Consider the following 144179-nt stretch of genomic DNA (forward strand, 5'->3'; position numbering starts at 1 on the left):
TGGATTAGAACTGGTCGCTCATAGGAAGATAATTCCCCCAATTTTTTTATTTTAATTTCCAGATTACAAGGAGTCTCCAGCTGTTTTCACTACCTTGGATGCCGAAAAGGCATTTGATCAAGTCAACTGGCATTTTTTATATCATACCCTAGAAGCTTTTGGTGTAACTGGATTTTTTTACAGAATTTTCAATGGCATTATACACTTCCCCTAAAGCTAAAGTAACAGGGCCATTATTGAAATGAAAGGGGTTTGACATTAAAAACGACACCAGACAGGGGTGCCAATTAGCTCCACTTTTATATGCACTATCTATTGAACCCTTAGCTGCCTTGATAATGTCTAACGAATTCATTCAAGAGATTAAGTGTGGAACTCACGAATTCAAAATTATACCATTACACGTAATATTAACTTTATTGTCAGAAAAATACCAGCTGTATTATTATCTATTCAGAAATACGCTGAGTATTCTAATTGCAAATTAAATTGGACCAAATCCCGGGCTATTCCATTTGAGCTATCAGATACCCAACTATACAACCTAAAAGTTATTACACATTCCAAGTGGAATAATTACCTAGAAATCAAAACATAGCGGTATTGCAGTAGGTCAGCTTAAGTGCCTATCTCCGGGGGCCGAGTAATTATATTCCCTTATGGCCTATGCATGTTTTTAAACAAAAGTAAAATGTAATTTTTACTTAATAATTACAAAATAAGAATATTGATGTTCCAGTTCACATAAATGTTCATCAGGACATATATATATAGAATTAAAGTTTTCTATGTGAACTGAAACATCGATATTCTTATTTTGCAATCATTAAATGAAAGTTAAGTTTTACTTGTACACTACAAAAGAAGTCCTTGGATTATATACTATATATATATATAGACCAAATAGAGATAAGGTGCACTCAAAAGGTCTTTGTCCCTTCAAACTTTTTCATTTATAAATCACATTATCAATTTCAGAGAAACTGCTATGTTTATAATAGGGTTAATCCAGCCTCTAGTGGCTCTCTCATTGACAGCCGCTAGAGGCGCTTCTGCGCTTCTGCGCTTCTCACTGTGATTTTCACAGTGAAAAGACGCCAGCGTAGGACTATGGACTGTCTGAACGCGCGCGCGGCTCATGCCACGCATGCGCATTCAGCCGAGTAGGAGGAGAATCCCCCGTCCGGCGCTGGAGAAAGAGGTAAATTTAACCCCTTCCTCACCCTATAGCCCGCTGGCTCAGAGGAGGAGTCTGGTGTTGTATAAATTGAATGTCCTTGCTTCCATTAAACCAGTCTTGTTCCAGCATTACGCTTTGGCTCATGTTACAGCCGTTACAGCTCCATACACCACCACAATGGATTTAAAATGAAATGAACAAGATATGCTTTAACTGCAGACTTTCAGCTTTAATTTGAGGGTATTTACATCCAAATCAGGTGAACGGTGTAGGAATTACAACAGTTTGTATATGTGCCTCCCACTTTTCAAGGGACCAAAAGTAATGGGACAGATTAACAGTCATAAATCAAACTTTCACTTTTAATACATGGTTGCAAATTATTTGCAGTCAATTACAGCCTGAAGTCTGGAACGCATAGACATCACCAGACGCTGGGTTTTATCCCTGGTGATGCTCTGCCAGGCCTCTACTGCAACTGTCTTCAGTTCCTGCTTGTTCTTGGGGCATTTTCCCTTCAGTTTTGTCTTCATCAAGTGAAATGCATGCTCAATCGTATTCAGGCCTTTGATTGACTTGGCCACTGCATAACATTCCACTTCTTTCCCTTAAAAAAACTCTTTGGTTGCTTTTGCAGTATGCTTTGGGTCATTGTCCATCTGCACTGTGAAGCACTGTCCAATGAGTTCTGAAGCATTTGGCTGAATATGAGCAGATGATATTGCCCGAAACACTTCAGAATTCATCCTGCTGCTTTTGTCAGCAGTCACATCATCAATAAATACAAGAGAACCAGTTCCATTGGCAGCCATATATGCCCACACCATGACACTACCACCACCATGCTTCACTGATGAGGTGGTATGCTTTGGATCATGAGCAGTTCCTTTCCTTCTCCATACTCTTCTCTTCCCATCACTCTGGTACAAGTTGTTCCAGAACTGTGAAGGCTTTTTTAGATGTTGTTTGGCAAACTCTAATCTGGCCTTCCTGTTTTTGAGGCTCACCAATGGTTAACATCTTGTGGTGAACCCTCTGTATTCATTCTGTTGAAGTCTTCTCTTGATTGTTGACTTTGGCACACATACACCTACCTCCTGCAGAGTGTTCTTGATCTGGCCAACTGTTGTGAAGGGTGTTTTCTTCACCAGGGAAAGAATTCTTCTGTCATCCACCACAGTTGTTTTCCGTGGTCTTCCGGGTCTTTTGGTGTTGCTGAGCTCACCTGTGCGTTCTTTCTTTTTAAGGATGTTCCAAACAGTTGATTTGGCCACACCTAATGTTTTTGCTATCTCTCTGATGGGTTTGTTTTGGTTTTTCAGCCTAATGATTGCTTGCTTCACTGATAGTGACAGCTCTTTGGATCTCATATTGAGAGTTGACAGCAACAGATTCCAAATGCAAATAGCACACTTGAAATGAACTCTGGACCTTTTATCTGCTCCTTGTAAATGGGATAATGAGGGAATAACACACCCCTGGCCATGGAACAACTGAGCAGCCAATTGTCCCATTACTTTTGGTCCCTTGAAAAGTGGGAGGCACATATACAAACTGTTGTAATTCCTACACCGTTCACCTGATTTGGATGTAAATACCCTCAAATTAAAGCTGAAAGTCTGCAGTTAAAGCACATCTTGTTCGTTTCATTTCAAATCCATTGTGGTGGTGTATGGAGCTGTAACGGCTACCCTGGTAGTGAGAGGGTATCAGCCGTTGGAGACGTCCTTTTTCCTGGCAAGTCGCTGTGTAGTAATAGAGCTGGTATAATCCCATCCACAAGATCCAGGGGGAGAGTCAGGATCAGCTGTAACAAGGCAAAGTAATAATGCAATAAAATCCCCTTCCAAGAACGAGACGAGGCTACGTTTTGAAGGGTCAATAAGAACCTGTTTAATGAGGGCTACCTGCCCAGTATTTATGCCGGTCTCCCACCTGGTGGACACTCCCCTAAGGGACCAAATAGGAGACTGTAACAACAGACAGACATGTATCATTTTAGGACATACAGCCACAATACTTTCCCACAATGCATCCTGGCTTCCTCCCCTCTGCCCTGGAGATAATTGAGAAGTAATTCAATTATCTCCCAGGACAGAGGCAAGACTCCATTATGCACGTGGTGAACACAGATACAATATTACTTTAAAATACACAAAGTTACTTTTTGCACATAAAACACAGACATGTAACATATCCCCAGATAGCTCAGGTCTGAGTGCACATTATTAGGTGAATGGCACTGAGACCACACGAATACAGTTTAATTACCATGGAGCCAAAGTCTTTAATTACACGAATAGGCTCCATGGCATAGCTATCTGGGTTAAAACATTCACATAAAATAAACTACCGAAGTTCCAGGTGTTTGGCTAAATTGTCCCGAATAGGAACCAGGGGGCTGGAGGCTCAGCGGTGCCTGCACGTAAAAGTGTCCGCTTTTAGTGCATGAAAGCCGGGCAGAAAAGCGTTGGCTGCCCGGGGAGCTCCAAAACACCGCCATTGTGTGGCGGCTAGGTGTAACCGCAACAACCCAGTAACAGTCAATTAAGCTGCAGTTAACCGCCACTACTGGGTGGTCAATTGCCGGCACACGCTCGTTTAGCCGCGGCTTCAGGGAGGTAGATGGAGGGCACACGCCAGCTTCTGGGTGGCCAATTAACTGCGCCGGCCGGCTTCCCACGGCTCTGGGGAGGCGGATAAAAGGCTGTTTGTTCGGTAGATAGAATCTACCGAACGGCTGTGCAGAAAGGAAGGAATAAATCTTTCTGCACAGTAAAATTAAGTGTTTAACTGCCGGTCCATAATCCAAAGGCAGCAGGCGGGCAACCAGGCTTCTCCAGTTCACAGTGGCGAGGTTGGTTTAGCCACAGGAGCCAAAAAGATTAGAATTGTATCGATGTCCCAATATTTATGGACCTGACTGTATATATATCCATTGTGGCAAACCTAGCCACTTCTGGACTATGATATGTAGAGGTTGTCCATAGGATGTAAGGGGGGACTGTATCTTCTATATTATGTGTGTATTGTATAGCACCGTTCGCATGCTGGCAGCCCTAAGCTACCAGCATGCAAACCCTTCGTTTGACGAATTGCGGCCATCCGGGCCGTTCGCCAACCGAACACGGGCTCCCCAGGTGGACCACACACTTAGCAGTCGTGTGGCGCTCGTTAACCGATTGCAACATTGTTGCAATCGGTAATTAAAGGCTCTCCTAGGTGGCCGTCGTTCGACTACCGACCATGCGGCGGTCGGCCATCTTGGATCCTTTGTCTCTCCAGCGGTGTTCGGTCGTCGAGCGCCTGGTACTGAAAACGGCTACTCAATGATACGAACACCGCTGGACTTCCCGAGCGTTCGGGAGTTCCGCTCTCATCGCATTATGTTTCCCATCGGCGTTCGGTAGTTTTAAACCGAACTCGATGGTTAAGTGTATTTTATGCGGCGTTCGGTCAGTTCAGCTGGGAGCTGAGCGGTATTCTCCCAAAAGATGCGCTCAGGTCCCAGCTACCTGCCGAACGTTCGGTCATTTAAATCTACCAAATAGAATGTGAAAACCGTATTTTAATACAGATTGTCGGTTCTGCTGCACGAGGGGATAGTCCACTTAATCGTCCATTTTAGTGGGAGTATCCTTCTCGTGCAGCACAGCCTGTTGGGAAAATTACATTGCATGATGGGAGAAATCCCTTGGATTTACTGTATGGAAACCCCTTGCATGGGGAACTGTATAAATATGCCAGCTGTGAATAAAGCCAGTTAGTTGACTCCCAGACTGTGTTTCGTCCGGTTATTGGGAGGATTGGGGAACTTGCCTTGCTTTTCAGCGCTGACTGTGGATGTGCCTGTAGAGCCAGCGGATATTGGGGATTTTAATATTGCCCGGGAATGTACCCAAAATCGTGGCAAGCCCACCTGGAATCAGGGGCGTCCAAACCCAGTGCCCAGGGCGGCTGCTCACCATTATCAGAGGGAACCAACCACTCAGGATTTGTGGAGTGTTCATGCGGAGGAACCCCTGGGTATATTGCATGAGGTCATGTTGGTCCGAGCCACCGATAACCGGCAGCATCACCGGCAGCTGGTAACCCTTGAGGGGAAAGAGGTTCAGGGACTACGAGATTCGGGAGCTACCTTAACCCTGATAGCAACCCATTTGGTATCCGAGGGAACGCATACTGGCGGATCTGTGGCCGTCCGGGTAGCCGGGGGAGCTGTATACCGACTACCCACTGCGAAAGTACATTTGAACTGGGGTGCGGGAGAGGGGACAGTAGAAGTGGGACTAATGCAGAACTTACCGGCAGATGTTGTTCTAGGGAATGATTTGGGCCAGATGACCTCTGCTTTTGTTCCACAGGCTCCCTACCAGGAAGCCCATCCAGTAACCACACGGCAACAGGCTCGCACCATGGCTCCACCAACGCACTCTGAGGCTCAGGTAAGAGACCAAGACCCCCACCCGACACGTTTATCCTGGGATATCCCGACTAAGTTTGAGGCCGAGGTAAAATCAGATCCCACGCTACAGATATACAGGGACCGGGTACACACTGACCAGGCAGGGTCAGAGGGGGAGCGATACATGTGGGAGAAAGGACTACTGTATCGCATTGCTGAACGCGAAATTGGAGGGTCAGTCACAGTAACGACGAAACAGTTAGTGGTACCCCAGAAGTATAGACAGGAACTGCTTAGGATTGCACACGACATTCCCCTGTCTGGCCATCTAGGGATGACCCGTACTCGATATAGGTTAACCCACGCTTTCTTCTGGCCAGGGATTTCTAAGGATGTGAGACAGTACTGCACGTCATGTGACATCTGCCAGCGGGTCGGCAAGCGGGGCGACCGACATAAAGCCAAACTCTGCCCCCTTCCCATCATAGAAGAACCCTTTAGTCGGGTGGCCGTAGATATAGTGGGGCCCTTGCCAACCCCTAGCCCCTCCGGGAAAAAGTACATCTTAACGGTAGTAGACTATGCCACCCACTATCCCGAGGCTGTAGCCCTCTCCAACATTCATGCCGAAACAGTGGCCGAGGCCCTAATGAAGGTATTCTCCCGAGTAGGGTTTCCCCAAGAGATTATCTCCGATAGGGGCACCCAGTTTACCGCCGAGGTCACCCAAAAATTATGGAAACTCTGTGGCATTAAGCCAATAGTAAATTAAGCGTACCACCCCCAGTCCAATGGCCTATGCGAAAGGTTTAATGGTACGCTGAAACAGATGCTCCGCACATTTGGAGAGGCCCATAGAGACTGGGAAAGGTTCCTACCCCATCTACTGTTCGCGTACAGGGAAGTACCCCAAGAGTCCACAGGGTTTTCCCCGTTTGAACTGCTGTTCGGGAGGAGGGTACGGGGCCCGCTAGACTTAATTCGGGAGCACTGGGAGGGGGAGAGTAGTCCCGATGGGACCCCTATTGTATCTTACGTGCTGGAGTTTAGGGATCGACTGGAGGCACTCACTCAGGCCGTACGCACCAATCTCCAGGCAGCCCAACAACGCCAGCGCCGCTGGTACAATAAGGGGGCCAGAGACCGCAGCTTTCAAGTAGGACAGAAGGTTTTAATTTTAAAACCCGTCCACACACACAAGCTGCAGGCCATCTGGCAGGGCCCATACCAGGTGGTGGAACAGAAGTGTGACACCACCTATGTGATTGGCCCCTGCTCAGGGGTAGGGAAAAGACGCATGCTCCACGTGAACATGCTCAAACCCTACCATGAGAGGATAGAGGATGTGACGGCGATATGCGCCTCTGCCTCGGAGGATCAAGAGAATCTACCCCTACCCGACCTCTTAGAACCAGAGACCCAGACAGAGCCCTCCAAGGGGGTTCAACTGGGGGAGCGGCTAAGCCCTCAAGAGCGTGCCCAGGTACAGGCGCTAATTGTAGCTAAGGGGGCTACCTTCTCCAATTTGCCTGGGTACACTCCGCTGGCCACCCACCGAGTTGAAACCCAGGGACAGCTGCCAATGCGGCAGGCTCCATATCGTGTCCCTGAATCAGTGAGGGCACATATGAAGACTGAGCTGGACGAAATGTTGCAGCCAGGGGTTATCGAGCCTTCCGATAGCCCCTGGGCATCACCGGTAGTGCTAGTACCTAAGAAGGACGGCACGACGCGGTTCTGCGTTGACTACCGGAGGCTAAATGACAAAACCGTGTCTGATGCCTACCCGATGCCCCGGATAGACGAGCTGCTAGATAAGATGGCCCGTGGCCAGTATCTCACTATCATCGATTTGTGTAAGGGATACTGGCAAATTCCCCTAGCCGATGATGCCATCCCCAAGTCGGCCTTTGTCACCCCGTTTGGCCTGTACCAGTTTCGGGTCATGCCATTCGGGATGAAAAACGCCCCGGCAACCTTTCAGCGGATGGTGGATCGGCTACTGGACGGTTTCCAAGGTTATGCATGTGCGTACTTAGACGACATTGCCATATTTAGCCAGACCTGGGAGGAACACTTTGTCAGGATCGGGACAGGGATCCAACACGCAGAGTACAAACAGTAGCCAGATACGTATACCGGACCTTAGAATGGCCGGACTAACGTAAGTAGTACAGTATAGAATGGTCAAAGACAAGCCGAGGTCGAGGGTAACAGAAGACAGGTAAGCGAGAGACAAGCCAAATCAAGGGTAACAGAGATAAGCAGAGTAAGGTAAACAAGCCAGGTCAAAACCAAAAGGGATAATAGAATACACAAGCACTGAGTGACTAGAACAAGCTAGAACCACGACAGGGCAATGAGCTAATGAAAGAAGCTCTGTTAAATACCCTGTTCAGAGCAGTAACCACGCCTCCAAGGCGTCCTGATTGGTCCTGCAGCCATTGACTGACAGGTTGTTCCGGGGGAGTGTCCTGATGACTACTTCCTGCCTAGATGCTGTAAAAGGCAGTCACTCCTTCGCGGCCGGCCTAGCATGACCGGATAGACCGCGGGGAAGGGAGCCATCAGACCGTCTGGATGGAGGAACAGCTAAGTCTCTACCTCTTTCGGAGGTAGAGACCACAGGTACCCTGACAGTACCCCCCCTCTCAGATACGCCCACCGGGCGGAATGAACCGGGACGAGATGGGAAGCGAGAGTGATACGCCCTGCGGAGACGGGGAGCATGAACATCCTCCTGAGGTACCCAACTCCTCTCCTCAGGACCATATCCCTTCCAATCAACCAGATATTGTACTCTCCCCCGGGAGATTCGAGAATCAATAATAGAGTTAACCTCATACTCCTCCTGACCCTCCACCTGAACGGGGCGAGGAGGGGCTATTGTGGAGGAAAATCTGTTACATATGAGTGGTTTCAGCAATGAAACGTGAAACGAGTTCGGGATGCGTAAGGTATTAGGAAGAGCTAAACGATACGCAACTGGATTGATACGGGTCAGCACCCTGTAGGGTCCAATATAACGAGGAGCGAACTTCATGGAGGGCACTTTTAAACGGATGTTCCTCGTGCTCAGCCATACCCTATCACCTGGAACAAAGACCGGAGCCGCCCTTCTACGTTTATCAGCGTGTTTCTTGACCAACATAGAGTTGTGCACAAGGATTTGTCGAGTTTGATCCCACAACTTCCTCAAATTGGCAACATGAACATCAACCGACGGCACCCCCTGGGAAGGGGAATCCGAAGGAAGAATAGATGGATGAAAACCATAATTCATGAAGAAGGGGCTTGAATGAGTAGAATCGCAAACGAGATTGTTGTGTGCAAACTCCGCCCAAGGAATCAAACCGACCCAATCATCCTGGTGTTCAGAAACAAAGCATCGTAAATATTGTTCAATTTTCTGGTTGGTACGTTCAGCAGCTCCGTTAGACTGAGGATGATAGGCAGAAGAAAAGTTTAATTTAATACCAAGTTGAGAGCAGAAGGACCTCCAAAAGCGGGAAACAAATTGGGAGCCTCTGTCCGATACAATTTGAGAGGGTATCCCATGTAGGCGAAAAATCTCCTTAGCGAATATCTCTGCCAATTCGGGAGAAGACGGGAGTTTAGGCAGGGGAATGAAGTGTGCCATCTTAGTAAACCTGTCAACCACGGTGAGGATAACAGTCTGTCTTTTAGAGATGGGTAGATCGACAATAAAGTCCATGGCCAAACAGGACCATGGTTTTTCTGGAACCTCCAAGGGTTGCAGGAATCCACATGGAAGCGTATGGGGTTGTTTGGTTTTAGTACAAACTTCACATGCAGCGATGAACTCCTCAGTATCCCTCCGTAAAGCAGGCCACCAGAAGTCCTTAGAGATCAACGCGTAAGTTTTGCGAATACCAGGATGTCCCGCCATCTTGCTATTATGTAAACACTGTAAAAGTTCCAGTTGAAGAGCAGGAGGAACGAAATGACGGCCCGCAGGAGTCCGTTTAGGTGCTAGATGTTGCAACTTAATGATCTCGGCCAGTAATGGAGAATGAATCCTGAGATTCGTATTAGCAATGATATTGCATTTCGGAACTATAGAAGAAAGAACTGGTTCAGGTACAGTAGAAGGTTCATATTGGCGAGATAATGCATCGGCTTTAGAGTTTTTAGAACCAGGTCTGTAAGTCAGTACATAATTGAAGTGAGTCAGGAATAAGGACCAACGAGCTTGTCTAGAGGATAAGCGCTTAGCCTCCCCAATATAGGACAAGTTTTTGTGGTCCGTCAAAATCGTAATAGGGTGTAGGGTCCCCTCCAACAAATGTCTCCACTCCTTTAAGGCTTTAATGACTGCTAACAGTTCCCTTTCCCCGATGTCATATCTGCTCTCAGGCCCAGAAAATTTCTTAGAGAAGAAACCACAAGGGTGTAACGGTTTATCCACCCCTAACCTTTGAGACAGAACAGCCCCAACTGCTGTCTCAGAGGCATCGACCTCGAGCAAGAAAGGCAGAGTCGTATCAGGATGAACTAGAATGGGAGCCGAGGCAAAAAGTTCCTTGAGAGTCTTGAAAGCACCCAGAGCTTCCTTAGACCAGAACTTAGTATCAGCCCCTTGTTTGGTCATATTGGTAATAGGCGCAATGATAGAGGAGTATCCTTTAATGAAGCGCCTATAGTAGTTGGAAAAACCAATAAACCTTTGGATAGCCTTGAGTCCTTTGGGCAAGGGCCAGTCTAAAATAGATTGAAGTTTTACAGGATCCATTTTAAAACCCTCCCCAGAAATCACGTATCCAAGAAAGTCTACCTGAGACTGATCAAAACTGCACTTCTCCAATTTGCAATATAGACCATGTTGCAGCAGCTTGTGTAATACCTTTCTGACCTGTCTATGGTGAGTCTCAATCTCCTTAGAGTGTATTAGTATGTCGTCCAGGTAAACAATAACACAATCATGCTGAAACTCCCTAAGTACCTCATTAATCAAATCTTGAAATACTGCAGGAGCATTGCATAGTCCAAATGGCATAACAGTGTATTCGTAATGGCCATACCGGGTATTGAATGCCGTCATCCACTCGTGACCTTGCTGGATTCTCACCAAATTGTAAGCCCCTCTGAGATCTAACTTGGTGAAGATTTTGGAGCCCTTAAGACGATCAAATAACTCGGTAATCAGTGGGATAGGATAGGCATTTCTGACAGTTATTTTATTCAAGCCTCGGTAATCGATACAAGGTCTCAGCGTGCCATCCTTCTTCTTAATGAAAAAGAACCCAGCCCCGGCCGGAGAAGAAGACCTCCTGATGAATCCCTTTTCTAAATTCTCCCGAATATACTCCTCTAGAACCGAGTTTTCCTGAACAGACAAAGGATATACATGGCCCCTCGGAGGCATAGTGCCGGGTAGAAGCTTAATCTTACAGTCAAATGACCTGTGTGGAGGCAAAGAATCGGCATTCTTCTTGTCAAACACTGCCCTTAAGTCTAGGTAAAGGTCTGGTATTTGTCTTTCTGTGGACTGAGTAGGATTCTCCGGTATGTTAATATTAGCTAATGGAGAAACCTTGCACAAACACCGATCCTGGCAGCCCTGGCCCCACGAGAGTATCTCTCCTAACTCCCAATCGATAATAGGGTTATGTTTTTTCAACCATGGGTACCCCAGAACTATGGGAACGGAAGGAGACGAAATGAGCAGAAGAGATAAATTCTCCACGTGTAGGATACCCACATTTAGATTAATGGGTATGGTCTCACGAAAGATAACAGGGTCTAGTAGTGGTCTACCATCTATGGCCTCAACGGCCAAAGGTGTCTCCCTTAGCTGGGATGGGAAATTGTTCTTACTAGCAAAGGCTTGGTCGATAAAATTCTCAGCAGCACCGGAATCTATCAATGCCATAGCCCTTACTACTTCCTTCCCCCAAGTTAAGGAAACTGGTAGCAGAAGCCTGTGATCTTTATAATCAGGAGTAGAGGACAAAATAGAAACACCCAAGGCCTGTCCTCTAGAGAGACTTAGGTGCGAGCGTTTCCCGGGCGGTTAGAACAGTTCGAGAGTAAATGACCCTTGGCTCCACAATACATACACAAACCCTCTCTTCTCCTGTGCTGTCTTTCCTCCTCAGAGAGGCGGGTATACCCTATCTGCATAGGTTCAGTAAGCAAAGATATCGTGGAGTCAGGACTTGGAACAGCGGGAGCAAACCTAAAAGAAGGTCTCTGGTTCCTCTCTCGAGTGTTCTGTCTCTCTCTTAGACGTTCATCTATACGAGAGATGAACGAAATTAAATCCTCTAAATTCTCAGGGAGTTCTCTGGTAGCAACCTCATCAAGGATTACATCAGGGGCCATTCAAAAATACATCCATATACGCCTGCTCATTCCACTTGATTTCTGCCGCCAGAGACCTGAACTCTAGTGCATAATCCACCAGTGTTTGGTTCTCCTGTCTCAGGCGCAACAGTAATCTGGCTGCATTAACCTTTCTACCTGGAGGGTCAAATGTTCTTCTAAAAGCAGCTACAAATGCGTTATAGTTATAAACTAATGGATTATCGTTCTCCCATAGTGGGTTGGCCCATCTCAGTGCTTTCTCAATGAGTAGGGTGATAATAAATCCTACTTTTGCCCTATCTGTAGGATAAGAGCGAGGTTGCAATTCAAAGTGGATACTAATTTGGTTTAAAAAACCACGACACTTCTCAGGAGCCCCACCATAGCGTACTGGGGGGGTAATGTGAGAAGAAGCACCCACTGTGGCTACCTCTAGACCTGAACCGACAGGAGAAACAGGGGTATTCCGTATCTCCTCTGGTGGGTTATTGGCACAAGCTAATAGAGCCTGTAGCGCAAGCGCCATCTGATCCATTCTGTGATCCATGGCTTCAAACCTAGGATCAGGAGCAGCCAGCTGACTGTTTGTACTTGCAGGATCCATTGGCCCTGTCGTAATGTCAGGATCGGGACAGGGATCCAACACGCAGAGTACAAACAGTAGCCAGATACGTATACCGGACCTTAGAATGGCCGGACTAACGTAAGTAGTACAGTATAGAATGGTCAAAGACAAGCCGAGGTCGAGGGTAACAGAAGACAGGTAAGCGAGAGACAAGCCAAATCAAGGGTAACAGAGATAAGCAGAGTAAGGTAAACAAGCCAGGTCAAAACCAAAAGGGATAATAGAATACACAAGCACTGAGTGACTAGAACAAGCTAGAACCACGACAGGGCAATGAGCTAATGAAAGAAGCTCTGTTAAATACCCTGTTCAGAGCAGTAACCACGCCTCCAAGGCGTCCTGATTGGTCCTGCAGCCATTGACTGACAGGTTGTTCCGGGGGAGTGTCCTGATGACTACTTCCTGCCTAGATGCTGTAAAAGGCAGTCACTCCTTCGCGGCCGGCCTAGCATGACCGGATAGACCGCGGGGAAGGGAGCCATCAGACCGTCTGGATGGAGGAACAGCTAAGTCTCTACCTCTTTCGGAGGTAGAGACCACAGGTACCCTGACACACTTACAGCATATAGGGGCCATCCTAGATCGTATCGGGGTGGCAGGGCTAACCCTGAAACCCAGCAAGTGCCATATTGGGATGGCAGAGGTGCAGTATTTGGGTCACCGGGTGGGGTGTGGGCAGCAGAAACCCGAGCCGGCTAAAATTGAAGCTGTGGCCAAGTGGCCTACCCCCAGGACCAAAACTCAAGTGTTAGCATTTTTAGGTACCGCAGGGTACTATAGAAAATTCATGCCCAATTACAGTGCCCTGGCCAAACCCCTGACTGACTTGACCCGCAAGAACCTTCCCCGACTGGTTGTCTGGGCCCCAGAGTGTGAGCAGGCATTCCAACAACTCAAAAATGCTTTGACTAATGCTCCTGTACTTGCCGCTCCTGATCCAACTAAAAGATTTCTTGTCCACACAGACGCTTCAATGTTTGGATTGGGAGCAGTGCTAAGCCAAGTAGGAGCAGATGGCGGAGAACATCCCGTAGCTTACCTAAGCCGAAAGTTGTTACCCCGGGAAGTAAGCTACGCCGCCATTGAAAAAGAATGCCTGGCCGTGGTGTGGGCCCTCAAAAAGTTGCAACCTTATTTGTATGGACAACCCTTTTCCCTATTCACAGATCATAAACTGTTGGTATGGCTGAACCGTGTGGCTGGGGACAATGCCAGACTGTTGCGCTGGAGCTTGGCGCTACAGCCCTTTGACTTTACGATCCATTATCGCCCAGGGAAGCAAAACGGTAACGCCGACGGGTTATCCAGACAAACTGAACTTGAAAAATGATCTGTGAGTACTCCCCCGGACATCCCCAAGCCGATCCGTTGGGATCAGACTGTGTATGCCGGCTTGGTTCTGGGGGAGCATTGTGGCAAACCTAGCCACTTCTGGACTATGATATGTAGAGGATGTCCATAGGATGTAAGGGGGGACTGTATCTTCTATATTATGTGTGTATTGTATAGCACCGTTCGCATGCTGGCAGCCCTAAGCTACCAGCATGCAAACCCTTCGTTTGACGAATTGCGGCCATCCGGGCCGTTCGCCAACCGAACACGGGCTCCCCAGGTGGACCACACACTTAGCAGTCGTGTGGCGCTCGTTAACCGATTGCAACATTGTTGCAATCGGTAATTAAAGGCTCTCCTAGGTGGCCGTCGTTCGACTACCGACCATGCGGCGGTCGGCCATCTTGGATCCTTTGTCTCTCCAGCGGTGTTCGGTCGTCGAGCGCCTGGTACTGAAAATGGCTACTCAATGATACGAACACCGCTGGACTTCCCGAGCGTTCGGGAGTTCCGCTCTCATCGCATTATGTTTGCAATCGGCGTTCGGTAGTTTTAAACCGAACTCGATGGTTAAGTGTATTTTATGCGGCGTTCGGTCAGTTCAGCTGGGAGCTGAGCGGTATTCTCCCAAAAGATGCGCTCAGATCCCAGCTACCTGCCGAACGTTCGGTCATTTAAATCTACCGAATAGAATGTGAAAACCGTATTTTAATACAGATTGTCGGTTCTGCTGCACGAGGGGATAGTCCACTTAATCGTCCATTTTAGTGGGAGTATCCTTCTCGTGCAGCACAGCCTGTTGGGAAAATTACATTGCATGATGGGAGAAATCCCTTGGATTTACTGTATGGAAACCCCTTGCATGGGGAACTGTATAAATATGCCAGCTGTGAATAAAGCCAGTTAGTTGACTCCCAGACTGTGTTTCGTCCGGTTATTGGGAGGATTGGGGAACTTGCCTTGCTTTTCAGCGCTGACTGTGGATGTGCCTGTGGAGCCAGCGGATATCGGGGATTTTAATATTGCCCTCCGCTACATCCATATACACAATTACATAAATAATTTCATAAATATACACATAAACTTCAAATATATAAATATGTATATATATTTAAATTCTATGTGCATATTTATGTGATATTTTTACATAATTTATGTTATTGATTGTAATTTAAGGGACCTTGCTGACAATCCAGGCCGAAGGTTATACAGTTCCGAAAACAGACACACTGACAGATCTCAAGAGGTGAAATTGCAATACCGGTCCTTAGAGTGGCCCTTAGAGGTCAGAGTACGAGCCAAGGTCAAAGGAGAATAGAGATACAGAACAACGATAGGACAAGCCGAGGTCAAGGATCAGAGAAGACAATAAACGAGAGACAAGGTAAAAATTCGGTAACCAACAATCAGACAGAGCAAACGCACTATTGGGCTAATAGAAGACCACAACAGGGCAACAAGGAATGGGAGAGGTGAGTATATATAGGCAAGAGCTACTTGTGATTGGTTAACTTCCACTTGGAATTTATCACTATTCGCGAAGGGTGTTTGATCCACCTAATATGAACATTGACGTCATTGCCAAGCGCCGGGTTCGAGCCTGACAGCGGCAACCGGAGCTCCAGCGGAGTGTGAGCAGACGGGAAGCCTGATAGCGGCAACCGGAGCTCCGATGGAGTGCGAGCAGGCAGGGCGCCTGACAGAAAGTAAAGATAATTTAATTTGCTAGCACTGCATTTAGTCATGTAACTTTCCTTGACACCCTACAACATGTACATCACGGGTACTGTTTTATTCCGTAGACTTCGCTGAACACAAATATTAGTATTTCTATAAGGTCATGGCGTTTGCTGATGACCTCCTGTTCACCATATCCAATCCACTCTCCACAATACCAGTTATTATAGCAGAAATGGAGACATATAGCAAGGTCTCTAACTTCCAGGACAATCTAACGAAATGTGACCTGATGCCCATTAACACCCTAGACACACAGCTAAGAGGGAAATTCCACTTCGCGTGGACATCTACATCTCTAAAATATCTGGGAGTTCACATCCCAACTAAACTTCAACTCCTCTATGATCTAAAATTTCCTCACACTGAGTACAGATATTGTCAAAGATATACATAAATGGAATAAACCCTGTTTTGGATGGTTTTGTAGGATCAATATCATCAAAATTAACATCCTACCACATCTGCTATATATCCTGCAAACCCTTCCAATACAAATACCTACCACATTTTTCACCAAAGTCAAAACCATATTCACAAGTTTTATATGGTCCAACACACAGCCGAGAATAGCCCACGCGACTTTAGTCAAGAGAAGAGAGAAGGGGGGGCTAAACCTTCCAGATATAGAAACATATCACAAGGCAATTCACTTAAGTAGAATATATGAATGGATCCAACCTGAATCATCACAACATTGGATACAATTAGAGAATACATTCTCAGACATCCCCCTGAAGGATCGCCCCTGGCTAACCAAGACGCACACACTGTCAGGGTATTTATATCGGCAGACATTTTGTGCTATGATAGAAATACAAAGCATATATTCTGAAGTCAATGTGAACAGACCAGACTCCATTTTGTTATTCTCAAGTTAACAAAGAGACACAGAATTTCTATCCTCTCTCTAAAACTGACCGCTTTGCCCGAGCTGAATGGAATGTCTTGTATAAACAAACCAAGTGATAAGAGACTGTCTAATTACTAATGGAATATTAATAAATTCTATTCCCAGACATAGGTGACAGAAGATTAACTAATTAATTTTTACTTTCTATACCTAACAGATTCTCATTGTATTTTTGAGTTCATCTATAGTGTTATAAGCTGTCATATTAGGAATTATTACAGAAAATGGAGACGCATAGTCTGGATAAAATTGAGAAAGACCCTTTGAACTGACAGAAGACTTGAGTTAGGGCAAACATAAAGATAAGCCAAAGTGACGTCAAAATAGCCACCAGGAAAAGTTAACTCTTTCCTGGATAGGTATGTTTAGTGGGACAAGACTGCCATCTAGAGTCCAAATACTAAAATAGTTACCTGGAAAGAAACCACACCCCTGGGCTGCTATTGGTTCTCACTTAGAGGAATTTTCCCTTTAAAAAGTTAAGAGAAGGGAAGAGAGGAACATTACAACACTCTCGAGATTCAAGATTGAGGAGAGAGATCCAGGCAGAATCGGGCGATCAGAGTAACCGAGAAACTCTTACACTCCATGCAGAGAAAGAGACCCATGACAAACAAGCTACCTGAGAATATCTGATGAGAAAATATCTACTTAACTGGTAAATATACTGGCTTCCATTAATTAATTAAAATTAATTAAAATTAATAGCATGATATATGACTGGATAAATCATGATTAGATTTCATATTTAGAAATCTTATTAATAAGAAATACATTATTACACTTTTACTCTGCAGGTAAAAACGATAACATTGTATTTATGTGACATATCACAAATTAGTATATTGTGACATTTATCCAGCTGTATTGATTGGCTCTAAAATAAGATAAAATATATATTTAGACAAATTAATAAAATATCAGCTTATTGTACATGTAGGTTTCTCATTGGATGGATCAAGGAAGTGAAATGACTAATGACTATGATTGGTTTAAACGTTATTTTATTTAAAAATTACATAGGAGTAGATCTTAAATCCCTAGAAGAGGTCTAGTCAGCATTGAAAGGGTTACTTCTGCCAGCTAAGTTTGATTGCTCTACGCTACAGCTCAATGTGAAACTCTCACATTCCTTCTCTGTGAGACCCATCGTAAATCAATCTTGACATCTAATGTATAGATTCTATACCATTAGGAGATGTTTGTTTATATTACCATATTGTATTGCATATTCATGTTATACTGAAATTCCATTGATTATTATCATGCATGTTACTCATCATTATTATTTAAATTGTTAAGAAATAAAAATTATCTATTTTTATAACAAATCTGTGATTTAATTATATGGTTTACATTTCACTTAAAACGATAACGATCTTTGGATCTGAGAATTAAAATAGTGGGTAATTCTCATCTGTTTACAATTATTATCCCATAAATATCCCCACAAATTGGAGGCACGCTGCTGAGATCGTTTAAATCTGCGATAAATCTGTAACAGATAATTGTGAAATAAGACCTAAGAAAAAATGCTCTAATCCATATTCATAAACATATGAAAAATGATTTAAGCTATGATGTTTGGTTGAAAAGTATTGAATGGGATGCTACACGCACGATGATATCTGATGAACACATACTAACACACCTTAAAGTAATTGCTGAACAAAAGAACATAGAGAAAAAAATGGGGTACATAATACACTCTTGGCCTTTCTTTATGACAGCACTTCTTAAGGCGTTAGATGAAAACAAGGTATTGAATACCAAACTGGACACATACAGTGAACAATTTGGCATTCAAGATGTGAAATACCAAGATTTACTTGCTGAGCATAACACTCGTCAGGCTGATCATGAAAAAGAAATGAAAGCCTTGATGGATAAATGTGCACAGGAAATAAATCAGCTTAAAACGCAATTGGATGAGTATGAAAAGGAGAGTCTGAAATCAGGCAGTGAGGTTGGTAGCCATCATTCTGTGCCAAAAAGTTGCACAAAAATGCAAGAAAAGACTATCTATAAATCCCCTCCTTGTTATGATTTTCCCACACCAAACCAGGTTTTCATAAAACAGTCTGTAAGTAAAGATGTGAGTAATTCTAAGAAAACACCTGTAGATTCTTGGCAATCTTGGGCAGAACAGTTTGAAAAGACTGTCCTGGCCAAACTTGACAGAGGGAATCAGACTCAGGTTGATAGGAATGAAAACAGACATGGTTCTGTGCACTGGCAGGATTCTGATGCTGATCAGAATTGTGACAGTGAACAAGAAGCTCAGAGTGATGGGAGTGAAAGTGATTGCACTGTCCACTCTGAAGGCCATGTGACTGATATGCCATCTGCACTGTTGTACGGGTCTAATTCCTCTCCAGCAGCCAGATCGCATAGACGCTTACACAGAAACAGAGGTCGTAAATCAACGACGTCTGTTTATGAATCGCCAAAGGTTGTTAAGTTCCTTAGAGAGACTGTCCCACAATTTTCTAGAGGTTCAGGAAACATATCTGAACATCTGGAAAATTATGATAGAGCAATGAATTCATTGGGCATGTATGATGACATTCATAAGAAATGGTTCATTACATGGACCTTTGATTCAATGTGCCGTGTTTATCTTGAAAGTCTTCAAGCTATGCAGTTAATGTCCTGGTCCAAGATGAAATATGAAATAATCATGGAATATGGTAAGTATAAAACCATTGCTTCTGCAAAGAAGGCGCTTTATAACTTAAAGTGCCGTCCAGATCAAAGCCCCAGAGAATTTTTTAGTAATTCTTAAAAATGCATACTCGGTGGCCCAAAGAAAACCCAGGTATGAAAGCACAGATTTCAAAGATCTGTATTTTCATGCCATGCCAGTAAGCATACAAATGAATCTCGCAAGGGATTATGACTGTAAGTTACCGTTAGAATGGCTAGTCAGTCAGTGCATGAAATTGTATACTATACACCATGCACATGACGAAAATCAGCCAAAAGTTAAGAAACCTGGTGATAAAATGGTGTCAGAGACAAAAATTCAGTTAGGTTTAGAAACCCAACAGAAAAAGAGGACCTATTCCGAGGTTTTGAAAACACCAAAGCCTCAGAAACAGGAAAACGCCAGAAGCAATTCTGCAAACTCCTCTGACAATAACTCTGAAAAATCCAATTCCAATGGGAATAAACGCCCCTGGGTTAATAAAAACCAAGGCAATTCCCAATGGAGAAGGAATCCTCAGGGAAATAGGAGATATGGAAACAGAAATAACCAATCTGCTTCCAATAACTCCCAACAGTCTCAGCCATCCCAGCCAAATTCTAATGGGCAAAGACAAAACGGCAATGGGGGAAATAATTTGCGTCATCAGGTTGGTCAATTGACAGACCAGATGGGCAAATTAATGGAGCAAATAACAAAGATTAACAAAGCCTTTGCTATCAATCCTTTTTTAGGGACAGCTCCAATTGCAGAGCCACCTGTGCAACTGCAGCAGCAACAACAAGTGCCGCAGCAAATATAGCTACAGTGACTAAACAGGATAGGTTATCAGTAGATGTAATGCCTAACCCTGTTTCCTTTCCAGATACTAACAGTCAAATAAACGACAGTTGTGTTAGGAAACCTATTGCCAATCCCGTCACTTCACTTCCGGGTGAAGGAGGCGCAACGTGTTCCTCTGTTTTTTCATTTCAGCCAAAGGCTAAAATAGCCCCAGCAACCACTAGTTTCCAGGATCCAGACCTGAAAGGGTTAACTGATGAGATGCCGACCACTAGTTCCCGCTTGAAAGTTCAAGATATTCCTAAAAAGGATGGGCCTGTGGGTAAGACTGAGCATTCCTCAGTACAGGTAGAAACTACTGCTGTGACCGGTAATGTATGGAAAACAAGTAATATGTTGACACATTCTAAATTCTTATGTGAATTAGAAGAACATGAAGGAAGGTACTACATGTCTGTAGAAATACAGGATTCGCTACCCCAGCCTTTCAAAGGGTTAATAGATACTGGTTCACAAGCCACGATCTTATCCAATACCTACTTCCAGCAGGTAATGGACTTAGCAACGGATAAGCCGAAGCTAAGAGATTTCCCCAATGCTCTATTGAGTGTAGGAGGAAATGCCCTTCATGTTATTGGCAATACCTGGTTAAAGTTTAAAATAGGTAACAAAACCTTTAGACACCCGGTGATAGTGGTAGATCTCCCCTATAACCGACTGATTCTGAGTATAGACATACTCAGAAGACTGAACACAATTATTGACTGTGTGAATGGAATTGTATGGTCACAAGCTAAGGTTCCTATAACCTATGAGAAATCACATGTACAATCTGATCGTAACTGCCATGTAATAGAAGAAAGACCTGACTCGATAGAGGTACATTTTAGGAATAGTCAGTCACCTGACGTGGCTATCCTACAGGTGAATGACGCAATCGCACCTGTAGATGAGCATTCCGTAAGAATTGCTCCAGAGAGGATCCAGAATGTCTCTCTGGAAGGTGATGTTTTAACCATTTCTCTCCACAGGGACTATGTTGAATCTGTAGATCTGGCAGGTCATGCTCAATTCCTTGCCAGAATTGAAAGGGTTAATAACGACTTATTCTTTCCTATGCAAATAAATGACTTAGGAAGAAGTAGGAATGCAAAGCTGGACTTAAAGAGTGAGAACAGCTATATTAGCAGAAGTCTGTTAAAGCAGATGGCTAATCCTAAAATGATCAGGTACGCTTCCCCACATGACAGGTGGATCCAGAACCTGGATGGCGAATCAGAGAGTCACAATGTGATAGCAAAATGTTTACTATCTATTTCCATCGGAAGTAAGACAGTTAAACATTTATTCCTAGTGATAGACGAACCTCGCTATCAGGTTTACGTTGGCAATGATGTCATACATCGCTTTGCCATACACCTTGACCTGATTAACTCCAACTTGTGGACAAGGTTAAAAGGTAGTCCTTGTGGATACCTACACGAGGAAAACAGGACAAATACTCCCATATGCGGTAAGTATCCAAGTACCTGATGACACAACCATTCCACAAGGGACAAGTAACTTTCTTTTACCCCTACAGGTCAAGGAGGGTCAGAGATTAGAAAACTCTGATGCCCTAATCTGTTTATCCAACAGGATACAACAATTAGGGATGGTGTTAACACATACACCAATGGTAAGTATTGGTAAGAATCCCACCTATATAATGGTCAACAATGTTACACCCAATAGTGTTACTTTACCAAAAGGAACATTATTAGGTCTAGCATTGGATGCTGAGTACTATACATTTGGTTTCCAAAACCAAATTATAGGCCTCATCCCTGAAGAATACTTAACTGAGGACGAAATTGTCGATCAAATATTCCATTCCTCCCCAGAAGGATTATTCACTATCCTATCTGTATATCCCTTCAACGTCGAAGACGGCTCGTGTAAAATCGAAGAAGCATCAATCACCTTCGATCATCCGCTCAATGAGCAGGAATCACAAGAGTATCACGACCAAAGAGAAAAGGTAAGTCAACACCGAACTGACCTAACTTCTAGGCTTGAAGAAGCTTATGAGATAGGCCAGCCTGAAATCTTTCCAGGATTTCAGGAAAGGCTAGAAGAGCAAATATCTTTAGCTGACGGTTGCTCCAACGAAGCTGAGCGACAGAAGCTAAAGGAAATCCTTTTGGAATTCCAAGATATTTTTGCCAAAGAATCCTACGACTGTGGGTTAACTAACCTCCACGTAGCCAGAATACAAACTGATCCAAATTTACCACCTGTATTTATCAAACAATATAGACTCCCATTAGCGTCATATGATGGTCTACAAGACATCATTCAGAATTTAAAGGAAAGGGGCATTATACGTCCAGTGCACAGTTCGTATAATAATCCGATCTTGGGGATTCTGAAACCTAATGGACAATGGCGTTTATGCGCTGACTTACGACAGCTAAATAAACGCGTTTATATGTCTGGTTGGCCAGTGCCATACATAGACCAATGTTTGGTACAAATGCAGGGATCCAAAATATTCACTGCCATTGACTGTGCACAGGGATATTGGACTGTACCAGTCCATAATGAAGACCAATACAAATTGGCCTTCACATTTGGAAAGCAGCAGTATACCTGGACCCGTATGCCCTTCGGTTACATAAACTCTGGTCATGAATTCGCAGTGTTCATGCATAAAGCTATGCCTGATGCACTCGAGAGAGGAACGTTATCATATGTCGACGATGTCTTGCTGAAAAGCACTTCCTTTGATAAGCATATCATAGAGATTAGACATGTTCTCACTCAGTTAAGAAAGGCAGGGGTTAAATTGTCTTTACAAAAGGCGCAATGGTGTCGCACCCATGTCAATTTCCTCGGACATGAGGTAACCTCTGAAGGATTAAATCCCCAGAGGAAGAAGGTTGAAGCCGTACTAAAGGCTAAAACACCTTCAAACATCAGGGAATTAAGATCGTTCCTTGGTATGACTAACTCCCGTAAGTTTATAGATAACTATGCAGAAATAACGAAACCACTCTTACACCTGCTTAAAAAGGAAACTACCTGGAACTGGGGGAGCCTCAGGACCTAGCGGTAACTGAACTGAGGAGGAAGCTCACTCAGGCACCCTGTTTAGCATACCCAGAGGGGGGTAAACCCTTCTATCTGGAGACAGGATATACCGATTTAAGCATAAGTGCTGTTCTGTATCAGAAGCAGGACAGTTTAAACAAAGTTATTGCATATGCTAGCAAGACTTTGTCACCTGTTGAAGTTAAATTCAACACGTGTGAGAAGGCGTTATTGTTGACTGTCTGGGCACTACAAAATTTTCGTAGCTATATCCAAGGTGAGAAAATAATTGTAGAAACAGCTCACCAACCTCTACAGTATCTGCAGAGTGAAAGAATTAGAGACGGTAATCTCTCTAACAGTCGGATTACTGCATGGACTCTATCCTTACAGGGATGGCCGTTAGAAGTCCGTTATAAACATAATAAGAGAAGCCCAGTTGCCCAAGGTTTAGCGGAATTACATGATTGTACTGCTCCATCTCTGGATGATAATGACACCGGACTTCCTAGAAGAGCAATTGCTATCCCCTTATAAAGTTTATGACGAGGAATACTGTCGACCATTACCGTGGGTATACATTGATGGTTGTTCATATCACCACGTCGCTGGTGCTGAACGGAAGTTAGTTGCAGGTATCGGAATCGCCTGGATAGGTGATTATCCCAATGTATCTATAGGATACAGTATTGGTCCCAAAAGCAGTCAGATAGCCGAACTCTGTGCAGTATATAAGACCATCCAAATGGCAATAGAATATAGTATCACAGAATTTGTTATCATAACTGATTCCAACTATGTTCGCAACAGTTTCGTCGAATATCTGCCTAGCTGGAAACGTAACCAAATGCTGAAAAGCAATAACAAACCTGTTAAAAATGGGAAATTGTTTTGTAAAATCGATGAGTTGGTTAAGGAACATGGTTTAACCATATACTGGAAGAAAACCAAAGGCCATTCTAAAATAGAAGGTATTGATAAGGATGGTAATGACTTAGCAGATTCACTGGCAAAACAAGCAGCCATCGGGGCGGGGCCGGGCCTCCGGGCCGACTGGATGCTGCCCGCATGGGCTCCAGCAGAAAACCGCCATAAACAGCACTGAATGTGACCCAAACCCGCTCAAAACAGCGAAACCTGCCGCATATGAAAGGGGGAAAGCTCCGACACTCACCCGATACCCGCATACAGCGGACCGCGTGACAGGCAAGGCAGAGAGGACTGAGTCCGGCCTACACGCGCACTGGCCGCCATTACATGCAGCATGGCGCCGTAAAATGGCGCAACACAGAGCCAGCCCGCCGCGAGGCAAGCATCCCTGGAGTGGGGAGACCCTTGGCCCGGGGCACGGCCCCATCTCCCCCCCTTGGCCGGCGGGGGATATCCCGGCCACATGATGGGAACATCTTGGCAGGGACCGGTGACCGGCTAAAACACACCCTTGAACGGCCGGAGATGGAGTACGGCACGTGCAGACTTCGGCCCTGCTGAGCGCCAGGTGGACACTGGTAAAGCAGATAAGTGCAGACGGAATATAAGCAGGCACGGAGGGGTCTACCTGCCTTCATGCGGAGGCTTCTGCATACGGCTCGAGGGGCCCAGACGGCTGCCGGCCCCCGGTGGACTGCCCCCTGGTAACAGTTCTGGACCATGCATCTGGGTTTGAGGGGGGCCCGGAGAAGGATGTCCCTGGCGCAGTGAGTCCTGTGGGGCTAGAGGGCACCGACCCCCTCCGGTATACCGGTGGCCATGAGGGGGGAGGTGCACCGGCTCTAAGTGTGAGGCCTGTACTGGGTGAGACTCGTGGGCCCAGATGTTATCAGGCAGCGCGAGAGATGTCGGGGAGGTGCAGGGGACCGTGGGTGGTGGAGCCTTTGGTGGGGGGTCTCCGGGACTAGCCTGGACCCCGAGTGCCCACGGCATCGCGGAGCGCTCCGCGGGGGAACAGGTCCTAGGGGAGGACGGACTGGGAACCGGCATCCTAAAAGACCTCATCGACCCTGTGTGCTGACAGCTTACCGTATTATAACTCGGCTCAACATCAAATACGCTGCCTATGTTCTGGGATCTTGCTACACGGGAAAATCTATGGGACTAACCATGCCAGCTAGCTTGTTTACAAACCTGAAAGCTTACACCGTATTGTGATTTAGCTCAACAACGAACACGCAGTCTCTGCCATGAGACCCTAACAAGCCAACACCCATGGACATGGTCCTACTCATAACTTGGACTAAAGTTTTTTTTTTTTTTTCTAAGCCGACACTGCTAGCCAACATATAACATAGCTACCCAGAGATGCTGCAAAATATGCCATAGACTACCTCTCATTATTATTTGTTTAGCTCAGAGCCAGGTAGTTTTATATTCACCATTATGTCCACCTATCGTTAAGGTGCAGCTGACTAGCATGTTACCCAGCAGCCAAATAGTCTACCCGTAATAGCCTGCGCCAATTAATAGCTTTCTGGTACAACATTTATAGCACTGTTCCAAGTAACGTCTCAAAATTGTTCTTACGATGTTAGCAATCCACCCTCACGCACACGCATGTAGTCCCTTAATTCAATTGTTGTGTTCTGCACCCATAAACCATTTAAGCCATACATGTATACCACTACCACCAATCAATATAAGTATAAAACATGTAAAGCCGGTACCTAACGGAACCAAAACGCGCAGTAGTTTGCATAGTTTGCATAGTTATCCTATAGTTATCCATAGGGATGACGCATCAGCGCGCTACACGAGTTTACTCTGTAAAATTAACGTTGAATAACCGAATGTTTAAGCTACTTAAAATCCTAGAGTGTCACTTCCTGCAATTCTTTACCACATAAAAAAAATATGCAATGTGTTATCAAGCCATGCTTTCTTACAACGCTGTTTATTGTTCTATCGAGTGCTCATGCTGTTGGAACATGGCACACGCCTCTGTAACTGCTTTTTCCTTTTGCACACAAAATAAAGAATTAAAAAAAAAAAAAAACAAGCAGCCATCAATGGTGAAACCCTAAACATTGATGATCTCATGGGTTCAATTCACGTTGAAGCCATAACTAGACGACAGGCTAGAGATACTGCCGACTTAAATGTCATGCAATGGAGTCATGAAGCTCCTAGTGAGGACCGGATTACCAGTCAGAAGAATGATCCTGTCATAGGTATATTCTATAAACATATAGAAGACCCTACTGCCCATCCCATTACAGATGAGGATTGCAAAGATAATGAAGATTTAAGAATCTTGATGAGATATAAAGTCCAATTTAGTATCATGGATGGGTTGCTGGTCAGAACTTCTAAACATGGTATTCAACAATGGGTAGTCCCAACTGTATACCGAGGGTTAATGCTCCAACACGCACATGATGCACCTACATCTGGGCATCGTGGTGATAGGATCACATATGAGATATTGCGTGATTATGCATATTGGCCACACATGTTAAGAGATGTTAAGACATACTGTCAGGGATGCTTGATTTGTCCGCAATATCAACCCCATGGTCCAACCCATCGTGCACCACTTCAGAAGAGGGGGGTGTCATTACCCTGGTCTGATATTCAAATTGACTTTATAGGTCCTGTAACAAGATCTTCAAGAGGTAACAAATACATGTTAACCGTTACATGTATGTACACAAAGTGGATAGAATGTTTGCCTTGTAAAGAGAACACGAGTACCGTGTGCGCCACTTTGTTGATTAACCATGTCTTTTCCAGGTTCGGTCTGCCTCAAAGAATTGAGTCAGACAGAGGTAGTCATTTTACCAGCGAAGTAATGGCTAAGATGTGGAATATTCTAGGTGTTAAACGAAAGCTACATATTGCATACCGCGCTGCGTCTAGTGGGGGGGTAGAGCGATATAACCAGTCTATCGTTAATATTCTGAAAAAGTATGTTAAGGAGTCTGGTAAAGACTGGGACATTAAATTGCCCCTAGTTTTAATGGCGATTAGAGCTACACCTAGCACTGCTACCAAATTGTCACCTTTTGAATTGATGACAGGAAGAAAGATGGTTTCTATTTCTGCATGACCCAATATTGTTCCACACACTTGCTTTTCTCGACGAAGTGCAAACTGGAATGATCGAATTGGCAGGGGGACGCATACCTCTGTATTTTGTATCCAAGGATATTGTTCATGCGATGCTTGCCAATGTGGATGGAGAAACAATTAAGCCCATGCAATTAAATCTGGCCTTTGAGATGTTGTATAAACAAAACAAGTGATAAGAGACTGTCTAATTACTAATGGAATATTAATAAATTCTATTCCCAGACATAGGTGACAGAAGATTAACTAATTAAATTTTACTTTCTATACCTAACAGATTCTCATTGTATTTTTGAGTTCATCTATAGTATTATAAGCTGTCATATTAGGAATTATTACAGAAAATGGAGACGCATAGTCTGGATAAAATTGAGAAAGACCCTTTGAACTGACAGAAGACTTGAGTTAGGGCAAACATAAAGATAAGCCAAAGTGACGTCAAAATAGCCACCAGGAAAAGTTAACTCTTTCCTGGATAGGTATGTTTAGTGGGACAAGACTGCCATCTAGAGTCCAAATACTAAAATAGTTACCTGGAAAGAAACCACACCCCTGGGCTGCTATTGGTTCTCACTTAGAGGAATTTTCCCTTTAAAAAGTTAAGAGAAGGGAAGAGAGGAACATTACAACACTCTCGAGATTCAAGATTGAGGAGAGAGATCCAGGCAGAATCGGGCGATCAGAGTAACCGAGAAACTCTTACACTCCATGCAGAGAAAGAGACCCATGACAAACAAGCTACCTGAGAATATCTGATGAGAAAATATCTACTTAACTGGTAAATATACTGGCTTCCATTAATTAATTAAAATTAATTAAAATTAATAGCATGATATATGACTGGATAAATCATGATTAGATTTCATATTTAGAAATCTTATTAATAAGAAATACATTATTACACTTTTACTCTGCAGGTAAAAACGATAACATTGTATTTATGTGACATATCACAAATTAGTATATTGTGACATTTATCCAGCTGTATTGATTGGCTCTAAAATAAGATAAAATATATATTTAGACAAATTAATAAAATATCAGCTTATTGTACATGTAGGTTTCTCATTGGATGGATCAAGGAAGTGAAATGACTAATGACTATGATTGGTTTAAACGTTATTTTATTTAAAAATTACATAGGAGTAGATCTTAAATCCCTAGAAGAGGTCTAGTCAGCATTGAAAGGGTTACTTCTGCCAGCTAAGTTTGATTGCTCTACGCTACAGCTCAATGTGAAACTCTCACATTCCTTCTCTGTGAGACCCATCGTAAATCAATCTTGACATCTAATGTATAGATTCTATACCATTAGGAGATGTTTGTTTATATTACCATATTGTATTGCATATTCATGTTATACTGAAATTCCATTGATTATTATCATGCATGTTACTCATCATTATTATTTAAATTGTTAAGAAATAAAAATTATCTATTTTTATAACAAATCTGTGATTTAATTATATGGTTTACATTTCACTTAAAACGATAACGATCTTTGGATCTGAGAATTAAAATAGTGGGTAATTCTCATCTGTTTACAATTATTATCCCATAAATATCCCCACAACACGCACCCAACAACATACAGAACCACACCCGACAATTAGGGCCACACTCCAGATATGGCACAAGCTAGTAAGAACAACAAGAATTGTTTCCCACCCATCCCCACTCTACCCGCTTACCAACAACCCAGACTACCAAAGAGGACAATCAGGGATGACCTACAACAAATATCACGTTGGCACCACACTGCTACTGCAAGACATGATCACAAACGATAAACTAAAAACTATACAACAAATACTACTTAACGAGCCCCCAACAGGGAACCAACTACTTCATAACACTCAGTTAATACACTTTATTAAAAACCAAGACCTGTTACCACAAGGAAACCGAACCTTGACAGGGTTTGCATGTCTCTGTGTAGATCACCCGGTCACAAAAAAGATTTTATCCACTATGTACCAGGTAATCAGGGAATCACAAGACTCAGAACTTCCCAAATGCATTCAAAAATGGGCAGACGAATTACAACTAGAGTTCACACAAAAGCAATGGCAAACTGTATTCCTGTCTATACACAAATCATCCACCTCTATTGTAGCTCAAGAAAGTAACTACAAGCGTATAGCTCGCTGGCATTACATACTGTAGCAGAACACACACACTCATTCAACTAATTATAGGCATTACATTTCCATTGACACCACAACACCTTATCTTCCTATTACCACCTCCGGGACTACAAAAATCGCAAACTGCACTCTTTAAACACTTGGCCATGGCAGCCACACAACTGATTCCCAAACACTGGAAACAGTCACAAGCCCCAGCCACTAGAGAGTGGATAACGAAAGTAAAAGGTATCAAAGAAATGGAAGAAATTACATACGATAAATCCAAGAACTACCAGTGCTTTTCTAAAATCTGGGAACCTTGGACAAAATTCATAAAAAACACCAGGGAAAACTAATCAATCAGAACTTGGAAAAACTCTCTTCAAAACTTAATATGATCCCCTAACCCCGCCCCCATCTCCCGCAGCCTAACTGAACATTCAATAAGACCAAACTACAGGCCCACACAAACCTTACTCCTACACCGGTACAGTTGAAATTATCACTGCTCTCAAAACAGGTTATACAGATGCATATTTAAAGCGAAATTTGTACGAGCTATGTTTAATCTTATGTCGTAATGTAACACAGTGTACTAACGTATTTCTGTACCTGTTGACCCAACTTAACTGTAGACATTATGTATAATTTTCTTGAAACCTCTAAAATAAAATATATTAGTATTTCAAAACAGTAAAACATATCACAAAGATGATATTGTCAGTGAAACTGAAGTTTTTCAGTCACACTGCCTCCAGCCCTCCCCAGTCACACTGCCTCCAGCCCTCCCCAGTCACACTGCCTCCAGCCCTCCCCAGTCACACTGCCTCCAGCCCTCCCCAGTCACACTGCCTCCAGCCCTCCCCAGTCACACTGCCTCCAGCCCTCCCCAGTCACACTGCCTCCAGCCCTCCCCAGTCACACTGCCTCCAGCCCTCCCCAGTCACACTGCCTCCAGCCCTCCCCAGTCACACTGCCTCCAGCCCTCCCCAGTCACACTGCCTCCAGCCCTCCCCAGTCACACTGCCTCCAGCCCTCCCCAGTCACACTGCCTCCAGCCCTCCCCAGTCACTCTGCCTCCAGCCCTCCCCAGTCACTCTGCCTCCAGCCCTCCCCAGTCACTCTGCCTCCAGCCCTCCCCAGTCACTCTGCCTCCAGCCCTCCCCAGTCACTCTGCCTCCAGCCCTCCCCAGTCACTCTGCCTCCAGCCCTCCCCAGTCACTCTGCCTCCAGCCCTCCCCAGTCACTCTGCCTCCAGCCCTCCCCAGTCACTCTGCCTCCAGCCCTCCCCAGTCACTCTGCCTCCAGCCCTCCCGCGCAGCATCTCGCGAGCGTTCTAGAACTACGATTCCCATCAACACCCTCACTTCCGGCCTGAGAGCTCCCTTTGCGCCTGCTCGCTGCCGGCCGGCCAACATGGCGACCTTACCAGAGATCCTCAGGAGCGAGTTCCCGCAGCTTGACGCCGAGCTCTTCCAATACGTTACCGGTGAGACAGGGCTGTGAAGGCGCTGGGCCCCCGGGCTGTAATATCGGGGGGCAGGAGCCGCCTCCATGTGTCCTGGCTGGGTAACTGGGGGTAATAACCAGACGGCATGATGGACTACCTCTGTGACATGTGTGGGGGTTCACTGATATTATATACAGGGTTACTGTGACAGTCCGCGCAGCCCGTGCCTGCAGGAGATGCCGGGCAGCTGTCCTTGACTTGTCAGGAGGAGGAGGACCCAGGACCTGTACTCATAAATGGTCCACCCTGTGTGTCATGACACATCATCACTTCTTCATTGTGATATACAGTGCATGGAAAGTGCGCCCATGTACTATGTAGCATTCAGTATCCTTTACTGAATAGATACATTGCCAGCCCTCTCTCTGGGATTAATTGATTTCCTCCATAGTCACATCAATGCCATGGACTGCAGGGCAGCAATTTCCTGAATTGCCCAACATCTCAGCCATGTTGCTTTTTTTCTAGAAAACATGATCGACCTAGCTATAAAAAACTGTACATGCTGTATACCTTATGCATTTTTATCATATTTTAATCTGCCAATCTACTTCCCTAATACTTCCCTTACCTTTTGTGTCAATTTACTCCACTCCCTTTAGCATGTAAGCTCATTGAGCAGGGCCCTCAACCCCTCGGTTTCTGTGCGTCAAACTTGGCTGGTTACAATTACATATTTGTTAGTCCACCCATTGTAAAGCGCTACGGGATTTGTTGGCGCTATATAAATATAATAATAATCATACACCAATCCACTATAACTAGACTAGTGAAATATATAACCATTGTGAGTCTTGATGAGTGAAGGAGACTCAAAAGTATTTGTTTGTCTCTACTGATGTTCAATTTATGAAGAGCCAAACATGATCGTTGAACCACTCTTCCAAGTTCATAGTAATTTGTTTTATATGTTGTTCTGTCATATGTAGTAGCAATAATTTGCATTTATCAACTAATCTTATTTTCTTACTAGTATAAAGTTCTGGTGGATTGGTAGGATTTATAGACTTTGAGTCCGATTTACACTAAGGAAAAAAAAATGTAACAAAGGCTTGATGTATATTTTTGTCTTTTTCTATAAAACATATTCAATGTTGCAACATGTCCACAGAGCCCTATTATAACCCCCACACTCTTTTACCAATCAGATGTTCTTGACAGTGGGCAAGCTGACTTTGAATCTGCGCATGACTTGTTTGAAGCAGTCGGAGCTCTTCTGCAGGATGTTTCTGGAGATACCAAGGACGATGAGGACATCAGAAACATCTGTCAGAGGATGTATAGAACAATGCGCTTGTAAGTGTTAATGTTCAGACTGTGAGGAGCAGAATGTAATGTACTGGGAGGGGATGGAAATGGGATAGACATACAGGTAGTATAGAATGTGAGAGGTATGACAGCTGAGAAGTTATTTAACGGTTGCAAGAGATGAGAAGTAAGCACTTAATAAAAAAAGGACTAGCGCAATGATTTCCAGAAATTGTTTTACAGAAGGTTCGATATGAGCGTTTACAATTTAGAGTACGCTTTAGATTGCTGAGATTAATATGACATGCCTGTTATTAGAAGAAACATATGTAAATGTAACATGATAACTAATTGACTTATTTTAATCAAAGTTTGTCAGTAATAATTGATTTATATCCAGTTTCTGAAAAAATCTGTGTACTTTATGTAATCCAAAATAAACCTCTTAACTGTAATTCTTCTTGTGCTTTTGTCAGGGAAAATAATCATGCCCCCAAACAGAATCAAGTACTGCTCCAGGCCCCTATCCAGCTGAACCAGATCACTGACCAATATGGTAAGATTATACAAACCCATCCTTCCAAATACTGTTCTCTACAGTATCTTTTTAATAGACCCCTAAACATGTATTTAACCCTGCCTCTTCCTGTTGCACCTTTCATCTTATTGGTTAGCTACTGTCTTGTGTTTTTATGATGGCTGCACATGGATATTTGCTTTGTGATTTATTCTTATCCTGTTTCCCCCAGACTCTGTTTGGGTCAACACTCTTGATTTTTGTTTACTTATTTTACTATCTATTCATTTTAGATGTTGATCCTCAAATCCTTAATGTGTTGTTGATGAAGAAAGGGCAATCCTCGGTGAGATAATGTTTCTTCTTCATAAATACAGGATAATTTAACCACTCTGTAGGCAGAAGATGTTGTCACTCCAAGTAACTGAGCTAGATGCTTTTTTTTTTGGATTAAGAAGGACTAGAGTGGTATATGTATATTTTACTACAGGGACTCTCTTTCTATACAGGACCAAGACTTGTCATTGTTGTAGGGTTATAAGAAAATGTAATTGTTAAATAATTAAGTGTAATCAATGTTTAAAGGACACTATAAGCACCATCATCACTACAGCACAAAGTGTGAATCCTCTGACATCGTCCCATGATAGTCCATCAAACCGCTTATAACTGACTTAACACTTACCTTGTTCTATCAGTCAACCATGCTTCTTCTAGTCTACACAGCTATGCTAAAGCAGAAGTTATAATGTACAGAAAATGAGCAGTAAAACATGATTGTCAGGAGTCTGTGTCTGGGATGAGCCAGAACCTGTTTGCAGGTGGACAGCACACCCTTGCGAGCAGTACTTCTTACATGACATAAGGATGGGAATGGGTCATAGAGGTCAGTTATGGCACATGGATCTTTAATAGTGAATCAGGAATAAAGAAGGACAGAATTTGAGGTTTCCAGAAAGAGGCTAGGCAATAATTGTAGATGGTAGGTCAGGGCTGGCTGCAAGGTAGCATAAACGGTAAAACAGTACCAAGCTCAAAAAGCAATAAAAGATTGAAGAGAACAGGGCAGGAAGCTGGGGCACTAATTCAGGAGTGTGACTTAAACAAAACAGCTCTGAGTATCTGTAGCTAGCAAGTCAGAATAATAGAACATTGCTATGGATGTGCTTTGGGGTTTTATAGGTGCAGCCTGATTACAGGGACAATCCCTTCCTGTGGGTGAAGCATCACCTGAGTACTTAATTGCTGGTACGTGTGTCTGTAACCTATCGGCACACACTTTCTTCAGAACATCAGGGAATCCTGCTGGTGTCGAAGACCAGGCAAGCCTTTCCCTCCTAGCCTTCATGACAATGGTGTATAGTACATAATACATACATAATAGTAGAAAGCATTAGAAGTCCATGTCAGATATGTGACATAGTGCTGGCAAAGTTCATTATTCAAGTTCATTAGTAAGAAAAACTTTGTGTGTGTGTGTGTGTGTATATATATATATATATATAAAAAGTATGTATCTTGGCACTCACCCTTTCCAAAACAAAAAATTTGATTAATATAGATGCCTAGGTGCTATCCCACGTTGTAATATATAAATGAATGAAAAAGAGATGCACTCACAGGTCTTGATAAATAAAAAATCGGTATTTTATTCTCCAAACAGGGTACACATTGTCCGATCGACGTTTCGACCCCTTAGGGTCTTCCTCAGGATCCTGAGGAAGACCCTAAGGGGTCGAAACGTCGATCGGACAATGTGTACCCTGTTTGGAGAATAAAATACCGATTTTTTTTATTTATCAAGACCTGTGAGTGCATCTCTTTTTCATTCATTTATATATATATATATATATATATATATATATATTCCTTCAAATTCCTTGCACTCCAGGCTCAAATATATCCTTGCCAGGTGCTTAAAGCTCAGGGTTCAATATCCAATAGGTACAAATTGATATAGGCTAACACTCACGGTCTGGTAGTTAAGTTTCCTTCCTTGATTGAAAAAACATTAAAATATGAAGATCGACGTTTCAGGAAGGAAACTTACCGTATATACTCGAGTATAAGCCGACCCGAATATAAGCCGAGGCCCCTAATTTTACCCCAAAAAACTGGGAAAACTTATTGACTCGAGTATAAGACTAGGGTGGGAAATGCAGCAGCTGCTGGTAAATTTCTAAATAAAATTAGATCCTTAAAACATTATATTAATTGAATATTTATTTACAGTGTGTGTATATAATGAATGCAGTGTGTGTGTATGAGAATGCAGTGTGTGTGTATGAGAATGCAGTGTGTGTGTATGAGTGCAGTGTGTATATGAATGCAGTGTGTGTATATGAATGCAGTGTGTGTATATGAATGCAGTGTGTGTATATGAATGCAGTGTGTGTGTATGAGAATGCTGTGTGTATGAGTGCAGTTTGTGTGTATGAGTGCAGTTTGTGTGTATGAGAATGCTGTGTATGAGTGCAGTGTGTGTGTATGAATGCAGTGTGTGTGTATGAATGCTGTGTGTGAGTGCAGTGTGTGTGTATGAGAATGCTGTGTGTATGAGTGCTGTGTGTGTGTGTATGAATGCAGTGTGTGTGTGCATGAATGCAGTGTGTGTGTGCATGAATGCAGTGTGTGTGTGTATGAGTGCAGTGTGTGTGTGTGTAATGCAGAGTGTGATGCAGAGCCTTGGTGGGGGGTGGGCATTTTTATTTTTTTAATTATTATTTTAATATTTTTTTTTGTTTCATTACATTTTTTATTATTATCATTTTTTATTTTATTATTTTTTATTTAATTATTATTTTTATTTTATTATTTTTATTATTAATATATATACATTTTTTCGTCCCCCCTCCCTGCTTGCTAGCTGGCCAGGGAGGGGGGCTCTCCTTCCCTGGTGGTCCAGTGGATGGGCACTGTGTAGGAGGGGGCTGTGGGGGCTGCAGAGAGATGTTACTTACCTCTCCTGCAGCTCCTGTCAGCTCTCTCCTCCTCCGCCGGTCCGTTCAGCACCTCGGTCAGCTCCCAGTGTAAATCTCGCGAGAGCCGCGGCTCTCGCGAGATTTACACTGTGAGCTGACAGAAGAGCTGAACGGACCGGCGGAGGAGGAGAGAGCTGACAGGAGCTGCAGGAAAGGTAAGTAACATCTCTCTGCAGCCCCCACAGCCCCCAGTCTGTATTATGGCAATGCAAATTGCCATAATACAGACAATTGACTCGAGTATAAGCCGAGTTGGGGTTTTTCAGCACAAAAAATGTGCTGAAAAACTCTGCTTATATTCGAGTATATACGGTAACTACCAGACCGTGAGTGTTAGCCTATATCAATTTGTGTGTGTGTGTATGTATATATATATATATATATATATATATATATATATATATATATATATATATATATATATAATCTATCTATCTCATGGAAATTATTTGAATTTTATGGTATTACATACAGTGCGCAAAAATATCATCTTCAGTGAGCTAGAGTGGTGTGGGTGCCTACAATGTTCCTTAACCCGACAATGGTAATTATTGCAGTTTCTGAGAAACTGCAATAATTAACTTGCATTGTTAACTCCTCCTCTAGTGGCTGTCTACCAGACAGCCACTAGAGGGACTTCCGGAATTTAAACGGATCTTTTGTCTGTTATCTGACAATGGACGTCGCATGAGAACCTCCAACGCCATATTTTTCCCCATAGGAAAGCATTGAATAATGCTTTCCTTTGGGGAAATCCTAATGCGAGCTAGGCCATAGCTGCGCATTAGGTCTCTCCCCGCTGGCTCACGTCGGCACGGTAGGAGCGTGGGCAGATCCATCGGCGCTAGATTCAGGTGAGTGACTGAATGGAGGGGGCACTGCAGGATTCTACAGTGCCAGGAAAACAGGTTTGTTTTCCTGGCACTATAGAATCCCTTTAAAATACTTCAATACAACCTCAGATGAACAACAACACATGACATATTACACCGTGTCATAATTTATGTAATAAAAACAAAGCCAAACTAGAGAAGCCATGTGTAAAAAACGAAGTACAACTTACTGCTTCCATAGGAACTAAGAGGTTAAGTAGCAGACTGGTGCTGCTAATCAAATGCCCTTGATTAATTGATCATCATCATCAAGTGTGACATCCTCTATAAAAGCTGACGTTTTAGCAGTTTTCTGGTCTGGAGCATTCAGGTGTGTGCTAACACAATGCCAAGTAATCAACACATCAGCAATGATCTTATAGAAGCAATTGTTGCTGCCCATTGAACTGAGAAGGGTTATAAGGCCATTCCAAATAATTTCAAGTCCATCATTCTACAGTGAGATTATTCAAAAGCAGAAAACCTTCAATACAGTTGCAATCTTCCTATGAGTGCACGTCCCAGCAAACTCACAGTCAAACTGTGCAATGCTCAGAGAAACTGCAAAAAAAGTTAAATCTCGGACTCTGCAGGCTTCAGTTAGCATGTTAAATGTACATGATGGTACAATTAGAAAAATACTTTAAAAAGTATGGTTTGTTTGAAAGGGTTGCCAGGAGAAAGCCTCTTCTCTCTAAAATTATCATGGAAGCGCGACTTAGGACTTCTGGAACAATTTCCTTTGGACAGACGAGACCAAAGTGGAATGCCACATTTGGCTAAAACCAGATACCGCATATTAGTGCAAACACCTCATACCAACTGTCAAGCACGTTGGCAGAGGGGTGATGTTTTTGGCTTGTTTTGCAGCCACAAGACTTGGGAATCTTGCAGTCATTGAGTTGACCTTGAACTCTTCTGTATACCAATGTTTTCAAGAGTCAAATCTGAGGCCATCTGTCTGACAGCTAAAACTTGGCTGAAATTGGGTCATGCAACAAGACCATGATGCCGAACACATCAGCAAATCTACAACAAAATACCTTAAAAAGAAAAGAATTAAGGTGTTACAATGGCCCAATCAATATCTAGACCTCAACCCAATTGAAATGCTGTGGTGGGACCTTTTAGAGAGCTGTGCATAAACAAATGTCAGCGAACCTTAATGAACTGAAGCAACATTGTGGAGGAATTTTGTCCCACTCTTCATTAAAACAATGTGAAAGACTGATAAATTCATACAGAAAATGATTACTTTAAGTTATTTCTGCTAATGGTGGTTCTACAAGCTATTAAATGATAGAGTGTACTTAGTTTTTCACGTGTGGCTTATCCATTGTGGCTTTATTTTTCTTTAAAAAAAAATCATGACACTGTAATATGTTGTGGTGGTGTTCATCTGAGGTTGTATTTAAGTATTTTAAGACCTGCTAAGGAGCAGATGATTTTAATTTATTTTATTTATTTATTACTGGTATTTATAAAGCTCCAACAGATTCTGCAGCGCTGTACAATTAGTGGAGAACGTACAATATACACCGACAAATACAAGAGGTAGAGAGAGCCCTGCCCGTAAGCTGATATCTAGCCATTGGAGCTCTTTTATACAAAGTGCTTAGCTAGATGGCCCGTGAGCTTACAATCTAAAGGAAACCGTGGGGATTTGAGACAAGAGGTAGCAGGGGAAATTTGGAGGTGATGGCTAAAATAGTTAACAGAGAGAAGCAGCTATTGGTAAATTGTAAAGGGAATGACAAGGTAATTGAGTGAGAATTTCAAACAGCTGGAGAGGCATGCTATATATTTGGGGGGAACCTGGGTGGGAAGTGGTGAGAAAAAATGCAGATCTTCACTGAGTTTGAGTGTGAAGTGAGGCCTGAAGAACAGAGAAGGAGATTAAACAGTTATATGAAGGTATTTACAGCTGGGAGGAGGATAGCAAAGAAGGATGGGGTAGGGGGGGGGCGGGAGGTAGACCAGCCATGTGTTGAATACAATTGGAAAGTTAAGCCACCAAATTCTATCACCCGAAATATTAATAACTGTGTACATAAATGACAAAAACTTGGGGTAGGGTCTCTTTGGTCCTCTGTTTACATAGGTCTAAGTTACAAACGAGATATTATTAGCCAGTCAAATTAATAGCTGGATTTTGTCAGAGTACAGGTCTCTTATGCTAACAGATTTATTTATTTTATTTGCAGGGGAGAGGGTGCATGTTTTGCTCGGATGTGCTAATACAGGATCCCAAGTGTAAAAATAAATAACACATCCAATGAATATATTGTTTTTTTAGACAGTTAATGTTAAAAAGCTGGAGAAAGCAGAAGCCAAACTGAAGGCTAAACAAGGAAAGCGAAATGAACGAGACTCAAGTAAACCAGCCGGGCAGGTGTAAGTATTTAAGGCGAATAAAATGGTGCTTATGTTAAGCTTTTCTGATGTCTAAAATAAGCTATTCACATATTATGATTGCAGTGTAATGGAGGAGGCCTCAGCCAGCCAGGCTGCTAGTAAGAAAGAAAATCGTATAGAGAATAGCGGCAAGAACAAGTCCTATGACATTCGAATAGAGAACTTTGATGTGTCATTTGGAGAGAGGTAAATACCATTTTACACACATTAGTTAATCTCTTTTGTAACCTATTTTGAAAATGGCTATATATAACAGCACCTACCTATTTTAGGCATGAATATTGTATAAATATTATTACCGGTTTCTTTAAATAATATGTATAATAAACTTGAAGATTTCTGAGCCGCCACATGTCAGAATCTTGGGGGAACTGAGTTGCACAAGAACATACCTGTTTGGTTAGTTTTTTTTTTGTTTTTTTTTTATTCAGAGTGCCATTCCTGGCACCAGAAAAATAAAGGAAAATGCAATGTAGAAGATAGTTTAGTTTTTTTGGGTGATAAATAAGCAGCTTCGTTTCTTGTGATGTACAAGTGTTCTACTCTGTGTGAGCTGGATCTCCTATCCAATCCAGAGATCTCAAAAACAAAATATGATTGATGTCTATGGAATAGCCACTAAACATTTATTTTATTATCAGATTAAGTTTTCAACTAATAGAGTTAAAAAAAGAGGAGCAGCAAACAGTCTATACGTCAATCTTGGATTTTTCCAGACATATTGACTGCAGCTGCTGAGGGAGACAGACCTACAGGGTCGCGCTTTTTTGAATAAAGTGTCCCCTGATGACACTCTTGTGTGCCTCCCAGCGTATGGTGGGGGAAGTCTGTTCACTGGTGTTATTCGTGAAATATTCCTGCAATGTCTTCTCTATGTCGGATGTGATATCTGGGATAGTGAGCATTGATTCATTCAGTCTCAACTTGGAAATTTTGGGTCTGTAGAGGGGGAGGTTAATTTAATGGTCACTGGGGCATGGTCAGACCATGCCACAGTGCCCTGGTCGGCTTGGAGCACCAGCGATACGTCGTGATTGGGAACAAATAGTCTATTCGAGTGTAAGAGTTACGAGGGTGAGAGTAAAAGGTGTAATCCCTTTCGTCTGGGTGGAATGCTCTCCAGTAGTCCACTAGTTTTGCTCTGGCCAGGAGGGCCCTGATTGCCGTAATATGTTGCGTGGGAATGTGTGATTGTCCTAGTGAGGAGTCCCATTTAGGTTGTTTTTTGTTTTTTAAGAAAAGGCAGGTTAGGGTTCAAAACTAGGAAGAATTGTACAACAAATGTGAAATCTACAATGTGTATGTATAAGGACGTGACAAACTTCCTTAATTTATTTAAATTGTTTATGTGGAAATAATGAATTTTTGAATAAGACTGGGTTTGCAGAAGAGAAAACCGGAAAAGTCAATGAAATTAGATCTAAATTTCCAGGCTACGGGTTATCAGTAGAACATGAAGAAAAGGCTGGTCTGTTGGGAGTCAGATTAAAGAGGCAGCAATTTTTTGCCACTGATTACTAAACTTCCTTTAACGAACTGCCATTCCCAAACTTTTATAAAGTTCTTTTTGTAAATGACAGACAATGTATTTGCTAATTGAAGTGGTCTGGGTGATGTGTCCCTACTGCACTTAGTGCTGCAATGTAAAAGATTGCCGTTACAGAGAACTGCAATGTTTATATTGCAGCTGTAAGTCTGCCCTTAGTGGCTGTCTACCAGACAGGCTGGGGGTGCTTCTGGAATCCAAGCGGGCCTTTGGTCCTTATCTGACGCTGGGCGTCCTCACGCTCTGCAGCGTCATATTTTCCCCAGAGGAAAGCATTAGGTCACCCTGCCGACGTCAACCAGCGTGGGCGGGGCCTGACCCAGCGCCTAGGGACATCGTTGCTGGATTCAGCTAAGTGACTGAAGAGGTGGGGGAGGGGGGCTCCTTAAAAACCTATAGTCCAAGGAAAACAGATTTGTTTTCCTGGCACAATAGGATCCCTTTAGGAGGATGGGAAAATTTAGTGGGAAATAATTTATTTACTACCTTAACTTTTAAAAAATTACAACTGTGGCAATCTAAGGTGACCGTTTTATTGGTCAGATATTTATTTAAGTGATAAAAACTTTGGGTGGCAACCCCTCTCTATCAATCATACCAACCCTTATTTCCATTATTGATCAGATACGTGAAATTCTCATATTACATTGTTTGTGTACCTTTTTTCCCCGTTTTCATTTAATGTTTTTTTTTTTTTCTTCTTTTTTTTCCTGAAATTTCCCTTTCCTCTGCCAGTGCTGTCATTTTGACTGATCTCATGTTGAAATTGGTTATTATTGGATCCAAAATCACTCTTGTGACAGTTTTTTCCTTAAATTCACAAATGTATTCTAAATTACCGTAGTAGATTTTACATTCACGAACTAAAGATGAGCTGATGCATCTCTCTCTTTAGCTGCATCAGTTTAACAAGTGCTGAGTGTTTTTCCTTTTTTTTTTCTTTTTTTCTTTCAGGTAAGGTATATGCTTGCTAGATCTGTAATTAGTCATTCCGAGTAATCTATGACAATTTCTATAAAGGCCTGTTAAGTTTTCTTCATTGTCTAAAGTAAAATTACCATTTCTTGTACCAGGGTCTTGCTGACAGGTGCAGAGTTGCATTTGGCGGCTGGACGTCGCTATGGTTTGGTGGGTCGGAATGGGCTGGGTAAAACCACCCTATTAAAGATGCTTGCTAGCCGCAACCTCCGTGTTCCTTCACACATCAGCATTCTGCACGTGGAGCAGGAAGTGGCTGGTGATGACACTCCTGCACTCCAGAGCGTTCTGGAATGTGACACTCTGCGTGAGAGCCTTCTGCATGAAGAAAAGATGCTAAATTCTAGGATCAGTGCTGGAAAGTAAGTGACCTTAAAATAGGGACAGTTCCTTACAATAAATGACAATCATTTTAGAGATAAGATCACTTATGTGTTCTATATGGATTTTCTTACTGATTTTTTTGTATTAATCCTTAGAATCAGTCGCACGAGACAGATTGGATACATAGTGTGTATTCTTTTCATTTTTTTTAAAGTAAAACTTCCATTGTTTATTACTGAAAATAAAAATTATATGTAATATAGCCTTGTGTATTATTTTTGTAATCAAATGCATGTAAATTAACTATTTAAAAACCGTAATCTTAGCACAATTTATCTGCTCAGAATATGCATAATTTGAAGCCATGAAACTGCTCCTGACTGCATTTTAAAAATGTATTATTTTACAAAATAATGAGCACAAAGGGTGTAACACATGTCATTTTTTTATTTTAAATAACAAATCGTGATGACACTTATTCTTTAATGAATTTTATTTTCACCTACATTGCATTCCTGACCCATGAATTACTTAAAATGTGTCCCCAGGGGTGATGGTTCAGAGAGCACACGGTTAACTGAGATATACAGCAAATTGGAAGAGATAGAAGCTGACAAGGCCCCAGCAAGGTACTTTGTAACTCCTGCATTGCTTCAACTGGTCCCAAATCCTTTTGAACAGTTTGTAACTTGTATAGTTCTTACTATTCCTTTTATTGTTTTTATCTCACAGAGCTTCTGTGATTCTGGCTGGGTTGGGGTTCAGGCACACAATGCAACAGCAAATGACCAAGTAAGTGGCTGAAGAAGCTAAAAGTATACAACTGATCTGATGAGTTTGGGTGTTGACGATTGTTGTTAATGTGTATGTTTATGCATTTGTGGGGAGGGTTTTTATTTTTATTTTGAGAGCTTTTCTAAGATATTCCATTCTCTCAGGGAATTCTCTGGAGGTTGGCGAATGAGATTGGCACTTGCTCGGGCTCTCTTTGGCAGGTAAGATATATTTTCTCTCTATATTTTTTTTTTCTTTTAATAAGAATTTTTTTTTGTGCTTGAATGGTAAATTTAAGGACCATCTCTATTCTTCTCTTCCTATATGTCAGGCCAGATCTTCTGTTGCTTGATGGTGAGTGTTCAAAAAAAAACACAAACTTGCATATTCATACAACTCTTTTTCTCCCCTCTTTCTGTTTTCTTGCTTAACATTTATCTCTTGTGTCACAGAACCCACAAACATGTTGGATGTCCGAGCCATTGTATGGTTGGAGGATTATTTGCAGGTCAGTCTCAGTTCTTTGGCATTTCATGTTGTCCCTTACATTCTTTGCAAACCTTGAACTCATAATCTGCTTTTCACAACAATGTACAATCTCTATACTTCCATCTCACTGTCTGAAAACTCATTTAAAATACTTCCACACAACCCATTCAGTGATAACCCATACCCCGTCTGTCTGTCTGTCTGAGGGTTTGTAGCTTTCACAGTGCAATTGCTTTTTTTGCATTTTTTTTTTATATCACTGGTATCTTGTTTTCATAGACCTGGCCTTCCACCATCCTTGTTGTCTCTCACGACCGAAACTTCCTGAATGCAGTGGCCACAGATATTGTACATCTGCACAGCCAACGACTTGAAGGATACCGGGGCAACTTTGAGAGCTTTTTGAAAACAAAAGAAGAACGTCTGAAGAACCAGCAACGTGAATTTGAGGCACAGCATCAATACCGTGAACACATTCAGGTGATTCTGAAATAAAATAATTTGTCATTATCGGGAATCTACTGTAACTGCAACAGTGCAAGGAGGCCTTATTTTTTTTTTTTTTTTTTTTAAATTCTTTATTTTAGTTGTGCGAGTTGTACATTTTGCTTGGTTAGCCACAACAGCTAGGTCAAGCGCATGCGTAACATATATAACAACATTATGGCAATTGTGTTTACTGCACATTTTTTTTTTTTGGTAATAGTGAAGCATAGAAGATAATCACCGTTTGCAATTATACGAAACCTCGGCAGCTATAACAAGTATAACGTGTGTTAGTAAAGCGTCGGTACGGCAGTTATAGATGTTGCATTTTGCTAAGTGAAGTTGGCTAAATCTAGGGTAATGCAGTAGCTTGTAAATATGTAGAAAAGAGATTAGTTTCCACTTGGTCGGTGGCGTTAATGAGGGTAGTGGCACTGGGGGTGCTGCAGGTACCTAGGCGGATGCCTAGCGCATGCCACTACTACGCTGTTCTTTACTGTGTTAACAAGGTCCCCTCCATAGGAGTAGCGTAGATGTGCGTATGTCGTTGGGGAGTTGGGGACACAACTTGGGTTGACCATCAAAGGGGTCAGTAAGTAAATTATGTAGAGAGTTGCATAGCATTTAAATGGCGTGTGATACAACTCCTGGTCGTTAAACTAAGATAGGCTGGGAGCCAATTGGAGTTGGGGGGGGGGGGTTGGGTGGTATACTGGAGCCAGCGTCCCGGGTCTAACCCGGTGTCTATAGTATAAGCCCGCGGGCCCTACGAACATAAAATTGAAACGTGTGAGAAAATAAAGACATGTAACTTATTGTCCATGTTAAACTGGAGGTGGCGGTTCTTGGGGGTGTCTTCTCCGAAGCGCCCCCTGGTCCGGGATAAACGGAACGACATTTGCTGGGTCCCAAGTAGTTGTAGTTGGAGGGGGGTTTGTGAGGCCCAGTTTAGCCAGTACAGTGTCCATCTCTGTGATATCAGACACTTGGTGTTTAGTGTCCTGGTGTTGTATCGTGAGCACGTGAGCCGGTCCCCAGCGGTACGTCACCCCTCTGGCCGCCAGTAAAGTCGTCAGTGGACGAAGGGATTTCCGCCATTGTAGGGTAGTGCGGGACAGGTCCGAATAAAATGATATGTCCATGTCCTCAAATCTGTAGGGGTTCTTCCCTTTGATAGCACTCATGAGTGCCGCTTTGTCCTGCCCATTTTGAAGCTTGACCAGGAGGTCCCCGGTAGTGGTGCCAGTGAGCTGCGGTGGTTTGGGTAGGCGAAACATGCCATCTAGCTGAACCCCTTTTGCTGGTCTAAGTGGTAGCAAGGATGCAAAAAGTCTGCGGAGGAGATGGGGTAGCTCTGCTGGGGTCACCGTGTCAGGGATACCCCGGATTTTTATGTGCTTCCATCTGCGCTTATCTTCCATGGCAGCCAGTTGGTGGGACAGTGCAGTGTGGGCTGTAGTGAGTTCCCTCACCTGTGTCTGGAGGGCTGTCACCTGGGTTGCCTGTGTTTGAGTGAGCTGCTCCACGGTGGTTAAGCGGACGGTAAACTCCCTAACATCTTCCCTCACTTGGGAGATCTCCGTTGAGAGTGACTGGCGCAGGCCTGTTAGGAGGGAGGTGAGTATCTCTGTGGTCACCGGTTGGCCCCCTGTCGGCTGTACTTGCCTTGTCAGCGTTTGAGAGCTAAGAGTCTCCAGGCAGTGTTGGTGGAAGCCGTCCGAGCTATCCGAGAATTCCTCTGAGTCGGCCGCCATCTTGGGCCCAGTTGCGCCATGCGTTCTCCTCAGTAGGTCGCCGATATCGGCGGATTGCCGCGGCTGATCCGGGCGCAGTTTTTTGGTTTTTTTCCCCATTGTTGTTGGGGTGCTCTGGTGATGGTCTGAGGCTGTTGGTCTCCGGTTTCGAGCGGTAGTCGCTGTTTTAACGCCGCCGATTGCCGGAGCGTTGCGGGCATGCGACCTCTCGGGCTGAGTGCTGGCTCCGCCCCCGCAAGGAGGCCTTATTTGCTGTAGACTGGTAATTCAACAGTGTGTTTTATTGATTTTATGAATATCACTTCTTGGTACAGACTAGTCATGTCATTCATCTCTTTACTGCAGGTTTTCATTGATCGGTTCCGGTATAATGCAAACAGAGCCTCTCAAGTGCAGAGTAAACTTAAGCTGCTAGAAAAACTGTAAGTATTTCTAAAATCTTGAATAATATCGAAGAGGATCTGAACAATTAATCTCAATGGAATCTTGTTTTCTTCTGTAGACCGGAACTGAAGCCAGTGGACAAAGAGTCTGAGGTGGTTTTAAGGTGGGAATCTTAACGCAGGCATTGCTCACAATGCAACTGTATATTATACTTTTTTTTTTTTTTTTATATTTTATGTACATGTTATTTTATAATTATGTTGATTTCAATTTCTACTTCCTGATTCCCTGCTCTTTTCACACTCCCATTCTACCCCTTAGGTTCCCTGATGGTTTTGAGAAGTTCTCCCCTCCCATCCTGCAGTTGGATGAAGTTGATTTCTGGTATTCTTCAGATCAGCCAATCTTCAAGAAACTTTCTGTGTCTGCAGACCTGGATTCAAGAATCTGTGTGGTGAGTGTTCATGTGTATGCTCTAAGTGAATTTTGACTACACTAGTGGCCCATTGAAGTGGTGTACAAATTTTCCTTTTCTTGCATAGGTGGGAGAAAATGGAGCTGGAAAGTCCACGATGTTGAAGCTGTTGATGGGAGAGCTGTCTCCAGTACAGGGGATTCGACAAGGACATAGGTGGGCATTTTTGCATATTAAATTTTTTGGGGAGACTTCTAAAAAGTATCACAGATCGAAAAGTGTAACTATCAACATGGAAAATAACAGAATCATCAGAAACCATTATTGTTCGTGTTGTGGTTTAATTTTTTCCCTTGCATTTATTTTTAAATTTTATTAACCACACAATTTCTGCAGGAATCTGAAGATTGGTTACTTCAGTCAGCATCATGTGGACCAACTTGATATGAATATTAGTGCAGTGGAGCTACTCGCAAAACGCTTTCCTGGTACTTATTGCAGATATACTCTACCCGTTTATCTTATTTCAAATGAATGAATCGCTGTCTGTCGAGTGTGCGTTGTGTATGTGCACACATTAAGTCCCTCACTCTAAAATACCACCAAAAAAAAGTGTTTTATAGTAAGGGCAACTCCTAAATGTCAGGATGTACAATATTATTTTTACTTATTCTCTGAATTTAACAAATGTTTGTTTTGTAAAGTATGAAAAACTGAATTTAAATGTAAAAGTCCATATCACTCTTAAAATTGTAATGTCAAACATTAAATCTTTTATATACATTTAAAAGCAAATGAAGCATCACATTAATAAAAGGTTAACACACGTTATTGGTGTTTTATTTGATAGTGTAATTTCCAGTGAAGTGATCCCCTTTAAATGGTATTAGAAAAGGTTATATTTAAGGGTGTAACAAAAAACATTACAGTTTGACAAATACATAAAAAAGAGTGTGTGTGTGTGTATAGATCGATATATTGGAATATTGAGGAGCTTGTGTGATGGAGAGAGCAACAGGTGATAATCACACAGGGAAAAGGGTGACATGGGACATTTGTGAGACAGTATAAGAGCTAAAGAAGCTTTCCTTTCACTTTTGTGTGAGAGAGAATGAAAAGTGGAGCTTGGTTTAACATTAAGAGTAATTCTGCAGGGATTTCCCTGATGTTTGTCTTTCTTGCCAGTAGGTATGTTGTTCAATGATTTGGGATGGTATGATTGTGGGTGACAAAAGGCATGATCTATAAAATTCTCTAATGCGATTTGTTGCTCATTAACCATTCACTCTATTAACTTTCTATTGGTTGCATAAGCCCTGCATTTAATAGCTTTTTTTCATGCTTAGGGAAAACTGAAGAAGAATATCGCCACCAGCTGGGCAGTTATGGCATCTCTGGAGAATTAGCAGTACGGTCAGTGGCAAGTCTATCAGGAGGGCAGAAGAGTCGTGTTGCTTTTGCCCAGATGACAATGCCATGGTAGGATTTATTTTGTTTTTACATGTGATTGCTTCCACTTTCCCATTGTCATTTAAATTTTTTAAAAATAAGTAGTCTATGAAAAAAGTAGCTAGATGCACAAGTATAGTGTGACATTGCAGCACTTACTAAAAAAATCCAAGTAGTTCTTAAAACATAGTGATTGACAGAGCTTACATTAGGTTAAATCTCGTGTGTAGAACACCTTCATATGATGGGATTATGTCACCATTTTATTTTAATCAAGACAGATTGAATCTATAGCATAGCATTTTAAAAACGTAATATTAAAATTGAATTTGAGACCACGATTTAGTCTTTGACTTTGCTCTCAATTTTGCTAACACAAATCATATTTTAAGAGGAACTGTCACTTCCTCAATATTCACACAACCTAATAAGTAAAACTTAAATAGGAGTCCACATCAGTGCTGTAATAAGTGATCTGCGAGATTGTGGGATCTTCCAAAGAAATAGCTTTTATTCCCTACAGCCATCAATAGTGACGGCTGGGACAAATGACATGGTTGACAAAAGGTAGCTCAGCCAAGCAGAGTTAAAATACTGAGACAAAGTAGACCCTACTTGGTCTCCGTATATATTCTGACAGGGGTTTGTATTTTAGTGAATTTCTTACACAGTCAATGTGAGTATTTCTTAAAAATGTTATCTTTATGAAGTACTATTTTGATATGGAGGTGACAGAGCTGCTTTAACCCTTGTTGTGCCATACACATGGCGCGTGCCCATAAAGCACGTATGTGTTAGATCCCTGAGGGCACACACAAGTTATCATGGGTCAGCAAAGTTGTCACAACAAGGTGTGCAGCAGAAGTGTTTTTTGTTTTTGTTTTTTGCCTCATTGGAAAAAGTAAATGGCAAGTGACAGTTCCCGTTAATTTGTATAATATTATAATTTAGGTAATTTTGGGATGGTGCAATTTACATTGCTTTTTGTTTCGCAGTCCAAACTTCTATATTCTGGATGAACCTACCAATCACTTGGACATGGAAACCATAGAAGCCCTGGGAAAAGCACTGAACAAATTTCGGGTATTCATTATTTCTCATAATTTTATTCCTACTCTCTCCTTCTTGCCATGCAACCATAGTGTCATCTAATTTTCTTATGTACCATGCCCCCCACCTTCAATTGTTCAGTACAACCAGAATTGTTACCATTTTGTCAAATTCCTGATGCTTATCTCCATTGCTTCTTTTCCAGGGAGGCGTTATTTTGGTTTCTCACGATGAGCGTTTTATCCGTCTTGTTTGCCAAGAACTCTGGGTCTGTGAAAATGGAGGAGTGACGCGTATTGATGGTGGTTTTGATGAGTATCGGAATATCCTGCAGGAGCAGTTTCGCAAAGAAGGTTTCCTATAGAAAGGACACCTTGCGCATCTGGCTGTGCTCTGTACACCCTCCAGCAATAAGTGTCCTGTGCATACTTACTGTCCTACATGAGGGAGCAAGAGAGACTGTGCTCTATAGTGTCATGGAGCCTAATGGATAACAGACTGATTTAGAGATGTGAAAGCTAAGGGACTGTATTTATTATACAAACTGTGTAGATGGAGCAGAGATAGCCATTGTCAATATGAAGTGATTTTGCTGCACAACACCAGCCAGGCCTTTTATGTACTCAAAACATGTCTTGTCCTTCTAAGGTTTCATTCCCATAATTCAAACCTTGATTAACCCCTTAAGGACACATGACATGTGTGACATGTCATGATTCCTTTTTATTCCAGAAGTTTGGTCCTTAAGGGGTTAAACAAACAGTTTGCCCCTTTATTTTTTACAAATTTTCTTTTTTTATTCTGCCTCGCATTACGAAGTGGTTTATTCACAAACACTACCAACTTTATTTGTTGATTTATAGTAAATGTGTTTATTATGTCAAGGGATATGGAGAATTCCCATCAAATTAACATATTACTCCCCATCCCCCAACTGCTTCCCTATACTGTTCTTTACTTTAACTTTTCCTTGCCGTAAAAAGTATCTAATTTTAGGGGCACATCTCAGTCCCAAGGAATTAGAAAAATATGGAATCTTGAGATTTCTGTGAGATACAAAACTCTCCAGGTAAACATGTTACACACATTCCTTTCCTTCTGCCTTGTATGCACGAGGCTGCCATTCAAGTATTAATCCTTTAGTATCTATAATTTCCACTTTTAGAAAATAACATTTATATCACTATCACTTTCCCGTGATGTCCTTAATTGTCATTTAGCCAGCTGTAGTGTGCAGCCATTGTCTAGAACTATCTCGGGTTCCCTTGAGCTGTTAAGTTATTGATGTTGCCAGGAGATGTGAAACAAGCAAGTTGTAAATAAAGAGCAGAATCTCTTCATTTGTCTTGTCTTAATGTTTTGGTGATAAACTCACTGCAAAATCACTGTACATTGGGAATTCTGGCAAACACAGCCATAAGCTCACTATGAAGTTGCTATATTTGGGAATTTAGCACACACTACTATATTGGGAAGTCTGGTACACAGAGGTATAAACATGTAAAGTCAGGATATATTTGGGATTCTGGCAAGCACAGCTATACATTTACTTTATAACTTATTTATATATTGGGAATTCTGGAAATATGTAGTGAATTCTGAAAAAAAAAAAGGTAATGAAAACACTTTAAATTCAGAACTGTGGCATAAACAGTTAAATATGGAATTCTGGAAAGCATATCTATAAACTGTACAAAAAAAACAACTTTGTATAGCTTGTTTTGATTTGCAGTCTCACTGCTCAATTCTCTGCCATTAAGTGAGTCATTTTTTATTTTGCCACCCTTCCCGTGGCTGAGTTTCCCTTCCTGAAAAAAAATAAAGACTTTAGCTTTCTGTATTGCATAGTGTGTTCATTTAGATGTTCTGTTAATTCTCTGGCTCTGTTAATTGCCTACTAGAGCATACAATAGCTTCCTGTGTTTTATGAAAGTTAAATTAACAAAACAGGAGATAACCTATGAAGTAAAAACAATACTGTGCTGTACGATCCAATTGAAATTTCAATTTTTGTACTTTTTTTTTTTTTCATGGAGGCTATATGAGTCAGTGAAACACTAGGGCTGCATAAACAATGTGATTTAACTCCTAAATGGCAGAAATTTGAAAAGTTAAACTGCAGAAGTATAATCTATACTATACACTAAAGCTGCTTCATACTGTAGGCACCCAAACCACTTCAGCTAATTGAAGTAGTCTGGGTGCTGTGTCCCTTTTGCACTAAGTGCTGCAATATAAAACATTGCAGTTCCAGAGAACTGCAATGTTTACATTGCAGCTCTAAGTCTGCCCTATGTGGCTGTCTAACAGAGGATTTCCGGAATTCAAGTGTACTTTTGGTCCGTTATCGGACGATGGACATCCTCACGGACCTCCAGTGTCAGATTTTCCCCATAGGAAAGCATTAAATAATGCTTTCCTATGGGGAGGTCTAATGCGCACACAGCCATTGCCCCACATGCGCATTAGTTCTCCCCCGTGGCAGAAGCATGACCCAGCGCTGAGGGACATCGGTGCTGGATTTAGGTAAATGGTTAAAGGGGTTTTAACACCTTCAGCCCTGCGGGAGGATGGGGGACCTATTAACCCTATAGTGCAAGGAAAATGACTTTGTTTTCCTGGCACTATAGGATCCCTTTAAGCTAAAGTTATGTTGATGCTTAGTGTCACTTTAAATAACAGGATGCTATCTGGTTAGCTATATAAAAAAGACAATATGTGAATAAACCACATTTACCTACGTAAACTCCATGCTGACAAGATAGATGCTTACTATTAGTTTTTTGGATTATTTTTGTTTGTTTGTTTTTTCATTTACTTTGCATTAGTTTATAATATTACAAAAAATATTATACATTGTATCAGATCCCATTTCATACTTGTATTTGCTTCATGTAATAATGTTGCCTGGCTAGACCTATTGCTCATATGCTTGAGGTAGATTTTTATTTTTCTGTAGAATTTTAGACCTACAAAAACAAATTAACAAACAAGTCCAAGCTCGGGTTCTCAAATAATAGTAGTTACTGCTGCTGCCAAATTTATAGCACACTAAAGGCCTTTTTAATCAATAAAAACAATGCACGGTAGTGGATTTTGTGCCAGGAGTGCAAGGTTGCTGCCAGAACTCTTAATTCCACACTGCTATGCTGTGCTACAAAGATCAGGGTAGTGTTGAGGGGAGACAGACACATGGGTGAGGCTTAGGCAGAAGGGTGGAACATTGAATCGAGGGGGGGCGTGGGAACATATGAAGGGGGCCTTGGTAAAGGAACAAAGGGGCCTATTAGGGGATAGGCGCAAGAGGTGAAATATTGAGGAAATATAGGCACAAGAGGTATATATGGGAAGGTGTGGGGAAAAAAAGAGGGGATGGAGAAATATGTCAGGTGGGAAATAAACTGGGGTAGCAAAGGGAAGGTAGCTTTGAACTGTAGGGAATTTGATATATGACTTGGGGATGTTTCCATCATGTTCAAATGAATGTATAACGTGTGTATCTCTAGAGGTTGGGTTTTACGGTGTGCGTGTACACTGGGTGGCAACATGGTTCTTGGATCCATGCAGTTCAATGTCTTAGGCTAGCCCTGCTACCAAGTAACTTGTGGCTAGCACTGCCCAGCCTATAATCTGTCCACCTCTCCTCCTGACATTGATTAGGGAGAGTCTACCTCTCCTGCCTATACCTCACTACAACCTAACCTATTCCACCACAAATCCTTCCTTCTCTTTTTATGACCTTGTATATCACTATTAGCATTCTGATGCTTAAATCTATCGCTCTGTCTCTCTGTATTCCTGCAACAAACACCTCTTCCCCATCCATCAATCAATTGTATCACTAAACTTTACTTATTGCAACGTTGTTATATTGATAAGGCACCAACCTCTTCCACAGCACTATCCATTTTTTTAAAACTGATCCGTGGACTAGTGGTGCTTGCCCTCACACAGGCCTGGGGAAAGTCCTGATCTGCCGCGTGCCAACAGAGTTGCATTTGGATCTTCCTACTTTCTTGCTTCTACTACCCTCCAGCTGGTTCGAATTGCCTCCCAGCATTGGACATCGGATGATGGTGACACTTGCCTGCCATGGGCCTATCACTTCAGTTATGCATATGTCCCACAGATAGTTATTATTTCTGCTGATCCTTTATCATTAATTTTTCTTACAGTGGTGCGGCAGCATAAAGATGTGTTTAGTTCCAGTGATTGAATTACTTCTTTAATATATTATCCAGCATGTTCATACAGTTGATATTGTTTCTCACTACACTAAACCTTTTACATGCTTTTTCCAAACCGTACCTCATCTTGTCATGAACCCTTGCTTTCAGCTAGTGTGTTTTCATTATATTATTATTTTACACTTTAAAAAAAGTGCAGTCTTACTTGACATTATGTGCTCTAACTCTAAGCTTGCACACAATTGTTTTGTTCTGCACCATATGTCTCAATCTGTGTCTGTTTCTCTGTACACCCAAAATAAATATTGACACAAAAAAAAACCTGATTAACGTTAAAAGATATTTCATGTATTTTAATAGAATTTGGGGAATAGAAGGCACGTATTATCCATGAAATACAGATATGGAACATATACCATGTTATTTGCCAGATGAATGTCTAAAACTTTATTTCATGAGACTGTGCCTGTGATTTATATTTCCACATATCCCTATTTTTTTTACTTTTTATTCATCAATAGAATACAGTCATATAATGCAGGTCAGACTTGTACAATGAAGAACAGAAAAGAATGGGTGAAATACATGAAACTTATAACATCATCAAGAACAGCCTGGTGTCAATCTTGTAAAAATGTGAGACATCAAATCTGGCCATACACGTTCTCTTTTATGTAGCTTGCATGAATTGAAAACAAACACAAATACAAATAAAAGAAAAAACATCCTAGTCGCACCCATAGGTATCAAATTACTCCTAGGAGAAAGTATAGCCCACTAAGACAAAGTACTAGTACTAAAGCTGTACTACGCATGTTTGGGGGAAAGGGTGGAAGAGGTGAGTACGGCAAAGACAAATAGGTTATAGACTGGACAAGCCATCAATCAGGATCTTTGAAGTAGGCCATCCATGGACGCCATATTTCTTTGATTTTCGGTGGATTTGGTAGAAGAAGAGGCTACTAGCAGCTCTAGTATGCTCCAGTCTGAATATCCACTCATCATGTCATATATCTTGTCACTACCTTTAATACAAATTCTGCCTTCATCTCTTCCTTTCCCTGAGTTCAACCCAGGTGTGTTCAACATAGGAAACCATTGAATCAAACCCAAACAAAGAATCTTCTTATAATTGCATTTCTGCAGTTTTCTTTCTCTCATTCTTCTACTGCCCACGCATCTGTTTCTTCTACTGCTCTTCCACCTGTACCCTTGCCATTTAGGTTTGGAATCACGGCCTCAAAGTAAAATCTTTCTAGCTTTGATTCAGTCTCTTCCCAAAACTTAGAGTCAAAGCTCACTGGAACAACAGCTGTGTCTTTCTTTGTGTACACTACAAAATCTGAGCGATCCATCTTTGTGGCTGCCAGTTGGCACTGAACTTGGGTGTAGTAGGGGTGATCAGTCTTTAACGCATAGGAATCCCCATCTGGCTTCAGACAGAAATCGCGGTCAGCGCATGCCTGGCGTATGCTGTGCTCTCTATGTTTATACGGACACTTTACTTCCAAGATGCCCAACTTCTCTCCGGTAAGTGCATCTACCACAATGCCATCTGGGCTCGCTGCCATCCAGTTTTTCTTGGTGTGAACAAATAAGCCGCACTCATCCACCTGTACTTTTCTCCCAGTGTTTTCTAAAGTCCATTTTTCATAGGCGCGTACTGCATTTTTCTCATTCCTCACGCCCCAATTCATAGCAGGCGTTTGCACGCTGGGTCCAGAACCCAATACAGCCTTCAAGTACGACTGTGGAATGTCTGTTGTTTTCCCATTAGCGAATCGACTGTGTGATATTTGATGCGCCATGGAAGCTGTAATGCGGTGTTTACGCCAGTTAAACCATTCTGGATTATCTCTCTGCCCACGGGTGTCCTTTTCTATTTTTTCTACATCTTTTACAGAAAACTGTCTCGCACTAGAAGGTGTGAGCATCTTCACTGTCATCTCAGAGGTGGATGGGACATCTGGACTTTGTCTGGTTCTTGATGAACTGCTTGGCCGCTGACTGGAGACTGATGACTTTCTTGCATCACCACTGTCGCGGGGTGTTGTAGCATTTCGAGCCCTTGTTAATTTCGAGTTATCACCGGCACTCACTGATTGTGCTACGTTTGCAGATGCAGTAGTATCCCTTACTGCTTTACCATGAGATGGTGTTCTAGGTGTTGTTACCGATTTCTGGCTGGTTTTCCTAGGCACTGAAGGCACGGGCATTCTAGGTGATGCAGATTTTGGACAGGGCACATCTTTTGCTGGCAGACCCATCTTCAGTAATTAGGTATTAATAAGACACCTGATGGGACAGTGAATGGTATATTAACAAAACTAAATTTAACAGAGAGAATCATTAACACAATAGTTCTAAAAGGCTTTGACATTATATTTCTTGTGATAACAATACATTCTATCAGCAGCAGTTGGCAAAGCCTAATGCAGAAGTAAATTCATTGTCCTCCTGTTAAGGTCACTACTGGCAGTTTTGAATGAGTTTGGTTAGTTGTTTTGTTAAAAATATTAATTAATCATGACCATCACTAAGGCAAAGTTGTGTATTTTTAAGTTAAAGGGAAACTATAGTCACCAGAACAATTACAGCTTATTGTATGTGTTCTGGTGAGTATAGTCAGTCCCTTCAGGCTTTTTGCAGTGAACACTGTCTCAGAGACAGTGTTTCAGAGAAAATGTAGTGTTTACATTACAGCCTTGGTCACTCCTGGCATAATATACACTATAGCGTGCTTAGTGGTTATGGTGCTTGGGGCTTTCCTTTAGATAAATGTGCATTTTAGGACATAAGAAAATCTATATTACCATGGTTACAAAACTTATTAGAAACAAAACATTTCTTGTTTACTGGGAGAAATGTACAGCTAGTACCAAACCCTTATGATATGTGCATTTTGTTATTTGTAACGTGTTCTTCTATAACCTAGTGGCTGCCTTAGCATTATAGGAAATACAGCTCACAGGCATCTGTGTTACCATAGTTACTATTATTATTACTGGTATTTATATAGCGCCAGCATATTATGTAGCTCTTTACAATATTATCAGAGGGGGAGATTTAACAATAAATGAGACAATTATAAAAACTTACAGGGACAATAGGTTGAAGAGAGCCCTGCTCAAACCAGCTTACACAGGGTTCTCTGGCAAATAAAGGATATACACCGTGCTAAATTGTCATCTGATTTGGTAGTCAGCCTCTCTAAATGAGGAAGTGCTAAGATATTTAATCCCTTAAGGACACATGACGCGTGAGACATGTCATGATTCCCTTTTATTCCACAAGTTTGGTCCTTAATGGGTTAAGGGTGAATCAGTATATAAATAGCAGTACACTGCTACTCACAGAGTTCTGCCAGGGCATGTCAGAATAAGTGCAAACTGGGGAAACGTCCCCAAAGTTTAGCAAACTGTAAGATCTCTGATACAGAAATTGTTACACAACTTTTACACACAACGCCACTTCCTTCCTATTCACAGTACAAAGTAACGTACATCCTATATACACCTGTCTGATAACTTCACATTGCACAGTAATGCATGTGACATGAGATTACCTAGTCTAATTTAGATCAATACATTAAACTAAAGTAATAAATAACCCATTGTTTAAAGGACACGGCTGCATTTCAAAATATCTCCATTACTGCTTTCATTCTGACGTTCTACAAGAAGCTCAATGGTTCGACATGCAGTATGATGAACCCCCATATATCGTATCGTTGTCACGCAGACACATTACCTGGGATTAGCGTGCTGTCTGGCTCTCTGTCTGTCTGTCTGTCTTTCCAGAGGCTCTATAGCCGTCTCTTTCTCTCCTGCAGTGATGTTTAGAAGTGACTCCTGATCTCCCCTCGGTTGCTTTTTGTTCGTACTACAGTTTCACTTTCCTTTACATCACCGTGTCCCTCCCTCTTCACGCATTTACACTCCCTGCCCCCAGGATAAACCAGGGTGATTACTGCAGTGTTAGGACATGATACATCACACTGTGTATAAAACACTAACGTTATAAAGGAGAATACATTGTCACTCGTCTCCCAGTTTATAAACTGCAGCTTTGATCTCATGTGTACTATTATGTGGAGTTTGAAAAAAAAAAAAAGGTTGTCATAACTATATTAGAAATTAAAGAGAACAGAAAGAGACTGGAAGCTCAAGGAAAACACTCAAAAAATGGGGTTGACCCATATAAACTACCAAAGTAGTAACAGGCAAGAGAGGAGACTTGAGTGCCCTTCAGAAAATAATTAAGATTAAAATTTAACTTTTATTAATATGATAATAAAAATTTACTATAAGGTGTTGAAACATCAAATAAAGTGATTGAATATTAAATATATGATAATACTTCAGCAATTCGTAACCCCATATATCTAGGGTAACCTGGTATCTCAATCCTAGCACCTAAGGATCTAAGGTGATGGAGTGACAGAAGATTCATCAACAATATGTAACCCAGGGTGTCTAGGATAGCATGGTGCCTCTACCCTAGCACCTCAGGATCTAAGGTGATGAAGTGACACTTGTTAAATGTAAGAGAATTAATCAGCAGGTTATAACCCAATGTGACTAGGACGGATCAATATCTCAATCCTAGTGCATCAAAATATCTTTCTTCAGCAATTCATAACCCCTTATATCTAGGGTAACCTGGTATCTCAATCCTAGCACCCAAGGATCTAAGGTGATGGAGTAACAGAAGATTCATCAACAAAATGGACCCCAGGGTATCTAGGATAGCATGGTGCTTCTACCCTAGCACCTCAGAATCTTAGGTGATAAAGTCACACTTGTTAAGTGTAAGAGAATTAGTCAGCAGGTTATAACCCAATATGACCAGGACGGATCAATATCTCAATCCTAGTACATAATATATATATGATGGTAATCATTAATATGTCTAGGACGGCAAGGTGTCTCAAGCCTAGCACATAAAAATACCTATATGATAGTAGTGAAATGCTGCATATGGAAATTCAGCTTAAAACATACAGATAAATCAAACAAATAATATGTAACACACAGAGGACCTGTTCAAAAGTTTTCAGAGTACCTCTGATGCATTTTCATTGCAACAAAACAATGTTGCAGTTAATGCTTAGTGAAAGTAACCAATTATGATGATTGCCATGTAGAGCTTGAATGGCTCGAGCTGAATCACTTAATCTGTTAGGGAGAGCGAGAGCTAGGCTGTTAGAACTATACCATAGTCGTGAAGTATAGAGCTAGTATAGCTGCTTGTTCCAAGTACAAGGCGTCTGCTCACTAACTAACAGAAAAAACTGCTAGGGATTCGTAAAAGAATATGGAGAATATATAAAAGAATATATTAGAAATTGGTTTAATTGCATATTAAATACGACTTTCAGGTCAAATTAGCTGAACTGGAAAATCCTCCAAGCAACTATGCTTCCAGTTTGAAGAATTTACAGCAATTTGAAATTAATCTCAAATTTAAAGAGTTACTCCAACAACAACAAAATAGTGAATTCACTAGAGAAATGCAAATTGTGGGTCAAAAACCTGAAATGGAAACATTCTTCAAACCAGCTCACCCATTTTAGCTGACAAATCGAAATTACCTGGTGAATGCATAACCATTGAGAGGACTGCACTGTTGTTTTTATTAACAAAGCACTTAGCCAGGCTGAGGCTCTCATCCTACTGACACACACACACACAAACACACACTGATCAGAAACAAAACAATATTTTAGCTCTTGTAACTCATTGGTGTTTTATTCAAAATTACTAAAACACAAGAGATGTCACAACCGGTACCATTTTTTTTCCAGATTAAAAGCAAGTGGATTGTATGTTGACTCGGCTCTTGCTCTGTTTATATGCTCACATAAATCAATGGCTCAGTGGGTTCTATCTACTGAGATAGCAAAGTTGGCAGTAGTTCCCCTAAAAAACCTTTGGGCTCGGCTAAAAATATTTCTATATTGTGGCTCCCAGCAGTCCTGATTTTGGCGGGACAGTCCCAATTTCAGTTTCCTGTCCTGACTTTGCTCACTGGTGCCCCACTTTTGGCAACACCAGGGAATTGTCTCAAAAATCAAAGGCATGCGGACCCATTGGGAGCAGCCTTGTGAGGTTTGATGAGGCTAGGGTCGAATGGGTAAGTATCGGGTTGGCGAGAGTGCCGAGAGCAACGTGCGCAAGAGGTTAAGATCAGAGTCAGGGCAGCGCATGCTGTTGGCTCAACGGGTAGCTTGCGCTGAGGGCTGATGTCCTGATTGGCGGTTTGCAGCGCGAGGCGCTCAGTGGCGGGAAATGTACATTAAAGGGCGCCAAACCAATTGTACCTCAGCCTGTGCCAGACAATTTACCAAGGTTGGCTGCTTATAAAGAGTATTAAGCTGCAACTACCACCAACCCTCCCCTTTTATGAAAGTTATTATGTTGTGACCTTGTTATGGGATATAAATCACCCACGTGGACATTACAGGAGGGTGAGTTTGGTTTAATTGGTTAAAAACATATTCATGGCTCTTGGCTTCAGGGGCGGAGTCTTGTTAGGTTAATGGTTAATTTTTGGTTTGGTTATTATTATTATTATTTTATTATTTATATAGCGCTATCAGATTCCGTAGTGCTGTACAATGGGTAAAAGTTATGGTTTATTATTATTTAAAATATATTTATGTTTAAAATTGGAATTTGAGGGGGGGCGTCCCGACCGCCATGCTGAGAGGCCGCATTCAAGTCGAGCTCCTGCAGACTCACGACAATTATGCTCATAAAAAGCTACTCATCCGCAGTTAAGCAGCAGCAGTCCTGCAGGCAAAGAGGTGCTGGAGCTGAGGCTACTCGGATTCCAAGCGTTTTGACCCCTGAGAAGGCACATAAGCACAGCTCCATCTGAGGCCTACCCGATCGGTGAGTGAGGTGGACGGCCCCTACCTCGCTATCCTGCCCTGCGGTTTCCCTTCGGAACTCCGATGCCACGCGGTAAGGGCCCCGTATCCCCCCCCCCCTTTGGACAGGGGGGGGGGTCATCCCGGTCCCAGGAGACTGTCTCCACGATCTGTAGTGCCTGGGCCTGAGGGGGCTCCCCACAACCAAAATGGCGGAAACAGGAGGCAACCCTAAAATTTCGGCGCAACCACCAGATCACAGCTAAACTGATACCTAGAGGCTGTCCAGACGGCGGAAAAGCAATGGGGCCCCTGGCTACAGCGAAGCTACCAACTTACCTATCCACAGACGGGGATTCCCAGCTCCCGCGGCAACGAGCAGTCGGGACCTGCCACCCGGTCCATCAATAAGCAATGCTGCTAATCCTGCCGACCTACACGACAACCCAGCAATCCAACTACATCCAGCTGAGGATCTCACGATGGAATCTCACAAGGGGAGAGCACTCACCCCTCTTACCACTGAACACGATGGACTCACTCCTACCATGCCACAAACTCTGCAGATCGGGGGTTGGATAAGCATGAACTGCCACAGCATGAACTGCCAAAGGGACTCTCTCAAGGTCTGGGCTGCACTCAGTGGGAGAAGCTCCTGCCACTTTTCTGTGTATGTACCTAACGTTATGCATAACCTCTTAATGCACTAGCCTGCTCACATAGCCAAAGTTGTGTAAATGCATTGATTGGACTGTTCATAGCACAGTTTATGCACTGACCTAACCTAATCCTATTTACAATCTACTCTTAAACTCGAGTGCTTAAGCCTGAACCCCCCCCCAAAAAAACCATAAAAATGTGCCTAATAATCTTGTACCCCGCATGTTTAGCGTGGGAAAAAGCTGGAGGACTGCTTTTGGGGCACCTCTCGTCTGCTTGTGTTATATATCTGCACTGCAAAAATAAAGAATTAAAAAAAAATAAAAAATTGGAATTTGATGAAATTGTGTTGTGTTTTGATAATGTATCATTTAAATAATGCAACCTTCAAACCCCAAGCATGACATGAGCACTAGGACCTTGCAGAGAGCCCTGAAACATTTCACCCTGAATGGTCTGCCTTTTGTAAGCTGGCCTGCTTGATTGGCGTGCATTCATGCCAGGCTGACCTGCCAATTCTTTGGGTGACTTACCCCCCTTTCCGAGGACACTGATCCACACCCTTTAACCCCCTGCTTCAGAGGCGCTGATGGTAGGGGATGTCACGTGGATTCTATGAAGGGGCAATTTATTTTCTATTATCTATTTATATACTCACTGAAATCAGTGTCCCCCTAGATTGTGGCACTAACAAATATCATTGGTTATTTAAAAACATAATTGTTGCCAGCAAGTGTTTAATTAAACATAACATTTATTCGTATACAATGTAAGCATTTTAGGAAGTTAGCTAAAAAGAAACCTTTCAAAAATAAAGGTTAAAATTTAAAAGGAAAAATTCGAAAAAGTTTACAGTTTAGACATATTTTCACAGCTCTGCTGTTCTGGAAAACGCAGTGCAACTTGCATTCTCTCTATCCCAAATATATTTACTATCCCATTTCAGCATTCTATTTATTGTTAGTTGCTTTGCTGACCATGACCACCTGTTTCTGTATGTTTGGGCACTGTCACACCAAGAATACATGTTTTATATGTCACACAGCCTGGGATTTGTTTATCAGAATCTGCGTGTAAAACTACACCTCCCATAAGCCTATGCAGTACCCAGAGCCCAGCCCTTTCTCAATGAGCTCCCATGCTGCTCTTCCTCTGCAGTAAGGAAGTGACAACAGCGGGCAGTTTAAAGGGAGAAACTAAGGCTGTATCACCATGGCAACCATTCGAGATCTGGAACTGTAATACATTTGTCGAGTATGGTTGAATTCACTCTAAACATCGCTAAAGCTGCTGAGTTCACGGCAAGCTGACTTGGACAACGGTAGCCATTGCACACACACGGAATTAAGTAAGGAGAAATCATGTCTGGCTAGTAATAGTACTGATGGGGCTAGTTCCATTACTCCTTGTCACCCTGCAAGACAAATAATGCAAAGACCTAAATCGAATCCAGTTATTTTGATTGTCTTGACTATAATATAAATGTTGGCCAGCAAATCATGCACAGCATTTATTATGATTTATTTCTTATACATTAGGTACTTTTGTTAATTAGCTACATTGTCTGTAGTTAGCATGTATGCAACAGTTGGCTTTTCAAATGCATTAGAATTGATAAGTTCTGATATTTTGTCCTAATATATGTAATCCATGCTCACTCTGTGGTAAATAATATCTGCAACGGTAAATTGACTTTTTATAGGGTTAAAACGGAACTATATTTTCGAGATTTTTAAAAAGGAACACTATAGGCAACCAGACCAGTGGCCTGTGTGCAATACCCCTGTACCACTTAGTCCTGCAATGTAAAACATTGCAGTTTTTGAGAAACTGCAATAATTACCTTGTAGAACTAAGACTGCCTACAGTGGCTGTCAATCAGCCACTAAAGGCATTTACTGGGTGCTAGCTGACTGTAGGTCCTGATGCTGGACATCCTCACACTTTGTATGAGGACATCCAGCGTGAGTGAAATCCCTAAAGGAAAACATTGAGTGAATGCTTTGCCTTTGGGAGGGCCTAATAACATCAGAGGAGGCACAGCGCTGACCCTTTAACAGGGGAAATCGGCGCTGGAATTGGGTAAGTGAATAAAACGTTTTTTTGTTTTTTTTAATGCAGGTTTGTATTCCTAACACTATAGTATCCCTTTAATATTATGTTTCCTACCCCCTGTATTAAATAAATTGGTATTTGTTTGGTTTGAATAATAAAATTACATGTACTCCTTTATCATTCAGCGAGTTTCCATCTTCCACATAGAGAAAAACATGCAGAGAAGAGGGGTTATGTATGAAGAACAATTCTAATGTAAAGTTCTTAAGTGGTATAAACAGGGACATTCCATTGGTTTCATTGGTGACTATAGCACTCATAGAACTTAATGCTCCTTAATTACTTTCCATACATAATCCTGATGTTACTTTCCCACTCCTAATTTACATTGTGTGGCGTGGGGGGAAAAAGTGAGCAAAAAACCTTTCCCATGTGATCGAAAGGGGCCGGTAACCTAAACAGACATAGTCAATGACAGAGACACTGATGCTCACACTCTCACTGATACTGACAGACACACATTTTTTTTCTCAAAACTCAAAAATATATATTTTTTATTTTAATTTAAGCCCACCCAGTATCCCTACCTTTGGGAGAATTGGAGTGGATCCTTTCCCTGGGAGCCTTTTGTAGTCTCCTCAAGCTCTTTTTGGTCTGCTCCCTCGTGCGCTGCTTAGTATGCCGAGGCCAGAGCGACCTCATAGTCCAGTTCTGCACTGTGTGCAGCACCTACATTCAGTGTCTCCATGCTCTGCATGGATATACTGTACGTTCCCCATAGAGATGCATTGATTCAGATGATGCTAATTACTGGAGCGTGGCTTTTTGCTGCACAATGGTCTCCCCATGCTTTCCTTGGGAAAAGAATTGGATTAGCTGAGCCCATCAAGATTGATTATCTGAGCCATGGAGGCGGAGCCAGTCATGGCCTGCCCCAGCATTGGTGAAAAAGTAAATGTATCTTTTTACTTTGATCGGAGGGGGTGTGGTCAGATCAGCAATATAGTGTCAGGAATACATGTTTTGAATATACATTATAAGCATCATAGCAACTTTAGCTTATTGAAGCAGTTTAGATCATGCCCCTGCAGTATCACTGCTCAATTATGTGACATTTAGGAGGTAAATCACTTTGCTTATGCAGCCCCAGTCACACCTCCCTGCATATGACTTGCACAACCTTCCGAAACACTTCCTGTAAAGCGACATATAATGTTCAAACTTCCTGTGTTGCACAGTCTGTTTAGTTTAGCTTTTCATATCTCCTGCACTGATAATAGCCTTCTAGACCTTGCAGGAGCCAGCTGTGTGTGATTGAAATTCAATTTACAGAGAAGGAGATACACATTTCTAAAGTGCGTTAGCATCTAATTGAAAATTATTTTTTTTTTTTTTCATGCAGGCTGTGTGAGTCACAGTCATTGGAGATGTGGCTAGGGCTGCATAAACAGAAACAAAGGTGTTTTAAATGGACACTATAGTCACCAGAACAACTACAGCATATTGAATTTGTTCTGGTGAGTAGAATCATTACCTTCAGGCTTTTTGCTGTAAACACTGTCTTTTCAGAGAAAATGCAGTGTTTACATTACAGCCGAGTGATAACTTCACTGGCCACTCCTCAGATAGCTGTTAGAGATCCTTCCTGGGTCATGGCTGCCTAAAATGCATCCAAACATTGTGTCTCCTTTTTCTGCATGCAGACACTGAACTTTCCTCATAGAGATACATTGATTCAATTCATCTCTATGAGGAGATGCTGATTAGCCAGGGCTGTGTTTGAATCATGCTGGCTCTGCCCTTGATCTGCCTCTTTGTCAGTCTCAGCCATTCCTATGGGGAAGCATTGTGATTGGATCAGGCTACCACTTCTGATGATGTCAGCAGACTGCTTGTTTTTCTGAGGCAAACAGCATGCAGATCTACAGCTTCAGACTTGAATACAGTTTTTGCTATATTTATGGAGGCATGAGGGGCCCAGGGGGCTAGATGGTGGTCTTAACACTATAGGGTCAGGAATACATGTTTGTGTTCCTGACCCTATAGTGATCCTTTAACTCCTTAGTGGTGGAGATTTGAGCTGTGAGCAGGGGCATGATTTATAAACCAAAACTGATTCATTATGCTAAAGTTATTTTGATGCCTATAGTATCTCTTTAAGCTTTGCTTCAGTTTATCAGAGCAGAAGTTCTGTATTTGCAGTTCAGAAGAACGGGCCAGCAGTCAGTAGAGGAGGCTGTAACTTTTCAAAAGTAGTCGCCTGGACCAGCTAGGTAAAGACACCTCAAAACTACATATGTATAAATGAACCTAACTCACCACCAATATGAAAGGAGCACTTAGGGAAAATGTGTTGTGGCCTTGTCCAAACAGATTGTAATGTTTTTACATTTTTGTTATTGTTCTTTTTTCAGGTAATGGCACGTCCAGTGATCTCTCCACTTAATATTCAAGCCACAGCTCCTGAGACCTTCTCTGTGTTACAGCAGAGAATGCGTGTAGCCGAGGAACAGACACAGTCACTAATAAGTGATCTACAGGCACTTGGCATGAACTGCCAGGGGTAAGGACATTGTTTTGCAAAACAAACCTTTAGGCAGGAGTATTTTACTAACCTTTAGTTAGTATCTCCCTCCAAACTCTCCCTTAAATACTGTCTCTCACACCCCCACCCCCACACACTTACACTTTCTTGTTTGTCTTTCCTACTCCAACTGTCGTATTATGAACATGGGTACAGTGGCTTAGAAAACCGAAAATTGGGAAAAAAAAATAATAGTGCAGAGAGCATTTAAAGTGCTGCTGTCATTTTTTACATATGGTTTTCCTTTCTTTATGCTTCATGTATCTTAAAGGGACACTCCACTGCCCAAATACAAAATAAATACAAATGACTGGTTGGTAGATATGCTCCAAATTAAAAACCATATATAAAAACAGCTTGCAAACCTGCAGTTTTCTTGTCTGTATACTTTGCAAGCTGTCCCCTTTTTACCTCACGCAAACTTTCTTTGTCTGTCCAATCACAGACTTCCCAATGCCACTCATTGAGAAGTTTTTGCAGGACAGGTGCTCTGAGCAACTGACTTATTTAACCACAAGTATGCAACTAATGACAACTGTGATAGAACGCAAAAGAGTTGGTTCAACTTTTATATGCAGTAGTAACCAGCATCATGGTCACACCTTTCATTCTTGCCACCAGGATAATCTCTGAGCTGCCAGCATGTGGTTACATTGTTTCTTACCCTTCAAGCATGACAACAAAGCTCCACATACTCTACCAAAACCCAGTGTTAACTATACTACCCTAAACCTAACCCTAAGTCTAACCTAACCCTAACACATATCACACACTCACAGTAACCATAACTTTAACGCAGAGGGATTCCTTGTGCTGAAGTCAGTATTGACACCAGTACTGGATTCCCCAGCTCACACCGCACAGAGTATCTTATCTGCATGCTATCCCTACTGAGCAGGATTAGCCCAGCACTGACCACTATCGGCAGGGGGGCATGCAGGGAATTCTTATCGGGGGTCTATTCAGTCTCCAGGGGACTCTCTCTGCTTGGGACTTGCTGACTATAGCAGCTCACCCAATTCAGCTGAGTTAATGATGATTCCCCTTGCTATGGGAAGCCAGGGAATCTGAGCCTTAATAGTCCCCCTTCCCAACTGTGACTAGAACTCCTTTATGATTCTATAGAGGCTCTTTGGACAGGGCCCATAGCCTATGGGCAGAAGGCTGGCCTCCAAATCCCTCCACAAGTAAGGACCACAGGGGCTTCAGTCACACTGTGATTAAAAGGGTTTAAAGCCCACTATTTGTAGGATGTCATGGAGCATGCTAGTGCTAGGATGGGGTTAAGGAGACTTGTAAGATAGGAAACAGTAAATTTATGCACAGTTTCTTTAGTGTGCACTCAATAGTATTCATGGAAAAAAAATATATGACCATTACAGGGATATCGTGTTGAAGCTAAACATAAGGTTATGAAAGGACAAACTAGGAAAATATTGCTACACACAGTTAAGTGCTAGGATTTAAAAAAAATAATAATTTTGAAATAAAGCTGTGAGTTGTAAGTATTGTATTGTGGGGATATTTTCTGTAAAGGCTCTTGATTTCTATTTGGGTTCTTACATAGCAATGAAAACATGTGAGTAACCACCAGCTTAGTGTGAGAATCTCTGAACTGGCAGCATGAGTCTACATTGAGTTTCTTACCCTGCAGGCATGACAACGACGCTACATTATAAAAACACAGGGTTGGGGATAAGTCAGATAGAAGTTTAGTATCCGAGTCATTTATTTATATATATTATGTATATATTTATATCTGTTTGAGTTTTGAAAGATATATTTCACGTCAAGTCACAGACGTTCAAGCAAAAACACTGCATTTACAGATTTCTTACTCCATGATCACTTTTTAAAGCAGAGGTGTTCATGGACATCGGAGTAACCCTTTAAGCAAAGCCATCACATTAAATTACTTCAATATTTGGCTGAAATTGGCAAATCATAAACCTTGCCAGATGCTTTTATAACAAGCCTCTGTTTTTTTTCAAGTTAGGAAACACTCTATTGACTCTTTCATTGCAACACAGCAAATGTATGTTAACGATTTCTGTGCCAACTGTACATCGTCAAGAACATTTTACTTTTTCACTCTGACCCTTTACCAATTTTGTCATCCACCAGAGAGCCTGCTTGCCAACTAATCCCGTCTTTAGTGTGCAAATGGATGAATGTAATGTGCTAAAGAAATTTTCATGATACATTCTCTTTAATAAGTTAAACGGACATCACTTTTTAGACCAGCAAATTCTAACACTTTAAACAAATATACAAGCTAAAATAAAGAAAGAAATACTTTTGCAATTTTGGGCATGCATCTTACACTTTCCCCTCCCACTCCTTCTTACCCACCCAGCACAGTTTTAGTCTAGTCGACTAGTGACAGAAGTAGTTCATCATTGTGCAACAGCAGGAGAGAGCAAGCCTTCATCGACACCTTTATCTGCACTGCATGAATCACACTGATTAGACTCCCTCTCTTTTCCTCCTTTCAGGATGTTACAAGTTGAATATATCTTCCAACTGCACATGTGTAAATCTGACTATTCCTAGGAATAGGACACTGATTGGTTAGAATAATGTCACCCTGGAGTGGGTGTGGAAAGTATAAGAAAAAAGAAGCCGGTAACTGTGGGGAAAAAAAATCCATATTTACCGGCCATATTTATTCCATCATGCAGAGTAAGGCAACAAACGTCTCACAATGATGCATGTCCCTTTAAATACATATGTACATATTACCAAAGGAACATCTGATAAGTCTTTCTTAAACTGCCAAAACCAAACCAAACCTATATAAAGGCAATTTAGCAACAGCCCATGAGCTGTTTTTAGATGGATGGTGTTAACTCAACATGTCGGTAGAAGGACTTGATCAGCTGTGGTTTTCCCATTTTTTGGGATATTTTTGATTATTATGTGTATGTTCACAGTGTAAATAGCTTTCTGTATGTCCTGGTGTTTTAAACATAATAAATCAGGGAATTGGTTACCCAGCAGCTGCTAGTGCATATGTAGTTACATAGGCTGAAAGAAGACTTGCGTCCATTACGTTTAGCCTTTCTCACATTTATTTCTGTTGTAGATCTATAAGAAGGCAAAAATTAAAATAAACAACTAGTTTGAGCCTCTGTCCAATTTTTCAACAAACTAGGGGGGAAAATCCTTCTCAACCCCAGAATGTCAGATTTCTCCTTGCATCAAGAAGTTGCTACCCTACATATTAAACATTTATATTCCTGAATATTCTGCTTTTTCTTATGGATTAATAGTGTCTTTTCATGTTCCATAGCATGGAATTTGACTGTCACAAGTCAGCTTCGCTGCTTCGCCCTATCAGTCCTGTGAAGGTTCGATCTGCATTTGTTGGGGACAATGACACACTGTGGAGAAATTGTGAAAACTTGGTTAATCGTATGTGTCGCATGGAAAGTGTCATGCAAACCCTGAAACTTGGAGTATTCCGACTACACACAAAGATGAAACTAAACCCAAAGCAGTCTGGTAAGAAGTGACAAGAGCAGAGTATCACCAGGCACACGCGGGTCACTTATTACCACTTAGAAGACCCCTAGATAGTCTGTTTATCTGATCATTTTGTTAAACTTTGTTTTTTGCAGCTGAAATTGAACAACGTCTGAATGAAGTACAGGAAGAGCATGCTCGCGAGTTGAGATCTGCACAGCTGGAAGTGATGAGATTGCGCCAGCAGTTGAACAGTGAGATTGAGGAGAGGGAGAGAGAAGAGGAAGCCAAAGAACGACTTAGTGCTGCGTTGGAGATTGCTACAGCCACGAAGGTAAAAACATAGCCGGATAGTGGAGAGCAATGTCACTGCTTGAGAATGTATAACTATCTAGTCTATCTTCCAGCTATTTTTTTTGTTTGTTTTTGTTTTTTAACCTGCTCTGTGTCCTTGTGGCTACATAGTTTATATAATTTATGAAGATACTCTAATTCCAGGGTTACTTGACTGAGAAAGGAACTAACAGTTGTCACTTGGTTAAAAGGTTAAAAATGAAATGTCAAGTGTACAGACATCCCGACATGCAAAAATGCATTTCAGGGAGGTATCTTCACAAGATACTGCCCCCCACCTCCCAACACACGTACCTGCGCATACACAGACTCTGGTACATACACACTGACACACATTGAAACACACACTGGCACATGCATGCAGATACACACTGACACACAAACACACACACACACTGGCAGTCAGATACACACGGACAAACTGGCAGTCAGATATACACACTAACACACACACACTGGCACTCACCCACCCTCCTGTTAGCTTACCTTTGTGTCCAGGAGGGTGGCTTGCTTGGAGTTCTAACTGAGGCTGATGGGAGTGAGCATGCAGCAGCAGCTCACTCCAGCCTTTCCTGTACCTTCACTACCGGGAGACTTGGGGTGTCTGGGTGTATGCGCCAGACAGTTACTGAAATAGATACATAAAAACCATGCATACACAATCTTAAATCTGTAATACTGGAAGGAGTATGAGGAACTTGCATCCGTTTCAGGTAGGTTATTAGCATGCACAATCATCATTTTGCCTGTCGTTTCTTGACTTGGAACACATGTCTCATTAGGAAATAACTTCAATCTCTTATTTCTGATCTTTCCCCATTTTCCATCTAATGTACAGTATTTAACATACCCCCAATTACCCAGTTTAAATGCCAGCTCACACTTCAGATATTGAACTACACTGCTACAGCACCTGCACACTACTATAGAGCCCCAGTCTCTGTACCTATCCTTACTCCAAGAATTAAGTAAAATGGCACAAACACTCCAAAGTGGCATGCCCTCTTGATGTGTGCTAGCCTGGAAGTGAAGCACACACTTGTGCACATCTACCAGGAGCCCACATCACTATTGTAGAATTACACATTTATCAAAGTACAAAAAAGGTCTATAGAAGATCCTTCTAGACTGCGGGACCCTCCCTAGAACTTTTCAATCAATGTGTGAAAAGATTGTTTTGCTAAGCCTGGGATTGATTAGATGTATTTCTACAAGGCTGCTGGGAAATGACAAAACAGCAGAAGACTTTGTCAACCAATTGTGCATAGCAAAGTAGTTTCTACTTTGCCTTATGATATCAGCGACATTCAGTGAAATTCCTACGCAATCACCACAAGTATTTTATAAAGATTATAGGTTTATGAAATACTGAAAAGTAAGAGAACTGCCAAAACATGGAGGTACTGCACCCAAAGGCACCTTGCATCATAACCACTACCATATACTGTTGTGGATTTGATTATTAGTGTCCCTTTAACCCCTTAAGGACATATGACATGTGTGACATGTCATGATTCCTTTTTATTCCAGAAGTTTGGTCCTTAAGGGGTTAAGGATTTGAATTAGGTACAGTATAGGGCTAGACATTGGTGATCAGTACTTGGTGATCATAGATAATGGTTAGAGATGCAACGTTTGCATGATGCTTACCTTATAGCTGCCATCAATGTCAGCCCCACCAGGACATTCATAGACCCTTATGATCTGCATTACTGCTGCCTTCGTATGGGCTACTACATTACTTATAATGTTTAGTTGTAGTTTTAGTTATTATATAATTACAATTTTCTCCTCATCTATGTTTGCCTTGAATCTGCCATGTCTCAAAAGGATTTATGTAATTTGCTAAATCTTTAAAGGAACACTATAGCGTTAGAAATACAAACGTGTATTCCTGATGCTATAGTGTGTTCCAGTTCCTATTCAGGTCCCTCTCCCATTAGGTTTTAAAAGACGGTTTTGCTTAGCTTTACTCTCATGGCATGCTAGTTTTGCTGTGACTGCTTCGCCTCCTTGGCTGAGGTCAAAAAAATTGATTTCAGCTAACCCAATGCTTCTTTTTTAAATATTTGATTTGTTTTTCTCTCAATGATTTGTTTCTTCATCAGACAGATGTGGCAATTGCTGCTGAGAAAATGAAAGCATCAAAAGTTCGTTTGAAACAAAGAGTTAAAGAGGTAAGGCTTTTTTCTTTTTTTTTTTACTTTGTGTTACTAATTTGTTATCTATGACTGCGAATTTTAGTTTTATGGGTCCAAATGGTATTTGTGATGGGGTTCAGTCTTTTACATTTACTCTCCCTCAGTTACAGGAAAAGCTATCCCAGGAGGCTGCACTGCGGGGTTTGTTAGAGGAGGATCAAGCAAACATGCTTCACAGGGTGGAGGACATGAAGCAGGTAGTGGAGGACGAGAGAATGCATGTGAGTACAACTTGCTGTGTTCATCTTTGCAATTTCTGTTCTATTGCAAGACACTAAAGATGTGCTCGGATGACAGGTAAAAGAACTACAGCAAAGCTGGCAGATAATGTGTAAAGAAGGACAGGAACTGAAAAGCAGACTGGAAGCTGAGGAGCTGAGAAGTCAACAACTGGAGAATGAGAACATGAAGCTCCGCTCTGATCTAGGTGCGTGACGTACACCTCCATAAGTAGGCATGTATTGTGTGTACCAGATTGATCACTTTACAGAGAAAAGCTAGCAGAATAACACAAAACAGAAAAAAACTGTTACAAAGGGGGCTATAAGTAATAATAATTGTGGCGTTTCATTTCATATTTGCACTAGATTTGTATTCATGTACTATTTTATCATAGATAAATGACAGACTGATGTAGATAGATAGAGTTATATATATATATATATTTTATATATATATATATATATATATATATATATATATAAAAAATCCAAAAAGGTTATGGTGGGGAAAAATTTGGATTGAAAACCACTTCCACCTGAAGTCTGTGGATAATTAATACAATGTTAAACAAAAATCTGCACACCAGTCAAGCCATAAGACTTGCTTTTCCCACAGAAATTCCAAAACTGCAGCAATGTTACAACCGCAAAGGATTCTGGGTGGGCATATGCAAATTAGTTTAACAAAGAATCATATTTTTTCCCTCATTCCATTTTAAACATGGATTACTTTTAATCTGTGTTTGCTGTATACAACAGCTTGGAACACAATTTAGGAAAAGATGCAAAACCAGTGAACCATTCCTGGACAGCTGTTTCATTGTTAATGCAACTCATCAGCATGAGGTTTGTTACTGGTTTGCTTATTGAGGCTTGGTAGTGCTTGGGAAGCAAAATCCAAATAGGTTATGGTGGGGAAAAATTGTGATTGAAAACCCCTTCCACCTGAAGTCTGTGGATAATGAATACAATGTGTGTGTATGTGTATATATATAATGTGTGTTTGTGTGTATATATAATGTGTGTGTTTGTGTGTGTGACTTTTATTCTGCCTTTTATGTAGAATGCCAAAATAATCCATCTGTCTGACACGTTATACTTCTTATGTAATTTAGCCCCCTCCCCCAATGATATTACCATTGACTATAAAATAAGACAAATAAGTAATATTAAGAGGTGGGGGTTGTGGGAATGACGCATCTGAAGCACTCTTGATTACTTAAAAAGCAAACATGAAAACTCTATTCTGTGTCCTCCACAGAAAATAGACAAAACCCATGACTCTGACAGTAATGGAAACAATTGTTGGAAAGAATTGATACTTAGAAAGTGCCTGAGAAATATGAGGTGGAAAGATCTGAAACTAAAATAAACCTAATCTCACGTAGATCCCTTCTTAGATGCTTTTTATCTTTTCAAATTGGCAGAATAAAATGTTTTAACAGCATTTCTAGGCCATTTATATTTCTTTTTATAGCTGTTATGTCAATGGCTAAGCCAGTGATTGACAAACTCCAACTTCCAGTTCGTGTTAGCCCTTAGGAATGCGCTTTTAATGCTGGTATTGGCTTCTTAAATGCATTGTGCTATTTTGTCCCTTTTCTTGAGCTAATTGTCCACCTTATTAATGTGGACAGCAGGATAGAATAATTGTCGAGAAACTCTAGTATATGTGTTGTTCAGAGCTTCCCATATTAATTGTTTAATCTGATGTTGTATTCTGTATGTCATGTGGGTACCACGTGGCTGCTGTAAGTGATGTTAGTACTGAATGAAGCTGCTGCATATGATATTAATGTCTGATGTCCCTCTCGCTCTCTGGAGGTGGGGCAGGCTGAGTAGAGGACATGGGGGACTTGGAGGAGGGGGGACATGCTGCAATTGGCTGTCAGACATTAGACTGCTGTAAATGCATGAATTTGCACGGAATTTATATTAACAAGCCGAGAACTCTTGTTCTGAGCTGGCTAGTGACGACCAATGACGATGCTAAAAGTGGAGATACACCTCCTGCAGCAGAAGGATTAGTCTCTGTATGTACAGTGTTTCACAGCAATACACTGCACTTTGACTCCAAGCACCATGATCACTTCAAATCAATGACGCAGTCATGGTGCTTGTAATAACCCTTTAAGCTGGCTCCTAAAATCAGACTAAATTTGGGATACCCAGGACTAGGCTACTACAACTAAATTACATTGCCAATAAATCTCTCACAAACTGGTTGCTTTGGTAGTTGCGTCCATTGGCAATCTCTCTTGCTAATCATAAGATAGTGATATTGGGTTGCTTTTTACTTTATCATTTTATATTTCCATTAATTAGGTTTTTTTTTATATATTATTTGTTTTACTTTACCAAGTTGAGCTTGTGATGATGTTATAGATGTAATGGTAAACCCTTATTTAGAATGTGACCAGTGCATCATGTGCAGTGGCTCCTTTACTATGCAGTGTCCACCATGGTATGTAGAACAATGCACCTGATAGTAACCCAATCTAATATTTTCGGATAAACCTTTTAAAATGTTTTGATATTCAGCAAAACTATTTCAATATTGCAGCATCGTGATGTGTTTTTGATATAGAAATATCATATGTTCTTCTTATTTCTTTTGTTATTTTGAAAATAATAATTTCAAAGGTTTATCCAAAAATATATGAAATCATCATTTTGAAAAGCTTATCCAAAAATATTAAATCAGAAAGCCATAATGCTGTTATTAAAACCTTGTGATGCACTGTGTAAATTGTGTCATGTTCTATGAAAACCATTTTGTTTGCTTTTTATTAATATCAACAGAAGGCAAAGACTTGCTCATCAAACAACTGCAAGAGGAATCCCAGGTAAAATAACGACATTCATATTCTTTAGAGCAGTGAAGGGTTAAACATCCCACTTAGCCTTTACCTATATATTGGTAAAACCTTTTTCCAGAGTCATTTAACGATTATGCCGTGCATTGTACTCTTGGAATGAACATTATCTTAGGAGATACTTGGATTCATTTGAAACAGGAATGAATAAAGCAATTATATCCTGCAGTAGATACTCTCTGTTCTCTGTCCATATAGTTTGGCTACACTCTTTTCTTTTTTTTTTTTTTTGTTTTTTTAATGCATTCTTTATTTAGGATTAGTCACAAAATTAACCTATGTAACACATACACAAACACGTTGGTAGTGTACCTCAAATTGTGTAGTACATTATGGGTACAACATTCAAGTGATCAACAGGTTAATTCCATGAAAAGTACCAAAGTACACATGAGGCATAGTGTATGTGATAAAATAAACAAAAAATTAGGAAGCCAGGATATAAATAAAAAGGGAAACCACTGCAAGGTGAAATTAAATATCCAAAAATAATCGCCTCATGTGATATAATCTTCCCAAGGGTATTTTGCCTTTTTTTTTTTTTTTTTACTAGCAACTTAACTAATCTAGTACCAGTTTTATTATAAAAAGGAAAAACATTATCTTTTGTCAGATAAGTAATGTTCATCTTTGCCTAGTATCTCACTTTCCTTCCCAGCTGCAACTTAGCATTGTGGAGCCCATGTGACAAAGACGCCTCAATATTTCATTTCTAAGAGAGCATCACTCCTTCCTTCCATCATTCTCCTAAACAGTAGATTGGATTAGCTGTATTAGTCCAGTAGTCAAGATGCCAAAATATGAGAGAGAGAGATAGTGTTGCCAAAATACCAGAGTATTGCAGTATGCAATGATACCTTTTTTATTGGACTAACATTATACTAAAAAGACAATACAATAACACTTTAGACCTGAAATAGGGAGGAAAACTCTTGAAAGCTTGTCTTTTAAGTATTCTGTTAGTCCAAAAAAAATGTATCACTGCATACTGCAATATTTTGCTATCTATATATGTACTGTTTTGTATTCACCTTCAATTTCCAACAATGTATTTGATTTAAGAATTACATACAAATATTGTTGTTGTTTTGCTGTCTGCCTTAAGCTTATGAAAAGAAGGAAAATGTGGTATGTCAGGTACTCCTGTGATAAACCTAGTACTTATTGCAGTGCTTTGAACTTGTTGATTATAGTAATTGTCTGTGCTATGCTGAGATTAGTAGAATGGTTTCCACTTTTTAAACTTGTTATTGCAATGGTGGACTGCTCTTTTGTATGGAACTTTCTTGCGCTTATACCTGAGATTTGCCTTCCTGATCTGTTTCTGTTTTTCAGATGTCCCAGCGATCTCGTGATGCAGAGCAGGCTGACTTGACAAAGGTCCGAACTGATTTGGAGACTCTGCAAGGAGCAGCTGAAAAAGTTCAGGTGATTTCACTTGTTACTCTTGACTTTTGCTTTGGTTAGCTAAAGTGAGGAAGCGACAGTAGATGATTACGTGTGCCTAAAATGTGATATGTATATGAGAAATATATATATATTTTTTGTTTATATTCTTTATTTTCTTGGTGCATGATTGGCATATTACATAGACATCAGCAGTGTACATTGCAAGGTAACAAAAAAATCTGAAGTCATGCACCGTTTTTTGTTTTTTTCAAGGAACAAAAATTGAGTATAAGATAATCTTACTCAACAAACATGTCAAAATGTTACATACAGGCTGACATACATCAGTGAGGCTGGCTAGGGATAAGGGGGACTCATTAAGTGTTGTCGTTTTCAGACTTGTGTGTCATCATGAGAAGGTGAGCGGGGAAAAAACCACTGGAACTGGATTAGCTGCATAGCTACTTAACATGTGAAGGTTAAGTTTAATTAATACTCTGCTTGTGGGTTATACGTGCATCACTTATAATTAGGAGCATCTAAGGCATCCCTGTTATCTGTGCTATTGGGCGATGTAAGGTGAGTTGGGAGTCTCAGAGTGAGAAATGGGATGCCTGGTCGCTATAGTATATGATTGGGAAGTCACAGTAGTTGTTGGCGTCTAAGGTGTTGGGCGAGATATTATGACATTTGCCGTTGTCAACAGGCTGGGGGGGAGGGGGAGTGGTGTGAGTCGTCCTTTAAGACCGTTTGAGCTGAGGATGATGCGTGTTATTAGGCTTATTGCCTGAACCGCAAATCTAACTATAGTAAGTCCCAGTAAACGAAGAAGGTTGAGAATGGTGGGCAACTACTATATGTCCGTGTGGGACACAGTGTAAAAAAGGTATTCCCTCTGTGAGGAGGTTCAGGTGGAGTCCACTGTTGATCGTTCTTGTGTCTAGGTCATGTATGATCCACTTTTGCAAGCCCTGCTGCAGGGAGGCGATTTGTGTTGTGTGTTCTCCCGTAGTGGATTCCTGCACTCCCAGCCTGCTTGACAGGACTTTGATGTCCGTGCGAATCGCTGCCAGGTCTGACAAAATGTTTGTCTGAAGGTCTGCTAGGAGGGATTTAAGCACCTCTATGGTGACAGGTGCTTTGTCTGGGCTCCGTGGTGCCGGGTCCGGAGGCTTTATAATCGGCAGAGCTTCCATCTCATCCTCGAGGGAGAATTCGTTGGAGTACTCAGAGTAGGCCTCGGGGCGCGCGGCCATTTTGAGTCGTTGTTTGCTTGGCGCAGGAGGTCTCCGATATGCAGGCCTGGACGCGGCTTGTCCGGTTTGAATTTTTTGGTTTTGCGACCCATTGCGGGGCTGGGATAGCAGGTACGTTTCCTGGGGTCGCCAATTTGGCGTTTTGGGCTCTACAGTGGGTAAAGTTATCGGTAAATGCCTGGAGCTCTGTCTCAGTGCGGCCACTCTGCTCAGTTGCTTGGCTCTGCCCCCCATATGAGAAACATTTTAAACTGTATTTTGTCCTTTTATGCAATTTGGGCCAATAAGCGAGAGGTTTTGGGAATTGTATGAAAACGTGGTTGTAAAGCATCTGGAATATAATGCCTTTGGGAAAGTTGTAAAGCATTTTAACAGTAATTTCCTTTACTAAGGGGACTTGTGCTAGGGATACGTTGGTTTAGAAATCTGTATATTATGCTAATAAATCTATTTGTTGTGAATGAAGATTATGGGATTTTTAAATTTGTATCTCTTGCAGTGTTTGAACCAGAAGTTGGAAGCAGAGTGTTCAGCGCTCACTGCGACAGTACAGAAACTTTCCACAGAAAAAGTACATCTCTTAACACAACACCAACAGGAGCTAAAGGTACTGTATACAATGCAGAGTCATCCCTGTTTATCTATGCATCCTCTTCTCTTTTGTCTTTACAGCTCTTCCATATGTATTTTTTTTTCCTGGTGCAGCCCTATTTCATCCTTGGTTTAAAAAAACTAAATAAACTACTTTACATAGGGAAAATTACTTCAACATAAAACAAAACTTGTGAAAGTTACTTGGGATGGTCCAGAAAATCAAAATGTCAGTTACATTAAAGGACCACTATAGGCACCCAGACCACTTCAGCTCAATGAAGTGGTCTGGGTGCCAGGTCCATCTAGGATTAACCCTGCAGCTGTAAACATAGCAGTTTCAGAGAAACTGCTATGTTTACACTAGGGTTAACCCAGCCTCTAGTAGCTGGCTCATTGACAGCCGCTAGAGGCGCTTCTCACTGTGAAGATCACAGTGAGAAGACGCTGACATCCATAGGAAAGCATTGAGAAAGGCTTTCCTATCGACTGATTGTATGCGTGCGCGGCTCTTGCCGCGCATGCGCATTCAGCGCTGACGTCAGGAGAGGGAGGACAGATCCCCGGCGTTGGAGAAAGGTAAGAGTTTAACCCCTTAAGCCCGGTGGGAGGGGGGGGCTAGGCGGGTGGGGGTGACCTAAAGACCCTATAGTGCCAGGAAAACGAGTTTGTTTTCTTGGCACTATATTGGTCCTTTAAGAATAACTAAAACGTGCAGTACAGGTTCCTGAATACAACAATTAAGTGTACTGTTACAGTGTAACTTTGTATGTTGGCTATGCCAGTTTATGATATTGCTTGTCCTGACAGTTTGTAAGGCTGAGGTTTCATTCTGCATTAATGCCAAAGTATACCTTCCTTCTCACACATATCCTCTCCAGAGGAGTTTCTGAAAAATCTATTTAAACTCTTATAGATAAATTGGGGGTTGTGTTTAAAAAGTGTTGTGTTGTAAAGATGGAATAGACATAAGTCCTACCGAGTCCTGTGCATTCTGTGTAATGCGAAAAACTCTTAACGTCGAGGGGACCATTTTCATTTTAAATTTCACAGCTCCATTAAATCTCATATTTTTATTATTTCACAATACGTTGTATTGAAATACAGAAAACAGAATAAAGACAGACATTTTGAAAATGTAGAGCAATGAATAGCGGTAGCAGTATAGGAGGCAATAATTCTATGCCAGCCTCTATCTCAGAGCTGTCCTAACTATTAATCCCTTGCAGGCTGCACAGGAAACTATGGAGCAGAAGCTGCAGGAAAAACAGTTGATCCTCAGTGCAACACAGGCAAGTCTGACGGCAGAGCTGCAAAATTTCCAGAGCCTGGGAACACAGCGGGAGAGGGAGCTGTGAGTTTATTTTGTCTTTAATAATAACCTCCTAACCATACTATGCTGTATACATTGTATTGTGATCTGAAAAATAAGCCATCCCCGTCCTGTGTCCTGTGTCCTACAGACAATGTCCTCGATTTAATAACCTTCCAAATGAATCAATACTGTAGAATAGACTTTCCAATGTGTGTCTACAGATGTCACCATTAATGTCTATGGGAATTTCTGCAGATAAAACATTCGGAAGGTTTTTCTAACCATATCGAATCATTTGGAAAGCTTAATAAATTGAGGCCTATAAGTTGATTGCTATAGTTATTACATTACAGAGACTTATGGCAATGTAAACTACATGTTGGTAATACCTACAACCAAATGTAATGTTTTGTAGATTTGAAAGAACAACCCCCCCCCCCCCCATTTGACACTTTGCTCAATAATATCTGGGAAGTAGAGGGCTTTAGAGTTGGTTCAGTTTAATATGGAGTGTGGTCATGCTGTTGGTTGAGTCCTATGAGTTTCATATAGTATGTGTTTTATTTAAGCAGTGTGTATGAATTGAGATGCTATATTTAGTAGTCTTTAATATTCTCAGCTTTACTAAAGTCTACATCTTTTTGGATGTTTACATTAATCAATACATTATTATTATTATTTAATTATTAATGTTTAGCGCAGAACCTCACTGGAGACCTGATAAAATGTATATCCTGAGTTGGAAATGTAATATGTTAGATATGTGTATGAGTACTCTCGTGTTGGGAATCCTGGACGCAAAATGTTTTTTTGTTAGAGAATGCTTAGCATAGACTCATTGTCAGACTAGTGAGCAGTAAAGGATATCATTTAATGTAAGGATGACAGCTATACCAATGCTCCAGAAGTATATTTTAACTTGAAATTTTGGTTATAGGTAGACTAATGTATGAAATAGATAAGTTCAGGTCAATGAGATTCTTTGGTTTGGAGTGAGATTAGGCAGGTGAGCTAGATGATCAGTAAAGAGGACCATAGTGTACAGCAGAGAGAATACCAGGAGATAAGATGTGAAATGTCAGAAGGTGGCTGCAAAGCTTAGTAAGCTATTCTGATTTTAACTGTAAATTGAAGATAGTGGTCAAATTGTGTTTTTGCTGAGACAATAATTTGTACAGTAGAATTTAAAATCAAATAGAAATGTAAAATGATTAGCATTGGAATATTAGTTGATATCATTTTCCAATATGAGGTTTTCAGAAGTGATGATCCTTCCACCTGACTACAAATTAAACCTCTCTTGCACTGCATTTTCCTGTATGTTACTAACTCTCCCACAATAATTACCAATTAGAGAGGCCCTACGTGCGGAGCATACTGAGTGCCAGAGGAAGGCAATGCATGTAGAGCAGAAATTTGCCGTACAGAAGGAGGTGCAAGAGTCAACAATTACACGCCTTAGGGGTGACCTGGACTGTGCACTCAGAGATAGAGCTGCGTTGGAAAATGAGAAGTCCGAATTGCAAGAAGAGGTAGTGCTATCAGATATGTTAATATACATATGTGCATACATCATGGGTTTTCTCAGTTTAGTCTTACTGAGCACTCACATTTGATTGATCGTCAAAGTGCTTCATTGTTTCCTATTAAACTCTGTGATTATAGCATATAATAGACCTAATTAGGTTAACAGTGGTATAGTAAGAAAACAGTACAAGGTGCAACTACACCCATAGACATAAACTTAAGTACGCTGTTTAAGGATAAGGTAAGTGGACAGTCAGAAACAAACAGAAGAAGGAATACTGCTCATGATCAAACAACTGGATAGCAAGGTAAAGGTCTTATGAACTTGGGATAAGGCATACTGAACATGGGATGAAATAGCTCAGTGGGCTAATGCATCAGCAGAATCTGTTCTAACACTTGGGTCGCAGGTTCAAACACAGTAGGGTTGACTCAGCCCTTCAGCCCTTCATCCTTCAGAGGTAGATAAAATGAGTACCATTAAATTGGGTAATAGTAACAACCCCTGGATGTTGGGCTAAGGTAACATCCCCAGGACGTACTTGGAAACCAGAGTAATCTGAATGGTTAAATACTTTGTTATTATTATAGCAAACTAGATAATACTCACAAACGCAGCAGATATATTTGTAAGGTCAATATTACATATACACTTGTTAATATGTTGCATGTCTATTATTGAAGGTCAGACTGTGTCACCTGACTGTCACATATGTTCCTCATTTTTACAGATGGTTAAAATTCAGGGTAATTTCCAAGAGCTGAACCAAAACCTGGAAGTAGAGGTGGCTGAGAAAAAGGTAATATTTCTAGAACAAGCACAATATAATTAACACTCTGCTCTCTTTAGCAATATAGCCACTGAAATATTTCTGGTATTATCTATTTAATAGTTCACTATGCCACATAAAATGAATATAACACTGAACCTTTTAAATTGGGGCTGTAGAAATAATAAACGCACTTATAATATATCTGAATGAACTGATGTCAATTCTTTTGGTTATAAAAATCCTCCTAGAGAGAAGGAATGCTCAAAGGATATGGGGACTGGATGATGTACTAAGGCATGGAGCAGAGATTGTATTTTATTCCCAAAAGCTATAGAGGTGTAATTGCTCCATTGCTTTTCTGGGTGTTTATAAGGATTCCAAGCTCATTCTTGTTTTTTTGTTTGTTTTTTTGTGTTCCACTGTCACTGATTCACATTCCTGATTGGTTTCCTTGGTGTTGGTAATTTAATACTTAATACTCTAGCTCTGATATCTCTAACTCCTATATCCAATCCTCTATCTTACTATTTAGTTAGAATTGGCGTCAGTTCAGAGTGCTTTATTGGCTCAAGAACAGGAGAACAAGCGGCTCATGGAGTGTGTGGCATTACTGGAGCAGGAACAGGTATACATAATGTTCTAATGTCTTGCATGCATATGTGTTGAGGCCCATGCTCTGTCACTCCAAATTTTACTTGTTGCTGCTTTCACATATGTCAGATTCCCATATCTTACCACAACCCATTGTCCTGTACCTCCCTGTTGTATTTTTTGTGCTTTTTCTTTCCTAGCTTTAGATTGTAAGCTCATGGGCAGGGCCTTCTACCTTTTGTATGGGTCTGTTTATATTGTATTGTTTTCCCAATTGTACAGCGCTGCGGAATATGTTGGCGCTTTATAAATGCCAGTAATAAATAAATAACTAGAGTGTTCTACATACACTTTCAGGAAGCATTGAAGACAACCCTCTTAAATATCATCTATGTCAGGGCTTAATATATTTTTTCGACATCATGCTCTCCAAACTCTTCATCACTCCGTCTCTTTGACTCTTGATATTTGACGCTCATTCAGTGTCTCCTTTTCTAATGATACCTCCTCCCTTCGTCCTGTCTCGGTTGCAGTCCCCCAAGGCTCTGTACTTGGTGCCCTTCTATCTTCTCTTTATACTGCCTCTATTATTACCTTATTTGGATTCCACTACCACCCATATGCGGATGACACCCAGATATTTCTCTTCTCCCCGGAACTCAATCTGCAGTCCTGCAATGTGTCACTGCTTGCCTTTTTTCCATCTCTGACTGTCCTCCCACTTTCTGAAAATCCATCTCTCTAAAACTGAGCTCCTTGTCTTTCCTCCTCCAAATTCTGATCCCTCTCTTTCGCTCTCCCTTTAAGTTAGTGGTATCCAGATAAGTCCATCCTTGCAAGCGCGCTGTCTTGGTGTCATACCTGATTCTGGCCTCACCTTTGAGCCTCACATCCAGTATGTTGCCAAATCCTGTAGATTCCACCTTAAAAACAAAGCCCGTATCCGCCCGTTTCTTAAGCAAGATGCTACCAAGGAGCTTGTCCATTCTTTAGTAATTTCCCGCATGGATTATTGTAACCCTCTCCTAATTGGTCTTCCCACAAGCCTTATTGCCCTGCTACAGTCTGTAATGAATGCTGCCGCCAGACTGATTTTCCTCTCTAGTCGGTCCTCTCACACCTCACCCCTCTGTCAGTCCTTACATTGGCTTTCTGTATCCTATAGGAGTCAATTCAAAGTACTAACCAATACCTATAAAGCATTGAACAATTCTAGCCCCTCTTATATCTCTTCACAGATCCACAGGTATGCCCCTTCTCCTGTCTACTGCTCGCACCCGTACGGCCAACTCACGCTTGCAGGACTTCTTGCGGGAGGCTCCCTTCCTATGGAAAAGCCTGCCTACCACCATCAGACTCTCCCCTAGTCTTCAGTCGTTTAAAAAGTGACTTGAAACCCTAAAACCCTAAAACTTTAGGGAAGCATGTGGCCTCCCAGAGTAACCTCTACCTTACATACCTGACTCTTGCTCTCTCCTAAAGGGCAGCACTTTACTCTCTCCTCCAGCTCTGCTTCACTCCCACTTTATTTGATTGCTATTTCCTGTCCTAATGTGTTTTACACCCACCTCCTATAGACTGTAAGCTCGTTTGAGCAGGGTCCTCTTCAACCTATCGTTCCTGTAAGTTTTCTTGTAATTGTCCCTATTTATTGTTAAATACCCCCTCTCATAATATTGTAAAGCGCTACGGAATCTGTTGGCGCTATATAAATGGCAATAATAATAATAATAGCTAGGGCTGTTAATCTTCAGAAAAAAACTGAACAGTGGATGTTGCCAGGGATCTCTAGGCATCATAAACTTTTTTTTATTTTTTATTTTGTTTTTATAATTCTTTATTTTTGCAGTGCAGATTTAAACTTACAAGCTTGCAATACATTTTACAAGAGTGTAGTCGACATTAAGAAGGTAGAGATGTAACCGTAAATGTAAATGGTACTGCACTCTTTTAGAAGGCAAGTAATAAGAAAAACAAGAACAAAACATGGGAAGCACAGCTCCATCAAAGTAAACAAAAAAAGAGTGCAACATGCTATAGAGTAGAACTGTAGTTACAAGAGGAGAAAACCACTGTGTGATCAGGATCAATTAGGACATAAGAGCAGAGAGTCCACACCCCAGCATATTTTGTACTTGAAAAAGTTATCTGAAAACATGAGATAAAACTCTAGCAATCATATAATAAAATATATTTAGCTGTATATGAGAAGCATAGCCTGCTCAGCCAATGCCCTTAGAGGGAGGGATGTGTCTTTGTAGTACTTGAGTCCATGCAAGATAAACAGGTTGCCCCACTGGACTTCGGCTACCCCACTTGTCCGGACAATGGTTCCTGTAGTCTGGGCAGATCTGGCCCCCATTGCTGTGACTGGTATGCTTCCTGGGAGAGAGATCGTTGCTCTCCACTGGTGGAGGTTGTACCGTGAGGAGGTTCCTTGTGCTACAAGCCGTTTAGGTAGGTATGTGCTAGCTTGAGAGTTGGGTCGCCGGGACCAAGTCATTTGTCACGGTCTCCACTTGCATCTCCTGCTCCGTAACACCATGCGAGGGAGAATGTTCTCTTTTTGCTGCATTATGAAGCACTCGGGACATGTGAGGCCTCAGCCCGACCTATGGGAAGTCGAGGAAGCACGCGGTTACATAATGTCTCCCAGAACCGCATCCACATAAACTTTTGGAGAAGTGTATCCACAATTGAGGGCTGCTGTGATGAGGAATCAGGAGGAGCTGTAGGCTCAAGCACGGTGGCCATCTTGAAAGGCAGGCATCTGCCCCCAGAGTCACCTGATACTTTGGTATTTTGCCATTAAGGCTTCACAACCCCCTTTGTGGGGACAGGGATAACCCACACCGGTCTATAGGGATGGGAATGGAGCTCGGGCGTAAGGTTTTTGGCACACCAGGGTAGAGTATCGGCCGCATCCCCTGCCTCCAGTATTACAGCAGGCCGCAAGATCATTTGCTCACATTGTTCAGACAATTGGCAGAGTGTTCCTTAAGGGGTTAAGTGAGGTTTGTACCCAGATTTCACTCTGAAAGTCAAGTTGTTAGCTGTATAAAAGGCTTTTGCTGAGGAGCTCTAGTCCCATGCGACCAGCTTGCTCGGCTGTCAGGCCCCGCCCCATCATAACCACTTTAAAAAGATGAAGTAGTTAAGGTGTTAATAGTGTCCCTTCTAATAATTTTCTCTACTTGGGCCCTTCTTTTGCACAAATTGCTGACAACTCTATTCCTTCACATTCCCTTTTGATGCACTTGCTCTTAGTACACATTGTCATGCTTGGTCACACAATGTACGTTGGATTAAAAAAACCCAAAACGTCTCAGAACCAGTTTCTTGCTCATTCTCTATTGACTCATCTTTTATGACAGTTTAGATTTGTCATTATTCTCGATATTTAGGGCACTGATGGTTGGCATCCTAGATGCTTGTCAAATAAATGCTAGCTTAGCATATAGAGAAATTCACAAATGTATGAGATGCCACTCTGAACCCTTTGCTTCCTGGGAAAGGTGTTTTAAATACCTGGTTGTCTGTATTCTTCTGGTTACTCAGCATTCTCGAAGACAAGTGGAGATGTTACTGAATGAGCTGATGGAGAGCAAGAATAAACTGGCATATGAAAAGGGAAAACTACAGGTGAGAGCTTTAACAAATCAATGTTATTTAAGGTTCGTCTGATTTTACCATAAACTACAGCTAGGGTACTCTATAGAATGGATGGTTATCCTTAACATTTGCATTTTTGCAACACATGTAGAACTAGCTTTTTGGATGTCCAGGTTCTCGAGGCATGTTAATAAATTTCAGGGTTTTCATTACAGTTAGAGTACTAAAGAGATCCTGTATTGAAACTGATTGCTGCCATTGTTTATTTGGAACTCTAGATGAGCTTGCAGTACTTTTGATGCTTTTAGCTGGTATTTAGATTACCTACCATTCTATTTTGTCTGATCATATTTTGCTTGTTTCATCAGAGCACTGTAGAACAGCTAAAGGCAGAGTTACAGTCTCTTGGTGATGCTAATACTGAAAACTCCCAGCTTCGCAAACTCAATAATGCCCTGGAGACAAAATATACGCAGGTGAGCAATTTGCTTGATTACCAGAACCTTTGTTAGAATTTATTATTGTGGCAATAACTGATGGGATGCTTCTTATCCAGGCAAACGCAGAACTTGGATCTTGCCGGATTCGCCTACAGAGAGCAGAAGCTAGGCTTCAGCAGGTATGGAGTACTGGAAAGTTAGCCTCTTTCATCATCTTTAACGTAACCTGCTTTAGTAGAGAGATCACCAAAGTACTACTAATGCCATGTGATAGACCTGTGTGGAAGTCAAATAATGTATGTTTTTTTTTTTGTTTTTTTTTATAAAAATGCTTGAGTTGTTTATACATGTTGTTAATGGATGCAGGCTCAGTCAGTGTTACTTCGTAAGGAGGAAGACTTCACACTTGCTATTAAGTCCAGGGATGAGACTCTGAAAGAAGAAACAAGATTGAGAGGGCAGTTGGAAGCTGCAGAGGAGAGAGAGGAGCAAAATGTGAGTATTCCTGAAGTCTGATCCTGCTATATAAAACTAATTTCATTCTATATTTTACACCTTTCTTTCCATCCAATGCAGCTTATCTTGTATTATTGTACTTCATTTCACTTGCAGATTTTTGGTAGCCCCCGAGTGTTTTCTTCTACCTGCTTTGTATTATATCCATTATGATTGGTTTTGTTTTATCCATGCTGTGTTAAATAAATCTAACCCGTGCCTTCCTGGTTTTGCATACTATAATCTTTGCAATTACCTATTTATTTATTTATTTACTTTTGATCAAAATTCCAAGCATAAAATTTTGTGCACATATATAAAATGGCAAAAAATTGAATTGTAGTAATGGCTAGATAATATGTGAGACAACAGTAATCTTCTAAAGGATTGATGTCAAAACAGCATAAGTGTTACAGTAACATTAAATCTGCAGGAATAAAGCAAAAAAAAGTCAGTTTATGCGATAGGGGAAAAACCCTATCGAAAAACGCTTCTCATCCTGTATTTGCACATATTAACAAGTCAAGTAAAGGAAAAACTATGTGCTGGTACTGCTCAGGGCACAAACAAAAGTGGTTGGTATATTCCACTGTAACATAAGAGTAGGCAGCTGAGAATCCGTGGGTAATCCCACGTATTCCAGGATGTTGGAGCCTCAGAAAACGTGGTAATAGTAGTGACGTTGTCCATCTTTTTCAGCTTGGAAACGCTGAGAACCCCACCGGTATTATATCTCCTAGCCTCATAAGATCTTTGTAAATGGTTGAAATGCATGCCTCCATTGCACCCTATGCTAGGATCAGTCTCAGAAAATGAGTTGTTACTCTTCAAAAACAATGGAAGGCAATTTGTTCAGGGATTTCTATATAATTATTTGTAGCCTTGCTGCAGCTCCCAAATAGCTTAATCAGAAAGTCTGTGGACATGGACTCCCGGGTCCTCCTCCTCTACAACTATGCACCCTGTCAGTGCTGCCACCTGGTACTGGATGATCGCCATCTGGTGGATGTCATTAAATAGAGCTCTGATGTCAGCCCTAGTTAATGGACCACTGTCATCAGACATTGAGTTGTAAAGGTAAAATGTCAATGGCCAAATGAACATTTTCCATATCCTCCCCCAAGCTGGATTAATCCCAGTAGGACAGAGTTGGGATTGGCACATGCCATTTTATGAAATGGAGGCCTCTGCTCTGCGTCTGCCTTATCAGCTTCCCATTATCTTGAGAACACAGGTCCAGATCAGTCCTATGTTTTTTGTTTTGTTTTTAGAGTGCAGACCCATGACTCACTGAAGATGTGAGTACACCTTAGGTAAAAGATCAAAAGGATTTGTAGGAATCTTAGCGTTTTGTGGACATGCGTTTAGTTTGGATATACACTCCTTTGCAATTTTAGTGTCTCTTTATGGTTTGGTCATTAATTCAAACTATTATTGGAGACTACTAATGTAGACTACATTCATCTTCCTATTTTTATTCCTTCCATCTTCAATCAGTTTTCTCCTGTCACCCTTTTATAATGCACATATAATCTGTAAAATGCGTAGATGTCGGCCATGCAACAGCAGTTATCTGAAGTCAGAGAAGAGAGGAACAGGATGTCCAGTATGTTGGAGAATGTGGTGACCTCACATACACAGCTCCAGCAAGATCTGGAAAAGCTGCAGACAGAACTTGGACATAGGGACTCCAACATCGCTGCATTACTTAAAGAGAGGTAAGATGCAGTCATAAATTGGATTAGACCGCTCCTCGATCAAAACATCAATATGTGATAATTTGGGTTCCTTGCTCCCAGTGCAGCCTTTCGCATCTCTGTCCGATGTCACGGGTCCCAGCTCTTGTGTCAGTCAAATGCTTTATAGAGATTGGACCATTTTACCATCTCAGAGTGCATGCAAGTGCTCTGAGGCAGGTAGAGAAGGGAGGAACTGGGTATGGAATAAAGGGAAGGTGACTGCCTCCCCTCCCTAACTCCCAGAAAAAAAATATCAAGGCAGGAGGGTGGCCTGCAAGTGATAAGCTCGTTATTTGGCAATAGTGTAGGATACCTACAGAGTTTTATTTCTTTAGGCAAGGATACAACAGGAGTATTTTGGAGAGTGGAGCTAGTAAATGTAATTATAATATTAAGTCTAGCGGATCGATGGGTAACATCAACATCACTGTTTTACAATATTAAGAGCTCATGTCTAATTCAACTTCCCAATTCCTTCATATTTGTTCTGTTCTTAACAGGGATCACTGCCAAAAGCAAATAAAGACACTAGAGGGTGAGCTGTCGGAGTACCAGGCAAAGCTACAGTCCATCGAATCCCAGAAACATGCACAGGTGCATATAGTGTAATTTGTATGATGCAGATGCATACATTGCTAGATAGTTGGAGTATGGTTATAACTTTGAATGCCATAGATAGATAAATAGATAGATCTGCTGAGACATTTGATTTCTTTTAAACCGGGTTATAACTGCAAATCACTTGTCAGTTCTCCACAGGATGATTGAATAGGAAAAATTCTGCAATTCAAATATTTTTTTCTTCTAGCTTTGATATTTTGGCCTAAAAATGTGCAATCCCTTTGTCAAGCGTTAAAGGGACACAACAAACACCATAACCACTATAGCACATTATAATTGGTTTTGGTGCCAGGAGTGCCCTGATGCCCCACTCCAACGAAAGTAGTCAAACAAACAATCTTCTGGGGTCTGCCGGTACCTTCTCTATAGTTCTGAGAGCCAGAAGCCCCTGCTAGGAGCGTTGTTAGCTTTCCTGAGCTACTCCACTTATTTTTTTTTTGTTGGATTCAGTGGTAGGTGCTCATGGGAACCATAAACCCAAATAAATATTTTGCACAATGATATATTGTGGATGGATATATTTAAACCTAAAGAAAAAAACAAACACATATTTTATTTGCAATGTAAGCACGATGATTCATTCTTTTACCTTTGCTTGCATTGCGTGTGTGGGGCTCCCCATGCAAGCTATGCATTGGGCGGGGGGCGGGGGGGGGGGGGGTTACAGGAACGCAGGCATAGCTCTCCTTACAGTGTGGTCTGGGGATGATTTCAGTCAACCTGACAGCATAGAACAGAATATGGGCCACATTGTGATGGAGCAATCGATTGGTCCTCCCTAGCCCCTTCCCTACACGGCCACGTTCTTCATATACTTCGGGTTCTCATCATGAAGACATGGCTGGCATATGGCTAAGGAGAAACTTTAAACAGCCTAGCTCTACGTATTAAGTCTACACAACTGCTAGTGGAAAGGACATGAGAGCATGCAGCGTGTGTTTGTGTCAACGTGTGCATGTCACTAAGTGCTTGTGAATGTGTGTGTGTAGCAATAAGAGCTTGTGCCTGTGTGCGCGATGCTGAGTGTCTGTGTTACACATACACACATGAGTTGGGGGATAGAATACATTGAGGAAATTGGCCTTGTGGCAGCAGAGAGGGCAAATCTGGCCTTGATTGCTATAGTGACACTAGTGATGCTAGTATGACGCAGAAGTGGGTGTATTCCTTTCTTCTCAATTTAGGATCAATCTAGGTGCCATAAAAATGCTCTGTCATTCCTGTACCTCGCGGAAACCATATTGTTGGCTGCAGTGTTTCCTGATCCTCTGCCTGGGGGTTCCAGCTTCAAAGAGAAACTGGGTTGTAAGCTCTGACATTCCATACAATCAATTAACCCCTTTTGAAATGTTAAAATGTGTGTGTGTGTGTGGGGGGGTGGGGGTTGGAATTGTTGTAGATTTTTCTGTACCTGAGAGATAATTAAATTAAAGATGCTTCCTCACGCAATTATCTCTCAAGCACAAAGAGTCATGGGAGGGATTACCCTGTAACTTTGTGTTGTAAACCCCTTGCAGGGGACTTTGAATAAAGACTGTCTACTCCCAGCATTAAGTCTTGGCTAATGTGTGGAGGGGAACAGCTATACTGCTCTATTTACTTGCTATACTCTAACCATTGGGAGATGGATCCAGGGCTTGGGTCCAGGGTGGGAAGAGGCGGCGAGACCCCAGCCAAGCTCCGGTGGCTAAGTGCTGGAAGTTCTTATGGTGTCCCTGCAAAGTGTTTATGGTACTCAGTGATTTACTAGGAAGCGTGTTTGACGGAGGTATCCAGTCGGGGGTGCCACGCGGTCTGCCACTGGTTGGTTTTACATACACTAGGAAATTGTTATTTAACATTTTAGGAGGAATTACGTGTTTGTACTGTTGTAGGAAATTGAGGGAGTGGGGGGTGGGGGGGTGGAGAAGGTTGTAGGAATGGGGAGAGTGTGTTTGTGCTGTTTTCTTGTCTGTAATTGTTCTTCTCTGAATTGACTTCCCAACCTGTCTTTGTTCCTGAGAAGATTGCACCACTGCACAGAGCTATGGAAGTGGCACATGAGGATAATAAGACACTCGCACATGCTTTGGAGCAGGCTCTACAGAAGAGCTCCAGCCTTCAGATCCGCTTGAATGAGCTAGAGAAGGATTTGAAAAGCAAGGAGTTTCAGGAGCAGCAGATGAAAATTCTTAGGTACTGGGTTTATAAAGTTATCTGTAAATGTACACACAATGTGTGTGTTACCGTACACCCAGCTCAAACACTGAATAAGTGTCATGCAAATCCAGTGTTTCTCTATATACATAAACTACTAATGTATGGTGTATATTATACTTGCTTAGAATATCATCCGAACATCTGTGTTAAAGGCGGGAAAGTCCTGAGTGGTACTCAATCCAATCTGTGTTTGTGTGTTCATTCATATCTCTCTCTCTTTCTCTCTTATTTACAATATTGCACTTGGTTTGTTTCTGCTTTTTTTATGTTTATTTTTTTATTTTATTTTTTTTACACAGATCCAGGATATATAAGCAAGTGTAATATTCACCATACATAAGTGTGTGCACATTTAATATTAATTATTTATTTTTGTTTATAGAGTAACACTGGATTTTCATGACACTTACTCATTATATGAGCTGGGTGTACTGTAATACAGAAATCGTGTGGTTTTTTTTGTGCTCCATTTTTCATTTTTTTTGTTGATTTGGATGTGGTTTGCCATGAATCTTTAGATGGTTTCAGCACTATAAGCACTGTATAAAATTGTTTTATAATTATAAGTTTTGTTTTTTTTCCTTCTATTTTGGTTTTACACTCTACATTTGCACTTTTTGTTTAAGAAACACTTTACAATATTGCACAGTGCCACTTTATTAGGTTTTTACTATTTGTATCTGTCAATTTGCCTCATATGTCTGAATTGAAAAAGAGCCCTTTAAGTCTTAACTTGCAAATGGCTGATTTCGGCAGGTCACAAGCTGAGGAAGATATCCATATTCAACAACAGCAGTATGAGGAGCGTATCACAACACTGAAGAAACAGCATTTGGAGGAATGCAAGGAGGCTAAGAGGGCAGCAAGACGAGACACGGCGGAGGTAATGAGGGAAGAGGTACTTTATAGGTCTAAAAGAGCAATATGGCACATACTGAGTTAACGGAAAATATGTCTTAAAACTAGATGTGTCTGTTTTGATAGTAAGAGATAATAAGGAACAATCTAAACACCAAGACAATTGTTGCTTAATGAAGAAGTTTTGGTGTATAGGTCTCACTGTTACACCAACCCTTTTTAGCTATTACTATTTATTTAATGTAGGATGCCCTATTGGGCACTATTCACTAGGTCCCCCTAGTGACTTTGGAGCTTAATCTTGCAGGCATGCACCCAGGGCTACCTGCAAGAGTGGAAGCTGCCCATGTGTGTTGCCAGTGAGCTGTGCTCGCTGATGACAGTCATAATCTTGCACAGATTTAACATTGTGCAGTGCAAAGTTTAAGGCTTCTTAAGTCATGTGTAACGTGGGTGTCACTAGCTCCCATCATAAACCTGCAAATATCTCCGTAGGTGCAGCATTTCAAGATGAAACACAGCACATACAGATTCCTACTACCATGACCATTTAAAAAGGCAGAAGTGGTCATGGTGCTTGGATTAACCATTTAGATCATTATTAGCATTTATATAGGGCCAACGTATTCTGCAAGCGCTTTACAATTATAAAATGGGAATATTTAGCAACAAGTAATTTACATACAGAATATAACCGCGACAAGAGGTAAAGAAGTCCCTGCTCAAACAAGATTACTATCTATGAGGAATGGGTAGAGACACAGAAGAAAAATAACAGCATATCAAAGGCGGTAGGGATTAATGGATAAGTGAGCCGGGCTATGATGGCAAGGGAAGTGATGAGGGCAGTAATATGAGAGATACATCACTCAGGAAGATGGTATGCTTTCCTGAAGAGCTCTGTTATCGGTGACTTCTTAAAGGACCGGAGGCTAGGGGAGAGTGTGATGGCATGGGTTAACGAATTCAAAAGAAACGGGGCAGCTGTTTATATATTTGTTTGTATTTGGCCCGCAGAGTGTCCCTTTAAGTTAAAACCTACCTTTAATCCAGTACTGGGCGAAGTTCCTTAAAATTGTTTCCACGTCCCGTCCGTTTTTATGCCATGTTACTTCTTTCTGCTGAGAGGTTCAGTCAAATGCTTCTCATAGAGAAGCATTTAATTGAACCATTCTCATAGACTGAGAGCACATGCACTTGCTCTGTGACCAGCAAGGGACGGACCGAATGTGGAATGGAAAGGGTTGTGGGGTCAAATAGATGGATAAAAAAAATGATCTCCATTTCAATTTGTTGTTACCTACCAGCATAACAAACAAACCCAAACCCTTGAAAATCGAAACATTTAAGTGGGTTGGAGATAGATCTATGAAGGTCACAATGATAAAGAAGGAGTTAGGGGTAATGGTTTAAAGTATGCCACATTTGGTAGCTGTGGGGGGGGGGGGGGGCATAAAAATTGATTATTGCCTACGACACTTAAAGCCCTTGTATTATTCACCCAGCATGTAACAAAGTATTCATCTGCCAGTGCTTGAAAGCATTTATTTATTTTATTCCCCAAAGTTAAAGAAAGTTTTAGATTGTGCTACCGCTAAGTCAGCTGAACTGTCCCGCACAAATAGAGAGCTCCGGAACAGTATGTCAGAACATGAGAAAGCGGTGCTGGATCAAAAGAATCTGATACACAGTCTGAGAACCCAGCTAAAAACTCGGCTAGAAAGTAAAGCAGCCCACAGGGAAACTGACAGGGTTCAAGTGAGTATCCAATGCATATGTAAAGGAGTAATTTATATAAGAACAGATGTACTGTTTACGCACAGACACTTCTATAGTAGCTGAAAAAAGTATTTGTTATGCCTCCTTTGCCGAGGAGTAATGATTATGCACTGTTAAGGGTTACAGACAGTATAGTGTATATCTTTTTGTGGCTGATCACACACTATATATATATATATATATCAGTATCATGGTTGCCCAAAGCTTATTGATGCATGTGGGAGCAAAAACCAGCCTGTCTTCTCCGATCACACAGAAGAATTGCTGTAGCTCGAATTGATGAAAAACGTAGCGCTGACCATGATAGAAAAGTGTCAGAGCACATAGTACAACACAGTTTGATGGCCCCTATCCACTGTCAAAAGCTCCTTCAATGGGGATAAGGACGTATTTTGCTTGGGTGAAAGTGTGTGGCTAAAGAGACAGAATTATGGTGCAACGTTCTGCAAAACATTTATATATATATATATTTTTATTTGTATTTTTTTTAATGCAAAAACTATAGAAATTTGAACGTGCAAAAAAAAAATACAGCATATTAATAAGGCCAAAACCTATCAAATGCATTAAAGTATTATTGGTGTTCCTTTAAGTTGGCTACCATGGTGACCACACTTGGGGTATTATATTTCTTTTAATCTAGATTAATGTTCTTTTGTCTGCTAGTTGCTAGAGGCTGAACTGAAACACATGAAACAAGTGAAGACAGAATTTGAGAAGAGCAATAAGGAGCAGGTGAGTAAATTAAACGGTGATATTCAAGGAGTAAATTAGCAATGCGGACAATACAAATGGAAATTTGAGTATACGAGGCATATTGTTGGATTTTTGGAAAGTTAATTTGTGGTCCAAAGGTGAAAAAGTGGAGCTAGAACATTTGATTGGTTTCCAGTGAGACTTCTTGCTTTTACAAATCAACATGTTAATAACCATTTCTAACAATTTCCATGAAGTCCATTTGACTGCCTATAGTAGAAGTATGCCTAACATGTTGGAAAAATTGATCCACAAACAGTAAAGTTTTCATCCTTTTTCAAAGTCAAAGCTCATAGAAGAGTTCATGGCTGAAGTTGAAAGTCTACGCAGAGCTATAAAAGCATCTTCACAGAATGCAGAAGAGACGGCCCTATGCAGCCAGCTGGAGGCAGAGACACAGCTTAGGAAGAATTTGGAATATAAATGCAAGGTACTTCCTAGTTGGCCCAGTTAGAAAGTAATGGCTTTCAGAGTTGAGAGCAATGGCGTACCTAGCATGGTCGCAGAGGTCGCAGCTGTGACCGGGACCGTCACTATAGGGGTCCGGCCGCAGCTGTGACCGTGGGCACCACAACTTCAGGGCCGGTGCACTGTTGCACCGGCCCGGGCCCTGCGGTCGCTGGATGACTGGCAGGAGGGAAGCTCTGTACTGTGCTGCTGCCCTACTGCTGGTCTCTCCTTTCCTATCAGACTGGGTACCGCTTGGCCATGCTACACAGTCATAAGGTACAGGAAAAGAATGGGGAGAGAGGGAATTAGGGCTGGATGGAGGTCTGCGAGAGGGATTGAGGGCTGAATAAGGGGAAGTAAGGGTGCTTGATGAGGTCAGGATCGGAGGTGAGGGGGCTTAATGAGGGCTGGGTGAAGGGGGTTGGTGAGGGGGCTAATGATGACTAGATGTAGGGTGAGGGGGGTTAATGATGGCTAGATGTAGGGTGAGGGTGGTTAATGATGGCTAGATGTAGGGTGAGGGGAGGTTAATGATGGCTAGATGTAGGGTGAGGGGGGTTAATGATGGCTGGATGGGGTGTGATCAGGGTGGAGGTTAATGAGGACTGGATGGGGTGGAGATTAATGGGGGATGAGGAGGTTAATGAGGGCTGGATAGGGGGTGAGAGTAGGAGTGAGGGCTGGATAGGGGGTGAGAGTAGGAGTGAAGGCTGGATGTGGAGTGAGGGGGGGGGTTAAAGAAGGCTGGATGGGGGTGAGAGGGAATGAGGCAAATAAAGGGGTGAAGAAATGAGACAAATGGAGTGGCTGGGGGAAGGAGACAAATGGAGGGTCTGGGGAGGAGCAGAGAAATGAGACATATGGAGTAGCTGAGGGGGAGAGAATGAGACTGGTGTGTGGAGGGTCAGGGGGGAAGGGGGGAGACACATGGAGGGGCAGGGGAGGGAAATGAGACACATGGAGGACCTGGGGGAGGAAATGAAACACATGTGGGGGGGATGGATCAATTTTTGCACCGGGGCCCGGTGGTTTCTAGTTACGCCTCTGGTTGAGAGAACTGGTAAATATTAGCATCTGCTTAAACTTTGGGTATATTTTCTTTTAGGGCCTTCAACAGAGAGTTCAAGAACTGCAGAAGGAAAAAAACCTAATTGAGGAAAAACTAAGAAAGGCTAGTGTGGAGTCTGAGCAAGTGAGTATATAGTTATTATAATTGTATTTTTTTTTTTTTTTTTTTGACCATGGAAACCAGTTAAGTGATTATTTTAAAACTTTGCTGATCTATTAAATTGCTGCTACCAGCAAATAAAAGCAGTACAATATTTCCTCTTACTGTGGAGATACTTTGTGAAAAAAATTATTTAGTCAAAAAACATCTTGCTCTTACCTAATATAAAATCTCATTACAATGCCCTTTGACTTAGGAAATCTAATTGCATCATGGGAAATATTTAACTGAATACATTAATACAGAGAAATACTAGTATTTCTATGCACACATACTCTCCCTATTAAATGTATTTATGCACCGCTCACCTATTAAAGCTGGAGCTTTGGTTCAATATATTTTTATTCACTACCTGCAAGCCAAAGCGCTGGTAGACCTGTGATGTTTTGGTATATAACCTCAGTCTCCACTCCATGTATAAGTCATGAGCCAGTCCCTTTAACTGATTTTCTTTAGTTGTGTGAACAGGGCACTTGTGTTGGGTGCGTATGTTCACTATAACATATAACTTTTATTTTCGCTAGTAGGCTGACATATACAATGTTGACCGATAGCCATTTCTAATGCATAGAATGGGAAAACAAACTTACTGGATTTGAATTGATTAGTCCTTATTACACACATCTTCTGTTGCCTTACTGAATGGACCCTAAACTGAGTGAAAGCCTTGTGTCCCTCAACCCCCTCCAATTTGCATTTGCTACTTTAATTTACATAGCACAGAACAGCCTGATAATACCATTTATGTATTCACTTAGATCAGTCGTAACCTGGAGGAAGCTCATAGTTGGTTTCAGTCCCAGTTTGAGGAACTTCAGCTGGAAAATCAAGAGAAGAGGCAGCAGGACATCAATCAATCTCCATTGACAAGCACACTGGTAAATTTGTGTAAAAGACACGTGTTTGCTGACTGTCACTTTCTAAGATTTGTCCTACTCCAATTATTTTTATTTCTGGTGTACAATTCCCTCTCTTTTTTTCAAATTTAAGATTTTTATTTTCAGAGAAATAGAAACCCAAAGTGGGTATCAAACAAAAGATGGGGAGGGATACAAAAAAAAAAAGAAGGGTGGGGGGGGAGGGGGGTATATGAGGCGACATGCCTTTATGGTGTTCCTTGCGCAGAAGGACATATACATGACATCTTCGATTATACAAGACAAAGTGAAGCGAACTTTAAATGCATTAATATTGAAGTATAAATTGTCCAAATACATCACTGTATATACCTTGTATCATTGGACCCCAAGCGAAAGCAGACCCCACATAACATCCAAGGACATGTAGTATAATGCTGTTGTTAACCTCTAACCTAACTTGGGGTAGGTGGTCAACTAGAGGGATTAGGTTTTCGACTAGTGGTTCTAGAGTTAGAATCCATCACAGTGAGCCACGGTGTCCATATCCGCTCAATCTCTCTCCTTTGTGTGTGCGATTCTGCGGAGAGTATCTCGTATTTGTAGTATTGTAGTATTCTATTTATAAGTTCTTTGCGCGTAGGGCATTTTGTGCTCTTCCAGCATTGAGCCAATAAGTTCCGCGCTGCTAGAATAACCAGAGAAGCTATTTTCTTGTATTTTCTGTCCCATTGATCCGGGAAGATCAATAGCAGAGCTAATGTTGGTGTAATGGTAGATGTATAGTTCAGAGATTGGAGCAGTATTTGCTGAACTTGTTTCCATAATGGTTTTATTACCGTGCATTCCCACCATATGTGGGTCATGGTGCCCTCCTGTAACTCGCACCTCCAACAGTTAGGTGTTGTGGAGGGGTAAATTTGGTGTAACCTGTGCGGTGTAAGGTACCATCTGTACATTATTTTTTTATGTGCCTCTATGTGTGAGGAACAGGATGTCAGGCCTTTCAGTGTATTTAGTGCCTTAATCCATTGTTCGTCTGCAAGTTTAGGGATACCTTCTTTTTCCCATTGTTCCACATATTTAAAAGAGTGGGGCTGAACTTGGTTCAGTGTCGCTTTATAACATAGTGATAGTGATTTGGATTTAACTGGAGCTGTGTGGCATCTGGAGATAACATTTAACGTTGGTATGATGTTTTGCGTTGGGGATCTTGTTTGAAGGGATACGTGTGTATTTATAACGCTTTTGAGTTGTAGGTATTGGAATGTGAAGGAATTAGGAAGGTTAAACTGGTCTTGCAAACTCGGAAATGGTCTAATCCCTGATGTGTCGCAGACGTCCCTAATATATTGAATTCCATGTTTAGTCCATGATTGTAATGACAACCACGGAGTTATCCTTGTGAGTGTTTCTAGAGGAGCGTGTATGCAATACTTCCCCTTTTCTGATAAGGTAGCCAGAAGTTTATCCCAATATTTGAGGGTCACTATAGATGAGGGGTACAATGTTAATTTTTGCGGTCTGTGTATTTTCGGTGCCCACATCATATGTAAGATGGGGTGAGGATATGCTTTGTCATCTTCCATGTCTACCCATTGAAACGTGTGTTTAGGGGCATGGAGCTTTATTGCAGACTCGAGAATAGCAGCCTCATAGTAGGCAGCAATTTTGGGTAGTCCTAAGCCTCCTGTGGATTGTGTCTGTTGGAGTAGGTGGATCGGCAGTCTAGGTTTTTTCTTGTGCCAGATAAATTTGGATATAGTTGTCTGCAGTGTTTTTAGTATACGTGAAGGGATTGGAAGGGGTAACATTCGAAACACATATAAAATTTTGGGTAGTACTATCATCTTTGTAGTGTGGATACGGCCTAGCCATGATAGGTGTACATGATCCCAGCCTTGAAAGAGTGACGTGCACATGTGTGACAGTGGGTCATAGTTCAGGTTCACAGTCTTGGTGGCATGTAGAGCAAGTTTCACTCCCAGGTACGTTATATAATTCTGTCTCCAGTCAAATTGAAAAGTCTGGCGTAATTTATCTGCTCGCTGTGTGGGTAGGTGAAGCGGTAGCGCCTGTGTCTTAGCCGCATTTAGTTTATAGTATGATATTTTCCCATACTCTTGCAGTATGGTCATAAGACATGGTAGTGATATATCAGGTTTGGAGATGGTTAGGAGGATATCGTCCGCGAACATTGATAGTTTGTAATTTGACTGCCTTATGGGTATGCCAGAAATTAATGGATTTTGTCTGATTTTTATTGCCAGAGGTTCTAAGGCGAGTATAAAAAGAAGTGGGGAGAGAGGGCATCCTTGTCTTGTACCATTGGTGAGATTCAAGGGTGCTGAGAGAAACCCTGACTGATAAACTCGGGCCGTGGGATTTTTATATAGTGTCATTATTCCTTGTATCATTTCCCTCGGGAACCCATATTTAGCGAGGATCGTTGTCATGTATGCCCAGTTAAGTCTATCAAATGCTTTTTCAGCATCCAGTGCCAATAAGAGGCTTTCTGTTCTCTCTGTGTCTATATGAGCCAATATATTGAGGATCTTTCTGGTGTTATCGGAGCCCTGTCTGCCCTTGATAAATCCCGCTTGGTCATTGTGGATTATGCGAGTTAGTATAGGGTTTAGTCTATTCGCTAAGAGTTTAGCATAGATTTTAGTATCGCAATTTAATAGGGAGATCGGTCGAAAGTTGGGGCAATGGGTTGGAGGCTTCCCTGGTTTCGGTAAAGTAGTGATATGGGCTTGTAGCATCTCGGTGGGCATGTTCCCTTTTTGGAAGCAGTGGTTGAACAATGTCGTTAGGTAGGGTGCTAGTGTGTCTTTGTAGGTATAGTAGTAAAGGTTTGTAAACCCATCGGGTCCCGGGGATTTGTGTTTCGGGAGTTGTTTTAAAATGTCGATAATTTCCTGTATTGTGAATGGTTGTATCAACCTTCGGCTCTCTTCTGCAGTAATAGTAGGTAGGGGAATGTCTGTTAAGAATGCATCTGTCTTTTTGCTCTGGTTTATGGCAGTCTGGGCCCAATGCTAGGTTATAAAGATCGCTATAATATTTGCCGAATTCGTCTGCTATTTCCTGTGGATCAGTAAGTTTAACTCCTTCTTTCGTATGTATAAGGGCTATTTTGGTTGCTGCGGCCTTTGCTTTTAGTTGCGCCGCCAAGACCTTCCCTGCTCTATTCCCTTCTTTAAAAAATTTGTGTTTCATTTTAGTTAATAAGTATGTTGTTTTAGCCATTTCCATGTCTCTTAATTGGGCTTGTAGGTCAAGAATACGTTGTGTGGTATCGTACGAGGGTGCGTGTTTATTGGTGTGTGTGAGTGTGATCATCTCAGTATTTATAGCTATATAGGCTGCCATGCGTTGTTTTTTATTATAGCTAGCGTGCTTAATAAATTGTCCCCGGAGGACCGCTTTATGGGCTTGCCATAGCGTTGCTATGCCAATATTTCCCGTGTCATTTAGGGAGAAGTACGCTTCTAGTTCTGTTTTGATTTGTTGAACTAATGTGTGGTCTGTTAGAAGGGAGTCATTTAATCGCCATGTACGATTCGCGCTGGTCGGGTGTTGAGTTGTCAGGGATAGTGTGATCGGAGCATGATCCGACCACGTGATATTGCCTATAGTTGAACAAGATATTTTCGCTGTACGGTTTGATGGGAGTAGAAATCGGTCAATACGGGAATATGTGTTGTGTACCAGAGAGTGATGCGTATAGTCTTTATCCAGAGGGTGCAGGGCTCTCCAGATGTCAGTGTACCCATGTGTTTGTAGAATGTTTCCCATACGGGTAGTCATGCGAATTCTTTGTTTTGATGTCTCATGTAAGATCTTAGATGAAGAAGTAGTGTCTGAGGTTGGGTCTAAAATAAAATTGGTGTCGCCACCAATGATGATTTCTCCAAATTTGTGGGCATTAGTTAGCGTGATGATATGGTCTAGGAATATATGGTTACCACTTTGTGGCCCATATATATTTACCAAGGTATATTGGGCATTGTTGATTATGCACTGTATAAGGAGGTATCGTCCTTTTTTATCACTTATTTGTTTTATTAGTTGGAAGGCCACCGCATTGTTTATCAGAGTAGTGACTCCTCTTTTCTTTTTTTTGTATGTGCAATGGTAACCTAACGGGAAGGCTCTGGAGGAAAATTTTGGGTGGTTGTCGGTCTGAAAATGAGTTTCCTGATAGAAGGCTATATGAGCCTTATGTTTTGTCGCTTCTTGTAAAGCCATTCGACGCTTATGGGGCGAATTAAGTCCCTTAGCGTTGATCGACAGGATGTTCAGCGTCATTTGAGTCTTAAGGATTTGGTGCTATTTGTATGTTGGGAGGGTATATCATCTCTGTGTAGGTGGTGTAGTGGGTCTAGCCCTACTGTTTTCAACCAGGGCGGTAATTTTTTATAAAATGGTAATACGTAGTATTGGATCCCCAATAGTTGACCCTTGATTTCAATCTCCTGTGCAGGTGAGATGCACATGAACATGTCTTGGTGGTGTTGCGTCGCCATGGGAGGAAGGGGGAAGGGAAGGATGAGTGAACTAAAAAATAATAACCAACTATATACAAAGAGAAGGTCTCCAACTTGAGACCAAATCGTCTTAATGTTTGTTGGGCACTGAAGCCCTCTCGGGGGATGGAGAGTCCCTTTTCTTTAGGGTGAGACCTGTCGTCTAAGGTAGGGTATTGTTTTTCCATCAGTCCCTTGACTTGGGTTGAGGCAAACGTGGGTCATCTCCAGGTATTGTTAATAGTATCTTAATTGTTAATGAGTTATAGATGTATAGAAATTGTCATCTATTTATTTAACAGTTTCTTTTTTTTTTTTCTTTATTTATTTATTTTATTTTTATTTTTTTTTATTTTTTTTTTTTGTTCTTTGATTTTTTTTTTTTTGTTCTTTTCTTTTCTCTTTGTATGCTACCTATGTGTTGAGGTAGTCTGAGGTGGCCTTTAAGTGCCTGTCACACGAACCTAGTGTCTTGTTGGGGTCTATTGTCCATTTGATACAGGAACCGTGCAGGGGGATGGTGAGCTGGGGGACAACGGAACTAAAATGAAAACATGTTATGTTCTTTAAAGTCTGATATGAACCGGTGGACCTTATTGACTCTAATCGTGGGATACACAATAAGCCCGTGTGTTCCTATCGGCTCATGGCCCATGGTGCGGGGAGTGAGAGGCGAGGGGCAGTATCCATATTTTAGTGCAACCGCTGCTTCTTCATAAGTGTGTTTTGGCGGTCTTATTCTGGTTTAAGATTTAGGAACAGCAACATTACTGAGTAATCAGGGTTTGTCGTTTAGTACATTGTGTTGTGGGCTAGTTACACTCGGTGGGTATTGTGACTCTAGACCGTATGTCTATTGCTGTTAGATATTGTGGAAGTGCGGTATGTGCTATTTCTAATATGCGGTACTAAGCCCCTCCCCGCCTTTTACTATGTAGGCCGACCTGTTTGTTGCACTGCCTTACAACATATTGGGATGTTCCCATGTCTCACTCCTTTCTTGTGGGGCAATAGTCAAAAGCCGACATATTAGAGACACAATAAACAATTAACTATAAAACTATAAAACTATGGAGAAAAACAAACATCTAACACCGTGTGGGATAAGTATTCACCACATCTGCGCTACTCCTTAGTGAGTCATGAGTATACGCATAGTTACTATGGGCTCCACAGGTCTTATGTGGGAAAGTCACTTATCTGTAGTTTGCGTTTCCCAATCTGGGGTTACTTTCATGGGTGCTGTCGTCGCCTCTCGTGAAGTAGCTTGGTTCGCTGCGTCTAGTACAGGAATGTTCCATTCCGCCAAAACCCTTTGTCCCTCCTCTGGGCTAAGAAGATGTTTTTCGGTGCCGTTCCTCCTGATGATAAGGCGAGTCGGGAAACCCCATTTATAGGGTACCTCTGCCGCTCTCAAGGCTGTAGTTATAGGTAGAAAGCTTCTACGTGCGTTAAGCGTCGTTGCTGAGAGATCCGTATACAATTGAATTTTATTGTATGAATCAGGCAGTTTAGGACGTTTCCTGGAAGCTGACATTATGGTTTCCTTGGAGGTATAGTAATGTATTCTCGTTATCGTGTCCCTCGGTGTTGATGGCGGGAGGTGTCTGGGTCTTGGTAGTCTGTGGGTTCTATCCAACAATAATGCTGATTCCGGGAGGTCAGGTGCCAGCAGATGGAAAAGTGTGGTAACTTATCTTCCCAGCTCGCCGGGGCCTATATCCTCCGGAATGCCGCGTATGCGCACATTGTTCCGGCGGTCACGATCTTCGTGATCAGCGAGTTTGGTGATTATAGAGGCTATCTTGGTTTCCAGATCACTGTAGGCCGAAGCCACGTTATTATGCGCCTTAATGAGCTCCTCAGTTTTGTTTTCGAGGCAATCGGTCCTTTCACCCAATGCTTTGACATCCGCTCTTATTTCCCGAGCTAGCTTGGCAAAGTCTGCTTGCAAAGATGTCTGTAAGCCATTCAGCATTTTTTGTATTGCTGATTCCGTTGCTGGGATGTCTTTATGGGATATGGAGGTGTAATCGCTTCTGTCGGAACTTGAAGCTGGTGAGACTGTTCCGTCGGCGCCATCTTGCGCGCGGCGTGGCGGTGAGGCCATAGCTGCGACTTGTAGTGAAGGTGTGTCTTTTACCTTATTCTTTTTCGTGGAGCGTTGTGTCATTTTGTTCAGACGGTGCTCCAGTCTGTCTAGGCAGTATTAGACAGGTAAGTTTCTCGTTGTTCGCTAATATAGTCGCTGTGTTAGGGTATTCTCTCCTGGAGCCGATCGCTCACACGTCCGACTTCATGAACGGTCAGGCCACGCCCCCCACAATTCCCTCTTTCTAAATCCATCTGCTTAGCGTAGGAGCAGGCTATTATTTCTGTTCTTGACAAAAGTACATGTAGAACGAAGCCAGTAGATCACTGGTGCACAGTGTGAATATCTCCTGCTTCTAAGTGAGTTAACATACCTGTTGTCTGTTTGCACTGCATATATTTTAAAATATTTGATGTTACGGTTTTAATGAAGCCGCAGCACTCATGTACCAGTTTGACAAACTGTATATATACGCTGGCTTGGACCTCCCTAACAAGTCCTACTGGGAATGGGTCGATTTTTCATCATGATTATTTAGCAAGATAACAAGAAGGGAAATGAGCAAGTGATTGAAGCAACGAGTTACTTTCATTTGTCTAAGGCATTTTTTTTTTTTTTACATCTCCCAGGTTGATTCAAGAGGAAACAATATGGAAAATCTGCAACGCTTACCTTATTCAGCTGTAAGCCATTTTGAGACCAAAGAGAAGCTAAAACTGATCTCTAGAAATTACCAATCTAAAGAAGCAAACAGCATCCCTACACGGACAGAGTGTGACATGCCATCCTAGTATTGATAGTGTTGCTAACATCTAACGTAGTAATGGATCAGGCTTGTTCGATCCCCAGAACTCTCAGAATATTCACTTTAAGCACATTAACTGCACTAAACGTATTTTTCTTAAACGTTTACTAGAAAATCAAACACTAATTTGATACAGATGTGACACTTTCTGAGTGGTGGATTAATGCTGAAAAGCAGTTACAACATTTGTATAGAAGCCTTGGAAAATGGTGCAAAACAAGGTCTACATAACATGGTTTAACTTTTGGGTTAATAGAGCAATGCTGTACTGTGATACATCAATGGAAACCAATCATACAGAAAGTTTGCCTCTTTCCATATTGTAGATAGATAGATAGAGATGTATGAATGAAACCAAGAGGGCTGCACTCACCTGAACATGCATACATTATAGGGCGCTGCTGGGGCCAATATATACAGAATCCAGCGCACTCGCTTATTCACTAAACAATGATTTAAAATCTCACAGATTGTAATAGGTTAATTCAAAAACACCTCACCTAGGCAAAAAATAATGGGGGTTTAGTTCCATCATATGATCATATATTGCATAAGCCTGCCACAACGTCAATGTACCCCATTATTGGCAGGTCCTACTCTAGCAACCTAATATCTGTCCTTATGAGATCAATCCACTTACTTGGGAACTACTTCTTCCTGGGACTCTCTGCAGGTTAAGGCTAAATTGGGTCCTGGAATGAGGCACCTGTGATAGGGAGGGGTGCAAAACCAAGGAGTTGGCCTGGACTCCCAAATATATAAATGAAACTAAGAGGGCTACACTCACCTGAACATGCATACATTATAGGGTGCTGCTGGGACCAATATATACAACATACAAAATACACAATCCAGGGCACTCACTTATTCGCCAAACAATAATTTAAAATCTCACAGATTGTAATAGGTTAATTCAAAAACACCTCACCTAGGCAAAAAATAATGGGGGTTTAGTTCCATCATATGATCATATATTGCATAAGCCTGCCACAACGTCAATGTACCCCATTATTGGCAGGTCCTACTCTAGCAACCTAATATCTGTCCTTATGAGATCAATCCACTTACTTGGGAACTACTTCTTCCTGGGACTCTCTGCAGGTTAAGGCTAAATTGGGTCCTGGAATGAGGCACCTGTGATAGGGAGGGGTGCAAAACCAAGGAGTTGGCCTGGACTCCCAAATATATAAATGAAACTAAGAGGGCTACACTCACCTGAACATGCATACATTATAGGGTGCTGCTGGGACCAATATATACAACATACAAAATACACAATCCAGGGCACTCACTTATTCGCCAAACAATGATTTAAAATCTCCCAGATTGTAATAGTTTCATAAATCATTGTTTGGTGAATAAGTGAGTGCGCTGGATTGTGTTAAGTGTGTATATATATATATATATATACACACACACACAAATTTGGTTGTACAGAACTGCTGTATTTTTTATTTTAATTATTTATTCCAAGGCAAGACACCATAATAATCACATAAACATTATAACATATATATACAAATTAACAATAGTATGAAGCAAACATATATGTGTAAACATATTTGCAACCCGCTATAGCAGATTCAGCAGATCGTTGCGTGGTAGCTGCGAAAGTCTGTATACCAGTGGCATCTCACCAGGTTTTTTTTAAATGAACTAAAACAATGAAAACTGACCAACCATATAAAGAGCATCTTTTAGATCCAGTGCTTAAATCATTTGTCCTTTATAATGCGCTAGGGGGTCTGCTGTATGTTTTTATGATTTTTTTACTAACCTGATTTCATCACCGAGATCCCTCGGCGCTTGGTAACGCTCCTTCTCTGCCAACATCAGCGATAGGGGTGGGACCTAAAGCAAATGCTTTCCTATGGGATATTGCTTGACATCAACTGTGAAACTGCAGGAAGCGCCACTAGTGTTGTCTGGTAGACAGCCACTACAGGCATTCTTGGCACTCCAATGTAAACATTGCAGTTTCTCGTATACTGTAATGTTTTACATTGCAGGGCTAAGTGGGACAGGGACACTGCACCCAGACCACTTCAATGAGATGGAGTGATCTAGGCGACTAAAGTATCCCTTTAATACATATCATATACCAATTGTGCTGTGGACAGAATGGCACATTTTTATAAATATAAGACTAACTTGGCATAATTCATATTTCATCAGTGCAGGCAAGATGCAGTGGTTTAGCTACCTAAAAGAAATATAAAAGGTGCTAAGTTCTGCCAATACTATGGGTCTGTTAACATTTACTTTAAAGATATACTCTAAGCACCAAAACAACTTTAGCTTAGTGAAGTGGGCTTGGTGTATAGAGCATGCCCCTGCATTATCACTGCTCATTTCTCTGCCATTTAGGAGGTAAATTGTTTTGATTATATAGAGCCGTAGCCACACCTCCCCTGGCCATGCCTTACACAGCTTACCTACACACTTCCTGTAAAGAGAGATTTACATTTTAAATTTCCTTTATTGCATACTTTAATTTAGAATTTCAAAGATCCCTTGTTTTTTATTGGGCTGTAACACCCTTGATATTAGGGCTCTTCCACTTCACAATGTACAATTTTTATTTTTATTTTAAATTATGAATTTTTATTTTTAAAGGGCTTTGCTTGGTGGAACAGAAATATGCTACAAAAAGAAAAAAGACCAATATACAACATACATGCAGATAACACTAAAATTTTTATTAGCATATATTAAAATAAAGCTTTAGCTTGAGTAAAGTGAAGACAAGACAAAACAAATGTTCTTGTTTATCCAGACCCATTTTAATGGAACCATTGTTGTAGTATAAAAATTATTCAGAATAAACATGCTGGATGCACAGTTTGTATGGGCATCCCTCCCCTCTATATTCCTCTCTGCAGAGAGCCTGAGCCTTGATAGTTTACTGTACATAGCCTGGGCCACAAAACTATGGAAACGTAATATTGTGTCCTTTTAAACGTTGTTTTACAGAGATGAAATATAGGCTTCCAGTTTTTGCTGTTAAAATATATATATATATATATATATAAAGCTGAACATGTGAATTACAAACTCTGTTCTTTTCTATAAACACTGTTCGAATGTTTGTTGATGACTTTTAAGTAAGAGGATGATCATCCTTGGAGAAATGCACTACATCCGTGAAGGTCAATCGTTGCAGTCCACTTTGTTGAGGACAGCATTTTACCAACTGAGCATCATGGGATACATCGTCCATTGTCCAACTGCTGCAAATATTAATCAAAGATTATTCAACACCGGAAACATGCATTATTTTGTTTGGCACTTTACCAAATGTTATATTTTACAGTTCTGTACATAAATCTGTTAACTCTGTAACATAAATTAGTTGGGAAGACCAAAATGCATGTAGTACAAAAATGTGTACAATCTGTGATCAGTTGAGAAGATTGTCCGAATCTTTATTTCTCATTATTCTCCTTCTGTTCTGTTGTGGGAATTGACTGGCAGTGGCAAACTAAATGAAGGTGAGACTAACTGTAAACTATGTCAGGGGGCACTCCTATAGGTTCAATTGAAGTTCGTTATGATAGACATTTTGTCCCATGTGCTTTGTCCATTTTCATTGGCTGAGAATGCCTAGCTAATACTTTATTCTATTTATTTAGGAAATGGTTAATTTTACTCTCTCTGAACCTGCAGTGCTTCCCTTTTATGTTTTCCTCTAGACGAGATACTTGTGTAAATGATACCAGGATTTATATTTCTTGGAGTTGTAGTTCACCTGTTGCTTTTCTGTAGTAGGAAGTTGACAATTGAACTACAACTCCAATAAACTCAAGGAAACGAAACACAAACAACAACAAAATTAAAATGTATGAGAAGATTGTATTATATACATTAAATTTTTCTGACCAAACTGACAGCTCCGCTTGCATTTTGGAGGATTTGATGTTTTATCGTTTTAATCGAATCCCACAGGATGCTGTTGAGGATTTCAGGTGGAGCTAGAACACTCATCCATTAGACCCCAGAAAGTCATCCTCCAGTACCCAAACAGGAGACTGGATAAAAATAATATACAGTATATATCTGTAAGTGTGTATGACATGGAATATGTATTTCTATGTGTGATTATATTTCTGTTTGTCTATATGCGTTTGTTAGTGATGGCCATGGCCATATGGTTTGTAAGGACCCCCAAGATTTCTGATATATGCCCTGCTAAGCAGTATAGTGTCCACTCCAAGCACCATAGCCACTGCAGTCAGCTTTATTACCTAGGCCTAGCCTGGTACCCGCGCCACATCTGGTCTTCTCTAGCAAGATTAACCATATGTCTCTGTAGAGCAAAGCACCGACAATGCAAGGCCATAGGTTTATTGGCTGAGAGTGCCTAGCAAATACTGTCAGCAGGTGCCTGGTAATAAGCTGTCAAACCACAGAAAATTGTTTGACATCTGACCGTGAGACAAAGCCAGGACACTCATTTTACCATAACCCTAAAGCAGGCTGTAGTGGTTATGGTGCTTGGAAAGTTCTTTTAACACTTCCTTTTGAACCTTTGTAATGTATCACTTAATTGCATGCATTCTGAAGCCAAAAGTTAATTTGTGGACCACTGAGGTTGAGTTGGATTTTTGTGAGCCCAGTTTATACAAAGTATAAAAAAAAAAAAAAATCAGTTTTTCAAGTAACCAATGATGTAACGATACTTGAAAAAAGTAATACTATGACATAAAGAACGCTTTTGATTCCAGTAGCCTTTTAATTCCAGTATGGACTCCTTGGTGGCAAGTGCAAGTAAATTACAAGGAAACTGTCCCTTCCTAGGATTTTTAATAATATGTTTACCCTATATTTAACAAACATATTTGTGATGTGTTTATTTATTTTTTCTAAATGTACAAATCCACACTACTTAATACTGCACACAAAATGGTGCCTCCATTATATATTTATATATATAGTAGAAGATGTGCACTCGTAGGGCTTTTTTCAAAGGAGTAATTTATTTTTTAGTATAACAAAATTGATCCCGACGTTTCGACCCCTAAGGGTCTTTTTCAAGGTGACAAATGTAACAAAAAAAACACAGTTTATATAATATAAGTGATGACACTTACCAAATCAGATGTGAGTGGTGCCGTCCCTTAAACCCAGAAGTGTGCATAGCGGGACACGTGATCGCGTAATCATACGTATAGTACGTAGTGACGTGTAGCCTGGTTGCTAGGCTATTGATGTAAATAAACACCACGTGATTGTGAATATGCCGTGTAGAATGCAAAAATAATTAAAAAAAAAAAATTAATAGAGAATCCATAAGCAAATTATTATAGTAATTGTTAGTAATTATGTCCTTGTCAGGGAAATGTACAATAATAAAGTAATATCATAGACTTCAAACTGACAAGGGCAAATTAGTTGAATAGTGTATTATGTTAAACCTATTAACCAGTGATGCCAGAATAGATGGAAATTAGCCAAAGGTGTAATGTATAACCTTATATCCCTTTGTAATGAAAAGGTTATTTAAGAAGGTTTTTTTAAGAGGTGTCAAAATCCAATTAACCATATAATGATATGAGGCTCAATACACATATATCTAAGCCACAATTCTTAGTGACTTATTAAGAAAGGATAATAGAAAAAAAATTAGAATAATTAGAATAATAAAGAAAATCTGAGGGAAAATAAGGAAAAATGGAAACAATAAAAAAAAAAATACAAAATTGAAAAATTAAAGTTCATAACCGTCCCACAGAGCCCCCTTCTTCTTACCCCTTACTTCCATCCTCTCCAAGGAAAACATCACCAATTACAATCTAGCACATGTTCCTCTTCTCACATTTTATGACTATTGCTAAACTTTTTAGGCCACAACGGCTGTGGCTTTGGTTCAATTTAACACTCATTCAGGTCAGAGCGTATTAGACAGAACCATGCTGCAATTATTTTGCAGACATTAAACCATCGTTTTCTGCTTTTGGCATCTCCAACTCCCACTCCACTGATTTTATGTTCTATTAAACCAAGTACACCCACTAAACATATTTTAATTTCTGTGAGCTTTAAATTTGGTATTTAAGGGAGTGTATTTGTGCAGTAGAACTGGTATGTTGTATTATTTAGCCCAAGGAGCACCCTTATAATGTATACACGTTCAGATGAGTGCAGCCCTCTTGGTTTATATTTAGTGGTCAGCATAGCAATCAGTGAAGTCACTTTTAGGGTAAGTATACATTAGACTTGAAGATTAGATTCTGGCGAAATAGCAAAACAGACAAATTTGGGTCAATCAGGTGATCAGCTGAATTTCTGAAATGTACCCGGGTCATGAACCTTCCAAAACATGCAATGGCTGAGCATTTCCGCTTCAGTTTGAATTTTGCCAATAGTGCCAAAAATAAATAAAATAAATACATTTGGTTCCATGTGCATCATGGAGAATGCCTTAGTGCTGGGGAAAAAAAATGTGAGTTTAATTATGAATGGGGAGAGGGAAATCTAAAACAAACAAAAAATAATACCCTCAAGGATAAAAATAAATATATATACTTTTAAGATTGGAGTGTTCCTTTAAACTTAATAGGGTGGATAAAAATCCATAAAATGCAGAGGTAAACAGAGTAGTTTAAGAGTCTTAATATTCACTAGTATTTTGGAAATGTTATAATAGTACTATCATAAAAAGGAAGTTAAAAGGGTTACTCCACCTCCGAACGCAGCTACGCCGTTATAAATAGCTAAACAAAACACGTCCTCTATAAACACGCCCTAGAGGTTACAGGGTAAACACTGATGGCACATCTGGGAAGTGTGAACATCCACAAGGGCGACGCATAGGAAACGTGGACCATTGATAAAACCCGGTTAAAATGCATCCCTGCCAGCAAACAAGGTCCACCGTCAACATCTATAATATACAATGAGAGGACTCTCTTTCCCTCCCAGGTTGCTATTTTCCCTTTCTACATCTATCTTTCTATTCTTATTGTATTCTTCCTGTATTTACTGTTGTTATAAATATGAAAAAGTGACGGAACATGGTCGTGTCTACAGTATATAAAACATAACTGTACAACCAAGCTGTTATTGGCTTCTGCGTAGGCCGTCCTGATGTACGTTCAAATTACTGTTTTAAATATGAAACATCTGGCTTCTGCGCAAGCCTCATAACGTAGCAAAACCCGTATACTAATGTATGTTACATTTAAAATAAAGAATTGAAGAGAAAAAAAAAGGGTTACTCCAACTTTTAAAAAAAATATAAAGCTTTTTAAATTTATAGTGCTGTGCATTAGTAAATGAGTCCTCCCACTATACTTTGAAAAATAAGAATAATCCAACTTGGACAAAACAGTCCTGCGCTGGTTCCCACACCAACGTTACAGCCTCCTTGGCAAGATCCAATCAAATGCTTCTCAGAGTAAAACTAGCCCCAAGCACAAACGTGCAAATATTTCTGGATGTGCAACATTTCAAGCAGAAGCACAGCAAATATAGGCCCCTACCACCATAATCACTTCTAAAAGCAGAATTGGTCATGGTGGTGGGAGTAACCCATTAAACTCATGGTGAGCATGGCTGCCAATAGTAGATGTCCACATGCTTTGATCTAAAGTCAGAGGGCTGTGGGCCTATTCCCTAAACTAGAATTGATCCTGAACTCGTAATTTAGCAGTCTCCATTACTGAAATATAGTCCTTATATACGCAAGGTGAAGAACAATAAGCAAGGTAAAGAATAGATATAAAAGTGGGGAACACCAATGAAAAACAAGTACTCCTATTCAGCCAGGAAAAACTTTTATGATGAAGAAAGATCCATTATTCTAAAGTTTATGATTACCGCCTTTTTCGTATCCTCTGAGATTACAAACTCTACAAAAATTACCGAATATTGATTGGCCAATTTACATCATGACAAAATACTAAACAAAAACATCGGGCGACCTTCCCACTACATAGTCTCTTTGGGAGAGGATTCACATGAGGAGTTTAATAATAGGGATACACAGACAAATCTAGGGGCCGAGTTTGGAAATCTGAGTTGGTAGGTAGGTATGCTCGGCGCATCCTTGCATTGCTGCTTAATATTGGGCAAATACAGACAAAATATGGTATAAAGCCGGTGTATTTATCTGCATCAAGAGCATTGGGAATCTAATAAGAGCATGTTAGGACAACACATATTAAACACTATTTTCTCGACACTAGAGCTTACTTAACACGGCCTGGCTTTATTGAAATGACAAGTGGTAAGTGCTAGTAAATCACAAAGTCCTTTTATCCATCCTGTAACCAGAGTCTGTCACCTGGCAGCAGGTGCCTCTGTCAGTAAGAGGTAACTCCAGAGTAATCTGAGCAGATGGAGAGCTACGAGTGGGAGGGCGAGCACCTCACCTGTAGCATGGAGACAAAATCACTTTTATCTTCCATAGGTTGAAAAGCCCTGAGCTTGTTTGTTTCCCAAGGGCAAACAGATACAATCTCCCTTAAACAAGATACATTTTGACATTTCACTGCTAGTGTTTTCAGGCTCTAAGTCAAACATTCATCTTCTCATTAGCTTATTTGTAGTCTAAAAACAGGAAAACGAGAAGAAATGGGATTAAAACGTTTTTCCAAATATGTGGTTTATGACATAACTGGGTTTTATTAACCACTAAAGAGCAAATTATAGTGAATTGAAAAGCAACATTTAAGTCAGTATAGAGGATTTTAGAAACTTCTCCGACTCCTACATTTTGCCATACGGTCTTAAATTAAATACAGTTTGAAATGTTCAGGTCCAGATTGGCCATTATGTATTGGAGGTCTAGAAAGGATAAGGAGAGGAAGCTAACAAGCATTTCCCCATATCATTGTGCAGCATGCGGTATCTCGCTATATGCCACATGTATATGTGAGTGTAACCGTGTCTTTATTTTTGTGTCTATATGTGTCTTTATGTATGTATCAGTGAGTTTGTCTGTGTGTCTAGAAGTCTTTGATTGACGTCAGGATCTGTAGGTATGTAATAAGTGCCATAGCACCTACCCAGGGAAAGTGGTCAAATAATGGTTTAATCACTTACCTGGGGACCACTGGGCCCCCTCTACCACCTTCTCTCTAGCTAGAAGCTTCTTCCTGCACTGAGCTCCTTTGATGAGCTCGGCTGATACAAAATAAAAGGTTTGTGGATTCAGATTTTTAATTGCCTGGGGTATTTCTACTGCCAGTCCAGCCCTGCACATTATTATATCCTAGACAGGGGCGTACCTAGAGCATTAAGCACGCGGGGCGGATCCTGAGTGTGACACCCCCCCCCCCATCTCCCACCCACTCCCCCAAACATAAAAAACACCAGTAAATTTTTTTAAATGTTCTCTTTTTTTTTTATAATGTATTGCACAAATTTGTAAACGTTGTAAAACTGCTGTCTGCCCATTTCAACAAAACCTCTTTCCTGCACCCCCCCCTACAAAACCCCTGTCCTTCCCCCTTCTACAAAACCACTGCACCCCCTTCCACAAATCCACTGCTCAACCCCATTATACAAGACCCTTGGCCACCTTCTACAAAATCCCTGCACCCCCCCCCCCCCACACACACACACAGTTACAGGCAGACAGTCAAAGTCACACACAGTCAGAGACAGTCACACACACACACACAGCTATAGTCAGTCACGCACACAGTTACAGGCAAACCATCACACACACAATCCTTGGGGGACGTGTTAAGCTCCGCTCCCGCTGCAGGTTTGGCTCCGCCCCTGGATTGAGTCTGCCCCCAATTTTCCTTCTGTGTGGCCAGTGGCTATGTCAGCTGCTCAGCTCCCCAGCTGCCATGGCAATCTGTCTGGCCACACAGCTCACACAAGCCTGGCCCTGGTCATGACAACCCCCCCCCCCCCCCCCACCACCTGTTGGCACCCGGGGCTGACCGCTGACCACACCCCCCCTCCTTTTAGCATGTCACTGCTCTGAGATAAAGTGACTTATAATTTGAATTTTTAAAGTAACACCATGATATCTAATCTGGAAACATTCACCAACTCATCTATAGTCACAGCTTGGCCATTTATAGGAGTATTTTAGTCTCAATTTAGATTTTCATTTGCTGCAATTCTGAGTTTAGTGAATAAACCTATGTATGATTAATAATAACACCTACCTTTCAGGTCTATGGACAGTACATGAAATGGTTGCACTGTGTTGCTTTCTCATGCTGCCGAGGGACAATGGTTAATTAAGGCAATGCCTTTGTGTTTTCACCCTGATTAATGTTTCCTTCTTAAAGCATAATTGTGACAGGAGCCCTTGTACTCCTACTGAGTACCTCTGCCCAGTCCGCTTCCTAGCCGCTTGCAGGGACCCTGGAACACTTCCCAGTCCCCAAAGTCCTTCTTCCAGACAGGTGTCCACATGCGCCTGCAGTGTTATAACTCATCTTAAAAAGACACTTGCAGAGACACGCTGACCACCGAGGCGAGCAGTCGCAAGGCCTAACAGCTCCGCGTGTAAAACGGGGAAAAACTGAGGAAAACCCAGGCTGGGTGCCCCCAAATCATCATAAAGACGTAATATACCCCCTATAAGCGACATGGGGCGACAAAACAAGAAAATGGCGACCGAGAAACACTCCCCGAGACTCACGATTGGCGATATGTGGGGACAGGCCCGCGGGGCAAGCGGGACCGACATGGCGGCGCTTCATGGCGGATGCTCCGATTTTTCGGATGACCTCTCTGGAGAGGAGTATCTTCTGGCACCCAAGTCGGGGAGACCAACACAGCAGTCTACCCTGGACCCAGACACCGCTCCGGTGATGATAGCGGCCCTCACGCGGCTACTGGCGGACCACCACAAGGATCTGCACAACGACATCTCTGCATTGAGGGGAGACCTCAAGGGAATAACGACCCGCCTCAATACGCTGGAACATACAGCCCGAACCACTAACCAAGACATTGGGGAACTCAGACTAACTGTCCAAGACATCCAGCGACAACAGAGACTCCTCGAACACCGCATGGCGGAGCAGGAGGATGCTGGGCGGCGCGATAACATGAAGATAAGAGGGATCTCGGACGGGATCCCCGAAGCAGACCTAGCCCAAGCTGTTGCACGCCTCCTGGCAAATATCTTACCGCCAGCGCGGGCCAGCAAGATTGCTCCTGCCAACGTATTCCGGATCCCCAAACCGCCAAGGGCGCCGACCGGGGCCACACGAGACGTCATACTTACCTTCCACACTCGACTAGACAAGACAACAGTCCAGAATGCCTTGAGGGGAAAGACACCGTTCCATTTCGAAGGGATGACTTTAACCTTCTTCCCCGATCTCTCAAGAGGCACCCTAGCCTGGAGACGTTCCCTCCAGCCGTTGACCACGCTACTCCAGCAGAGAGACCTCAATTACCGATGGCAAATGACCCACATACTCCCCGTACATCAGGGGATGGACACTCATCAGATCCGAGAGCTGAGCGACGCAACACCGCTTTTACAGGCACTGGGCCTACAACCTGACGCCCTCGCACAGACAGGACGAGGGAGTGACACGTCTCCTTCACACTCATGGGACCCGGCGAGATCCATCCCGTTTGTACCGAAGGCCACACACCCGAACCCTACGTGGCACTCACTACCTGAAAAGCACAAGGGACGGTAATGCGACGACCTCGGGGCTTGACGCAGGGTATTCCAGCATACAAATACTAACAAACAAATGGACGATGGACAAATATATTTAATTTAACAAGTACCACAATGTGACTACATGTACGTAGGAGATCTCTTAACCCCGATTGCTGGACATTTCTCCTGTCATACCGATCTAACGGAGGTAGCTCTTACTATTCACTGGCGCACATAATAGCACTAGTCCTCATTGAACCACAAGGTATACTGGAGGTTGATTATACACTGTTTTGACACAGCTGCACCCAGATAAAACCACCAGACGATGCATCACCCACCTGCAAAGTTTTGTTAATTAGCCCTTATTACAGACGAGGTTGTAACCAGCAGCCGGCAAACAACTAGTCACCACACTTACACTATCGAGAGGTACATACCCGTCTCACTCACTTCACCCCTACACAAGCAAACCTACGGGAACCACATAATCATTGTATAATGTATACTATTAAGCCTCTGATAACAAAGGGATAACTGATTAAGCCTGTTGCTTGACATTTTTCGTTCATGTCCTACTTAATTCCCCCCTTAAGGTTAAAACGAGGCAAACCCAACACGCTACGACACTGATTAGTTTGGACCCGCCGCTGCCTGTCATGTCATAGGTCATAGCCCATGTCTCCCTAAGCATCGTACCTTTATCGTGCTTACCACGCACCGTACGCGTTTGCATTACTTAAACCTGCTCTTTTATGCACGTTACACTTAGAATTTACCTACAAATGCACAACCGGATTAACGCAACCAACGTATCTTGCTTAGTAACATGTTATTATGCCTTTTGTCCTACCGCTTATAACCATTATAATGTATTTTAATCGTGTATTTACTAATGCTGATGCTCATATGCCGGATAACACTAGAACACTAATCTAACTACGTTTACATAGGTTTAAAAAATGTTTAAAAATGTGCTTCCACCTCAATGCCACATACATCTGAACTTGTGATATTGCTGTGATTATGTCTGTTGTTGTGGCAGCGTATATCTCCTTGTTAAACCATGCACGTCAAAAATAAAGAATTCAAAAAAAAAAGACACTTGCAGGACTCATGCCCTGCTCTCTTGCTTTATCCCAGGGCTTAAAGGGACACTGGAACCAGCAAACAGGTTCAAAGACTGTCACTGGGATCCCTACAAATCCACACAGAACCCAAGTTCCAAATGGAACTAATGTAAAATTAAACATTTTTCTCAGGACTAGTCTATATGATTATTCCATAAAGATTGCTGTGACAATTCAATAAAAATACAAACAGTCAAATCATAGCAGACAACATAGAGTAACTTATTATAACGCTGTGGGGAAGACCATAACTAACCTCTTAAGGACACATGACGGAAATATGTCCTTAAGGGGTTAACAGAAAATATAGCTCCTGCCTGCAGAATTAGCAATATGCAAATCAACTAGCCTTGCTATTCAGGTAGTGCATATTGCTGTTGCTACCAACAGAGGGCACTAGACAAGCTCCATAGCCAAATCCACCTAGTTGGTAGCAATCCTCAGCAGTACAGGAGAGCAGGCAAAACATTTACACAAATATTTAGTATACACACACAATATAAACAATTACATTACACACACCCTGCACCAATAATGGGTACAGGTTGACTAAAACATAAGAAAAGTCGAGCAACCTACATAAATTGTCTGTCTGAAGGTCCAGGTGATGGTGACTACCTCACAATAATAATTCTACATACTGCAGGGCAGCACTTTTCCTGTGTTAGTATCCATGATAGACTATGTTAGATCCAACAACCCAATCTTTGGCTGGTACTTTGGTTATGTCCTGCAGTCATTGGCTGATGTTTTTGTTAAACTGCAATTCTTTAGCTGTAAGGAGAAGATGACAAACTCCTTTAAAATGTGTTTAATTACATTGTATTAAAGGTCCATTCCAACCCCACCACCCATGTTTGCAGTCCTGCAGTCACTGACTCACAGTTCACACCTTTGCCTAAAGGAAAAAAAAAAGAATTTTCCAAACTTTCACAAGGTATCACAAAATCCCTGTACTGGCAGATGTTTATAAATCACCACACTAGTCTTGTTCTGTTTCCTGTGCATCCAATCTGTTTTCCAGCAGAGGGATGGGTGAAGGTGGGGTGGGAGTATTTGCAAAGTACAGCTAGTCTGAGCAGCTCCAGTGTCAATGCAGCCCAGACAGAGGAGCACACAGGGAGGAGAAGGAGGTGGAATTAGCAGGAGCACCAGCACCCATAGCACCCTGAGGGCAGAGAAAACACAGGACAAGACACAGGAGACAGCGACATAGGAAGGTACTGGGAGCAGAGGCAGCCCTCACCCCTAGGGAGAGCATGTGTGTTCTGACTGCAGTGTTGGCAGAATCCCAGCAATAAATTTGAGGTTCTGTCCTGTAGATTTGTAAGGGTTTGATGAAGGGTCCCCCCACAATCCGGGCTCTCTGGGTGACCCACTGGTCCTGTCTGACACTGCATCTCAAAGCTTTGGGTACCCTGCACAGTTCCCCATGCTCTCCCCCATATTGCTTCCTGGATGGGGCAGGTAGCCCAGAGGTGAGCACTGAGTGACTGCTTTAGGGAGTCTGTAACTAACTGGAGCAGCATTACAGGGGCTGCACAGATTTTGGCATTTTACCCTGATTTCTCCCCTGTTGCAGCATTGCCATCATATGTGTTTAAAACGTGAAACCATGCTTTAGTTCTAGAACACCGCTTGGCTCCATGATTGATTTGCTGTTGAGAGTAACTGCACCTGAGAGTGATGCTCTGCAGCATGTAGCCTGTGATTGGATGATGTGATGCTCTGCATGAGTATAGAATGGCTGCAGTGTTACCTTCCTGTGGTCAGATTTCTGTTAATAGGTGAAAAACTGGACGGGGTTTACTTTAAATTTAACTGCATTTCCTAATGTCATAGTATCTCCGTTTTAAATAAATCCCCCAGTCCAGCCATATTCTCAGCCTGGCTTTTTTTTTTGCCTGTGTTTTTAACATATTTATTTCAGTTGGCTACTGTGTTGTGATCTTTGACTGTTGATCATTGGTGCTTGAATTCTCCCTACTTGGTTGTATCAGGATTGTCTCATATCTCCTGGATAAACCAAAAAGTTTATTTATTTACATATATATATATATATATATATATATATATAAGTGCTGCCCTCCTGTATGTCGCCTTCATATGCTACAGGATTTTTTTTTATTGACTTGATTTGCCTTTTATGTATCTATCTATTGGAGATGTGTTAGGGAAACATGATGGATCTATGGTCTCTTCTGTACTTGAAGGGATACTTTTGTGTCTGGAAAACTTTATTTTCCTGGCTCTGTAGCTCCCTATATTGCCCCTCTCCGTTGTGCCATCCCCCCTGTTATGCAGAAGGGGTTTAAAAACTCCTCTCACTTACCTGGTTCCAGTGCTGATGTCCCTTGGCACTGGTTTAGGCTCACCCTCCGGTCCTTCCTCGCTGACAGGGCGGACCCATTGCGTGTGCACCGCGCTTGCATTAGAACTTTCCCCATAGGAAAGCATTGTATAATGCTTTTCTATGTGATTTTGTGTGACGCTGGATGCATAGCGTGAGAACGTTTAGCGCCAGGTGCCCAAAAGTCTCGTAACCACCCGGAAGTCCGTCTAGTGGCTGTCTGGTAGAGCGCCATTAGAGGTGGAGTTAACCCTGGCAGGTAATTATTGCAGTTTATTAAAAAATGCAATAATTACCACTGCAGGGTTAAGGGACCTGGGAATTTGCACCCAGACCATTTCAATGAGCTGAAGGGATTTGAGTGTCTATATTGTCCCTTTAATGCCAATCTAGAACATGGGTAAGCTTTTAGGCCATTTGTGCAGCTGCTTACATAGGATGTAATAGAGTCAAACATCACATCTCTTTTGGCTTGTTGTTTTTCTACATGTGATCACTTGCTAGCACGGACTACCAGAATGATTATTAGGCTGCACTGAAAAGGCTAAATAAGGAAGCACTGCAGAATATGTCCGTGTGTTATGAATGCCAATAATTAAAATATTAATTTCTTAGCTGCACGGATACTGATGATGGTTACAATAGCCCCTACATTTGGCACAGAGGGAAAAAAAACAACTATTTTCTTCTTCTATCTGTGCATTCGCCGCAAACGAAGATGATCTCTTGCAGTATATCTCCTCTGTTTTGCATTTAATGACCTCACCTGTTTTTTTTTTTTTTTTTTTTTTTAAACCTTTCTGATACCGGAGAAACTGACGGAAGCCAAGCACAGAGAGATGGACACAGGTTTCTTCAGGAAGGAAGAGATTCTTTATTGGATCACCGATCGGGACTCAGAGGGACTAATGTCACCAAAATACAGCAAGTTCTGAGCCCCGGACAATAGTGCAGGCTCCTTATATAGGCATATAACTCCTCCCATATTAAGCTCCACCCGCACATTCTCTTAACCAATCAACACAAATAAGAATTAACTTCCTGTTTGACCGCATGGCTTGTCCAGCACAATGGAGGAGGGGAATACTATATCCTGTATTCTTGCACATGCTCCGTACACTACTGATCGTATCTTGCCTCGTGCAACCAACTGATCGATACGTCAGCATATGCACGTACACATGCCACGTGGTAATCTCGGCCTACTAAATTTATTTTTACCGAGATTCCACCACATTCCCCCCTTTGATGCCTCTTGATATTTTACAATTACTTGAGGCATCACATAACCTTAGTTTTGCTTACACCGCAAGTTACCTTGAACCAGACCAGACTTATCTTATGATGTGAATCTTCAACATTCATCTTCTTGCATTGGTTCTCCCTGATCTAGAGCCTTATATTTATATATCGCCATTATCTGTGCAGCAGCCTTCCTCTCTGCTATACTTCCTATCAGGCTTTGCACAGACCTAACTACTAGGGGTATAAGACACGGTAGGAGTAGACACAACAGTAAAATCAGTAGGACTCCACCTACCACTGCCTTAAGCCCTCCAAACCACTCATACCAGCTACCAAACCAACTACTTGGATTGTACCCTTTCCATACCTGAGTAGGCACATGCGCTAGTTTAACCATATGGCTAGTAAGCTCAGCTATTGCTTGCCCTTCGTCGTCTATTTGAAGACAGCAATTGCTTAGGTTAAACTTCCCACATACACCTCCCTCTACTGCCAATAGGTAATCCAAGGCTAATCTATTTTGGTAGACTGCTGTCCTCATCCTGGTGTTATGCTTCGCTAGAAGATTGAGCGCTTGTGATGTCTCATTTGTGATAATCTCAACCACCGCCTGTAATCTTATAATACGGTTGAGCATATAAATAGGGGTTCTATAACCAAAGGTACCATCCTCAGCCCACGTGGCTGGCCCATAATAGTCTATAATACGCTGGGGAGGCCATTCATTATCTTCCCAGGTGCCTATCTCTATGGGTCCCCTTTTCTTCCTATGATTCACATCATACACTTTAACACCTAAAGTCTCACCTGTTTCAATCGGTAACAAGAAGAAGGATGGTTTGAGCATACCCAACACACATGCCCCTTCCCAGTCCTGTGGCAGCTCCGAATAGGCTTTCTTACCACAGATCCAGTACAAATTGGCTGGGGCTCTCCAGGTAGATGTGATGGATAAATCAAACCACACATCCTTTAAATTGGCGTATCTAGCAAACGGGTTAGATGGTTCTGAGACATTTGAAGCCGACCACCAAGTTGTATTCTTTGTATCATCATCATAAGCTTTTTGCCCTAGACAAGTTAATTCTCCTACAGAAGTGTTATACATTATTCCTTTCCTTGCTATGCAAACATAACCTATGATGGAGGTCTTTAATCTCCACTCAGATTTACCTCTAACACTCATATGATAATCGGCTTGTGTAGATATTAGTTGGTTAACTGCCTCAGAACCGGACATTACCTCCTTTGCTTCCCAAGGCCATTGGTCTCCCATGTTAGTACCTCCACACACATAGCAGTTGGTAACATTAAGACTACCGGCAATACTTTCAGCTAGGTCAATGAACAGGTTTTTAGCGTTATGGGGGATCTTATTATCTATACTCATCTCTTCATAAAAGGAATGATATACTTGATGAGTCTGGGAGGATACCGTATCAGTCTCTATTCCTATAAACAATAATGTCCCAGGATCTAAACCCGTCCCGTATATTTGAAACCCAAATAAATTTCCATACTTATCTAGGAACTTGTCGGGGTTATTAATAAGTATATGGACTGGGTTGCATTCCATAGACTTACAATAAGGGCTAGTCGGCAACTTAGTCACTATCATGTCTTTATCTACTGTCTGTCCCCAAGTCGCCCACCCCACACAAGACCAATATGGGCAAAAGTTATAGTCTTTATTTGGGCATCTAGGACTTACATATTTATTTTTACTACTGGGACAAATATATTTATCATTAGACCCATACGTCCTCTCCCATCTAAGATCCCCACATACATTCCACGGCTTTCTACCACTCGATATCGCTTTACACGCATCAAATAGCAGAACACCCGAAGAATGTACGGATTCTAACACCGTCTTATTAATTAGGGTCCCCTGAGGATCTCCATTCCTGAGAGTCAACCAAATTGTACGAGGTTGATACTCTGGACTGAAGCACTTAGGTTCTCCTACTCCTAAATGGCACACACTATAGTCTATATTTAAGTATCTACATCTCGATACATCTCCTTTACACTCGTATTGTGAATGCCAAATTAGGGTTTGGGAAATATGGTTACCTGTTCTCGTAGTCTTAATGCATACCTCACAGCTAGGAGTGTCGGTACCTCTACCTTCCTGAATATAAAAACACATGTAAATAAACACAATCAAAAGCACATCTTTCGCCGTCATCCTCAGTCTTCGTCCGTGCGATGGAACCTCAGCTTCCAGGATGTGAGGGCTGCAGGGAATGGAGTTCTGCTCGTCTTCACAGGTGTCCCTTCGAGACTTTCCTGGCTTATACACTATGTGTTGGTAAGCGGACAGGCTTTATTATGGCCTTCTCACTCACACCTGTAACAATAAAATTTGTAATCCACAATAATTCCTCGTTACTCCGACTGAGTAGTGCGTTTCAACCGGATCTTGCAGGGATTCTCTGGATCTGCTGTAACTTGCCAAGAATCAACTGCTGCTGGCTTAACCCTGGAGTGATGTATCCACGGAGTCACTTCTGCTACTTTTATCGCTGTAGGGGTAGACAAAAGAACAACATAAGGACCTCTCCACTTGGGCCCTAACGGTACATTATTCCACTCTTTAATCCACACTTGGTCTCCTGGATGATAACTATGAACAGGGGGATAAATATTCACAGGTAATCTATCTTGTACCCATTTCTGTACCTCCTCCATAGTCTTACCCAACTCTACAACCTGCTGCCGGGTAATTCCTTCTCCCAACTGACTCAAATCCCCCCTTAAGTTACCAAGTACGGGAGGTGGTCGCCCATACATAATTTCAAAAGGAGAGAGGCCCATCCTTCTGGTAGGGGTACTGCGGATTCGCAATAGAGCTATGGGTAAGAGAACGTTCCACTTAAGTTGGGTTTCCTGACACATTTTAGCCAACTGGTTCTTAATAGTTCTATTCATTCTCTCTACCTTACCAGAACTCTGGGGTCTATATGCAGTATGAAGCCTCCACTTTATACCAAGCATATGAGTCAGTTGTTGTAGGCACTGGTGAACAAAAGCTGGACCATTGTCCGATCCTATAGAACAGGGTAGTCCATATCGGGGTATTATTTCTCGTAGCAGGAATCTTACAACTTCTCCTGCTTTCTCTGTACGAGTAGGACATGCTTCTACCCAGCCTGAATAGGTGCACACAATTACCAGCAGGTAACGATGTCCACCCGATTTAGGCATCACTGTAAAGTCTATTTGTAGATCGGACATGGGGAGTCCCCCCATAAACTGGACTCCTGGTGGCTTTACTGGTCCTTGTCTTGCATTATTCTTAGCACACGTTACACATCTGCGTACAATGGCCTGAGTCAAGTTGGACAATCTTGGTATGTAGAAATGTTTCCTGAGAGATTCTTCAGTACTGTCTCTCCCAGAATGTGTCCCGTTATGATAATTTTGGACAATTTCTACTGCTAGTGATGCTGGTATGACTATTCTTCCATCTTCTAGCTGATACCACTTGTTCTCCAAATACTTTCCCGGTTCAGTCTTTAACCACTCCTCTTCTTGAGTTGTATAAACTGGAGTCCATTGAGACAGTGGGGTTGGTATTAGAGCAGCTATATGCCCCACATACTCCTGTCTTCCTGATTCAGCAGCACGCTTAGCTGCACTATCTGCCATCCGATTTCCCTTGGTTACATCACCATCTCCTCTCAGATGCGCTCGACAATGTATAATACCGACTTCTTTCGGCTCCCACACTGCTTCCAATAGTTGTAGGATTTCAGCTGCGTACTTGATTTCTTTGCCTTCTGAATTCAGTAGTCCTCTTTCTTTATACAAAGCTCCGTGGGCATGAGTGGTTAAAAACGCATACTTAGAGTCCGTATAGATATTTACTCTTAAACCTTCAGCCAATTGTAACGCTCGTGTTAGTGCTATCAATTCTGCCTTTTGTGCTGATGTTCCTTTCGCCAGTGGCCGAGCTTCTATCACCTTGTCTATTGTTGTTACTGCATATCCTGCATAGCGGATCCCTTCTTTCACATAACTACTGCCGTCGGTATAATATTGAACATCGGGGTTCTGGATGGGAAAATCACGAAGATCTGGTCTACTTGAGAATACTTCATCCATTACTTCCAAACAATCATGTTGACTTTCAGTAGGTTGTGGCAAAAGGGTAGCTGGATTTAAGGTGTTTACAGTCTCTAAATGCACTCTTGGGTTTTCACACAACATTGCTTGATACTTGGTCATACGGCTGTTACTAAACCAATGATTTCCTTTGTAATCCAACAACGTCTGTACTGCATGTGGGACTCGTACATAAAGTTCTTGACCCAGAGTGAGTTTATCGGCTTCAGCTACTAGCAGGGCGGCTGCAGCTACGGCTCTTAGACAAGGTGGAAGTCCGCTGGCCACTGCATCCAGTTGCTTAGACATGTAGGCAACAGGTCTTTGCCATGATCCCAAGTACTGTGTCAATACTCCCACAGCCATTCTTCTTTGCTCATGTACATATAAGTAGAATGGTCGTGTGTGATCAGGTAGACCTAATGCTGGGGCACTCATCAAAGCCTTCTTCACATCTTCAAATGCCGTTTGCTGTTCTTGGGTCCATAAGAAGGGGTCGTGCTCTGTACCTTTGATGGCTGCGTACAGAGGTTTTGCTAGTATCGCATAGCTGGGAATCCATATCCTACAGAAGCCTGCTGCCCCCAAGAATTCTCGCACTTGTCTTCTATTCTTGGGTATTGGTATTTGGCAGACAGCTTCTTTTCTCTCTGGCCCCATAATCCTTTGACCTTCAGAGATATGGAATCCCAGATACTTGACAGTTGGCAAACACAACTGAGCCTTCTTTCTAGACACCTTGTATCCTGCCTTCCAGAGAATATGTAGTAGATCGTGCGTTGCTTGCTGACATTTTTCTTTTGTAACTGCTGCTATCAACAAGTCATCTACATATTGTAACAATACACATTCTCCTGGGATAGACTCGAAATCCAGTAGATCTTGACTTAGAGCTGAACCAAATAGGGTAGGTGAATTTTTAAACCCTTGGGGCAGTCTTGTCCAAGTCATTTGGCGTTTTGAGCCTGTTACAGCGTTCTCCCATTGGAAAGCGAAAATACATTGACTTTCTGCGGCAATTCGGAGGCAAAATAAGGCATCTTTGAGATCTAAGACTGTGAAGTAAGTAGCCCCGCCCGGAATTAAAGCAAGCAGGTTATATGGATTGGGTACAACTGGATGTATACTAACAACCGCATCATTGACTGCTCTCAAGTCCTGCACAGGTCGATACTCATCTGTACCGGGCTTTTGAACAGGCAGCAATGGGGTGTTCCAGGGGGAAGTACAGAATTTTAGGATACCATACCGTATGAACTTATCCAGATAGGATTGGATGTTCTTCTTAGCCTTCTGTGGGATGTGGTATTGTCTTAGGCTCACTGGATAAACCCCAAGTTTCAGTTCAATTTTTATAGGTGGAATATTGCGGGCCAGTCCTGGTGGGTTGTTCTCTGCCCAAACTCCTGGAATGTTAAATAATGTCTCATCACTCCTAGGGTTTTGGCTAGTCAACACTGTATAAAGTCGCCACTCTTCTTCCTTTGGTACGGATAAAGTCATAATACCTGAAGGTCCATTAAACTTTAAAGATGTTGTTCCATTTGGTAGGAACGTAATCTGCGCTTGTAATTTTGATAGCATATCACGTCCCAGCAATTGGACTGGACATTCAGGCATATAAAGGAATTGGTGTTTTACTACGTGGCCTCCCAATGTACAGAGTCGACTTTTAAGAACCGGTCTTTCAGCACTTCTTCCAGTTGCTCCTATCACAGTAATAGTCCTTCCAGATGGAGGAGCAACTAGATTAGTCACCACTGAATGTTCAGCACCAGTGTCGATCATGAACGCACTCCTTTTTCCCCCTATTGATACATCGACCATAGGCTCCGCTCGACCAAGGGGGATGGAGCCCGGTCGGTATCAATAGTCCTCCATGACCGTGTCAGCCAATCCTACGAAGTCCCTACCTTCTCTATCGCGGGACCTTTGCGCTGCTGGAATATACCTGTCTTCCCTAACACTTCCTCTGTTCCCATTACTCCCTCTATAACCATTACTCCCTCCGGGGCCTCCTCTACCTCTCGCTCTGCCTCTAAAGTTTCCGTAGCCTGCCCTGGGTTGGTCTCTCTCGTACTGCTCTCTTTGCGGACATTCGTTCCTCCAATGCCCTTCTTCCCTGCAATACGCGCACTGATCCCTACTCAAAGGCTCCCTACTCCATCTATTATTGCCTCTATCTGGGCCCCGTTTATCTACGCCTGCAATCGCTACCGCTAGCATATCAGCCTTTTTACGCATCTTGCGCTCTTCCTCTTTCTTACTTTCTGTATCCCTGTTCATATAGACCTTATTTGCTACCTCCATTAGTTGGGTGATGGACATACCTGCAAACCCTTCTAACTTTTGTAGCTTGCGCTTAATATCTCCGTATGCTTGGCTGACAAAGGCGGAGTTAACCATTCGGGAATTGTCTGCGTCTTCCGGATTAAAGGGGGTATACAAGCGGTATGCCTCCAATAATCGGTCATAAAAGACACTGGGCGCTTCATCGCTTTTCTGAATCACCTCAACTGTCTTCGACATGTTAATGGCTTTCTTTCCTCCTGCTTTCATGCCAGCAATTATAGCGTCTCTATAGGCTCTGAGTTGAACCATATCAGCACCATTTACGTTCCAATCGGGATCAGTGTTGGGATAATGTGTTGCGGCCCATGCTGCTGGATTAGCTTGGTTCAAAGCACGGGCTCTATCCTCTAGTGCTTTAATGGCTGCTTGATTTATTCTTGTCCTTTCCTCATTGTTAAATAAAGTCATTAGTAACTGCTGGCAATCAGCCCATGTCGGATTATGCGTCTGTACTATTGAGGTGAACAGATCAGTCATGGCTTGTGGTTTCTCAGTATACGAGGAATTATGGGTCTTCCAGTTTAAAAGGTCGGTAGTGGTAAATGGGACATATACAAAGACTGGGTCAGCGTGTGCCATTTGACCTGCGGCATCGATATAAGCTGACCCGGGATTCAGACGAAGAGGCATCTGATAGTGCTTTAATTGTTGGGCACCAGTCAACTGTCGGGTTTGGATGGGGCTACGTAGAGAGGCGTCAGTCATGGGTTCCGGTCGGGGAGAGATAGGGTATGGGGATGTGGGAGGTTGGTTTTGGGAAAAGGTCGTAAATAAAACACTTCGAGCCGAGCTAGATGAAGCTTGACCGGAAGTCTGAAGTGGCGCCAAATCAGGATATTCGTTTCTAATGGGGGTGGGTTCTGGTTCCGGAAGGGGAGATTTAGTACGAGGGGGGGTGGATCCTGTACTGGAGGAGGAAGCGGAAGTGGATGAGGGTAATGAGGGGAGGGGTGCAGGACTTCCTGCGTTTGCGTCACTTCCTCTTAACGGAAAGTAAGGGAGCGGCAAAGGGATCTCGGACTCAGGGGGCGTGTCCAAAATGGGCCTAACACCAGTCCTAGTGGACGAACAAGTCCTAGCTACCATGAGGCGACACTGCTCCTCGTGGCATGTCTGGAGCCATTTTGGCGAGTCATTTACGGCCTGTCTCCAACAATCAATATAAGGAAACTGGCCGTAAAGTTCAGGCCTACCTGATACAGCCACGTGTAAGCGCTGTACCAGAGTTAGATCCAAACTGCCACGTGGCGGCCATGCCGCAACCAAAGTAGGCCACTCCCTAGTGCACAAAGTAACTAAACGCACAGAAGACATCTTAACCCCAAAATCACAAGTTTTGAATCCCTTTTTAAAATTCTTCACCATACAACCTAAGGGATCCGGAATCGTTGACTGCGACGCACCCATACTTAACAATGGAACGTCGTCGACAACGAATACTATACACGCGTACTATTCAACAGTCACACCCGTTTCCTCTGGCAACAGCACCACGTGGTACGGTTACCAAGTGAAACGTACACAATAACAATAAACACTCAGGGAATTCCTGTACACACACAGCTGTTACACCAGTCACTATATAATCAATATTATGCCCTTTGGCGTAACTATACAGTCACCCACGCTATAATTCTCTATATACGAATTACCCGTCTATAACACACCCCAGTAACATCGTCTTTTACAAATAGCGGTTACAGTACGGTTAGCATAGGTCAAAGCACAATTTAAGGTCACAATACAATTATTAGTGGTTATGGTGTTAAACATGCAATAGACGACAATGATTAGTACTTATATACAATGTCAGTAAATATACAGGGTTATGGTACCGTGCACTATAATACAGCAACACACTATTAACACTCTCGCTAGACGGCTGAGCTCGCGCTATCTAACAAGATATACACGCTACTAAAACAATCGTTAACACATTTACAATTCCCAACTAAACTATTGGCCAGTACCTTGAATGGACTACCTAAAACTATATACACCCGTTTTGGTTAGCCACACTGCCCAATCACCACATATATAGCGAGCTAGAGAACCGAATTTACACAGGCGCCTCTTAGTCGCACTATCAAAAGTCTAGTGGGTTCCAAATTTACACGCCTTCCCACTTAGCCCAGATAGGATGAGAACTAGCGAACCGAATTTACACAGGCGCCGCTTAGTCTCCCGGTCCCTCCGACCTAGCGAACGTAATATACACCCTAGAACGCTAGTCTAGACAAGACACCGGTGTCCGGCTAGGGCTATTTACACCAGAACCCCGCCTGACTAACCAAATCAAACGGTCTGACTAAAGAGCGTTCGATCGAGCGGTGCGCCTTCGCTCCTTCCCTCCGACAGAGGGGGCAGATACACAGATTCAAAACCCCTTTGGGCCTACCGCACAATCGGTATACCCCTAGTGGGTCCTGCCGTCTAAAACAGCAGTTGTCTTACCTCCTCGTTCCTGAACCTGAGTTCACACTCATCGACGGGGACACCCCAGCACTTCTCACGTAGAGGCCGATGATCTCCTGGACAACAGACCAGTGGCGCCGAGACGAAGGGAGGTCCACGCAGAAGTTCAGGGGTGCAGCCGTAGAGAACGTGGGCAAAGATAGACCGTCTCACGCCTCTGCCTCTCAGCTACCGTTGAACGATGAGTTTCCCGGCCAATGCACCAAATGATACCGGAGAAACTGACGGAAGCCAAGCACAGAGAGATGGACACAGGTTTCTTCAGGAAGGAAGAGATTCTTTATTGGATCACCGATCGGGACTCAGAGGGACTAATGTCACCAAAATACAGCAAGTTCTGAGCCCCGGACAATAGTGCAGGCTCCTTATATAGGCATATAACTCCTCCCATATTAAGCTCCACCCGCACATTCTCTTAACCAATCAACACAAATAAGAATTAACTTCCTGTTTGACCGCATGGCTTGTCCAGCACAATGGAGGAGGGGAATACTATATCCTGTATTCTTGCACATGCTCCGTACACTACTGATCGTATCTTGCCTCGTGCAACCAACTGATCGATACGTCAGCATATGCACGTACACATGCCACGTGGTAATCTCGGCCTACTAAATTTATTTTTACCGAGATTCCACCACATTTCTTTCCCTGTAGATTGGTTTGATTCTGGTTATGTAGGGGTTCCCAGATCCACCGTGGTATCACATACACATAATGATGGGTAACACATTAACAGTGCTACCATGTGAAATGTAGAATTTAAAGGCTACAGGTAAGAAATCCAAGTAGTTGATGAGAAATTCAAAAGGGTATTACTTTTACTAATGCTGCCCACCAGCATGCAGAAACACTGTTTTTTCCAGAAAAATCAGATGGAACTGCACCCAGAAAGCTTACCATGAGCGCATCATTAGATACACTTGTGCTATGCTGTGGGCACTGAGACCAAGCAGTGCCCTCTGGTTTGCCCTTAAGGGGATGGTTTGCATGATTGGAAGTCAACCAAGAGTGCATTTATGCCAGGCTGATTTGCCAGTTCTTTGGGCTATCAGGGCCAGCCTTCCTCATTAGGTCACGCCAGTGATGCTATTTGCATTAGGATTGACGATCTATCAGGTATTCCGGAAGAGGTATATTTTCTTCAGTCTCTGTCTCAAATCATGAACAGAAATGGTGAGCTTGGCACATTAAATGTTTTGTATAATTACGTAAAGTAATCATCTCGCCTAACACCTACAAGATGGCTGCTTATACCATTATGGATCCCCACCCATGCCTTACAAATTATCAATAGACATTGGGGTTGTATGAGTTCTTTGGACTGTTCCACATATAAATCCATCTGTTTTGCGTAGATTGTCTTCACACTTCAGAATTTTCCCCGTTGACACATTAGAATTGCATGACATTTACAGTATTGTGAACAAGTTACCTGCAGTTTGGATGCACTTTTTTGGACTCTAAAGTTCAGGTAGTGGTGTTTGCTGCTTTAAACTTGCATATCAAAGTGCTTATTGTCAGGTCTCTTTTTTTTTTTTCGTTTATTCATATTAATTATACACGAGATGTGATTCACATTTGCAGTTTGTTTGGCATTCTATTTGATTACGTCAAAACGGATTTCTTTTGCCCATTTTCTTCCATGTGATTTTCATTCTTCTTTTATTACTCTCTCCCTGTTTGTCATATACGACGTAGAAATATATTTAAAAAAAAAAAACAACTAAAAATCATAATCTATTGAACACTAGGATAAAAGGGTTAAATTGATGCTTGGTGCAAAAAATATAGCTTAGAAAATGTAAATGCTAAATATGTCTGAAAACATTTCGGTTTTCAGCAACGTACGACATAGACCGTCCCGCCATCAGATCCCACACTAATAAAATATAAACTGCTCATAATGCAAAGACGCCATTTCTACATTATCAGATGTGGCCTTCTCCAACCTATAAGGCAGTGATAGGCTGAGAGATGGGGGCTAATATGTTCACACTGCCCTCAGAATTGTCTTTCAGGTTTGGATGGATTCCCTGTTGATAATGGGGAACTGACACTTCCACATTATCAGTGCAGCTAAAGAGGAGAAGGCCTGTCCATGCCATAAAGTGTTTTTTTTTTGTTTTCTTCTTCAAACTGCTCCAAAAACAGCTTTACTTATAACACCATGTCCAATGCAATAATTTGTAATGGTTATCGTGCATATACTACCCTTTCATTATGTAGTTCCTGAAATCGCCTTAATATTCCTCCTTTTTAGAAGGTAACACCTCTGTACTGATACCGGAGAAACTGACGGAAGCCAAGCACAGAGAGATGGACACAGGTTTCTTCAGGAAGGAAGAGATTCTTTATTGGATCACCGATCGGGACTCAGAGGGACTAGCGTCACCAAAATACAGCAAAGTCTGAGTACTGAATACATAGAGTACATTCCTTATATAGCACTGTAGCTCCTCCCACAATTAACTACACCCACACATACCCTTAACCTATTTAATAAATAGAGTCTAAACTCATCCATCCGGTCTAACCACGTGGCTCATCTGATACAAAGGAGAGGGACGCGTAATTCCAGTTCTTACATTCCTGCACCTGGTCAGTACAGTGATAACAGTATCTTAGCTACGTGTAATTAACTAACTGATACTACAAACACATATACATACATATGCCTTGTGGCAATCTTAGCCTGCTAAACTTGTATTTTACTGGAATTACATCACATTCCCCCCTTTGATGCCTCTGATATTTCACAATTACTTGAGGCATCACTTAACCTTGGTTTGCATATACCTCAGGTTACCATGAACCAGACCAGACTTATCTTATGATGTGAATCTTTTAACACTCATCTTCCTGCATTGGTTCTCCTTGATCTAGAGCCTTATACTTATATATCGCCATTATCTGTGCAGCAGCCTTCCTCTCTGCTATACTTCCTATCAGGCTTTGCACAGACCTAACTACTAAGGGTATAAGACACGGTAGGAGTAGACACAACAGTAAAATCAGTAGGACTCCACCTACCACTGCCTTAAGCCCTCCAAACCACTCATACCAGCTACCAAACCAACTACTTGGATTGTACCCTTTCCATACCTGAGTAGGCACATGCACTAGTTTAACCATATGGCTAGTAAGCTCAGCTATTGCTTGCCCTTCGTCATCTATTTGAAGACAGCAATTGCTCAGGTTAAACTTCCCACATACACCTCCCTCTACTGCCAAAAGGTAATCCAAGGCTAATCTATTTTGGTACACTGCTGTCCTCATCCTGGTATTATGCTTCGCTAGAAGATTGAGTGCTTGTGAGGTCTCATTAGTAATAATCTCAACCACCGCCTGTAATCTTATAATACGGTTGAGCATATAAATTGGGGTTCTATAACCAAAGGTACCATCTTCTGCCCACGTGGCTGGCCCATAATAATCTATGATACGCTGGGGAGGCCATTCATTATCTTCCCAGGTGCCTATCTCTAAGGGTCCCCTTTTCTTCCTATGATTCACATCATACACTTTAACACCTAAAGTCTCACCTGTTTCAATCGGTAACAAGAAGAAGGATGGTTTGAGCATACCCAACACACATGCCCCTTCCCAGTCCTGTGGCAACTCCGAATAGGCTTTCTTACCACAGATCCAGTACAAATTTGCTGGGGCTCTCCAGGTAGATGTGATGGATAAATCAAACCACACATCCTTTAAACTGGCATATCTAGCAAACGGGTTAGATGGTTCTGAGACATTTGAAGCCGACCACCAAGTTGTATTTTTAGTATCATCATCATAAGCTTTTTGCCCTAGACAAGTTAATTCTCCTACAGAAGTATTATACATTATTCCTTTCCTTGCTATGCAAACATAACCTATGATGGAGGTCTTTAATCTCCACTCAGATTTACCTCTAACACTCAAATGATAATCGGCTTGTGTAGATATTAGTTGGTCAACTGCCTCAGAACCGGACATTACCTCCTTTGCTTCCCAAGGCCATTGGTCTCCCATGTTAGTACCTCCACACACATAGCAGTTGGTAACATTAAGACTACCGGCAATACTTTCAGCTAGGTCAATGAACAGGTTTTTAGCGTTATGGGGGATCTTATTATCTATACTCATCTCTTCATAAAAGGAATGGTATACTTGATGAGTCTGGGAGGATACCGTATCAGTCTCTATTCCTATAAACAATAATGTCCCAGGATCTAAACCCGTCCCGTATATCTGAAACCCAAATAAATTTCCATACTTATCTAGGAACTTGTCGGGGTTATTAATAAGTATATGGACTGGGTTGCATTCCATAGACTTACAATAAGGGCTAGTCGGCAACTTAGTCACTATCATGTCTTTATCTACTGTCTGTCCCCAAGTCGCCCACCCCACACAAGACCAATATGGACAAAAGTTATAGTCTTTATTTGGGCATCTAGGACTCACATATTTATTTTTACTACTGGGACAAATATATTTATCATTAGACCCATACGTCCTCTCCCATCTAAGATCCCCACATACATTCCACGGTTTTCTACCACTTGATATCGCCTTACATGCATCAAATAGCAGAACACCCGAAGAATGTACGGATTCTAACACCGTCTTATTAATTAGGGTCCCCTGAGGATCTCCATTCCTGAGAGTCAACCAAATTGTACGAGGTTGATACTCTGGACTGAAGCACTTAGGTTCTCCTACTCCTAAATGGCACACACTATAGTCTATATTTAGGTATCTACATCTTGATACCTCTCCTTTACATTCGTATTGTGAATGCCAAATTAGGGTTTGGGAAATATGGTTACCTGTTCTCGTAGTCTTAATGCATACCTCACAGCTAGGAGTGTCGGTACCTCTACCTTCCTGAATATAAAAACACATATAAATAAACACAATCAAAAGCACATCTTTCGCCGTCATCCTCAGTCTTCGTCCGTGCGATGAAACCTCAGCTTCCAGGATGTGAGGGCTGCAGGGAATGGAGTTCTGCTCGTCTTCACAGGTGTCCCTTCGAGACTTTCCTGGCTTATACACTATGTGTTGGTAAGCGGACAGGCTTTATTATGGCCTTCTCACTCACACCTGTAACAATAAAATTTGTAATCCACAATAATTCCTCGTTACTCCGACTGAGTAGTGCGTTTCAACCGGATCTTGCAGGGATTCTCTGGATCTGCTGTAATTTGCCAAGAATCGACTGCTGCTGGTTTAACCCTGGAGTGATGTATCCACGGAGTTACTTCGGCTACTTTTATCGCTGTAGGGGTAGACAAAAGAACAACATAAGGACCTCTCCACTTGGGCCCTAACGGTACATTATTCCACTCTTTAATCCACACTTGGTCTCCTGGATGATAACTATGAACAGGGGGATAAATATTCACAGGTAATCTATCTTGTACCCATTTCTGTACCTCCTCCATAGTCTTACCCAACTCTACAACCTGCTGCCGGGTAATTCCTTCTCCCAACTGACTCAAGTCCCCCCTTAAGTTACCAAGTACGGGAGGTGGTCGCCCATACATGATTTCAAAAGGAGAGAGGCCCATCCTTCTGGTAGGGGTACTGCGGATTCGCAATAAAGCTATGGGTAAGAGAACGTTCCACTTAAGTTGGGTTTCCTGACACATTTTAGCCAACTGGTTCTTTATAGTTCTATTCATTCTCTCTACCTTACCAGAACTCTGGGGTCTATATGCAGTATGAAGCCTCCACTTTATACCAAGCATATGAGTCAGTTGTTGTAGGCACTGATGAACAAAAGCTGGACCATTGTCCGATCCTATAGAACAGGGTAGTCCATATCGGGGTATTATTTCTCGTAGCAGGAATCTTACAACTTCTCCTGCTTTCTCTGTACGAGTAGGACATGCTTCTACCCAGCCTGAATAGGTGCACACAATTACCAACAGGTAACGATGTCCACCCGATTTAGGCATTACTGTAAAGTCTATTTGTAGATCGGACATGGGGAGTCCCCCCATAAACTGGACTCCTGGTGGCTTTACTGGTCCTTGTCTTGCATTATTCTTAGCACACGTTACACATCTGCGTACAATGGCCTGAGTCAAGTTGGACAATCTTGGTATGTAGAAATGTTTCCTGAGAGATTCTTCAGTACTGTCTCTCCCAGAATGTGTCCCGTTGTGATAATTTTGGACAATTTCTACCGCTAGTGATGCTGGTATGACTATTCTTCCATCTTCTAGCTGATACCACTTGTTCTCCAAATACTTTCCCGGTTCAGTCTTTAACCACTCCTCTTCTTGAGCTGTATAAACTGGAGTCCATTGGGACAGTGGAGTTGGTATAAGAGCAGCTATATGCCCCACATACTCCTGTCTTCCTGATTCAGCAGCACGCTTAGCTGCACTATCTGCCATCCGATTTCCCTTGGTTACATCACCATCTCCTCTCAGATGCGCTCGACAATGTATGATACCGACTTCTTTCGGCTCCCACACTGCTTCCAATAGTTGTAGGATTTCAGCTGCGTACTTGATTTCTTTGCCTTCTGAATTCAGTAGTCCTCTTTCTTTATACAAAGCTCCGTGGGCATGAGTGGTTAAAAACGCATACTTAGAGTCCGTATAGATATTTACTCTTAAACCTTCAGCCAATTGTAACGCTCGTGTTAGTGCTATTAATTCTGCCTTTTGTGCTGATGTTCCTTTCGCCAGTGGCCGAGCTTCTATCACCTTGTCTATTGTTGTCACTGCATATCCTGCATAGCGGATCCCTTCTTTCACATAACTACTGCCGTCGGTGTAATATTGAACATCGGGGTTCTGGATGGGAAAATCACGAAGATCTGGTCTACTTGAAAATACTTCATCCATTACTTCCAAACAATCATGTTGACTTTCAGTAGGTTGCGGCAAAAGGGTAGCTGGATTTAAGGTGTTTACAGTCTCTAAATGCACTCTTGGGTTTTCACACAACATTGCTTGATACTTGGTCATACGGCTGTTACTAAACCAATGATTTCCTTTGTAATCCAACAACGTCTGTACTGCATGTGGGACTCGTACATAAAGTTCTTGACCCAGAGTGAGTTTATCGGCTTCAGCTACTAGCAGGGCGGCTGCAGCTACGGCTCTTAGACAAGGTGGAAGTCCGCTGGCCACTGCATCCAGTTGCTTAGACATGTAGGCAACAGGTCTTTGCCATGATCCCAAGTACTGTGTCAATACTCCCACAGCCATTCTTCTTTGCTCGTGTACATATAAGTAGAATGGTCGTGTGTGATCAGGTAGACCTAATGCTGGGGCACTCATCAAAGCCTTCTTCACATCTTCAAATGCCGTTTGCTGTTCTTGGGTCCATAAGAAGGGGTCGTGCTCTGTACCTTTGATGGCTGCGTACAGAGGTTTTGCCAGTATCGCATAGCTGGGAATCCATATCCTACAGAAGCCTGCTGCCCCCAAGAATTCTCGCACTTGTCTTCTATTCTTGGGTATTGGTATTTGGCAGACAGCTTCTTTTCTCTCTGGCCCCATAATCCTTTGACCTTCAGAGATATGGAATCCCAGATACTTGACAGTTGGCAAACACAACTGAGCCTTCTTCCTGGACACCTTGTATCCTGCCTTCCAGAGAATATGTAGTAGATCGTGCGTTGCTTGCTGACATTTTTCTTTTGTAACTGCTGCTATCAACAAGTCATCTACATATTGTAACAATACACATTCTCCTGGGATAGACTCGAAATCCAGTAGATCTTGACTTAGAGCTGAACCAAATAGGGTAGGTGAATTTTTAAACCCTTGGGGCAGTCTTGTCCAAGTCATTTGGCGTTTTGAGCCCGTTACAGCGTTCTCCCATTGGAAAGCGAAAATACATTGGCTTTCTGCGGCAATTCGGAGGCAAAAGAAGGCATCTTTGAGATCTAAGACTGTGAAGTAAGTAGCCCCGCCCGGAATTAAAGCAAGCAGGTTATATGGATTGGGTACAACTGGATGTATGCTAACAACCGCATCATTGACTGCTCTTAAGTCCTGTACAGGTCGATACTCATCTGTACCGGGCTTTTGAACAGGCAGCAATGGGGTGTTCCAGGGGGAAGTACAGAATTTTAGGATACCATACCGTATGAACTTATCCAGATAGGATTGGATGTTCTTCTTAGCCTTCTGCGGAATGTGATATTGTCTTAGGCTCACTGGATAAACCCCATGTTTCAGTTCAATTTTTATTGGTGGAATATTGCGGGCCAGTCCTGGTGGGTTGTTCTCTGCCCAAACTCCTGGTATGTTAAACAATGTCTCATCACTCCTAGGGTTTTGGCTAGTCAACACTGTATAAAGTCGCCACTCTTCTTCCTTTGGTACGGATAAAGTCATAATACCTGAAGGTCCATTAAACTTTAAGGATGTTGTTCCATTTGGTAGGAACGTAATCTGCGCTTGTAATTTTGATAGCATATCACGTCCCAGCAATTGGACTGGACATTCAGGCATATAAAGGAATTGGTGTTTTACTACGTGGCCTCCCAATGTACAGAGTCGACTTTTAAGAACCGGTTTTTCAGCACTTCTTCCAGTTGCTCCTATCACAGTAATAGTCCTTCCAGATGGAGGAGCAACTAGATTAGTCACCACTGAATGTTCAGCACCAGTGTCGATCATGAACGCACTCCTTTTCCCCCCTATTGATACATCGACCATAGGCTCCGCTCGACCAAGGGGGATGGAGCCCGGTCGGTATCAATAGTCCTCCATGACAGTGTCAGCCAATCCTACAAAGTCCCTACCTTCTCTATCGCGGGACCTTTGCGCTGCTGGAATATACCTGTCTTCCCTAACACTTCCTCTGTTCCCATTACTCCCTCTATAACCATTACTCCCTCCGGGGCCTCCTCTACCTCTCGCTCTACCTCTAAAGTTTCCGTAGCCTGCCCTGGGTTGGTCTCTCTCGTACTGCTCTCTTTGCGGACATTCGTTCCTCCAATGCCCTTCTTCCTTGCAATACGCGCATTGATCCCTACTCAAAGGCTCCCTACTCCATCTATTATTGCCTCTATCTGGGCCCCGTTTATCTACGCCTGCGATCGCTACCGCTAGCATATCAGCCTTTTTACGCATCTTGCGCTCTTCCTCTTTCTTACTTTCTGTATCCCTGTTCATATAGACCTTATTTGCTACCTCCATTAGTTGGGTGATGGACATACCTGCAAACCCTTCTAACTTTTGTAGCTTGCGCTTAATATCTCCGTATGCTTGGCTGACAAAGGCGGAGTTAACCATTCGGGAATTGTCTGCGTCTTCCGGATTAAAGGGGGTATACAAGCGGTATGCCTCCAATAATCGGTCATAAAAGACACTGGGCGCTTCATCGCTTTTCTGGATCACCTCAACTGTCTTCGACATGTTAATGGCTTTCTTTCCTCCGGCTTTCATGCCAGCAATTATAGCGTCTCTATAGGCTCTGAGTTGAACCATATCAGCACCATTTACGTTCCAATCGGGATCGGTGTTGGGATAGTGTGTCGCGGCCCATGCTGCTGGATTGGCTTGGTTCAAAGCACGGGCTCTATCCTCTAATGCTTTAATGGCTGCTTGATTTATTCTTGTCCTTTCCTCATTGTTAAATAAAGTCATTAGTAACTGCTGGCAATCAGCCCATGTCGGATTATGCGTCTGTACTATTGAGGTGAACAGATCAGTCATAGCTTGTGGTTTCTCAGTATACGAGGAATTATGGGTCTTCCAGTTTAAAAGATCGGTTGTGGTAAATGGGACATATACGAAGACTGGGTCAGCGTGTGCCATTTGACCTGCGGCATCGATATAAGCTGACCCGGGATTCAGACGAAGAGGCATCTGATAGTGCTTTAATTGTTGGGCACCAGTCAACTGTCGGGTTTGGATGGGGCTACGTAGAGAGGCGTCAGTCATGGGTTCCGGTCGGGGAGAGATAGGGTATGGGGATGTGGGAGGTCGGTTTTGGGAAAAGGTCGTAAATAAAACACTTCGAGCCGAGCTAGATGAAGCTTGACCGGAAGTCTGAAGTGGCGCCAAATCAGGATATTCGTTTCTAATGGGGGTGGATTCTGGTTCCGGAAGGGGAGATTTAGTACGAGGGGGGGTGGATCCTGTACTGGAGGAGGAAGCGGAAGTGGATGAGGGTAATGAGGGGAGGGGTGCAGGACTTCCTGCGTTTGCGTCACTTCTTCTTAACGGAAAGTAAGGGGGCGGCAAAGGGATCTCGGACTCAGGGGGCGTGTCCAAAATGGGCCTAACACCAGTCCTAGTGGACGAGCAAGTCCTAGCTACCATGAGGCGACACTGCTCCTCGTGGCATGTCTGGAGCCATTTTGGCGAGTCATTTACGGCCTGTCTCCAACAGTCAATATAAGGAAACTGGCCGTAAAGTTCAGGCCTACCCGATACAGCCACGTGTAAGCGCTGTACCAGAGTTGGATCCAAACTGCCACGTGGCGGCCATGCCGCAACCAAAGTAGGCCACTCCCTAGTACACAAAGTGACCAAACGTACAGGAGACATCTTTACCCCAAAATCACAAACTTTGAATCCCTTTTTAAAATTCTTAACCATACATCCTAAGGGATCCGGAATCGTTGACTGCGACGCACCCATACTTAACAATGGAACGTCGTCGACAACGAATACTATACACGCGTACTATTCAACAGTCACACCCGTTTCCTCTGGCAACAGCACCACGTGGTACGGTTACCAAGTGAAACGTACACAATAACAATAAACACTCAGGGAATTCCCGTACACACACAGCTGTTACACCAGTCACTATATAATCAATATTATGCCCTTTGGCGTAACTATACAGTCACCCACGCTATAATTCTCTATATACGAATTACCCGTCTATAACACACCCCAGTAACATCGTCTTTTACAAATAGCGGTTACAGTACGGTTAGCATAGGTCAAAGCACAAGTTAAGGTCACAATACAATTATTAGTGGTTATGGTGTTAAACATGCAATGGACGACAATGATTAGTACTTATTATATAATGTCAGTAAATATACAGGGTTATGGTACCGTGCACTATAATACAGCAACACACTATTAACACTCTCGCTAGACGGCTGAGCTCGCGCTATCTAACAAGATATACACTTTACTAAAACAATCGTTAACACATTTACAATTCCCAACTAAACTATTGGCCAGTACCTTGAATGGACTACCTAAAACTATATACACCCGTTTTGGTTAGCCACACTGCCCAATCACCACATATATAGCGAGCTAGAGAACCGAATTTACACAGGCGCCTCTTAGTCGCACTATCAAAAGTCTAGTGGGTTCCAAATTTACACGCCTTCCCACTTAGCCCAGATAGGATGAGAACTAGCGAACCGAATTTACACAGGCGCCGCTTAGTCTCCCGGTCCCTCCGACCTAGCGAACGTAATATACACCCTAGAACGCTAGTCTAGACAAGACACCGGTGTCCGGCTAGGGCTATTTACACCAGGACCCCGCCTGACTAACCAAATCAAACGGTCTGACTAAAGAGCGTTTGATCGAGCGGTGCGCCTTCGCTCCTTCCCTCCGACAGAGGGGGCAGATACACAGATTCAAAACCCCTTTGGGCCTACCGCACAATCGGTATACCCCTAGTGGGTCCTGCCGTCTAAAACAGCAGTTGTCTTACCTCCTCGTTCCTGAACCTGAGTTCACACTCATCGACGGGGACACCCCAGCACTTCTCACGTAGAGGCCGATGATCTCCTGGACAACAGACCAGTGGCGCCGAGACGAAGGGAGGTCCACGCAGAAGTTCAGGGGTGCAGCCGTAGAGAACGTGGGCAAAGATAGACCGTCTCACGCCTCTGCCTCTCAGCTACCGTTGAACGATGAGCTTCCCGGCCAATGCACCAAATGATACCGGAGAAACTGACGGAAGCCAAGCACAGAGAGATGGACACAGGTTTCTTCAGGAAGGAAGAGATTCTTTATTGGATCACCAATCGGGACTCAGAGGGACTAGCGTCACCAAAATACAGCAAAGTCTGAGTACTGAATACATAGAGTACATTCCTTATATAGCACTGTAGCTCCTCCCACAATTAACTACACCCACACATACCCTTAACCTATTTAATAAATAGAGTCTAAACTCATCCATCCGGTCTAACCACGTGGCTCATCTGATACAAAGGAGAGGGACGCGTAATTCCAGTTCTTACATTCCTGCACCTGGTCAGTACAGTGATAACAGTATCTTAGCTACGTGTAATTAACTAACTGATACTACAAACACATATACATACATATGCCTTGTGGCAATCTTAGCCTGCTAAACTTGTATTTTACTGGAATTACATCACAGTACAACTACAGATGTATACGTGTAATTTTCACACTTTGTTTTGTACATGAAATGGATGCACAGTGCATATACTACTTTGTGTCCGATCTTTCAATGTCCTTCATAAAGCTGTGAATTTCAGTTTTTCTGCCTTACTAGCCTGAAATGAGCATTTCACAGATTCGTTCCTGACAGTTCAGAAAATTATTGCTTACTATTTCACTTTCCATCCACAAATATGAAAGTTATAACCAGCAAATATTGATCTTATGGGTCATTTAGCACAATAAACATGCACAGTGTAAACCACCAATAGTGCTTCTGCACAAACCTCGGAAGGAGTTATGGTACCATTTCCAAAAATTCTCTAGTCCCTCTGCATTCGACCTAATGCTTCCATAGTAAATATCAAAACTTTCCGAATGCATATAATACTATATACCGGTAGTCGAATATCATAATCTTCTACTCTTACTACTACACACTACTAGTGGCCTGGTTAGAGCTATACTAAGTCCCACCATAAAAATTACAGAGTTGATGGATGTAAATGCTTTTCACCCTCAAATATTTCCCTTGGCAAATTACAGATGTCATAGTCTAGTATCCTTTCATGATGTGATTTTATATAATTTGCATAGTCTATATAAGGACACTGTGGTGGAATGCATAGGAGTGTGATACATTCAGCATGAAATCCTAAATCTATGAATAACTGAAATGGATACTATAGTCACCAAAACAACTGCTTAATGAAGCAGTTTTTGTATAAAGACCATGCCTGTGAAGTCTCGCTGCTCAGCCTCGGTTTATAGACCATGACCCTGCAATCTCACTGCTCAATCCTCTGTCTTTTAGGAGTAAATCACTTTAGTTCATACAAGCCCTAGTCACACCATCCTGCATGTGACTTGCACAGCCTTCCTGTAAGGAGAGATCTAATGTTTTAACTTCATTTATTGCACCTTCTGTTTAAATTAGAATTCCTTATCTCCTACCCTGTTAATAGCCTTCTAGACCCTGCAGGACTTCTAGACTCCTGAGTGTGATCAAAAGTTCAATTTACAAAGCAGGAGATAAAAACTTATAAAGCAAGTTAACATCTGATTGTAAAGGAAACATTTTTTTATGCAATCTGTGTCAGTCACAGCCATGGCAGGTGTGGCTATTGCTGTATAAACAGAAAGAAAGGTGATTTACCTCTTAAATGGCAGAGAATTGAACAGTGAGACTGAAGGGGCATGATCTACACACCAAAACTGCAACGTTAAGCTAATGAATGAATATAGTACCCCTTTAACGTAATTTTAGTGCCATGGCATAACAATGGCACATGGGCCATGAATATAAGTACAGGAATACACTGGAAATAAAACGCATCTCACATTCCCTGACCTTTTCTTCCTCAAACTGTGGCCACAATGAGAGAATGAATTAAAATGTTCTGAAATTATATCATTGTTGAGGGCGGAGCCTGACCACGAGCCAGAGCTGACGCAACTCTGCAGAGCTCCCGGCCAAAACCCGCAACGAAGTCCGATAATCGAGACTTAAAACCCTCAATTAACCCACCCCTGACCGGGACACCCTCTGGGCACAACCCAGCAGCCCCACATGCCGTTTGTATACCTGGCACGGGGGAACCCGAGGCCTACAAGCCCACAGCAGCCCTCGATTGGTCGGCGCTCCTGGGTAGAGCCTGAAGACCCTGAGGTGGAAGACTTCCACACAGCACCCTTACCTACCCAGGCAACGATGGGCCGCCGGTGCCAAAAACCTCCACCGGAGACGCCCTCAGGGTCCAGGGACATAGGTACCATGCTACAACACCGACGACCGACGCCCAAAATGGCGGGAACAGCGAACATGACGCCACACAGGTACCAAAAGACCCCATGCCGTCCGACCTACCCCCAGAAAGGGCTCACACCCAAAGGGACTCCAGATGGGTCAGCCCCAGTCACCCAGCGGGACTTTCAAAATCTGGTCGGGGAAATTAAAAACCTCCTGGCAACCAACATAGCGGCCATTAAAACTGACATGCAGGCTATCACAGACAGGGTGCAGTCCACGGGGGACGATATCTCTGGCATCAAGCAGGGACTGACAACCCTACAGGAATCTGTCCTGGCCCTACAGGTCCAACAACAGGCACTCTTTCTCCACTATACCGCCCTCGATGACAGAACGAGGCGCAACCACCTTAAGATCAGGGGAGTGCCAGATGCCATCACACCCAACGAACTGCCTCACTGTCAGGATCGGGACAGGGATCCAACACGCAGAGTACAAAGAGTGGAAAGGTACGTATACCGGGCCTTAGAATGGCCGGACTAACGTACCGAGAGTAATAGAGAATAGTCAGAGACAAGCCGAGGTCGAGGGAACGAGAAGACAGATAAGCGAGAGACAAGCCGGGTCAAGGGAAAACAGAGATAAGCAGGGTAGTACAACGAGCCGAGTCAAAACCAATAGAGCAAACTAGAATACCAGAGCACTGAGTGACTAGGCAAGCTAGAACCACGACAGGGCAATGAGCTGAAGTGAGAAGTAAGCTTAAATACCCTGGCTCTGGATGGTAATCACGCCTCTGACAAGTACCGATTGGATATCGGACACTTGAGTGACAGGTCGCTCGTGATAGCGTCATGACGTCACGTATTGAGCGTCCCGCTAGAAAAGGACGTGGATTCCTCGCGGCCGGTGTTTAAGTGACTGGATGAACCGCGAGGAACGAAGGAAACAGCTCGCCTGGACGGACAAACC

The 144179-nt window shown here is 42.1% G+C and overlaps 3 protein-coding genes across 3 annotated transcripts; 2 read left to right on the top strand and 1 right to left on the bottom strand.

Annotated features, from left to right (window-relative positions):
• The first annotated feature begins 30640 nt into the window (after positions 1–30640).
• ABCF3 (ATP binding cassette subfamily F member 3) lies at positions 30641–49137 on the top strand. Its single transcript, XM_063442880.1, has 21 exons — positions 30641–30761; positions 31931–32078; positions 32507–32586; positions 32841–32893; positions 38697–38794; positions 38879–39001; positions 41435–41701; positions 42212–42292; positions 42396–42455; positions 42602–42658; positions 42769–42791; positions 42890–42945; positions 43206–43406; positions 45512–45588; positions 45669–45713; positions 45872–46004; positions 46093–46181; positions 46362–46453; positions 47312–47444; positions 48410–48497; positions 48670–49137. Exons 1-21 carry the CDS (start codon positions 30689–30691, stop codon positions 48826–48828), a joined length of 2136 nt encoding a protein of 711 aa, XP_063298950.1. The 5' UTR covers positions 30641–30688; the 3' UTR covers positions 48829–49137.
• A 3884-nt stretch (positions 49138–53021) lies between these two features.
• LOC134585653 (uncharacterized) lies at positions 53022–56539 on the bottom strand. The gene is made up of 2 exons (XM_063441108.1): positions 56402–56539; positions 53022–54946 (listed from the first exon to the last, which is right to left on the bottom strand). The coding sequence occupies exon 2, from the start codon at positions 54916–54918 to the stop codon at positions 53809–53811; it is 1110 nt and encodes a 369-aa protein (XP_063297178.1). The 5' UTR covers positions 54919–54946; positions 56402–56539; the 3' UTR covers positions 53022–53808.
• Positions 56540–61352: 4813 nt separating this feature from the next.
• On the top strand, positions 61353–103893 carry CCDC150 (coiled-coil domain containing 150). Its single transcript, XM_063442881.1, has 28 exons — positions 61353–61533; positions 64655–64803; positions 68117–68328; positions 68445–68623; positions 70752–70820; positions 70949–71065; positions 71142–71271; positions 73868–73911; positions 75277–75369; positions 77086–77193; positions 78407–78531; positions 79847–80024; positions 80751–80819; positions 81325–81417; positions 84942–85025; positions 85364–85471; positions 85552–85614; positions 85802–85930; positions 87479–87648; positions 88170–88263; positions 90296–90465; positions 91246–91372; positions 92914–93105; positions 93793–93861; positions 94166–94312; positions 95438–95524; positions 96319–96438; positions 103671–103893. The coding sequence occupies exons 2-28, from the start codon at positions 64658–64660 to the stop codon at positions 103830–103832; spliced, it is 3285 nt and encodes a 1094-aa protein (XP_063298951.1). The 5' UTR covers positions 61353–61533; positions 64655–64657; the 3' UTR covers positions 103833–103893.
• The last annotated feature ends 40286 nt before the right edge of the window (positions 103894–144179 follow it).

The sequence above is a fragment of the Pelobates fuscus genome, chromosome 2 (assembly GCF_036172605.1).
Source record: "Pelobates fuscus isolate aPelFus1 chromosome 2, aPelFus1.pri, whole genome shotgun sequence".
Classification (NCBI taxonomy): Eukaryota; Metazoa; Chordata; class Amphibia; order Anura; family Pelobatidae; genus Pelobates; species Pelobates fuscus.

Excerpts from the sequence above, each read along its gene's own strand:
- ABCF3 (XM_063442880.1), top strand. The coding sequence starts at position 30,689 with ATGGCGACCTTACCAGAGATCCTCAGGAGCGAGTTCCCGCAGCTTGAC. Across the intron at positions 38,795-38,878 it reads AGTAAACCAGCCGGGCAGGT|TGTAATGGAGGAGGCCTCAG; the intron begins GTAAGTATTTAA and ends TTATGATTGCAG. Across the intron at positions 39,002-41,434 it reads GATGTGTCATTTGGAGAGAG|GGTCTTGCTGACAGGTGCAG; the intron begins GTAAATACCATT and ends TTCTTGTACCAG.
- LOC134585653 (XM_063441108.1), bottom strand. The coding sequence starts at position 54,918 with ATGGGTCTGCCAGCAAAAGATGTGCCCTGTCCAAAATCTGCATCACCT.
- CCDC150 (XM_063442881.1), top strand. The coding sequence starts at position 64,658 with ATGGCACGTCCAGTGATCTCTCCACTTAATATTCAAGCCACAGCTCCT. Across the intron at positions 68,624-70,751 it reads AGATTGCTACAGCCACGAAG|ACAGATGTGGCAATTGCTGC; the intron begins GTAAAAACATAG and ends TTTCTTCATCAG. Across the intron at positions 85,931-87,478 it reads AGGAGAGAGAGGAGCAAAAT|ATGTCGGCCATGCAACAGCA; the intron begins GTGAGTATTCCT and ends TAAAATGCGTAG.